This window comes from Pelodiscus sinensis, chromosome 6, assembly GCF_052426305.1.
Source record: "Pelodiscus sinensis isolate ZL-2025 chromosome 6, ASM5242630v1, whole genome shotgun sequence".
Lineage (NCBI taxonomy): Eukaryota > Metazoa > Chordata > Testudines > Trionychidae > Pelodiscus > Pelodiscus sinensis.
In genome coordinates, this window is record NC_143057.1 from 6,751,741 (window position 1) to 6,895,919 (window position 144,179).

Consider the following 144,179-nt stretch of genomic DNA (forward strand, 5'->3'; position numbering starts at 1 on the left):
AGCAACCGAGAAACTACCTCGTTGAGGATTTTTTTTTTGTCCCTGGCTGGATGGCCAGTCCTAACCAGCCCCTCCATCCCCACGTGTGTGGTTCTTTTCCTGGAGCGGAATCTGATCCAGGAGTCAGGGGTTCCTCCCCCGCCCCTTTGCCTAACCCCAAAGACAAAGAGGGGCATTATCCGCTGCCCCTCCGGGAGGGACCGCAAAGATCCTGTGAACGTCCTGCCGTTGCCTTCAAGCCGAGGGATGATGGACAGGAAATTGCTACCAGGCTCCCTCCCTTCCCCGATGCTCAACTTCAGAGGAGGGCTCCGCTTCACTTGTCTGCGGGAAAGCACCGGTCTTAGTGTGAACGCTCCCCTCCCCCTCTCCAGAAGGCTTCCCTGAGTCCCACGGAGCTCCTGCTGCCCACAAAGCCTTCCCCCAGCTGGAGCATTTCTCGCCCGAGTGGTGAAGAAGAGGTGCTGGGGTTTTTTTTTTTTTGGCTTGCACTTGCGAGGGGTGAAAGAGATCCTGGGGGATGGGGGGCGCTCCATTGTTTCAACACCTGATGGGCTCCTGGCATGACGTGGTTAGCCTTTGTGTCCACTTCTCCTTGCTCTTTAGTTGGGGAGTTGGGACAGAGCTGTGGCAAACCCAAACCTTCCCCCCCCCCATGGCACCTTTAAGGAGAACCTTTCCATGCCCCCCCCAGAAAAACCCCCCTCCAACCACCCAAGGGCTCTTCCTGCTCGCCCAAGCTGCTGCACGATCAAAAGGACCTTTAATTTAAGTTCTGCTTCCTCTCCTCGCCAGCCACACTCCGCCACTTGAGGACTAAGGAAATGCCACGGGTGTTACAATACAGGCGTGTCCTTGCACGCAGCTCGCGTTTGCATCACTGCATCTATTGATTCCTCCCCTCCCCCAGCCCTAGATGGGTTTGGATTTGGCATGGGAAGAAGGCAGGGGGGGGGGAGCGGGGGTCATTGGCAAGAAGAGGTGGCTTCCGGCTCAGAACTATTTTGGGGGAACCCCTCCCCCCCCCCCAAACCGAACCCCTCCACTAAATGCAAAAGCCAGGCGGGGTCCTCACTTCCTCTGCCCTTCCTCGCCTTCAGCATCACCACTCCGTCCCCTGCTGAGCCTGGAGGGACCCTGGCCAAAGGGTGAAATTGTTCTTCCAGGGAGGGGCAAAGTTCTCGGTTTTAGGAGCTCGTTCCCCCCTCCGCGATGAGGAGGCATGAACAACTAGCCACGGCAGAGCCTGGATTTCCGGGAGGAGACTTCAAAATACGTGCCAGAAATGGACAATTCAGGTCCCTTTCCTCCCCCAGCCAACGCGCGCTGGGAACGGGGAGGGGGATTAAACACCAACCACGTGGAGGATCTGGGTTTTAGACTTGGCCATTATGTGCCTGGCCCTGCTCCGGGGAGATTAGCCTCTCCATGGAGGTGGCGGGGGGGGCAGGCGCTCGGGGGCACATCTGCAGGCAGGAGCCGGGCTGTGCCATGGCTGGTAGAAAGCTATGACCCAGCAGGCAAGATCTGGCTGAGCGGGCTGGCTCAGCATCGCCCGGGCTTTGCAGGGCTCCTGTGCAGAAGGCGGTGTGAAGGCAACAGTTTGGAGTAGAAAGCTCTTCAGATCGGCTTCTCCTCCGCCCTCCTTCCTCCCCCGCCCCCCTCCACGTCCTAGCTGGCCTCTGAGTGACTCCATGTCCCAAGCCTTAACTTTATAACCTCCTCTTCATCTCCTCCATCTTCACCACCTCTGCCAGCAGCAGCATCTCCTCCTCCTCCTCCATCTCTTTCTTTCCCCTCTCCCCTCCCTTTCCCCTGCCTCTTCTTCGCCTTTTCCTTCTCTCTTTCTCCCTCTCTCTCTCTCTTCTTTTTCCTCCCCTTCCCCTCCACGTTGTTGTTGTTGTTAGAAAGGCTTCTTGCACCCCCTGGTGCTCTTGCGTTTTGTGTGGCAGGAGAGGAGAGATTGTCTTCTTTCTCTCTCTCTCTCTCCTCTGGTTGCTCATTATTCAGAGAGAGACATAGAGGGAGAGAGAGAGACGGATATCTCAGGTCATCTTGCAGCTGCAGCAGTGAAGGAGAGGGGGGAAAAAAAAAGCAGGGAAAGATGGCGATCCTCCATGGCTGAGACCTAGCAAGGAGCACATGAGTCTCACCCCACCACTGCCACCACCATCACAAGCAGAAGAGCTAGACCGAGAGGAGGAGGAGGAGAAAGCGAGCAAGCAAGCAGCAAGCGTCGGGACGCTACTGTAAGTTCATGCCATTAAAATCCATCTCCGGGGTGGGCTTTGGGGAGCTCATCTGGCGCTCGCCTGGGATTTTTTGCCCCCCTTCCTTTTCTTTCTTTCCACCACCCCTTCTTCCTCTGAAGCCCATTCATTCAGCCCAGGGAGGAAGGCGAGGAGGAAAAGCCAGGCGAGGGGGGGTGTTTTGTTGGAGAGCGCGAGCGAGCGAGAGAAGTCTCTCTTGCATGGAGGAGGAGAAGGAGGAGGAGGAGGTGCTGGTGCTGGTGGGAGGAGGAAGGCGGTTAATTAATTTTTTGTTGTTGTTGTTGCATTAAAGGGGGGGGGGAGAGAAATATGGGGCGATAAGTGAGCGCTCAGCAGGGCTGGGGGGGATGGAGGGATGCGTGTGTGTGTTAGGGCTGGATGGGGCTTGGGTGGGTGGACTTGGATCAGAGACGGGAGAGAGGCACAGAGGAGAGAGAAAAGCTACGTGCTGGCACGACCCAAGCGAGCGGGTGACCTCTTTCTTTTCCCTTTCTCTCCTGCCTTCTCCTCTGCCTCCTCCCCTGGTGCCACGCTGGTCCCTCGCCCAGGTATTTGCCTCCCCCCTCCCTCTCCTGAAGTTGGGATGTGGGGGTGTCCGGGGGAGGGGGGCTGGTGGGCTCTGAAGGGGGCTGCTTGGAGGAGGACAGCGTTAGCTGGAGAGGAGAAGCCATTACACTCGCTCCTGCTCTCCTCTGAGAGAGAAAGGAGGAGGAAAGAGCCTCACTTCTTGCTCAGTTCCCCGGGTGTCTCTGTCTCCCAGCCACACAGGGAAGAAAGAGCCTCCCCCCTCTTCCCCAGCAGCTTTTCCCTCCTCTCCCTTTCCCTTCCTTTATCTCCCTGTCCTCCATTTGCAAGCTGTCTGCTTTGGTTCCAGTCCAGACTCCACAACACAAAGCTTCCCCCCCCCCCCATGCAGACACAGTCTCCAAGCTTTTTATGTCTCCTGGAGTAACCTTTCTTTTCCCTCTTAGCAGTGTAGTTTCTACCCTCCACAGAGCGAGACAGACCCTCCTGGAGCTCCCTAGAGATGGGCTCTGATAGGATCCCTCCCTCTTTTTGAACAGACAAACAAAAGTTTCATTTGTTTCAATGTCAGCCACTTGGGAAGACCTTCAAGTTTGGGGGCTTTGCTGCTGCTGCTGCTTTTCGTGTGTGTGTGTGTGTGTGTGTGTGTCTCATGAAGCGGCTTGCATGTCTAAGAGGAAGTGACTAGTTTGGCAGAGAGCTGTGATCTGAGTCAGGTAAGCCATGTCATGTTCTGTAGCTCCACCAGAAAATGGAGGAGAGAGACAGAGAGAAAGAGCAGGCTTCCAGTAGACAAAGCTGAGATGGGAAGTGGATGCCTCTCCATTTTTTCTGAAGCTTTGCTGACTCTGGCTGGCTTAATCCTAGGCTATTTTTTCCCCCTGAAGGGTTCTTCAGTTTTTCAGTGTGCAACATTTTGATGGCTCTTCTCTGTGACTTCATTGAATAAGGAAACAGCAGGAATTTCTTAGACTCTGTTCCACACAGAGACACACATCCTAAGGTTTTTTGTCTGTCTGTTTGTTTGTTTTGGGTTTTGGTTTCCTCCCCTTTGCTCTGCTTTTCATGTTGAAGTCAACCTTTTAGATTTTTCTGCTGGTTGAACTTCATGGGATTTGAGATGTTGATTCAGTTGGCCAAAGACCTCATTGTTCTTAAATATTTGGAGGTAAGTCTCTATGGCTTGTGGCTCCTCAGGTTCTTCTGCAGAGCTCCATGCAATGTCAGTCATTAAGGTGCTAAGGAAGTGGTTGGTGGCCTTCTACCGAGCATTTTTGCTTCTGAGGCACAGCAACATTCTTTCTTTTGGATACATTAAAATGGAATTTTTTTTTAGTCAACTAATTTGGTTACATGTTTATCATGCCACAAAGCTTTTTAGTGGTGGCCTGAGGCTGGCTTGGAAGTTGAAGTTTCTTAAGGTACTAGAAAAGAAACAGTTTCTCTTTTTCTTCATGTTGTCTGACTTGCAAACATCCCACAACTTTCACATGTTCTGTGTCTTAAAAATGTTTATTTCTGAAACTGTCTAGCAATGTTGGTGTTCTGGATTTATTTTTTATGTCATTATGGAAACCTGAGATCTTTAAAACCATGATGGGCAATAGCGTATTTCTTCAAAGCTTATTTATTTTCACCTTTTTATATGCAATAGTCTAGGACAGCCTTAAAAGAGAGTGACAGCTGTTTCCATCACCCTCTTCCCTTCCCACCAGCCTTGCTTTGCAGATGGGTTACAGAGTTTAGGCAGTTCTTCAAAAGGGCAAATTGGAATCCTGAAACATTTCAGCATTTAAAGAAGCGACAGTATGCAGTCTGAAAACATGGGTCAAGTAGAGATGTGTGAGTAATCTGCTTTGTATGGTGTACAGAATATTTGGAAGAGCTCAAGAAAGGAATATGGTGGTTTTAGGATAGAATACACACAAAATGCTTGGAGATGGCAGTTGTTGGAGTAGAACTTGGGGAGTCCATCTGTGAGAAGGATATAAAAAGCTTTCTTGATCACTTCCTTTTTTTGTGTGTGGGGGGGAAAAAAAAGTAGAATACATTCAATGTATGACATGTTAAGTGGTGTGGTTCTAGATTTCTGGATGCCAGTAATGTCTTGCTCAGTTCCTGAAATGGTGCACACATCTGTGTCTTTCTGTGGAACAGTACCTTTGTGGGATGAATCTTGTTGGAACACTACTTTCAAATATGTTTAAGGTTACATTGAAACTGAATGAGAGACAAGGAAAATCTCCTTGCTGTCTGATCAGTGATAATGAGCCTGATGTAGTGACCATTGAAGTAAATGAAAATGTCCTCATTTAATTCCATAAATTTGGTTCTGGTCCATATTATCCTTCTCTCATTCCTATAACTTTTGAAACTATTCTTAGATAGATACATTCCAAAGCGAAAAGAGCTGCGAGTTTCTAAAATAAGAGAAAACAAAGGGGCATATGGTTTGTTCTGAGCTTAAGTCCTTTGCTATTGAATGTGAAAAGTGTTATCCTTCTGCAGTAGGTATGAGAATTAAGAAGAGGCACCTTGAGGGGAGGGGCTGACTTTACATGTTGTAGCTTACTGTAGAAAATCCTAAATTAGTCACTATGAATGTAAAATACCACATAACACTCTTCACGTTTGGGTGAACAGGGCCTTATGGTCACAACAATGTTCCTGCTAATGAAGATACTTACCTTAGATATTTTCAAGATGGAACTGAAATTTGTATAACAGTAAATGGGCTTGATCAGTATTGAAAAAGTGGTTAACCGTAAAGTAACTTCAGTAATCCAGGTCTTATTTTCTTAGAGGGGTAACACAGTTGTTCTCTTGAGGTCAGTGCTCTGTTCCTTGGTTAAAACAATAATTCATCACACACCCAATAAAAGTACTTGCCATTTGGAGCTATGATGTTGAAGAATACGAAATGTAAAAAGAAGCACTAGTGAATATTTCAAGTTGATAGAAGAAATGCTGTTTCATTATCCAGGACAAATAAAGTATTCATGTGTGTGTATACATATATATAAAATGAGTTCAGACTATGAACAATCTAATGTGAGTACAAAATGGGTTGGTTGATATGGAAACTAGAACACTCACAAGCAGAAGTATAATATTTTTTTTGGGGGGGGGGAGGGTGTGTTTTATCATTATTCAGTAAAGCTAAAAAGAGATTTAATCATGTTACAGTGCTGGTTTGTGACTGAAAGGAAAACTGGTATTTGGAAGCCATTAGCTGATTGTGATGATGGCTGATAAGTGTTAGGAGAAAATGCTCCACATAGATACTTTGACATCTGGTAGATGTTATGTTGGGCCCTAAGGAATGGACAGTTTAATTTTAGCACTAGCAAGGAAATAGGAAGAACTAAAATCTTATTATAGGTCAAGCTACAGTTTGAGGAAGGTTATTCCAAAAAACCAAAGATATACTTCTTGAAATACTGAACTCTCAGAAACAGGGTGAGCAAAAAGCTACTCCCATGATGGTTATATGGACTTTCTATAAGCAAGTGTAGCTTTACAATAAGAATTAAGATCGTTCTGTTCTACTCTAACACCATCTATGCATGTTATTGCAGGTCATTTATCAAATTGAGTTTAAGAACATTACTTTGTAGCTTTCAAACTGTGGAAGAAGGATGTAATCTGTAACACTGGCAAATAACTATGTAATTAATATTCCTTAACCAGCTTTGTCCTAATATAAATCTATAATTGATCAAACTCAAGGAAGAAAAATATTCCCCTACTTGTATACTAACCAAGAATAACAACACTTAATTGAGCTAAAATGTCACAAAGAGTAATTTTGGGAGGTAGAGTAGTTGTGAGTAAGAGGATCCATTTTTATTGATGGATCAGGAAAAGTCTGCAGAGCACATACTAAGTTTTTGTGTCTTTTTAACTTAGTTTGTTTTACTAAGCTTTGTGCTATACTTGGGTCACACCATGGTAGGAAGCCTTATAGCAATATTTATCTGGAAGGCTGCAGTAGGTGCTCATGGACTGAAAGAATACATGTGATAAACTGTTCAAAGTCTTCTTCCACTGACATAATTCTATAATTTTCGTTCATTGTTGAAGGGAGTGGATTCGGTTCTGAACTTCTAGTTGGTGGCTTCCATAGAGAGATCTGTTTCCATCAGTCTAAATATCAGTATGTCCCCAAACACCGGGGTGTATCCATAGTGTCCTACAGATGAAAGGAAATGATTCCTTTGGAACTCTTTCTGATAACAGTAAAATGTAATATGAACTCCTGGGGTTTGAAGACGAGTTTTGAAAGTGTTAACTAAAGACGGTTGGGCATTACGGAGCCCACTTTGCTCTTCGATGTGAGAAGGTAATTCTGAAGTAAAAAAATAAAAGGGGCGAGATCAGAGTTAGATTGCTTAAATGTCCTAAAATATTTCAGACTTAAGGGAAACAAATTCTTTGATCCAAGGGTGGGATGGAGAAGGTGCTGTGATGCATCTTCAGCAGCTGGCAGTGACACAGTTAACATTGTAAATGGTTGAACTTCAGCATGGCATTTCTCCAAACAAGTTGACTGTTGAAAATAAAATGTTCCAGAAGAACTGGGAGAACAGGAAAGAAGTTAAAATAGCTTGGTTTGTATGCCAGTGCTGAAAGAAGAAAAAGGGGGAGGAAGGGAGATAGCTCGACTCATGATAATTATCTTGTTGGTTGCAATGAAAAGGGCTTAGTAGAAGCTTCCAAATGAGGGGACTTGATTTATAAGAATTCAGACTTCCTTTATGCCTTGTGTTTTGCAAGCATTCTTTTGTCTACTCAGCTTATGTTTGGGAGGCTGCACACACAGGGTGGGGAGTAGGAGTCAAATGAGATTATTTTTTATTTTTCTTTTTTTTTCTGTCAACTTTGGAAAGAAGACTGCAAGGTTTAATGTTTTGTCATTGTTGTCTTAGAGTTCTGTGAAGTTATGTGTTGCAGTGTAAACACAACATTAGAGAAGCTATGAGAGATGGAAAAAAGAGTTCATGTCCTAGGTACTTCAAGGTATCTAGGCTAGTCTGTGGTTTTTATTTTACTGAATTCTGTCTTCAACAAGAATACTTTCAGTGGTAGGACTGCTTTGTTCAGCTTGGGGCACTGTCTTATTATTGCAATATCCTCAAGCTGTTCTTGCCTAATTGCTAAATGAAGAAGCTTCTCTTAAGCTGTGTTTGGAAAGACTTGCCTTCCACTGTGGAAAGTCATAACTACGTGGTATTTATTCACTGCATACAACCTATGCTGTTTTTTTCAATTCATTGAATGTTACTCCTGGAAAGAACAACAAAAAGCGATGTCTTCTGATCTACCTTTTTCTCCTTTTGCTGAAAACTCCAGTGTTTATGGAGAATCTGCTTGTGGTGGTGAAACCATGCAAGATGAAGATGTAGAGTTGGCCCCTGAAGGGGCTTCATGAAGACCTACAAAGGAAGATTGGAAGAACTGGGCTTGTTTATTTTGGAAAGGAGAAGACTGAGAGGGGACATGATAGTGGTTTTCAGTATCTAAAAGGGTGTTACAAGAGGAGGGAGATAAATTGTTCTCCTTGGACTCTGAAGATAGGACAAGAAGCAATGGGCTTGAACTGCATCAAAGGAGGTTTAAGTTGAGCATTAGGAAATACTTTCTAACTGTCAGGGTGGTTAAACACTGGAATAAGTTGCCTAGGGAGGTTGTGGAATCTCCATCTCTGGAGATATTTAAGGGCAGGTTGGATAGACATCTATCAGGGATGGTCTAGACGGTACTGGGTTCTGCTGTGAGGGCAAAGGTTTGGACTCGACCTCTCGAGGTCCCTTCCAGTTCTAGTGTTCTATGATTCTGTGATGGAACTGGGGTGAGGCTGGTGTTGTAAAGACTTAGTATTTTGTGAAAAGGGTGGGTGGGCTAGGAAAATCCCTCCAGAAAGCTGAGTTGTTGGGGGCTATTTGGGCAAAAGAGAACACAGGCAAGAGAAGGCCATTGCTCCCAGATGGGGAGTCGCCTATGTTCCTTCTATCAATTAAAACTCAATAATATGTCCAGGACAAAGAGCTGTAGTCACAGCAACAATGTCATCGGTGATTAGGAAGGACTTATGGAAAAATTAACTAGGTTGTAACCATTTCAAGGCTAATGTAGTGAAAATCCAATAGCTCTAGGTCAGTGATGGGCAACATAGGCTAATGAGTGGAGCCCCATGAATGGCCCTCTTTCATCTCAGTGAGCCACAAGATTGTCATAACCAAGATAATGAGTAATCCTGTTGCACTAGAGACTAACAAAAATATATAGAATCATGTGTTAATCATCTGATGAAAGCTCATGCTTCTGTGTATTTTTGGGTATGTCTACATTACCAACCTAGTTCGAACTAGGGTGGTAATATAGGCAACCGGAGTTGCAAATGAAGCCCGGGATTTGAATTTCCTGGGCTTCATTTGCATGAAGCCGGGTGCCACCATTTTTAAATGTCCGCTAGTGCGGACTCCGTCCGCGTGTAGTGCGGACTACCGTTACTCCTCGTGAAATGTGAAACGAGGAGTAATGGTGAAACAAGGAGTAACTAGAGGAGAAACTAGTCTTTGAAACGGGGAGTAACGGTAGTTTGGACTAGGAAGCCTAGTCCGAACTACCTAGTCCGTGCCGCGTGTAGCCGCGCGGCACGGAGTCCGCACTAGCGGACATTTAAAAATGGCGGCGCCCGGCTTCATGCAAATGAAGCCCGGGAAATTCAAATCCCGGGCTTCATTTGCAACTCCGGTTGCCTACATTACCACCCTTCTTCGAACTAGGGTGGTAGTGTAGACATACCCTTTGTTAGTCTCTATGGTGCCGCAGGACTACTAGTTGTTTGTAAAGTTACAGACTAACACGGCCACCCTTGTGAGACTTTATAACCAGGGCAGTCTTCCGAGATTGGGTAGCTTTGCTAACTGTGCTTGTTTACCTAGAATTTGCCAGTGGTGCCGACTGAACTGTAGCAGTACTTTGGTTGAACGCAGAGGGAGCGCACAGCTCTCACACTCAATGTTGGGTGCAATCAACACGCACCTGGCTTAACTGGCTTTGAGTGCGTGTCACTTGGGTAATACCCAGGGCTTGACAAACTATAGTATCTATTCGCCCATGGGGAGTAGATTTCAGCCGCGCGCCCCATTTACCGGCGGCACGCGCATGTGCAGTGCGGGGCTGGCGAGTGGCTTTCGCTGCCGTTTGACAAGCCCTGGTAATACCTGTAGGAAAACATCTATGAATATGGAAACCGGCGGAGGAATCTGGCAACTCTGCATGTGCACAATGGCCAACCAGATGTCTTGCAGGCCACATGTAGAATCTCACTGGGCTACACATGGTCTGTGGGTCACAGGTTGCCCACCAATGCTCTTGACTGACCAGCAACGTCACAAGGGAGTAGGCCTGTCAATTTAAGAATCCTGTTGTTACTGTGGGATGATGCTTATGTTCTGAATTGGGAGGAAGGTAAAACTGAATTGTTAAGTTTGCGCCTAAGGCTATGGGACTGACCCAGGATCTTGTGGGTATGGAGAACAATTAACCTTCAGCATTATGGATCTGCCTTTTCCCTTTTCTGATGAATGCTGTATGTATGCAGTTTAATAATTTTCCAATTGCTAAGAAAAGGAATGGGTAGCAGTATAATATGCCATGTTTGCAAGACCTCTCACAAGCACATCTTCGACCCTGACCTGAAGATTAAGAAATAGGATGTTTAAACCATTGCGTTGCTATTGCTAATGAAAAGCTTTGGAAGGGACCTGCGAATTAGAATCCCAGCTGCTGTCAAGGTAGAGGAAATAAGGCCTTCAAAGGATGCAAGGATTAGAGTGTCAGGAAAAGCTAACGGGAGCATCAGCACAAGTAGAAAATAGACAGGGCTGTGCAGCCAACAGAAAAGTAGGCTAAGGCATGCCGTAATTATGTGTAGTGGAAACTTGCTGGTAATAGAGCAATTGCGTGGGGTAGAGAGGCATTAGAATGATTTGTGAGACAAAACAAAGCAGATGTTAAGAGGCAGAATGAGATAGGAAGACTCAGAGAAATCTGTGCCGGTGATAATGCAGGAAGACTTTATTGAAATATACTAAAAATGGAATTTTCTGACATACACAGAGTATCTTTTTCAATGATCTTTTGGACATTAAGAACTTCACTGCACCAGTTAAACAAGCAGCCACCTCTCCCTCTTGTGCCTGTTTGGGTCAAACTGTGTTACTTTGGGGGAGGGAGGGAAATGACATAACAGGTCAAGGTAAGAATTACTTCCCTGAATATTCTGGATGGAGATTAAATGGGCCAAAACCGCTGGAATACGACAAAATGGACATTGATTGCAAAGCTACTGGATTGAAATCATGATGGTTTGTTGTAGGATGCTCATAAAAGACTTCACTTCCACATTTTGGTAACATGTCTCTGATTATTGGCCAAGATGGAACTGTGTGCACGTTGGAGATGGGCGGGGAGAGAAAACAAAATCCTGAACTCTAGGTGCAAAGGAAAACGTTGGAAGTATTGCTGAAAAAGGTACCCCAAAGAGCTAAGATGCAAGGGTTTGTGGGCCTAGAGATCCAGGGCAAGAGATCAGTGCTGTTTTACATGCAGAGTGGGGTATATTTATCTTTTAATTCTTGAATGTTAGTTGTCTGTTGAAGACTTTAATTTAGTGTTTAGCTGGGAAAGGGATCATTAATAAAAGGCTCATTGTAGTCTGAATGTCCGAAGTCAGCTGTCTGGTGCAGAAACTAAAGGAAAAGTAAAGATATTCTCCCTCTTCCCTTTCTGCCTCCTTCCTCCTGTTGTTAATTTAAAATTGACAGCTCCAAAAATTCCACATTTCCTAACTTGGGCTAAACAAAAGTTCTAGAATAACTAGTGAAATTGATCCATTCACTGAAGGTTTCTGCTAACCTGTCAGTGAAGAGGACACTCCAATGTATGTGTGGGATTTTTTTTTTTTTAAGTAGATCAGAAATAGGAAACCTGCAAAACAATCATGGGACTTTTGATCAAGGTGCTAAATGAGCACTCAAGGAAGACAAGGCCATTGCAGATAACCTAAAGGGATTTTCTGCAGCAGTCTTCACTGCTACGGATGTGAGGGAGATTCCCACGCCTGAGCTATTTTTTTAGGGCACAGATTTGAGGAACTGTCCCAGTTGAGGTATCCGTAGTGAGGTTTTGGAACAAACTGATAAATTAAACAGTAATAAGTTCTGAGGACCAGATTCATCCACGACTTCTGCAGGAATTCCAATATGAAATTGCAGAACTACTAACTGTAGCATGCAATCTATTGCTTAAATTAACTTCTGGACTGGGGGATAGCTAATATAATGTTAATTGGAAAAAAAAAAAAGACTCCAGAGGTGAACCTGGCAACTGAAAGTGGATAAAACTAACTCCTATACCAGGCAAACTGGTTGCAATTATAGTAAAGAACAGAATTATCTGCTACATAGATGAATACAATATGTTGGGGAAGCATCAACAAACCTTTTGCAAAGTGAAATCATGTCTCTTATCCCCCCCCCCCCCCATCTGTTAGAGTTCTTTTAACCAGTAACTGGTTAAAAGACAGGAAATAAAGATTTCCTTTGTCAGTGGTCAGTTAATAACAGGGTCCCCTAAGGATCTGTACTTGGCCCAGTGCTGTTCAACATGTTAATAAATGACTTGGGAAGAGGGGTAAACACAGAAGTTTTCAGATGATACAAACCTCCTCAAGAGAGTTAAGTTCAAAGCTGACAGTGAAGTGATCTCAAAGGGATCTCACGAAACTGGGGCAACAAAAATTCAGTGTTGATATATGGAAAATAGTGCACATTGAAAAGCATGATCTCAGCTATCCACACAAAATAATAAGATTTAAATGACCTGTTACACTCAAGAAAAAGATGATGGAGTCATTGTGGATAGTTCTCTGAAAATATCTGCTCAGTGTGCAGTGGCAATCAAAAAAGCTGACAATGTTAGGACCCATGAGGAAAGGGATAGATAATAAAGCTGGCAATATCATACTCATCATCATCAATAACCATGGGCTCAATGCCCATTGGTGTCCAATACCTCCCTCACTATTTCCTTCCATCTTTCCCTGTCCAGTGCGGAGTGGCTTAGTTTCTGTAGACTAGCTCTGCACCAATCTACTATGTCATCTACACATTCTCTGTGGGGTCTGCCTCTCCTATTTGGACCATCCATTAAGCTGAATATCAGCGTCTTAACTTTTTGCTTGTCATTCATTGTGCAGATATGCCCGAATAGTTGTAACTTCCACTGTATAACCTTCTGCAGTAGGTTCTCTTTCAGCTGTATCTTCCTATATAATTCCTCGTTAGTGACCTTCTGCATCCATCCTATTCTCAGGATCTTTCTAGAACAACTCCTCTCGAATGCCAATATCCTTCTCTTCAAATCTTTTGTTATCACCCGTGTCTCACATCCTCACAACATGCTGCTAAATACACACATTTTCAAGATGCTCAGCTTCATTCCTAAGCTTTACTTTTCCAGTATCATACTGCCATTATTTAAATCCACATTATACCCAGGTCTTGAATACTGTGTGCCGTTTTGTTTATCTCATTTAAGAAAAGATATATTAGAATTGAAAAAAATAGAGAGAAGGCCAACAAAAATAATTAGAGTTACAGAGTGGCTTCCAGATGAAGAGAGATTATAAAGACTAGGACTGTTCAATGTAGAAGAAGGACAACTGAAGGGGTGTGTGGTAGAGGTCTATAAAACTATTCACGGTGTGGAAAAAAGTGGATAAGGAAATGTTATTGATTCTGTTACTAGAGGGTCACACTTAAAACAAACAAAAGGAAGTATTTCTTCACACAATACACAGTCAACCTGTGGAACTCTGTCAAGGAATGTTGTGGAGGCCCAAGTTGTATCAGGGTTCAAAAAAGACCTAGGTAAGTTCACCAAGGGTAGGTATCATGGAGGACAGGTCCATCAATGGAATTCTAAGAGGTTCTGGAATGCGACTGCATGCTCTTGGTGTCTGACTGACAGGTCTTGGAACTGGACGACAGGGGACGGATCACTTGATTGTCCTCTCTTCATTCCCTTTGAAGCACCTGGCATTGGCTAATGTTGGCAGACAGGAGACTCAGGTGGCTGGACCTTTGGTCTGACCCAATATGGCCATTACGTTGTTATAGTTTTGTGAGATCATGTGGAGGGATGATGGTTAAGGCACAGAGCTATAAGTCAAACATGAATTATCCTTCCCAGCACTGCCAATGAGAATCTGGGCCAATTATTTGTGATCTAAATTTCAGAAGTAGCCACACTTTTTTTTTGGCGTGTGCTCAAGTTGCAACAAGGGAGGGATAGCTCAGTGGTTTGAGCATTGGCCTACTAAACCCAGTGTTGTGAGCTCAATCCTTGAGGGGGCCATTTGGGGCAAATCTGTCAGGGATGATACGTGGTCCTGCCATGAGAGTAGGGGACTGGACTCAAGGACCTTGCAAGGTCCCTTCCAGTTCTATGAGATAGGTATTTCTCCATATTATATTAACCTTTTAGGTCTGTTTTTTTTCCAGAGGTGCCATAGTTCTCATCAGCCTCAGTTGGAATGGTTGATGCTTAGTGCCTCTGAAAGTTGGGATCAAGTGATCTCTGGCCTGGTACACAAAACTAGAGAAATCTGGTATTAGTGGCTGTGTCTGGAAGTTTTGGTCTAATTATTCAACTCTCTCTCTCCCACCATCTAAAAAACAGGGACAATGAAAGGCTAAGCTCATCGGGCCAGATTCTGTCCACTTTTTACTCATGGTGAAATAGAAATAGTTGGCATATCTTCAGAGTAAGGAACTCTTCATTGTGTGTGTGAGTGGCAGAATCCAGACCATTGCTTGTTAGGCACTCTGAGATCCTTGGATGGAGAGTTCTGTAGATTTACTATTTATCATTTCGCACCAGTGGGCTACCACTCAATTGAACTTCCAGTTGTGCTGACTGATCCTCTAGTCTCAGATGTACCGTAAATTAGCGTATATAACCCATGGGTTATACACGTTTTTACAAACCCCGCCCCCTTCCCCCCCGGTGGGGTATACATGTCCATGGGGTATACAAGTTTATTTTTACCCATTAGAATTGGTCAGCTCCGCTCCGCTGGAAGGAGGGCCCGATGAGCTTCCCGTGCACCTGTGCTGTGCTCTCTGTTCCCCCGCCCGGGTTGTGCCTGGCTGCGGCTGCACGGGGCCTGTGCGCGATTGCGGCTCCCCTCCCGCACGCCGGTCAGCTTGCCTGTGCTGCGCTTTCTGTCCCCCCTCGCTACCTAACAAAAGATGGGTGGAATGCAGGACATAGGCAGTTTATCCAGGTATGTGCAATTACCATGAATTAGCCTATAGTACCCACGGGTTATACACGCCCGTGGGTAATCTAAGTGTTTTTTTTACACAGCAAAGAAAAACTGTGGGTTATACATGAGTGCAGGTTATACACGAGTGAGTGCAGGTAATATATGCTAAAACACAGTATGTTACTAGCTAGGATTTATATGGAAGAGGAGACTAACAATATGCACACTGTGGCTATGTAACTCTTCATTTGGTAGCCTTGGTAGAGCTGGGCAACTTGGGAAGAGAGCAGCAGTAAAGGAGTAGGTGTAAGTAGTGTGTTCTATTAGAATCAGTATTTTCCTATACATTTATTTTGTTTTTTGAAGAGCAGGAAAAATAAAATAACAGACGTTTGGGGAAAAAAAGGAGAAATATTGATGCCTCCTCTTGTTCTGGTGAACAGAAAGCTCTCACCTTTGCATTTCAGTTTTCCTCTTGTTTGCCTTTGCTTTGGAAATTTGCGGTGGCTACAGGATATAGCATATCACTGTAGCTAGGCTCTGAAACTCACATGTAGTAGGACCAGGCCAGGTACTTTGGACAGTCCTCCATTCCATTGAAAGAAATTAGCGAGTGTGAAATGTTACAAGAGTATCCAGAGAGTTCTCTGTCTACTTAATTAGCTCCAGACTGCTACATTGTTACTGTCCTCTACTTAGTAGAGTTCCAAAGGCCAGAGCTTGCAATGAAGCAAGGAAGTGCTTCATTTCCTGGTCAGAGGTGCACCTGAATGTTACATTCATGTAATAATATCAAATCTACATGTATCAATTCCTTTTTGTCTATTGATCATTTATCTTCTGTTGAGGGGAGGAAACGGGGGAGAAAGCATCTCCCCTCTCAGCTTTGTCGGGTCATGCGGAGGTCAAGTTCCCCTGTCTAAGATGAAGCATATTGTGTGGAATAACTTTTGTGTATGATAGTACTTATGTAGCGAGACTATGAATTTTCCTCTGGAAATGAATATCATTTAAGATGGTTAAGTGAGTTGACCTATATGATGCCTCTTCTGGACTCTTGGCCAAGTCATTGTAGGAGACAATAAGAAGCATACCTTTTTGGAGGTGATAGGTGATTAGGTAAGCTATTAGGTCACTGGATGCTTTCCATTAGATCAAGAAAAAGTTGCTTCTCTGGAGTATGTGGACTCTGCCATCAGATGCTATTATCAGGGAAGATCTGTTAGACCAGTGTTTCTCAACCAGTGGTACGAGTACCCTTAGGAGTACTTGAGAGAAGTCTTGGAGGTACGTCAACACAACTGAAATGTGAAGAAACTGAATTTTTGTTTTAAGCTTTACAGGGCTTTATTATTTTTGTATTTTTTACACCCAAAAATGTCATCACCCACGTGGCTACGATAAAGTTGTTTAAACAACAAATGCATTGAAATGGTAGAAAAAAATTTAGCGTGTCTGAAAACTGTAGGTACTGGGGGTACTTATAATTTTTTTTTTTAAAAGGAGTACTTTAAAAAAAGGTTGAGAAACACTGTGTTAGATGGTTCATTGAAGGACAGAATCTTATTGTTGTAGTTTATATTTATATATATATATATATATATACACGCATGCACACTAGCTGGAGTTACCCGGCATTGCTCAGGAAACTGGAAGAACAAAATGTAGAAAAACAGTAGTCCATTATCTTTTTTTGAATGGTAGAAAAGTTGCACTGATTTCTATAGGGATTAAAATATAGGTCCACGTCATCCCCGGGGGAGGAGGGGTTCGACCCCGGGTGGAGGGGAGGTTACATGTGGGAGGGGCACCCCAGCTTGTGCCTGGGGCTTTAGGTGCCACAGGGGGGCAGGGTAGGTGCCCGAGCTGTTGTGCGCATGGGGGTTGGGGCACTGCGTGCCGGCGTGGGAAAGAGGGTCACTTATGTAACCTTGCAGGCAGGAGGGGGTGAGTCCCGGACGGAGCTGGGAGCTGTAGGCAGTGGGCACAGGACCTAGGGTGGGCGGGGCGACCCCTGCAGCGCAGCATGTCGGGTTACTTTTTGATTTGTACAGCTTGAGCTTGGGCCTGACTGGGTCCAAAAGTACCTTAAAACCTTCTCCTGGATGACAGGTTATCCCATGCAAAGTTTGGTTGCAGTAGCTCTTATAGTGTCCAAGATATTAGTGTACAAACTTACAAACATTCTCTCTCTTTCTATATATATAAGATTACAGAGCAATGCTAGAGGTGGCAGTAGACCATACACCTTCCTTTCCCTTTTCCCTTCCCTGGTGTACAGCATAGCTCTCAAGAAGGGTGAATACAAGGTTAAAACGATTAATATTTTAATCATGGTGTCACAACCAGAAAATGTAATCCTACCTAAAGCCTTGAGTCAGAAGTTGCAGATGCAGAGCAGAGTGGCACACTGATTGACTTGAAATGAGCAAACTAAATCTCTCATGCAAATGAACATGAAACTTTTTCTGCTTTTTGCTTGCACTGTGTAAACATTTGGCTTTCTTCCCTTGTTTCCCAGTGCTATATGGCTCTCCATAGGGTCAGTCAGTGGTATACAGTAATATAGGGTCTGCTTCCCCATGTTCTGATCTCTGTGGAGATGTTTATTTTAAGAGTTCATGTCTACTTAGTTTTGCTAATACTGTACTGTAATATCAGATGGGCTATTGAGACCTCAAGGGGTGAGTAAGCTATTTTTAGAGTGTTTGAAGGGTAGATGATGTTTCAAATTGTGGAATGACTTTCTGGAGGGTTCATTACCATATACTGAAGTTTTGTATGCCATGGCAATGAAGTTAAGTCATATGATTATGATGAGGCAGTATCTTAACTGGGACATTAAAAATGGAGAACATTTACTTTCTTCTGTTTGGAAATTTTAAAGGCCGATGGAGCTAAATTTCTTCACTGGGTGTTCTCACACCACCATGCAATGATAACTTCTAGCCTTCTTTACAGGTGAAAGAAGTAGCCTGGTGACAACAGTGCTGGTTGTTCTGTAGCTCACAGACTTGCCCCCCCCCCCCAATTAAGAGGGAGTTTTAAGTCCAGAAACTAATCAGGTCTCTTTGCTCCGTGTCTATGTTCTGGTTACTGCAGTAGTATGGAGAACAGCAGAAGTTGAGGACCGAGAACCTTTTCCTCCAAAAGTTTATTTGTGTTAGCCCTTATTTATGCCGAGCTGTCCCTGGGATGTGATTGAATTTCAGTCCGATGACTCATGTGAGTATGAAGGGCCAGACTCCTTAGTTCCACAGAGTGTGACTCTTGAGGCTTGCAGTGCTGCGCTTGGAGATGACCTCTTGAATGTGAAATGCACTTTTATTTTCAACAGCTCCCACCAAGGTACATAAGTTGTTCATTTGCGCTTGCAGACAGGCACACTGGTGGAATTCATTTACACTTGGTAACGAGTGCTAATGCAGTAAACGGTTCTTTCACGTCTATTCATACTGACCTCGTTTTTTTTGTACCACTCCACCCCCTACACACACACTCTGCATTTGGGTTGGGACGGGGATCCAATTTGGCATCAGTCTGATGAATACTTAAGATGGATTTCATTTAGTGTCTATATATCCCCTGAGATATGATATCCTATAAAGGATGAGGCTTGAAAGAACTTTCCATTTGTTTTGTTGAGCATGTGCTTAGTAGGTGGTGTTCATAGACTTCATCTTTCTCTTATTTATAATGGTGTTTTTGGAAGCGGGGGATTTTGACAAGTTGCGTTATAAAGAGCTCGTTTTGAATTATAAGTAGCTAGTACTGTAGTTGTCAATGAAAATTGATCAGGGAAAATGCTTCGAAGGCCCTTTATAATTAGAGGTGTGTATGCACATAATATAAGTTGCTATCCATGTGGTTGTACTTAATCTGGCAGATCATTTAAATATTTACTCCAAAAGATCTTGTTCCCTGTTGGTGTGAAGCAGTATTTCCAGTTATTTTTATCTTAGCAACCCTGCTGGAGATGAACCAGGCATTCTGCTGTAAACTGTCCCTGCGTTTTGATAGAATTGAATACAATAAAGTTTCATGGTTTGAGCCCAAAGGGAGAACAGACCATCTGGTTAACAGAAGGTTAGGCCGAGTAATATTGTGCTGAGAGTGCCACAAACCAACCAAGAGTATCTGGTAACGTGTCCAGTTGCTGCATGTATTAAGCATTGAAATGGTGCTTTCAGAGCTGCAGAGCCAGCAGTCCTGTTACCACTGCTGTGACGCAGAAGATAATTCTGTTGGGCAAGCAGCAGCATGGGGGTGGATCTACAGCACAGGATGTGTAATGTCAACATGAAGCATTGGAGCTGGCAGTAAGAAGGAAAGCAGCCATTTCATGCCAGTGCAGGAAGCCTAAATAGATTTTTCCCTCTGCATCTTGTCCTTTTATGTTGCTTTCATTTCAGTAGTAAGTGATTACCTTGTGCTTTGTCATCTGAAAACTTCAGCCCAGCAGGATTTCATTGCTTCCTTGTTTTGAACCTGTCTTTTTAAAGAACTGAGGTGCACTCCAAAAGCATGTATGATGGGTTAAAAAAAAAAGTGAGGGGGAGGGAGAGTTCAACAAATCTAGAGAATGAGGAGGGTTTAGTCATGTGAGTCTTGAGCATCAGATGAAGTTTCATTGTAGATCCTTTTGTCTTCGGTGCAGAGACAGTGTGTTCAAAGGCAGCAATCATTTGAGAACATTGTACTGCAGCTGTGATGTGAAGAAGGGTACAGAATACTGCAAGTGATACTGCATAGACTTTGCAATTATGTAATTGCTAAGTAACCATAGAAAGCTGTCACAATTGTCTTTGCTTTCCCTTAACAGGAAAGTCCTACAGCTTAAGGTTTCTTTCCCTCTTTTTGTAAATGCCAGAGGCAAAGTAGCCATGCTACCAGTTTTTAAAAGCCAAATACAATCACTGGAGTGAATAAATCTGCAGGAGGAAACTTAAAAAATGAATTTGCTCTGTTGACTCAGGCTGAAAAAAACCTAGTGGCTTGCAATGTTGTGGATTCTTCTGTCAGCTGAATAGGAAATTTTCTTTCTCTCACTCACTCACAGAGACACCTTCCTGTGGTCACAGCATGGAGTACACCAGAGCTTACTCAGTAATGCACATGGCAGACTGAACTTCATTATCAGAGACTTCTCAATGTCCATTGCCTGTTCAGTGTGACTTTGAAGGAATACTATTATAGCCTAACTAGAATGAATACTTGTCTTAGATGCTGTTTTGTGGTAGCCCTGTAAGGTATGACTAGCTTGAGGCATTCATGAGAGCTGATGACAGAAGCAGTCCAACCCACTGGTATGTTTCCCCAGCAGCATTTTGGGAATGGGAGAAGGGGATATACATAAAGTGAGATGTATCTAGGAAGACGCTTTGTTCTGTGCTGTAATAACTTCCTCCCTCCCTTCTCTGCTTATTTCACTGGACCCATTCAAAAGATCTTTGGCTGGAATGCTGAAAGTCCAGGACTTGTGCTTATATTATATTTGTGGTTGTTTTTAAAGCGCAACTAAAAAGGACATTCAACAATTTTATTAAACTGGGCTGGTGTTTCCCAGTGTGGAACTTCTTCTTAGTTATGTAAAATAATCTCAGGTTGCAACAGTTATTTCTGAATTAGCCCGTTCCAGGAGTTAGCTGAGCCAAGAGAACTTGCTTTAATAGTGGAAGATGTGGTTCCTTAAACTCTTCTTGTATAATTTTCACTCTACAAAGCTTGATTTCCATTGGCTGGGTGTTTTGTGTTTGAAGTATTATTGGTCAGCTTCCTACTTCGGATGAGCTCAGAATTCGATATGTTTTCCTCATCATAAATAAGTATGCTTCATGCTGTCCCCGAATTTTGCTTGGAATTTGTTTCCTTTGTGCTTCTTTGTATTGTAGAAATGCTCTGAAGTAATCTTATTTGACTTCCTTCACAACCACAACTCAAGTGTGTTTCACTATGAGAATGGCTGATTATAAATAACTTCTAAAATAATATCTTACCCATAGCAAGGTTGGCAGTCTTCCACTGACTTAGCCTGTTTGAGCAAGGAGCTCTGGTTTAAGATATGAAGCAATCAGCAAGGACATATGATCACGCATACTGTCTGTTCTCTGTGTTATCGCTTGCTCTAGCTGATGATTGGGAATTAGAAACATCATCCAGAAGATTGGTCAACTCCACAGTATTTGGTAGTAGAGGAATGGGCCTGACCTATAAGGATTGAGTCGGTAGGATGCTAGAGAGCTCCTTAAGGATTTTGGAGGTCAGTCTGAGTCGTCATGGTAGAGTATTGTGGAGAAGTCTCTCTCTTCCCTGTGATTTCTAATGCCCATGGTGGTGACGTGGGAGATCAAATTTAAGATTTACAAAGTAGTGGCTTTAGAAAAAATGACATCATGCAGTTGCATAAAAATATTACCCCAAAGAAAATAAGGAATTTAGCATAAACAGAATCAGTATGCATAATTCTGAAGACATAACAAGACCAATATTAATGTCCTTATATGTCCCACTTTATGCTTTGATTATACTCACATGGCTAGGTAGTAACTTCTTCCAAAGCTCTCAAATATAACACTGGTTTGTGGTGTGTGGCAATCCAGCAGCCATATTATCTCAGCCTTTATCTGAGAAGCTTTAGTCACGACCACAAACAACAATTATTTACAGGTTGTACACTAGGAAACGGAAACTTGGCAAATTATCTTTTTATTTCCATGAAGAGATTGGACTATTCAACTCATGTACTGTAGCTGAACTGAGTATTTTATATGTAACTATCTAATGTTAATCAACATGTAAACTCATCCCAGGTCACTTCTGAATTTCTGTTCTTTGGCCCTTGTCAATAATAGTTGTAGGTGTCTAACAAAACAAAACAGCCCCTCTTTATTGGCCTCTGCATTGCATGTAATTTGGCACCTAGTATTCTGGTAGGACTGCACACATAAAGCAGAAGAGCAGAGCTACAACACTTGAAGATTGGAATCACCGTCATGCATGGTTTTAAAAGCATCTTGCTCACTAGATGTTTTAGAAGTGGCTAGCTGATAGGACTGTGTTGGGTAGAGTACAGGTTGGCAGTGCCAACAGTAATGTTGAATGGTGGTTTCCTCTCTCTTCCTTCCCCATTTTCAGAAAATGCAATAGGTGACAGATCACTAACTTTTGTATAGGCCATTGAGACAGATACAGATCACAGGAAAAAAAAATCACACCAGGAAGAACTTAGTCAAAATCACTGATCTCAAGCCCTAAACAGAATGCATGTATTTATTTACAAATGCTACAAGGATTTGGAGGTCACTGAGCAGGGAGATAACTTGTGCGTCTGCAAAGGTGACGTGAAATAAGAACACCTAGCCGTGGTGCTCTATGCTAACAGTGAGAGATGCGTGTTTTCAAAGATGAAATTGAGGGGATGTGTGGGGTAATGAGGGATGGATGGTGTTTACCTGCAAACTGCAGGAGCAGTTTAAGCTTGTTCCCTACTCTTCTCTGAGCCATGCTAAATGGCACAGGTGATGGTGGGGTGTGTGTGTATCATCTCAGTTTCTGAACTGGGTGCACTTAGAAATGAGTTTGACCATTCTAAATTGGGCATGGTTGGGGACCTTGCAGCTTTAAGGAAATCCACGGGAACTGTTAGCTTCAACTGTGCTGAAGGACACATTCTGAAGGGTTAGATCATTAAGCAAGCTTTCGAAGGGTGTGCTCTGCAGAGCAGCTTCCTGTTATTTGGTTAATGGTTGACCTAGTTCTATTGCCATATGCTTCCTGGAATGGATTCTAATATACAGTATGTGCTAAAGCAAGACTGGGATAATAGCAGGAAAGTCAAAGTCTTTATGAAGCAGTAATCGTGTTACTGCTAGTACATACTGGAGGATACTGTCGTTCCTAAAAATGGCAATAAAATGTTCTCCTGGAACAGTTTACTGATTCTGATTGCAAACCGTTGAGTATCAATCAAACCCATTTATAGTCGTTTATATTTACATTTTTTCAGAATCACCTTTGTACCCAAGGTCTGCATCAGTAATTCTCATCTCATCAGCTTGTGTGGTTAGGGACTGAAGCACAGTGATTGAATTTATAGCTGTAAGGAAAGATTAGATGAGATTTGGTTAAAAGCAGGTGATTTTTTTCCCTGCGGTGGGATATATATTTTTTTTTTATCGCAAACCATAGATTAGTAAATCTGTTGTTATTGTTATGTCAAGTCTGGCTAGACACCAGAATAAAAGCTCAGTCTTCAGGCAGAATTTTTAATCTGCAATCCAGTGAGATTCTGAAGAACCTATAGGTTCAAGTGAAGATGATTTCAATAATGAAGATACATGGCGGTTGTTTCACATGTCACATGCATTATGGTGGGATAGGGGAAAACAGAAATTACAGTCATCCCTTGTTGCCTTTTGAAAGATCATAGGAAGATCAGTAGATAGGAATTACTCTTTTCGTGGAATATTAAGATGCCGACCACACCTATTGCTCGACTATTCATAGCAGTGGTTGAGGAAAAGAGATTGTTATGCAATTTCCTTTTATTCTTTACTAGTCCATACTACTGGCTATCATTGTTCTAGGACAGTGGCTGTCCAACTGAAAAAATACACTGATCTCTAATGGAAAGCCATGGTGGAGGTTGTTTTGTTTTAGTGGCATTGGTGTCTTTCTGTTGTGAGCACTGACTCCAATCTGGCTGCTATGGCAATTTGATCAAAACAAAGGAAGACGCTGCTGCCTCAAGATTTGAGAGGTCTGAAATGTCTGCCTCCTGAGGAAACTCTGAGGGAAAAACAGTTTGTCTTGTCTTTAAGATACAGCAAGGTTAGCACGGAAGGGAGGTTGAGTTCGCCTTCTAAAAGGAAGTTCCCATCCTCTTCTCTTCTTGCTGATGTTAAATGAGGAAATAGAGAGTAAGGAAGTTGAGTGGCGGGGAGAGAGCAAGCAATAGTTATGAAGTTGTGGAAACTGTCTCTATTGATGCACTTAATTATGACAGTGTCTCAGTAGTATTGAATGTGTCCTTTTGTCTCTGTGCATTAATGCTTGCCTAGGACAACATCTGCATTTTGAGAAGTTAGTGGTGAGGATTACGCCTGTCTTAAAGTGTTGGGTAGAAATGTAATGGGTGAGGAAAGCCACTACTAGTGTTCACATGCTGCTGAGAAGCGGTTAAGAGCAAAATACGGGAGAAACATAGCTATTCCAAAACCAATATATTATATTGGAATAAAGTCCCTCCGGTGGACCCACTATTTCATACAAAAAATGACTCTTATTCCAGAATAATTACTTCACTGAGGCCCTGTCTATGCTACATTGAAGATTGACTGTGGCGGCATCGATCTTCCGCGATCTTCTGGAGTTCGAACTAACGAGTCTAGTGAAGTATCGCCAAGGGTATTCCCGCTCCTACGAGAGGAGTAAGGGAAGTCGAAGAGAGCGTGTGCTCCTGTTGATCTCCGGCTGTATAGACGTAGCTGGAGTTGCGTATCTTAATTTGAATTTATCCCCTAGTGCAGATCTGGCCTCACGGAATACATTCAATTTTATTTAGGCATGGCAGAACTTGATTTCTATATTTTATATAATTTCAATGGATAATATTGAGATTTGTTTATTTTAAAGCATTTTTTACTTTTTTAAAATATATTCACAGTTGTGGGAAATTATGGAGTGATGGATCAGAAAATAACTTAATGACACTAGTCACTGATATTCAAAAATCTAAAGTTTTATACCCATTAAACCATAAATGGTCAGTGTCACACGTCAAAGTAAATATCCTTAAATCAAACTTGTAAGTTCTCAAGCAGCGTTTTTCTTATTTTGCCTATTTGTATATTTCTGTTCTCATCAATGGAAATATATTTTCATTGTCTTGTATGTGTAGAGTGAAACTGACTTTTAGTGACATTTACAGATAAAAATTTAACCTGTTCCAGCATAGTGTGTCTACACAGATTGCTATTTGGAAGTAGCTATTACAGAATAGTTATCAAAGTCCATTCTCTCCCCTGTAGACAAGCCCTTCGGTTGCAGATTAGAAAAGTGGCTACAAACATCTCACATTGTCCCGGCACAGCTGGCTCCGATTTAAAACCTGGCTGAGTTTATGATGATGTTTATGATGAAATCCATGCTTGAGAAATAATAAGTAATAATGAAAAAATTTTAAAAAGTGAATGCTGAAGTGTGTGCGTGTGAATAGAATGGAGGGCTGCAACACATTCCAAAGTCAGTGTTTGACTCCCAATGTCCGGGTGGATTTCTGCTAAAAAATGAGGAAGATTGCATAGTAAGCTCTGGCAGCGCTAGAGTTGTTTAGGCTTTTGTGTATTGCCTCCGCTAGCACATGGGTGGGGAACCTATAGCCTGGGGAAATTGGCTTGCCTGGATCTGGCCCCTGAGGCTTGAGGCTTCCCCCCTTTGCATCGGGGAGCCCACACTGGCAAACCAACCCTGCAGCCCCCACCGGCACCCCGCTGTGGGGGCCCAAGCCTCGCAGGCCAGAGTCAGGCAAGCCAGGGCCGGACCTGACCCAGGGGCTCTCTCTTTTGTGCAGCCCCTGACTGATTTTTCTGGGTGTCCACATCTCCCAGCCCAAAAAAGCTTCCCGCCTCTGTGCTAGAGGGTTTGTTATCTGAGCAGATGCTCCAGAGGCAATGAGCAGCACAGAGAATCATCAAATGATCTCTCCCTGCCATCCATTTCTAGCTTCTGTTTGTCAGAGGTTAGAAACACCATTTCTTATCCATCCTGACTAGTAAGTATTAGTGGACCTATCCTCCATGAATGTATCTAGTTCTTTTTTGAATGTTGTTAAAGTTCCGGTCTTCACAACATCCTCTGGCAAGGAGTTCTACAGGTTGATTGTGTGCTGCATGAAGAAAAACATCCTTTTGTTTGTTTTAAACCTGCTGCATGGCTCAACAAAGAAGAATCGTACCTTCAGGGTACGTCTGAACTAGGGAGGCTCATGAGGGCGACCGAAATTGCTAATGAAGCGTGGGATTTAAATATCCTGCGCTTGATTAACATATTCCCAGCCGGTCGCCATTTTGGAAACTGACTAGCCCGAAGTAACTGCCCGCGTCTACATGCGGTAGAGAAGATAAACCCCTTAGTTCGAATTAACAGTTAAACCTCATGGAATAGGTTTAAATCCTATTTAAATATTTAAATCCCGTGCTTCATTAGCAATTTCGGTTGCCCTCATTAGCCTCCCTAGTTCGAACTAGGGGGCTAGTGTAGATGTACCCTCAGTCACATACTTGGGACTATGCTCTGTCCCTCCTGGACAACTCGCCAGCTTTGCACCGCAGAGCAAAAATCCCTTTAAAAAAAAAAATTAGACACTTTTTATCTAAATTTCCTAAACTGAACTTTTAAACCCAGCTTTTCTGAGCCTGGCAACCCCGCAGGAGCATTTCCCCAAAGGATTTTACCCTTTTCCTCTTTCTTACCGCCCTTCTTCTTCTGAGGCACGGCTGCAGGATCTGTCCCCTCTCCTACACCATGGCAACCAGGTTACCTTGGTAAAGGCACCAAAGAAAAGTTCCAAGGCCTCAGATGTAAAGTGCGCTGCCTCTTTGCTTCACCTGCTTGAAAACCTGCACCAAGGTCTCATCGCCTTGGCACAAGCAGATACTGGGAGGGCTTAGTTCGAGCTACTTTCCTCCAGCTCTGGAACTTATTACCCCATCAGAAAGTGCTGCAAAGTCTGTGACTTCCCTCCCCCCTGTTGGAAGTGCAGCCAAAGTGTGGCTCTTCAAAAGATGCCAGGGCAAGCCTGCAGGAGCAAGCAAGATGCCCGCTGCTCCAGATCCTGACTCTGACGAGAAAAGAAAGAGTCCACACAGCGCCTTGGCTAAAGTTCACATTTTGGTGTAGGGGCAAGGAGAATCTCACAAACGCCGCAATTTTCTCCAAAGCAGCGAGGATTTAAACCTGGAGGCAAAAAGCAATGAAAAGAGAAATATGTATCTCATGCTACGTGCAGATCCAGTCAATTGTATTGTCAAGAGACCTTAGTGACCTTCTTACCGACACCTCAGCGAGTATAGAAGTCACCCCATTGTAGCTTGATCAGATCGCTAACCATCTTTTCAGGCCAGCATGGCGAGTTGTATTTCGGAAGAACTGAAGTGGGACTCAATTATTTAATAGAAGCTCTCCAGTTAGAAGAATATTGGAACGAGGGGTTCTTTTCTATGGCATCCTAATGCAGCAACTTCAGGTGGGAAAAGGCCTACTATGAAAAGACATAGCTTTGACACCAAAATATATGCCATATCCAATTGATACCAGGGGGTGGTTGCATTCCTTGCATTTTGTCCAGAGTGTATTCATGAAAAAGATAAACAGCAGCAGAGCTTAGACAGCTGACGAGCCATAAAATATCTCCATGGCACAAAACTACTCCCAAGAACAATAGTGTTTTGAGTTCCGATTCGTCCTCTCAAAGGAAAGAAGATGCTCCCGCCAACAATTGCCAAATGGTGCCTAAGAGAGCCATAAACCTGAGAGTATCCTCGAAAGATGATGGCAAAGTTATGGCCCATAAGACAACGTGCAGCATAAAGCCAATCTGAGGGGAAAGGGAAAAATCAGAAGAGTTAATGTCTGTCATAGGCATTATTCACTTTTCATTGGGACTGAGTTTTGGGGTGAATTCCTCAGATGACAAAGGTTTGTCCAAGTATCATCCCCTGTTTTCTTCTACTGGCTGTTTCATTAGGGGAAGGGAAGGAAAAAGAATTCCTTGTACTGAAAGTACAGATGAGACTTGAACTAAAGCACCTGTTCTGTTGTTCTGGAGCATCTTTCTGGATTTGTAGGACACAAGTAAGCACTGATGTCTCTTGGCTAGATCAGACAGATAATGTGAGAGAGCTAATCTAAGGGCCTTTAATCCTAAAAAGAATATCAAATATCTCCTTTTTTATTTCTGAATCAATACCACCTCTGATGAAAGCATTGTAAAAGGGCTACCTTTCCAACCTGTGCAACATTTTAAAGAGATTTCTCCTCTTCTCTCCTCCATGTCTGTATTGCAAGATTATTTTTTTAAAGAGAAATGTATGTAGATTAGGGATGTGTTATACACAGGCTCCTGGTATGCACGGGGCTCCCAAGGAGCTACTCCCCTTTAACCATGAGTGCATGGGGCGAGGAGCACTCCCTGTAATCATTGAAATTTTCAGCAGTTACCCGGTTACGTAATAAAACACATTTTAACATCTCTAATTTAGATATAGCAGCTGTCATCCCAATACTATCCTCAGAGTGAACACCCAGGTATCTTCCTTAGGTTGTTTGCAGTCCCTGTAACAATTCTATCTTCATTCAGTCTATATCTGTAACAAGAAATAAGATTTGTAAATATTCCATGATTTATTCAAGAAATACCTGTGCATTGCCTCTTTACCTCCTCTACAGAGCTCAGGAACGTCCCCCCACTTCCTTTTCCCATTATTCTCATGCATGAATTTCTCATCATACTCACAAGTAGTAAATTAAATTATTTTTTCATCAAGGTATAATCAAGGTCCAGATAATGAGTAAATAAAAAGAATTTGGGGTCCGGATTTGGCTGCCTGTTGACTACCTACCTTACAAGAAGCCCAGAGAGAGATGCGCGGGACGTTGAAATGAATGCAGAGGTTGACTAAAGATGATCATGAAGTGTGACACTAGGGCTAAAACAGTTACCAGAGTCTTTGGATGTACGCAGAAGGAAATATTCAATAGAAGATGATTCTGCCTGGTGAAATCACAACTGTGTTCCGTTCAGGGGCCAACATGGTGCAGTCTAAACAAAAGCATCGATCCCACGGCTGGGAGTTGAAGCTAGACTTTCATGCATTTTTAACAGAGAGGATGACTAACGGTTGTGACAGAATCATAGAAGATTAGGGCTGGAAGAGACTTCAGGAGGTCATCGAGTCCAACCCTCTGCTTAGATCAGGACCAACCCCAACTAAATCACCCCAGCCAGAGCTTTGTCACTGAGTCCCTAGCACAGGAAAGCCATGTGCCTAAGTGCTTTCCAGAATCTAGGGCGAAATGAGCATGTGGTGCATTCGTCATTGCTTTGAGACTTAGCCTATGTTGCAGGGGGGGCAACTGGGATAGTGGCTCATGCCTTCATTCTGCAGATTCCCAGGAATTTCCCTGCATTCCTTATCAAGTGGCGATTGAATAGCCATGGACACAGGTCCAGTGCTTGGTAGGGCCAAAGGAGACAGACCTGGATTACACAGCCACCAGAATATTCAGTGGATGGAGAAGCTATGCTTGTCCCCCAGAGTAGCATACACCAGAGACAAGCAAGACATTCAGGCTGAGTATCTGGTGCCCCTATGTAACATCTGAGCCGAGTTGGAGCGGTATTGTGACATCCTCAGTTCTCTCTCCAAATGGTTTCTCTCTCTCCTCGAGACTCAAAATTAAGTACTCTCGTTTTATTCTCAGACAGCTGAATTTCTGAGCATGGTTAGTTGCTCCTTTACACACAGGAACAGGTGATCTAGGGAAGCTGTGGAATCTGTGTTGAGTTTTTTAGGAACTGATTAGACAAATACCTGTCAGGAAGATCTAAGTACCGTATTTTCTTGCGTATAAGGCGACTGGGCGTATAAGACGACCCCCTAATTTTCCAGTTAAAACATAGGTTTTGGCCTATACTCGCCGTATAAGACTACCCCCCCTTCCGAGGCAACACCATTTAATAACACTAGCCCGCTGGATGTGCCCTAATACAGTACTGTAGCTTCGGCTACATACAGAACGTCCCTGTGCTGATACTGTATGTACCGCGCTGAGCCAATCCCAGCAAGCAGCGTATTCTATTAATGCATACAAAGCCTGCTCGGATTGGCAAAGGTTGTCATAGCCCGCCTCTCTGACTCAGCCAATCCAAGCAGGCTTTGTATGCATTAATAGATGACACCGCTTGCCGTGATTGGCTCAGCGCGGTACATACAGTATCAGCACAGGGACATTCTGTATGTAGCCGAAGCTACAGTATGTTTATACCCAGCGTATAAGACAACCTCCGATTTTTGGGGGATGTTTTTTAGTATTAAAAAGTAGTCTTATACGCCAGAAAATACGGTATATTTAATTCTGTCTCAGAGTCAGGGAGTGGGCAGGGATAGACCTCTTCAGGTCCCTTTCAACCCTACATCTCTATGATTCTAGCTGTCTTCTCCTCCACAGGGATGGATATGTGTGTGTTCTTTGCCCGTTTCTCCCAATCAACATGAAAACTATGGAGAACACCCACAGCATTTAGAACCCATCCCTCCAACAGTGGCCTCACAGGACATGCCTCTGTTGGTTCCTAAAGATGGCTATCTCCCCAAACCAGTATCCTAGTTTCTTCAAGAACCTTTGTCACCAGGAACTTGCTTGGCTACCTGGACTTCTGCAGGTTTGTTTGTTTGTTTGTTTTTTACAGCCTGAAACAGGAGAGTCTGATGCTTCAGTTATTGTTGTGATGGCTACGGCATAAGACCAAGCTTAGACTATAATTCAGCAACATGGTTGCTTCTGGAAATGGGCTACTGAAGTCTTGGAAACCTGTAACAAGATCATTTCAAACAGACTTGTTCCATTTGTCTGTAGACCTCAGCCTAAATATGTTCAAAATATCTGTTGGGACACCCCTTGTTGTCTCGTGGGTGTTCTCCGTAGTGGATTTATATTTCAATTACCTAAAGTTTCAGTCTCCTGTCCTTGATGGTTATGAAGCTACTGGTATCAGCTTTATCTTTCTAACTGTTGCTCAATCAAAGCCCCCCAGGGGAGGAATGATGCTTCAGTTTGATCTAGTAGGACGGGGTGGCCAACCCATTAAATGAAGAAAGCTGAAACAGCAGTGGAAAAAATGCGAAGAGCCGCACCAGAATTTCTTTTTTAGCAATTTTTGTTGAGCAAAAAGAAAAAAAGAAAGAGCTCCCCACCAGCCCCTGAGAGTTGTTGAGCAAAAAAGCAAAACAAAAAAAAGAACACCACATCAGGCTCCCATCGGCCGATGCCATTTTGAATTACCACACCGGACAGCTCCCCTGCCTTGGTGAGCCACGGGACCGGGGACCATTTCTAGGGGCCCACTTTAAGGGGGGAAGAGCTGCTGGTTGGCCACCCCTTCTGTAAGACCTCTTTTAATCATCTGGTGAGGCCTTGGTGTATGTGCCTGTCTCCTTTCTTACAGTCATTGCTTCTGCAGCAAGAGCGAATGAGTGGGCGTTCTCTAGTTGATAGAGCTTCTATTGCAGTTTCAGCTTTGGAATTCGTCTTTGGGAACTAACGTGCAGTGCAGCAGCAGTCTAGCTGGCTGGCTGGCTGAGAGAGAGTTCAAAAGGAGAGAGAAAAAAGTCTGAACTTTCTTTTTGTTTTTGTATGAGCAAATCTAAGCCATGAGTAATAATCTGACCAGAGGATGTCTCTCATTAAGTAAAATCAAAGGTAGGGGGGAAAACTTTCTGTCTTCCACTTGGCACTGCTTTTAGCACATTTATGAAAATGTTACTTGCAGATCTGGTTGTGACTGAAAAGAGGAAACCTTTGTCTCTTACTTGAATGTTTACTCTCCTATCTTCTGCTTAGGTCTGCAGCTATAAGTCAGCTGAGGTTAGGTGCTAAACAGCTGCCTAACTTAAAAATCAATAACTAACAAACAAGTTAGTGGTCTTGTACTGCAGGTGTCTAAATGTGTAAGAGATATGAGGTATAGTTAGTTAAATTGTCAGCTCTAGGACTTACTTCAAGAGCAGAGTCTTCAGGAGGCATGTAGCACCAAGTGGCAGGTTTGCATTACAAAGACCTAAAGATCTGTTACAGGCTCTGTGGAGATGAATGTTAGAAAAATACAGTCAGATAAGAAACCTTTTAAAGTTTCCTATCTGTGCCTCTCTTTCCACCCACCCATATGCATGTGTGCACCCCCACGCACGCACACACCCGTTCAGCAGCCATCACCACTGTGTCATAAAGGATCTCATCACTTAAGGTCAGTTCATTAGCTGGTATAAATTGGCAGCACTTCACGGATGTTTTTTAAGATGCGCACTGCAGACTCTAAAGATATAATATGCAACATTCCAAGACTTGTGTACTAAATGCTGCAGTTAATAAAATAGAGAAATGGGGTGAAGGTGATAGATTTGACTAATTCATGAATTTTGCTGTGAACTCTTTGTTTTACAGTTGGGATGTGAGGAGGAAAAGCCTCAAAGTTTAGGAGAGAACTTTGCTCCTGTTCTGCTAAGTGGCTCGTGTGGGGCTTTTGTTTTGTTTGTTAGTTAGTTAGGGTATGTCTACACTTGCACCCTCTTTTGAGAGAGGGATGCGAATGAAGACATTCAAAATGGCAAATGAAGCCGGGATATAAATATCCCACACTTCATTTGCATATTTACGTTATGGCACTATTTCAAAATAGTGCTATTTTGAAATAGCAGGAGCTGTTAAGATGTGGTTAATTCGAAAGAAAACCCTTCTCTCGAAATAACCTTTATTCCTCATACAATGAGGTTTACCAGTTATTTTGAGAGAGAGGTTTTCTCTTGAAATAACCGCATCTTAACAGCGTCTGTTATTTCGAAATAGCGCCATAATGCAAATATGCAAATGAAGTACAGGATATTTAAATCCCGGCTTCATTTGCAATTTCGAATGTCTTCTTTTGCATCCCTCTCTCGAAAGAGGGTGCAAGTATAGACATACCCTTAGACAACAACAATTACTGAGAGGAGAGGTGTATCCAACCTGCAAGAATGAAGCCATTCAATATGGACTACATGACTGGTTCCAAAGTTTAAAAATAAAATGCCAGATTGTCTTTCTGAGGATCCAGACATAGCATCCGTGTCCACACAATCTTGATTGATCAAAGCTAGGTCATTGGCTAGATACAGAGGAAAGGACAACAGGAACCAAAAGGGAGTTTTGTTCCTTAAAGAGAAAGAGGAAGTAATTGAATACTTCTGTACCCTGGAGGACAATTTATAATGCTCCTTCCTCTTCAAGTGAACTGAGGGACTGCAGAGACAGTTGCTTGCTTTCCTTCCTTCCCCCACACCATACATGCACCTCTCCCCATCCCCTCCCACATATTCCCCCCCCCCCCCCCCACTCCTGGTTTCCAGTGGGTTATAGGTCTGAGGACAGCAGCTGCTTTTCAAACATCAATCAAAAAGAAAAAGCAGAAGAGGTTTAGACTGTGGCTTTGATCTGGTCCTGATCATTATAGGGCCAGTGCATTAAACATGTTCAGAGGAAGAAGTAGAAGAAATCAAGGAGTCACCTTATTACTCTATGGCCATCTCCTACCAGCAAGACCTCCGAACTCTGTAAATACGGGAAGAAGCCATAGAGTAATAAGATGGTTCCTTGATTTCTTCTACTTTTTCCTCTGAAGACTTCCTCCTCTGGCACCATTTCCACAGACCTAGGAAATGAGAGTTCCTTCAGAGAAGAGGATAGATTTCCCTCAAGGCAGATCTTAAGGGGAAAATAAACTTGTTAAGTTCATAACAGATGGGGAGGGTAAAAAGGGCAAATATGAGCACTTATGTAGCTTAGAAACAAAATACTGAACAAAATTCAGGAACAAAAGGACTCAGAGAAGAAATTATTTAATTACCTATATACACCAGTTCTCGGAACCTGGGTAATAAATCAGGCGAAATGGAATTGCTCATTTTAAGAGTGTAAATTCAGTCTAGTTGGTATTACTAAAACCTGGTGGAAAGTTAAAATCAATGATTATCAATTATTTCGGAAAGATTGAGCAGGCCAAAAGGGGATGGGAAGCTGCATTCTGTCAAAAATGGCATTAGCTATTTCTAAGTCCCTGACAATTCAGAAGAAAATGATTTTGAATGGCTATGGATCAATGTCTTTGCAGGTGAAGCACAAGATGAGGTATTAGTTGATGACTGCTACAAACACCACATCACACTAGGGAACAGGATGACCATGTGCACCAATTTATAATGTGTAGACAGCTGTATGATTGGGGGAGACTTCAGTTTGAGGGATACACGCCAGAGGCCTTATGCTGTCAAAACTAAAACATCATTGGATTTTCTAAGTCTTGTGGATGACAATTTTGTAACTCAGAAAATAAAGCCACCAGCAAAGGGGAATTCTATATGAGACATCATATTGATAGATAAAGAAGAACTGATCGCTGAACTAAAAATTAATGATAGCTTAGGTATAAGTGATTATGACTTCATCATATTTGTAATATGGAAGCAGAATCAGGTCCAGAACAGTAATTATATATGCCCTACAACAAGTCAGTGCTTTACGAGAGCCAATTTCACTAAACTAAAAACAATTATGAGCCACATTAGCTGGGAGAAAGAATTTAATCAGCAATAGGTGAATGATTGTAGAGAATTATTCAAGAAAAATACTTTATTAGATGCCCTAAAAGCCACAGTCAAGGAAGAAAGGTGTTTTAGTTAAAAAACTAACCTGCCTTGAAGGGAAGTAAAGGCAGCTATAAAATAATGTATAACAAATGGAAGAAAGGGGAACTTGTTAGTAAATAATATATATCAGAAGCTAGGAAATGTAAGGAAGCAAAGGAATACAAGGAGAAAACTATGGGCAAGTTAAGAACAATGAAGTAGAGTTTTAAATAGGAACAAAAAAGTTTTTGATGGTATTAGTCCATTGCTTGATTGACATAGTAAAATTATTAATAATAATGGAGAAAAGGCAAACATGTTCAATAAATATTTGTTTTACATAATGTAATAAACCAGATATCTCTTCATATCATAACCCTTTCCCCCCATATGACTAGTATCCTAGAAGAACGTCAAAGACCAGTTATGGAAGTTAGGTATTTTTAAATCAGAAAGTCAGATAGCTTGTATCCCAGAGTTTGAAAAAAGTTGCTCACTGGCCCATTAATTTTGATTTTTTTCAGTGAGTCTTGGAACACCGGGGAAGTCCCAAAAGACTGGAAGAAAGCTAGTGTTGTACCAATATTTAAAAAAGGGTAACTACGGGTTTCTCATTGATCCTAGGCAAAACAATAGAGCAGCTGATATGGGATTTGATTATTAAAGAATTAAGGGGGGGATAGTATAATTTAATGCCAATCAACATAGGTGTATGGAAAACAGATCCTGACAAACTAACTTGGTATCTTTTTTATACGATTACAAGTTTGGTAGATGAAGATCGGTGTGTTGACTTAAAAATGTTTGTATGGTGTTTGATTTGGTGCCATATGGCATTGTGTTTAAAATAAAACTAGAATGATACAAAATGAACGTGGCAGACAGTCAATGGATAAAATCCTGGCTAGCTGATAGGTCTTAATAAAACGGCGAATAAGGAATCATCACCCAATGGGCGTGTTTCTAGTGAGGTCTCAAAGAGATCTGTTCTTGGCCTGAAGCTATTTAAAATTAATAGCAGTGACCTGAAAGAAAACATAAAAATCCCTGATCAAGCTGGCAGATGAAACAAATGCGGGGAGTGATAAATAATGAGGATGAGTTACTAATCCTGGGTATGAACAAACAATATGCATTTTCATATGGCTGTATGTAAGCAGGCTTGGTCCCACTTTTTTGGGCAGGGGGCTGGACTTGATGACCTTCTGAGGTCTCTTTCAGCCCTAGAATTCTTTCATTCTATGATTCTAAAGGTGTATCGGAATAAAGAATAACAGCCATATTTACAGGATGGGAGACTCTATTAGGGGAACAGTGACCCTGAAAAGAATTGTGATGGATAATCAGCTGAACACGAGCTCCTGAAAGGGCTCATGTGGTCCTAGGATGCATAAATAGGGGAATCTCAAGTATGGGTAGAAATGTTATTGTACCTCTGTATTTGGCCGTTATCTGACTTGTGCTGGAAGGCTGTGTCCAGTTGTGGGTTCCACGGTAGTAAAAGGATGATGATAAATTGAAGAAGGTACGGAGAAGAAACAGAAGAGTGATTAAAGGATCAGAAATATTAATATTAAAGGGTTAGATGTACTTAACTCTCTCTTTCCATTCCTATTGTAGCCTCAAAAAGGCAGGATTTTTGTGGCTATTTTTACTGTTCTAAAATATATGCACATATTTCAGCCTGTGAGCTAGTTGTGAACTGTTGACATGGACTGCATGGCTGGATCTTCAGTGATTTGTTTTGTGGTGTATGACTAGTCGCACAGTATTGTTTCTGTTGGAAGCTTTATAAATGAGATTTCAGCATGTCCACGTGAACGCTTCCGGCATGGGCCGGTTGAGTCAGTGAATTCGCATGAATATGAAACTTTCACTTTCTGCATTCTTGAAAACAAAACCCAAGCCCCCACGTGTGTGTATGAATGCTTTCAGGAAATGAATGAAAGCAGATGCAAATATGTCTCAGCATAGTTGTGGTTTTTAGTCAAACAAATATTCGCTAGTAATTTTTGGAGTATTAGCCTAGGTCTAGAATGGACTTATTTTAGAGTTTCACTTTTGAGTATTGCTTTATGGTGTTAAGGGCTGGGCTGGCATGTAAACAAGAAGTCCTACAAAACAGATTGGCATTTATTTTGGGTCTCGTACAGTTCACATAACCCTCTTTGCCCTGAAAAACCGGTGAAGTGGCAGGCCTGAATAGAACATGGTGTTGCTGAATGTTTGTCTGACTGGCAGTGCAATCCGTTAAGATCTTATTGAAATGGATGCCTTTGATAATAACACAGAGCGGCCGACTGTCATTTCCTATCTGGGATCATCCATTGCTCCTTTTCCTCTTGTGCTGATAAGCATGCACCCAGAGCCTTAGCTGCTGTAAATAATAATCATCCCTCCAGTGGAGGGAGGCTGACGTCCACCAGTCAAAGCTCTAGTGGTTTATTAATTCTTTCCTCCTTAGTTCTTAATGTGATTTTTTTTTAAAAGAAATGCAACCCTATCTTAAATCCTGAGAGGGCCCATGAATAATGCATGTTCTATAGCACAGTGTCATGATGGTCTGTGCATTATAAACCATTGCCATCTCCTCCTTGTGGCCCATTTGAAGTGAAGGGTGCTAAAGCTCTTTGGTCTGCCAACTGTTGGATTGAAAAGAGGACAGTGCGGGGAGTTCTTTCCACGGGCGGAACGTTATTTTATTTTCCCAGAAGTTGCCTAGCTATCCATAAAACCAATCTAAGTCATGCCCTTTTTGTGGCAGAATACACTAATGTAATTCCTGCAGCACCTCCTGAGTTCTGCTGAGCGTTCTCTTTGTTTAACTGCCTAGGGCAGGGATTCTCCTTTTGTTTTCAGAGCATCTCTTCTGAAGGTTTCAGGTATCCTGAAAAGGGTTATTTACTTATTCTCACAATACAAGAACTAGGGGGTCACCAAATGAAATTAATAGGCAGCAGGCTTAAAACCAACAAAAGAAGTTTTTCTTCACTCAGCGCACAGTCAACTTGTGGAACTCCTTGCCAGAGGATGTTGTGAAGACTAGGACTTTAACAGGGTTAAAAAAAGAGCTAGATAGATTCATGGAGCTAGCAGTGGCTCCATCAGTGGCTATTAGTCAAAATGGGTAGGAATGGCATCCCTAGCCTCTGTTTGTCTGGAAGTGGGTGACAGGAGAGGGATCATGTGATGATTCCCTGTTCTGTTCATTCCCTCTGGGGCATCTGGCATTGTCCACTGTTGGCAGACAGGATACTGGGCTGGATGGACCTTTGGTCTGACCCAGTATGTCTCTTATTATGATATATCATGTACTTGTATGTATCTCCCCAGTCTTGAAACTTCTGTTGGGTGTCCTACAGTTGCCATCTTTACCATCTGACTACTCCGATCACAGTGTGACTTTCTTCATCCTTTTGTGTCTATCTAGTCTGTCTGCAACAGAAAGCTTTTCATGGTGGTCCTAGCAAACATCATCTGATTGCCCTGAAAAATGGGCTCGAACAGAGTGCTAAGATAAACTGCCTAAGACTGCTGCAGGGACTGTAGGTTGTATGAGACCACGGATAGTGGGAAGGACTGAGAATGAGAGGAGTGCGAAAGGAGTGGCTTTCTTGTTAATACTAACTGGGTGTTACATCTGCCCAGCCATCAGAGAATGTCTTACGTCTCTCTTGCTAATACTATCTTGCTAATACTCTTGGCTGCCAAGAGAACTTTTTCCCCCCTCTTTCTCCATGAAGAATGTTACAGCAGCCCCAGGCAGCTAATAGCCCAGTGGCAAATACAGCTGTTGTTTTACAAGCAGAATTAATATCACAGCAGCTGAAAATGCGGAGAACTCAGCACCTTGTGACCAGGTTTCCATGGACCAAGGGGAAACGTTCATGGGCTCCAGGTGGTCTGCAGCATGAGAGCTGGGAAGGTCTGTTAGTGGGTGATCTATTTCTTAATTGCATTTTTGAAGCTCTGCTAGTAGAAAGAAGCAGAATTTCAGGCCAAGGCCTATGAAAACGCGGCTTCTGTTTTCTTGGCATTTTGTTTCATGGCTTTTCTCAGACCTGTCCTCATCACTTTTAATAATGACATCTGAAAATCAAATACAAATGCAAATCCAGCATCCCCCCCTCCCCACCCTGTAGAGTAGTAGAAGGAAGCACTTTTCTTGGATTGATCTGAATGTCCTGGGACATGCATCTTCCGGGCATTTTTTTCTCTTTTGGATAAGTTCCCATTGTTGATTAAGCACATCCATGAACGCTTTCCAAAGAATCCTCTGAGACCCGTCAGTGCATTTTCTTTTGTTAGGGGAGGAAAAATGAAAATGTGCTCCTGTGTTCACCTTGCTTTCAAGTGAGCATTCTTGTAGGACTGATCTTTTCCCTTTGTTCCTCAAAAAATAAGCACATTAATAAAAGTTGAGATCATCTGTATAATCCGAAGATGAAAAAAAATGAAGGCAACTAAAATACCTACAGGGCATCTTGCAGGTGGGCAGTCCTATTGATTTAATTTCTTTCTTTCTCCTAACCCCCATAAAGAAGACATCCCTATGTATTAAAGGGTTTTGAAAAAGATGTGTGCAAAGTCTGAAACTGATGATCGTCCAAGATGGCTAGGAGAATTAATGAGCCATTTGTAAATTATTAGCAGCTGTTTATCTAATTCATTGCTAATGTAGAAAGCTCAGCTGTGGGTGAAAAACGTAAGAACAAGGAATACAGAATACCGTTCCTTTCTTGGAATCTGTCTCTTTCAGTTGTTGTAAAATAATCCCAAGATTAAGTGTGTTCTGTACAAGTGACATGAATAAAATGTAGATACAGATACATTTAATTTTGTATTTTTACTAATTTTTTGTTAATGGGAGAATGGTTTGGGTGTCTGATCACTAGCTTTGTAATGTTTTACCAATTTCTACCCAGAACCCGGATCATACAAACAAAGTAAATCCACTATACTCTCAAACTAGGGAAATACTTAAGATGGCAGGTGATCCGCTTTAATCCTTGAAACTGATTCTATTTGCTTCATTTTAGGTCCAGAAATTTAATATTCCAATTCATTTACAGTCTCTCTCTTTGTTTGGCTCTACGGTTTGAACTCTACGATAGTGTCTACAAACTGGTGATTCTGGCTTTGTAAGGATGCAGTCAGTAATAGTCTCCGATTACCTCCCTGAGCTATGGGCCTCATTTACAAAGAAAGTCTTAGTTATTTTTCCTTTTTTATGGCCCATTTCCTGTTTGGCTATTTCTTTGAAGAAAGAAAAAGAAATTGGATCTCAGTGGCTCACCCTCACATAGCTAAGGCAGAAAGGGATAAACTGGGATGGAATTTAGGGCTCTGGCATCGTACCGTTTTTGATATAACTCCGTTTAAAAATGTTCCTCTCCTGAACTTGAGTGTGTCTGGAGTAATTAAGGGAGGAGAACAGGTAGCCTCTATTGGAGTATATGGATTTGACAGATGAGAAGCAAAGCTGATGATTTGTTCTGGAGATTGTTCTGAACAATTACCTGCATAATGGAGTGCACACTTCTTCTGTTGAAGCCAGACCGTTTTTATGGGGCAGGACAAGGCATTTCTGCTTTTACTTACTTTAATGTAACCGTATGCAGTGCCTCTCTGGTCAAAAGTCTTGCTGGCTGGAGACGTTCCATTAACCTCAGTCAATTAGCTAGTATTGTGAGTGATTACTGGCAGTGCTATGATTTAAAAAAAAAGAACTTTATTTTTGTATTTCTATTTTAATTTGTATGTGTGTTTGGTTTTTTTTAAGTACAGGCGACAGTTTTGCTTAGTTCCGTCTAGACAACATTTGGTGCCTGTGTGTTGTACAGATCACGACAGTTGTGCCCAAACTGATTGTCCTTTTAAAAAACACTTTCTGCATAGTCTTCTCCTATTAGTTAACAGAAACGGGTGCTGAGTCACTCGTTTCAACAAGTGGAGACAGAGGAAGAAAAATGAGCTGAATGAGCCAGCAAGAGTCTCATGGAAAATGAGGGTTTGATGCCATCAGAACTTAATTTTTCCGGGTCACAAAAGACCCTGCAAATGCCGCCTTTGGAGTTGGTGGAATATTGCAACTCTACCTGGCTGAGGGGTCCTGAGATGAGTCTCTGGATTTTCACAATGCCTTTCCACAAGAGGCGGAGCTTTCTCTTGGATGCTAGCAGGGGGTCCTGTTCATGCTTCCTCCATTTAGTGAACGGCCTGGGTGGTCAATTGACTCAATAGTGAGACAAGACTTGTTAGGAAGTGGTACCTCCATCCCCAAAGGAATGGCCCCTAGATGCGGTCTTTTGAGGGTTTTTATCTGTAAGCTAGCGTTAAGCACTGGTCCAGGTAAGAGCACTGGGAAGTAGACAGGCTGAACTGTTTTCTCTGATCCTGCCTGAGGCTATGACAAAGCAGAAATTACTGCTGGTATTTTGCCAGAACTCAAGAAGAAAATGATGGTACTATGTCCTGTCATAAACTGGTCAGTAGTATGTTTGCATGGACCTGAGGAAACTTGTTGGCCTGTTGGTAGAAGATTCCGCTCTTTGTCCAAAGCATGTGGCGTTTTAGGAGACTTTAGTGTACCAGGAAGTAAACATTGCATTACAGTAGCAGGGAGAGGAATGCTATCTAACTTTGTGGGGGAAGAGTAGAGAAATCCCTGCTTTTACTCGTGGACTTGAAGCCTAATCAAAATATTCATCTTGAGAGATGTCCTTCTCCCCAGGGAAACATCAGCCACTGACAATACTCCCATGTCTTATACATAGGAGATTGGCTTTAAATCTCACTGAGAGAACTACACAGCATGTAGCCTGACCCTGACTTGTCTTTGTCAACTAGGTTCCAACAGAATTTCAGTGATTGCAATTTGGAAAGTTAAAGAATTAAAGCCTTACTAATAATCACTCTTTCTCATTCTCCTAGGCTGTGTCTACACTGAAAGCTTCTTGCTCAAGAACTTTTTGTGCAAAAGTTCTTGTGCAAGAGCGCGTCCACACTGCCATGTGCTTTTGCACAAGAGATGTGCTTTTGTGCAAGAGCGTCCATGGCAATGAGGATTCTCCTTTGTGCAAGAAAGCTCTGATGGCCATTTTAGCCATAGAGGTTTCTTGCGCAAGAAACCCGTTCCCATGCACACTAGCCTTTTTGCACAAGAGCTCTTGAGCAAAAAGGCTTATTTATTCCTCGTGGGGAGAGGAATAACTCTTGCGCAAAAAGCCCTCTCTTCTGACAATCTACTGTAAACTTTCTTGCGAAAGAATGGGCTTATAGTGTGGACGCTTTGCAAGTTTTTGTGCAAGAACGAGAAGCCTGCAGTGTAGACATAGCCGTAGAGTTCTAGACCTGTCAACTCTTTTGAACGAGGAGCAATAAGATGACAAATATTCACAGGCACCTAGAGCTTTAGGAATACTGATTAAGAAAACCACCCTCCTCCACTCTAGAGGCCTTACTTAGTTCTGGTCATGGGGAAGACACTTAGTTGAGTTCATGCCCGTGAAGAAAGGAGTCAATAGAATTAAGTCTTGATACCACTGTGAAACTGACAATGTGTAGTACTTGGCTGAACTTCATCCAGTTGGGAGCCTGGAACTTGTACCCAGCTGGGCATTTTGTTCGGATGGGTTATATTTAGGTATTTAGGTATTCTGACCACTGCATTACTTTGTGTCTCTTCCTCATTGGGTCCCCCTACTCCTCCAGTTTAGAAATCCTCTTTTTGAACTGACGCAATACAGCACTGGGTCTGGATCTCAAGGTGGCAGATGGAACACTGCTCCAGCACAGCTCCTGTTTGTTGAGTCGTTGAGGGGCATACTTTTTCATTACTTCATGTTCCTCCTTGCTGAGGATTTTTGTAAGCATCAGGACCAGATACGGGTTCTGTTTTCCACCCTGGAATCTGTATACTGGCTTTGTTCCCACCTGTGTTCCCTCTAACCTTTTCCATTCATGTGCAGATTTTTTCCACCTGTGCGAGGAATACTTTTTTTTATGTGCATTGCGGCATGTGTGAATGTGCACCATCAATAGAAACAAAACCTAGCTATGGTGCTCTGCTAATTAGCTTGACAGTATTTGAATCTCCTAAGTGGCTGCACCATTTACAGGGAACATTGGTTCCCACCACTGTGACTTTGGGGAAATGATACCTTTCGTTTTATGGTCATCATTAAGGGTACGTCTAGACTACAGGCTTTTGTCGACAGAGGTTTTGTTGACAGATTCTGCCGACAAACCTTCTGTTGACAAAGATCATCTAGACTACAGCCAGTTCTGTTGACAAAGCAAGTCACTTTTTCGACAGAGAGTCTAGATGCTCACTTTTGAAAAAACACAGTGTGGATGCAATAGCGCCTTTTTTCGACAGCGTTATTCCATGTAGAATGAGGTTTACCACCATTGACTTACAGTCGACAGAACTCGGCGGTAGTGTAGCTGCAGGCATAGTTTTGTTGACAAAAGTCCACTTTTGTCGACAAAACCCTGTAGTCTAGACACACCCTAAGTTTCAGATCCCTGGGCCCGTACAATATTGTATTTCAGGGATCTTTGCTTATCTGGCATCTCATGACCTGGGCCTAGCTGTGCCATCGGTTTGCAGTGTAAAGTTTGCCTACAGCATGTGTCCTGTGTAAATCAAGCTTTTTGGATACTAAAATCAGGCTTTCCCAATGCACACACACAGTTTATCAACCACGCACCCGACAGCAGTCAGATCGTTATAACTGGGACAGGGACGAATGGTCCGATGGCTGGGGTAAGCGATAGTTGTGTCTGCCTGTTGTAGGGAGCATGGGAGCCTGCCGTGCTGAAGAGTCTTGTTGCACATTGTGCAGTTACCTGCTAGAGACAATTATTTGCAGGACACAAGTTGTTTTATTGGTTCTACGAAACCCAGGTTTATGCGGCTGTGTTCCTGAGTGCTTTCTCTGGGCACCACATGTATTAACGTTACACTGTGTGTGTGCTTTTGTAGCAGTTTGCATGGTACAAACAGGCTTTATTGGTGACCCTCCTACTTGCTGTTCATAAAAATATATATACTGTATAGATATTTTGGTTGTTTTCTACAATGTGAGAAGTACACCCTGCAGGCTGCTGCAAAAGGCCAAGTCAGTTCAGTTGTTCGGCTGTGATACCAGAGCGTTCACAGGAGAGCCAGCATGCCCCCACAGGAGAATGTCTTGCCAAGTTGAGAAGTCAGTTTGGCACTGCCAAAGTGATCGGTTTTTCTTGAACATTGTGCATGTGAATGGGACAAGTGGCCTCATTTGCCCTCTGCATTTTCTCTATTGTCCTGTTCCTATCACAGCCCCTTCCTCTTGGGTTCTTACAAAATATATTAGCTTAATGTTTCCTTTGGAAGATGGTTTGTCTAATAGCATCTTCCTCTGAAAGGCACTTACTAGAATCTCAAACCTACTTAATAGAGACATTTCCCTGGAGGGTTTTCTCCAGGAAGAGGATTCAGTACTTTTATTTATCCACCTGCTGGGAAGAGGAAGCAAACCCTCTTGTCTAGGCTTGTATGGGAGAACTAAAGGAACCAACTGAGCTGCTAGGCAATTACCTTCCTCTCCCCTGGGTAAAGCAGTTCTTGGATCTTCTTGCAATATGTGCTCAATTAAGTATTCTACATACTGATTCTAGGGAGTCTCTATTTACCTGAAGATCCTCCTCCCACCCAGCCCCGGTTATCCAAGAACACAGGTAAGGAGCTACCTAATTTTAGGGTAAAAAAAGTGTATTATATCCCCCCTTTGTGGCAGATCCAATTCTTACCCTGCGCCTCTCCAGACGTAGGTGCTGGCTTCTAGTGGTTTCCATTCTATCCAGGCTTTGCAGTTTATTTCAATGGCTGTCAGCACCCCCACTATTCAAATTATTCCAGCACCCCTTCCCCAGAGCCTTTTAGGTAGTGTAAGGATAACTATTTTCCACTCGGCATTGTTGTGATGGTAGTCTTTTATCCTTTGAATCACATGTATGTGATGACTGACATTGCAACTTTTGCGGGGCCAAACAGGCCCAAGCATCTAATATCGGGAAACCTGTAAACAATCTTCCTATGTTTGATCTTGTTACGGTGAAGTTGATTGCGCAAGGCATGAGTTTTCACTTAGTTTCTGGCAGCTGGTCTTCCATAGAAGAAGGCCGAGAGACGTGTCCAGTACCAAACATGGTTACTTTTAATAAGCTGGCTCCATTTTTTTTTTAAATTAAGATGTGGCAGCTTATCTGTGGTCTGCCTTTAATTTTGCAATTTTGAAATATGCGCCAGAAATTCCAACAGCTCTCTCAGCTGTTTTTAAAGGCGAAGTCTTATTTCTCATTCATGGATTTGGAGTCCTGAGGCAAAAGATCAATTGAATTATTACCATGAAAACTGCCTGTATTAGGGCAGGTCGAACTAATAAAACCACCTGGTGTTCTTGTGGAATTCACATAACCCAGGTCTGGTTTGTTTGCAAAAGTCAAAATTATTTTAGATCATTTTAAGCTTTGTCGTTGCTGCCAAAAAAAAGTCTCTTGGGCCACCGGATAACTAAGGGCTGTTAGCGGTCCTACTGTGAAACTCCGTGGCAGCAAAACACTATTGTTTTTCACTGCATGGCAGCTAGACAAACTGAACTGTAGATGTGGACATGTTGTTGACCTAGCCTAGGTACCTTACAATGGAAATGACAGTGGATCATCTCCAGTAGGGTGTTAAAGTGGGATAGCTAACAAGTGTCAGCTATCCTGCTGTAGCTGAAAACATCTTCTTTGCAGTGAAGACACAGCCTTGGAGAACAGGTGCAGCCAGTAGCACTTTTATCGGTTGCTCTGACAGTAGTGGTTTGTATGTGTGAGTGTCAAGGTCTCAAGAAGAAAACACCCAGCGCTTTTCTGAGAATTTTAAGTCCTGGCTCACCAAAAGGTTCTAACCCGTCCCAACTCTTGTGAAGTTTCCCTCTATCTCATAAAAGTACAGTTCTCACGTTAGATTGTTTTCCCTTTGAAGAATAGATGGTCTCGCAAGTTGTCTAGTTGCTTGAATTATGAGCATTGCACCGACCCTACTGCGATAAATGATTTGCGTGTGACAAGGACACACACATGGTACAGGGCCAAATTAAGCATGAGCATCAGTGGCTGCAATTTCACTGACATGAAAGAAGATGCAACTCAAATGACCAGAATAGAATATAGCGTGTGTATGTCTCACGCTGGCTGTGTGTGTGTTCACATGGATTTCCTGCTTTTTGTGGAGCTTCATAGAGCGCCTGGTTTTTATAACAAGGCAATCAAATCAATTTTAGCATACACTAAGTCAGCAGTTCTCAGACATTTTAGTGGGGTTGCTAGGGGTGGCTTATATTTGCTGGGTTCTGGGGCTGGAGCTGAAGCCTGAGAGCTACTGCCAAGGGCCAAAGTCCAAGGACTTTAAACCTGGAGGGGAAGGCTCAGATTACGGTTCCTTGCCTAGTGCTGAAGCCCTTGTCCTTGGACTTTGCCCCTCTACCCTGTCCAGGGCATTGGTGCTTTGGCTTTGACCTCCCACCCCCTCACCTGGGGCAGTGGAACTTGGACAGACTCAGGCCAGGTCTTCACTTGCCACATCGAAGATCAATCTTCTAGCAGTCAGTATAGCAGGTCTAGTTAAGACCCACTAAGTGGAATGCTGAGGGTGGCTCCAGTCAGGTGCCGGTACCCCGAGCAGTTGTGAGGGGTAAGGAAAGCTGATGGGAGCATTTGTTCCAATCAGCCTCCCTCTGTGAAGACGGTGCCAAGCTTGGCTTAAGGTAAGCTGACTACAGCTATTTATTTTACGTAGCTGCAGTTGCGTACCTTAACCTGACCTTCCAGGTCTAGTGTAGATTTGGCCTTAAGACTTTGATCCTTCCCCCCCCTCACCTCCTGGGGCTGTATAGTAATTTTTGTTGTCATAAGAAGGTCAAGGCGCGATGGCGTTTAAGACCCCCTTTACTAAGTAGACTTCACTTTATGAAGTGAAGCTTAAATTACAGCAAGGGAGGTTTAGGTTGAACATTAGGAAAAAGTTCCGCACTGTCAGGGTGGTTAAACACTGGAATAAATTGCCCAGGGAGGTTGTGGAATCTCCATCTCTGGAGATATTTAAGAGCAGACATCTATCAGGAATGATCTAGACAGTGCTTGGTCCTGCCGTGAGGGCAGGGGCCTGGACTCGATAATCTCTGGAGATCTCTTCCAGTTCTAAGATTTTAGGATACTATGAAGCTCATGTCAAACTCATAATATTGCCTACCGTGTATATCCAGACACTAGCAGAGATGTTCAGGTTTTTTTTTATTGCTCCTCTTCAGATTGTGATTATATTATTGCTGGGACACATGGCATCTCTGATCACATACTTTCTTTCCCCGAAACCTCCATTTTGTGACATGGCTGTATCTTTCTGAATTTCTTGATTATTCATGCAGTCCTATATGTTACTCCTTTTCAGTCTGGGTAAATTGAGATCGGGAAGCTGGATAATGGCCAAATATGGCAATGCTCCATGTATGACCATCATACACAGCCAACTTGAATTGTGTTTGAGTGATAGATGCAGCAATTTTTTATACATTTTGTTTTCAAAAAGTAATGAAGACGTAACATATTGGGGATTTGACTGAACAGTCTTTGCCCACGCACTGGAAGTAGTAATTAGTTTTACAGTCTACACCAGCAAAGGCAACCTTGGCTAGCAAGTGGGCTGCATGACTGGCCCGTCTTCATTTCAGTGGGCCTCAAGATTGTCGTAACCAAGATGATCTCCCGGGATAGGGTAGTTTTGCTCCTTGCAGTTTTGTACAGAGTTAGCGGAGTGTGTGGATTGAATCGTGGCAGCTCTTGGCTTGGATGCAGAGGGAACTCATGGCTCTTACAGTCAATGCCGGGTGAAATCTCTCCATGTGCCCTTGCTTTATGTGCATGTCCCGTTAGTAATACTGGTGGGAAAAATCGACACGGGTGGAAACCCATGGAATCTGACAACCTTGGTAAACAAAACATCTCACGGGCTACACATAGAACCCAGATGGTTTGCAAGGCACCCTCTGGCTGCAAGTTGCCAAGTACGCAAACTGGAACATAAGAACATAAAAATAGCCATACTGGGTTAGACCAAAGGTCCATCTAGCCTAGTATCCTGTCTGCTGACAGTAGCCAATGCCAGGTGTCCCAGAATTAACTAAGGAAGGGGGCTACTGCAATTTATGGAATGCCATGAAAACCCACAAAAATGAAAAAGACTAGGCAGGAAAATATATTTTGTTTTTATTTTTAATACAAGCTGGAAGGGGAAAAAATCCAGCAAAAGTCCTAAGAAGATTGAGGTTGCTGTGAAAGAAGCCACTTTAGGTTGTCTTTGAAAGAAACCACTGCCTCCCATGACATTGCACGGGGATAGCTGATGGCACCAATTTGATCTTTCATTTCCTACTTATTTCTATGCTATGAATATAAACCACAAGACACACCCTTTTTCTAGCACCAGGCTTCCACTTCTATTCAGGTTTCCATTTTTCAAACATGTCTACTTTTCAATTTCTAGAAAATTCCATAATTTTATTCAGCGGGTCACATAATCTAGGTGTCTTCGATGGTTAAATGCAGATATTGTTTTAAAAAAAATCAACTTAGGAAAGTCAAGAAGCCACACTCTTGTAGGCTAAATAAAGCATTTCACTAGTAATCTAATCGCTAGTGGGAGAAGGTTCTGCAACTGTAAAGACTGGCATCTTTTAAAATCTAGATTTCTGTGTCAGGAAAAAATGCATTCCCCGGTGTTACTCAGGAGATTTCAGGTTCTATTTCTTGAAGATTTTGTAATGTCTATAATTAGGTGCTGGTGAATCACATTGCTGTAGTGTTTCATAGTTTATTTCTGGGAGGTTAGTCTCCAACAGACAAAAAAAAAAAAAAAAAAGACGACCAATGATGAGGCCTCCTGCACTTTGTTACAGGAGAAGTTTGCTCAGACAACAGGAATCCAATCTCTACTAAACCCCCTTTGTTCACGCTGATCTGTTTAGGCCAAACACAATGAGTCTCCAAGGGAATTTTGTCAAGTTGTAGCAGGTTTAGCAGCGGTGCAGCTATAATAAACTGTACAACCCTAGAGTGGCTCTGAATCCACTTCGCCCTGGCAATAAAGAAAGTTAAAGTGAACAAAATGAAAACTGTGTTTGCCTTCCGTACACTAGAGCTAAAGAAGTGCCTGATCTTCCGAGTGTTGGCAAACTCAGGCAACTGGAGTACGCATTTTTTGAATGTGATACTAAAACTCTGCTAGCTGCTCAGTGTGGGCTCTGCGTGACCTTTTCAGTTGTGGTTGTTCATGTATGTATTCTTAACTTCTAGAAGCAACGCTGGCTCCATCTCAAAATGTAACAGATGGGTCGTCGATCCTAGAAGCTCAGTGTTGAGGTCAATACTTCAGGCGTCACAATGAATTTTGTATGTTGAAGCCCCAAAGCCACACACCTAACACAAAAACAACCCCCTCAAAACTATTTGTGTTGCCAGTCTCTAGGATCCTATGATTGTCAGTTGTGTCTTCTGTATTTTGCTATGCATTTAAGACGAAGAAATCCCAATGAAGAATAGATCTGTTTCCCTTTTCCCTCTACATGGAAAGGTGTGGAGAAGAAAGTAGAGGGAATGGGAGACTCCAGCCTGAAGCTTTAAAACTACAAACACTTGGGAATCTGTTTGCTCAAGTTTCTTTTAAGTTGGAAAATCAGAGTGCCTCTTTTTTCCTATGAAACAGCCCTCTAATTTAAGAGAAAGTTGCCCTCTATGTAGACCAAACAAACTTAGACAGTGGTGTATTTAAATGTTTTCCCTATTTGCATGAGAAGAATAGCCTGACATTTCTATGGGTACTTTAGAAGCTATTGTATCTGTAGTTAACATGGTCACAATGCCCGGGGTTGAATATTTTAGAGGTCTTGCTTCATGTATGGATTCCTTGAATGATTTGTTATTTTGGGGCTTCTTGCTTTTGGTTGGTTTGTTTGTTTGTTTGTTTGTTTAAAACTTTGCTTTGGTTTCTCAGAAGCTTCCTGTTCCGCTTTTGAGTTTGCTGATTTGGTAACAAAAATAACTAACTCTTGTTGTCACAGTATCTGGAAATAAAACAGAGTGGTATTTACTAAAAAATCAGAATGGAGAAGACTGTGTTACTATGTGTACCTACAGAATGTGTTGGGTTGGCTGCCTGTTCATGATGGACAATTGTGCAAATCTTGCTTTGTCTCCTTTATTTGGTGCGTGCTTGACAGAGTATTAACATCTGCACTGCTCTTTTTTGCTGGCTGATAGATGAGTCTCTCTCAGTTCCACATCCCTCCCAGACAAGGGGGAAAAAATCAGAGCGCATCACATTTCAGTTTCTCTGGGAAGTTTAGTCCAAGGTACAAGTTTCTGGGTTCCCCCCCTTCATACAGTGCTTGAATTTGAAAGAGAAATGTGTAAATAGTAGCCAAACCGCATCTCTGATTTCAGAGGGGTAGCTGTGTTAGTAACAATGTTAAAAACAATTGGTCCCTAAGCTCCTTGGAGACTCATCAAAATATATAGAATCATGAGCTTCTGTGGGCAAAACCCACTTCACCAGATGAATTAAGAGTGGCTTTTGCCCACAAAAACTCATGATTCTATATATTTTGGTGAGTCTTCAAGATGCCACAGGACCACTTGGGTTTTTTCTGTGACTTCAGTATATGCTGGGTGACAACATCCAATTGAAGGCCCTTTCATTTCCCTGTACCTGAGGGTGTTTGTTCCTTTCTGCTATGAGATTATCCTCTTCCCTGACTCAGTGCTGGTTTTGTGGGAGAGGTCCTAGTGACATTAAAGCTAGAACCCATTAGAAAGGCTCTTTCATCATCTTTTTGTTTTTAATCAGTAGCTTTTGCTGACCTCATAACCCTTTAACTTGCTTTGTAGCAGAACAACAACTCGCCTCCTTGAGACTAACTTCAGAAAATGCCCGAGTATTAATGAACTGGGACTATATAGAATGGAGATGCTCTGCTGAGGCTTTTCTTGTTCAGAACCTCAATTTTTCTCCCCTCAGGTTGTTATTTTGCAAACCAGTCCCAAAAGTTCCCAAAAGTCACACACAGCAGCAAGCCTTTTGTTACTTGTCTTTCTGAAGCAACTGAAGGTTTAAGGAAAGAGATGTTTTGTTTTTCCTCTCTTCCACACAATGGAGCTTTCAGAGAACCTCTTTTAATAGCGACAGCCTTTGTGTTGAAGGGTGTGTCAGTTGGCAAAGTTTGCTGATGCAGACAGACTGGCTGGTGATTAACAAAGGTCATTAGACTTTGGAATCTGGCAAGCAGAGTCAGATGGTATGTCTTCTGTGCATAGAAGGATGAATCCCAAGAGGCTGAGGCATTCTGGAAGCTTCCTTCCCCCCCTCCTCTTCCCCCTCCTCCTGTTTAAGAGAACATGCTGTGTGCTGCTTCAGTCTGTAGGACAGTTTGGACAAGTGTCTTGCTTCAGCAGTACTGTTGTGCTGGAACTAATCAACACATTTATCATTCATGGGAGAAAAGAGCCTTCAGAGATCTTTGCAAATGGTCGGTTAGGGAGAAAAGGTGCTGCTTTTGACAGTGCACGGGAACAGTGAATTCTCAGTTGAATGGAGTAAATTGTAAGAAGAAGGCAGGTCCTGTTCTTGTGATGCTGCTTTTTCTAGCATCACCCTCCCCAAAGGGGGAAAAAATATCTGGTGTGCTTGAGATGAAGCTCAGATATGTGAGGCCATGTTGTGCACAGGCTAGGAGCTAGGAGCCTCTGTCTGAGTGCATGAGTTGTCTGAGCTAAAATGGCTGCTCCTACAGCTCAGAGGACTAGGGCAGCTTAGTGAGTCTTAAAGCTTCAGTGACGCAGAAGCTCATATCTCTTGAAAGTGTGATAAACACATTCAGCAGAGCTGTGGCTTGTTTGGCTGAGATGAAAGGACTCAGCTTGGGGGGATGGGCACTTGAAAACTGGATGATCTGCTTTTTCTGTGAAGTGCTCTGAATGCAGGAGTCGTCTGCTCCATGGAAAAATTTTTGTTTTCAGGTCTAATGGACTGTGCTAAAGGAGACTGTGGGGTGGGGCTTTGCTCACTTGCTGTAATTTGATCCAGAGCAGAGATAGCAACCTCTTCCACACAATTTGGTCTGGTACTTGCTTGTAAAAAACTGGAGTATCTTGATTATTATAACTTTGCTAGCTGAAGAGAAGCTAGTGCAGCGTTCCTTTTTTTAAAAGGGGGACTAAAGAGAGAAAAGGACAAAATGCAGTGTGCACAGTATTGTAGGTAAACATCTGAAGTGTCTGTGTTCTCAGTCTGCCCAGAATTTGACTTGCCAGAAGTTTATGTTAGCAGGCTATCAGAAGGAACATTCTTGTATGTAAAATCCTGATGCAATGCCCTCGTTTTATTGCATTGACACATATTATTGGACTTTGATCTTTCTGGAGAAGCAATTTTATATTCTGAAATAAATGAATGGAATTTTCATCATAAAATATTTGGCTGCCGGTCCTTCTGTCGGTCCTGTGGAACTCCTAGGTTAATGTAGCCCAGTGGAGCATGAAGAAAACGTAAAGAAGTAATGCATTCGTTAAGATCAGCTGCTACTGTGCCTAAGAAAGCTATGGAATAGGAGGTCCTCTGCCTTTGACGTTTCCTATGTTTATATATTCTTTCCTCTACAGCAGTCCATACATGTTGTGCCCAGAAACAAATTCTTCTCCAGAATTATGTCTCTCTGGATTAATTGTTCATGTACTGAATCACAGAACTTAACTGTATGAAGATCAGTTTATTATGTCGTATATGAACTTGAGGTTGGTGAGGAATCAAGGAAGTCCTGAAGCTTTGGGGAGGGATCTTTTAAATTTGTATTTCCATTGTGCTGCGTGATATTTTTATTAAGACATCCCTTTCTCTCCACTTCCGCCACCCCATTAAAAACCTGATCCCAGAGACCAGGTACGACTGTGGGCGTGGTTATGGGAATTGCACCCAAGATTGTAGCTCTCCTCTGTATGCTGCATAGCCTCTTCACAATTCCACTAATCTATCGCATGTCAGTGTATATGAATTTCTCCTTGCTGTAGTGTCTCTTTTTTCCCCCCATCAAGGTCAAAACTGACTCAATGTTTACACTAATTGACAATGCAGAATTTCCAGTGGAGGCTTTCTGGCCTTTGGCCGTGAAGTAGTCAGGAGTTGCCTACAGGAAGGATAGCGCTGGTTGCAAAGAGGCAGAAGTGTTACTTTCTAATAATAAATGTCATTGGGTGAATGACTGGGAATAATGGAGCTGTACATCTCCCATGTGTTTCCTTCCTCTTTATGAGAGAGAGCCTGTCAATGTAACAATAAGCCCATATATAGAAAAGACCCGAGTAAGGGAAAAGCCAAGAAGGCCAGGTCTACTGAATCAACATCTAGTGGTCAGAAGGCTTGACTGTTTGGTAAGCTATTTAGGTAGGACCTTCTGGCTATCTTAATTTCCTTGATGCCTTCCAACATACTGAGTAAAAGTTGGATTCTTTAATGGTAGCAATTCTGGAGGTCACTAAGGGTTTGTCTAGAATACAGGCATCTGTTGACAGAGGCTTTGTCGACAGATACTGTTGACAAAGAGCATCTAGACTACATCCAGTTCTGTCGACAAAGCAAGCCACTTTGTTGACATGAGAGTGTAGACGCAAAGGACAGTGTAGATGCAATAACACCTTCTGTCAACAGAACTCTGCCAACAAAAGGCGTTATTCTTCGTAGAATGAGGTTTCCCACCATTGACAAAACTGCTGCGTTCTGTCGACGTTACGTCGACCGAACTCGGTGGTAGTGTAGACGCAGGTATAGTTTTGTTGATAGAAGTCCACTTTTGTCAACAAAACCCTGTAGTCTAGACACACCCTAAATCTTGTAGTCTCCAGCTTGCTTTTATACATTAGTCACAGTTCACCAAATGCTGTTTTGTTTTTTTTAAATAACAAGTGCCTCTCCCCATTTCTTTCAGAATTTCCTGATGTAAAAGTATTATCTAGAACCATGGAGGTGCTGCAATGCGATGGCTGCGATTTTCGAGCTCCATCCTACGAAGACCTTAAAGCTCACATTCAAGATGTGCACACTGCTTTTTTGCAGCCAACAGACGTTTCTGAGGAAAGTCCCAGCCAACCAAGGTCTGGCTCCATGAATGCTAGCAACCAGACAGAGGTTGAATTTTCTTCTGTAAAGGATGAATTTACAATTGCAGATGAAATTGCAGGTAAATGTAAACCTTCTTTCTTGTTGCCTGTCCTGGCATACTTTAATTTTTAATTTTCATTAATGTAATGACATTGAAGTCAGTATTGTTTAATTTCAGCCTTATCAGTTCTAATTATGTGACCTCTGAAATGGGTGGATGATTTTTTTATCATCAGGAATTTTAGAAGTGGATTTTCTTGTGAGCTTCTGAAGCTAGTGTGTTTGAGAAACTTTATTCTAGACATTAATACAAATTCCACATTATGTCCCATGTATTAGAAATTTTTTAAGCTACAAAGGAGTATTGTAAATGAGATAGTCTGGTGTATTCCATGTATTGGAACACTGATGTGATTTTTGTTGAATATTGTATCAGACTGGTAAGTCTTGAGGAAGAAATTTCATGTATTAATTTCTTGTTTGCTTTTTTTCCTTTTTAGGGCAAAATGCAGCTCAGATGGGGACTGGAAGTTATTATAGCCATAGCCAGAGTTTTTATAGCCAGCACATGGCCCCAAATCCTAAACCAACGAACAAGTTTTTCCAGTGCAAATTCTGTGTGCGTTACTTCAGATCCAAAAACCTTCTCATAGAACATACCCGAAAGGTGCATGGCACACAAGCTGGAGGGAGCTCGGTGGGGCCGCCGGCCGCTGGATCCTTAAATTACAATATCATGATGCATGAAGGCTTTGGCAAGGTTTTCTCTTGCCAATTCTGCACCTACAAATCGCCGAGGCGCGCCAGGATTATTAAGCACCAGAAAATGTATCACAAAAATAACCTGAAGGAGAGTTCAACTCCCCCTGCTGCGGCAGCTGCCATATCGGAGGCTGGCTCTGCGTCCGTGCCGGTGCAGGAATCCTGCAAGGAGCTGCCTGCTGAAGTAGTAGAGCGTAGCATCTTGGAATCCATGGTGAAGCCTTTAACAAAGTCCAGGGGCAACTTTTGCTGTGAATGGTGCAGCTATCAAACCCCTCGAAGGGAACGTTGGTGTGACCACATGATGAAGAAGCATCGCAGCATGGTAAAAATACTGTCAAGCCTCCGACAGCAACAGGATGGAGCTGGTTTGCCTGATGTGCAGAACAAGACTGCGCCAAACCCCGTCCCAAACTCCAACTATATTTCTATGAATGCTACAGGGCGTGAGATGCCAAATGCCAGTGTCTCAAATTTCAGAGGCTCTATGAGTAACTCCCTTATCAGACCCAATTCTTCTACATCCTCAAAATTTTCTTCTGTGTCTTATCCTCAAATGAAGCCTAAGTCACCTCACAACGCTGGCATGGTTAATTTGTCTGACAGATCCCGCTATGGAATGGCTGACATGACAAATTCTTCTGCTGACCTGGAAACGAATAGCATGCTAAACGATTCCAGCTCTGACGAAGAGCTCAATGACATGGACAATGAGAACGGCTTGAACTCCATGGATCACCAGACCTCAGGAATGTCTGCAGAACAGCTGATGGGATCTGATGGCAACAAATTATTGGAAACCAAGGGAATACCCTTTAGAAGATACATGAACAGGTTCCAGTGTCCTTTTTGCCCTTTCCTCACTATGCACCGCCGAAGTATCTCCCGCCATATTGAAAACATCCATCTGTCTGGGAAGACAGCTGTATACAAGTGTGACGAATGTCCTTTCACTTGTAAGAGTTCGTTAAAACTTGGGGCTCATAAACAATGTCATACAGGTACAACATCCGATTGGGACACTGTGAATTCCCAGAGTGAAAGCATAGCCTCCTCTTTGAATGAAAGCACCGTGTCGTATGAAAGTGGAAATATCAATGGCAGGAAGTCGGGGGGAATGTTGGAATCGGTGCAGCAGCAGCAGTCCCCGCAATCCCACTCGCAGCACCCCTATAAATGTACCCTGTGCAACTACTCCACAACTACTTTGAAAGGTCTCCGAGTCCATCAGCAACACAAGCATTCTTTTTGTGATAACTTACCAAAATACGAGGGACCGACATCCAATGCGCCCCAAGAGAATGAGACGGACACCCACACTGCCTCCAGCACTGTGAAGAAAAGCCAGACCTCAATTCTTGGGTTGTCTTCTAAAAATAACTTTGTAGCTAAGGGCTCTCGAAAACTGACAAACGATTTCCCGCTCGATCTGTCGCCTGTGAAGAAGAGAACTAGAATTGATGAAATAGCGAGCAACCTACAGAGCAAGATTAACCAGAACAAGCAACAAGAAGATGCAGTGATTAATGTAGAGGATGACGAAGAGGAGGAGGAAGACAATGAAGTGGAGATAGAAGTGGAACTGGACAAGGAAGAAGAACAAACGGAGCCGTTAATCGAGGTGTCTAGTTCCTATGCGCCCCAGCAAATGTGGGGGAGAGACACTAATGATTCCCAGAAGGAGGCTAATTTCAGAAACATGCCGCATGATTATAATTCCACCAATGGGGCAGAAATTGAGCTAACTTTATCTGAAGATGAGGAAGATTATTATTGCTCTTCTGTCAACATGAAGGATCACCAAGGGACTAACGCATCTCTTCTGGGAAGCCAGTCGAGCATGTATGGTTCCGATCAAAACAGTGAGAATGCAGAGTTTAACGATTCTGGACGACTTTATTATTGCAAACACTGTGACTTCAGCAACAAATCTGCCAGGAGCGTTAGCACCCACTACCAACGGATGCACCCTTACATTAAGTTCAGCTTTAGGTATATCTTGGACCCTAATGATCACAGTGCTGTGTACAGATGCCTTGAATGTTACATTGACTACACCAACTTTGAAGACCTGCAGCAGCATTATGGTGAGCACCACCCCGAAGCTATGAATGTACTCAACTTTGATCATTCAGATCTCATCTACCGCTGCCGCTTCTGCTCTTACACTAGCCCGAATGTTAGAAGCTTGATGCCACACTACCAAAGAATGCACCCAACTGTTAAAATTAACAATGCCATGATATTTTCGAGCTATGTAGTCGAGCAGCAAGAAGGGTTAAATGCAGAATCGCAAACCCTGAGGGAGATCTTGAATTCGGCTCCTAAGACCTTGGCAACATCCACTCCGGTGGCCCGTGGGGTGGGCGTGCCTGGTACATTTAACAAAAATGCTTCCAAGAGTTTTAGTCCCGAGTGTGAAAATCAAAAAGAGCCTTCAGTAAATAGTGTTGTGGTATATGACTGTGATGTGTGTTCGTTTGCAAGCCCTAACATGCATTCGGTTCTGGTACATTACCAGAAAAAACACCCTGAAGAAAAGGCTTCGTATTTCAGGATTCAGAAGACTATGCGGGTGGTGTCTGTCGACAGGGGTTCTGCACTGGCTCAACTCTCCTTTGAGCTGGGAACTCCCATCTCCCCAAAGCTGCCCAACATGGCATCGCAGCCACCACCTCCCCCGCCGCCGCCACCGGACCTCACCACTGAGCTCTACTACTGCAAGCACTGTTCCTATAGCAACCGCTCGGTGGTGGGAGTGCTTGTCCACTACCAGAAGAGGCACCCAGAAATAAAGGTCACTGCAAAGTACATTAGGCAGACGCCCCCCACCGCAGCAATGATGAGGGGTGGGGAGATGCCTCCTGGCCTTCAAAGGCCACCAGCATCTATGCAGTCGCTGAACAGGGGCGGCTCTGAGAACTCGACGGCTCCCCTCGAAAATGAAATGTTCTTCTGTCAGCACTGCGATTATGGAAATCGGACGGTTAAAGGAGTGCTCATTCACTACCAAAAGAAGCATCGCGACTTCAAAGCCAACGCAGACGTGATCAGACAGCACACGGCCACAATTAGGAGCCTTTGTGATCGTGGCCAGAAAAAATTGTCCAGCAGCACGCCTGCATCATCTTCCAATTCAGAGCGTGACAAGACTAAACTAAGAGCGCTCAAATGCAGGCAGTGTTCCTACACATCACCTTATTTTTATGCACTGAGGAAGCATATTAAGAAGGACCACCCCAGCCTGAAGGCCACAGTTACATCCATTTTACGATGGGCATTTTTGGACGGCTTAATAGAAGCTGGTTATCACTGTGAATGGTGTATTTATTCCCATACAGAGCCTAGCGGTTTACTCGTGCATTACCAAAGGAGACATCCCGAGCATTATGTTGACTATACGTACATGGCCACTAAGCTCTGGGCAGGTCCAGACCCTTCGCCTCCAGCCCTAATGATGCCGTCAGAGGCAAAAACCTATAGATGCCGAGACTGCATTTTTGAAGCATCTTCCATTTGGGACATTACCAATCACTATCAGGCTTTTCATCCTTGGGCCATGAATGGGGATGAATCTGTGTTGCTGGATATCATCAAGGAAAAAGACGCCGCTGAGAAAGTTGGCCCCCTGTCCGATGAAGTCGGGACGAGGGTTAATTCTGAAGACCAGATAACCACGTCACAGATGGAACAGGACATGGAATGTGCAGAGGACTCCAGCCTCCCGCAAGAAAAAAATGCCCATCTAGCCTCCGCAAACCCTGCGATCTCCTCCACGCCGTACCAGTGCACGGTATGCCAGTCCGAATACAATAACTTGCACGGCCTCCTGACGCATTACGGCAAAAAGCACCCTGGCATGAAAGTGAAAGCCGCAGATTTTGCCCAGGACATAGACATTAACCCAGGGGCTGTGTACAAGTGCAGGCATTGCCCATACATTAATACACGCATCCACGGCGTCCTTACACACTACCAGAAAAGGCATCCATCCATAAAGGTCACCGCTGAGGATTTTGTGCATGATGTGGAGCAGTCGAATGACATGGCCCAGAACGATGTGGAAGAGACGAGTAGGATTTTCAAGCAAGGGTATGGTGCTTACAGATGCAAATTATGCCCTTACACCCATGGCACTTTGGAGAAGCTTAAAATTCACTATGAAAAATACCACAACCAACCTGAATTTGATGTGTTTGCGCAGTCGCCGCCCAAGGTGTCTGCGTCGATGGAACTGGAGAGTGCCCCCGACATAAAGGCATCCCCGGAAATTGCTGCTGAGGAGGTCGGAGAAATCTCCCTGCCGGCTTCTCATTTCTCCGCCTCTCATCTCGTGTCCCACACGGTGTTCCGCTGCCAGCTGTGCAAGTATTTCTGCTCCACCCGGAAAGGAATAGCCAGGCACTACCGCATCAAGCACAACAATGTCCGGGCGCAGCCAGAAGGCAAAAACAACCTCTTCAAATGCGCGTTGTGCTCCTACACCAACCCCATCCGCAAAGGGCTTGCGGCACACTACCAGAAACGGCACGACATTGACGCTTATTACACCCATTGCCTGGCGGCCTCCCGGACGGTAAGTGACAAGCCCAGCAAAGTGATCATTCCCTCTCCTCCCAAAGACACCTCTCCACAGCTGAGTGAGGAGCTGAGGAGGGCGGTGGAAAAGAAAAAGTGCTCGCTTTGTTCCTTCCAGTCCTTCAGCAAAAAAGGCATCGTGTCGCACTACATGAAGCGTCACCCGGGCGTTTTCCCTAAGAAGCAGCATGCAAGCAAGCTGGGGGGCTACTTTACAGCAGTGTATGCGGATGAGCACGAGAAGCAGACTCTGGGAGAGGAAAGGAATGAGTTCGAAAAGCCTGAGGTGGAGAATGAGGCTCAAGAAATCGAGTGGCTCCCTTTCCGGTGCATCAAATGTTTCAAACTGTCCTTCAGCACGGCTGAGCTGCTGTGCATGCATTACACAGAGCACCACAGCAGGGATTTGAAGAGAGACTTTACCATTCTGGGATGTGGCACTCGCTCTCAGAGCTCTGGCTATCAGTGCAAGCACTGCGATAGCAAGCTGCAGAGCCTGGCAGAACTGGCCACGCACTTGAGCGGCCACAACGAGGAATTCCAGAAGCGTGCCAAGCGTCAAGAGCGGCGGAAACAGCTTTTGAGCAAGCAGAAATACACAGATGGGGCTTTTGCAGATTTCAAACAAGAGAGGGTAAGAGAGAGAGAGAGAGAGAGTGAGCGTGTGTGCTTTCAACACCAGACCCACCTCCCCAACACCTCAGCTTTTTATTATTATTTGTGTCCGCATGCATGCATATACTCTTTGGCTCCCACACAGCTACAGGGAACCTAATGACTTAGTGTGCCAATGAGCTCTCTCAATCAATTAAACGTTCTAGCTTGATTATATCTCCCCCACACCATGCCATTCTGTATCTCTTTTGAGAGCTTCCTAGGGGTTTTCTATTCCCTCCTCTCCTCCTACGATTAGCCTCCTTATCTGGCACTTAATTACGTGCCTTTCTATTACAAGACTACTGGCCTCTGTCTCGCTTCCAACCCCTCCACCTCTTCCTCCCCCTGGTCATCGTCATTTGTTAGAACACAAATTTCCTTTTCAGGAATAGCTCAATAAGGCACAGTGTCAGCATGATGGGGGTAATATATCTGACAAAGGGCCTCGTTAATACCAATGGGTGTCCTTCCAGTGACTTCAGGGTTTGGGTCAGGCTCTGTCTGAACTTTAGACCAAATTTTATTCTGTTTCACGGGTGTAAATCTGGAATAACTATTTGCCATTGTGAAGGAGTGACTGCCAGTGCATATCAGTCACCCAAGGGCATAATTTGGCCATGTAATTAAAAATGAATAAAACTCTGTCACTAGGTGGAAATTGAGTTCTCGCTATGCAAATGTTTTACCTGCATTTTAAAGGCATTAACGAGAGCTGGCTGAAAACTTGAGATGAGATTTTGCAACACAGCCTAAGGGATTTAAGCACATACGATCCATCTGTGTTAATGGATCTGTACGTAAGTCCTTTAGGCTGTTTTGCAAAATCTCTGCCTGTGTTCTTAATGTGCTGCCAAGTGTGGGCCTTTTGTTTTCTCTTTGAACAAACAGAAATAGCTTGCCTAATTGTATTGGGTTTTCAAACCTAGGCTCTCCCAGAGTATGTTTGCAATCTCTCTTTTTTTTATGGCTAAGTTCTGGAAGCAAGTTTCGTGTGTATGTTGATTCTACTCATGTGTTCCAACAGACATTTGGTCAGTTGGAAGATGTATCAAAATTTAAGGAAAGGAAAGTCGTTGGATACAAATGTAAATTTTGTGTGGAAGTTCATCCCACCCTTCGAGCCATCTGTAATCACCTTCGCAAGCACGTTCAGTATGGGAATGTCTCTTCGGTGACAGCTACAGTAAAGGTGAGAATTATAAGAATTGGCTTTGTGTTTATTTGAGATTAAGGTTTGATCAAAAAGCTCACTGGAGCCAGTGGGCAGACTCTCATTAAATTCCATTTGGATTAGGTATTGATTTACTAAGCCCATCACCCAACTTGAATGCTTATTTTTCTGTGTTGTCTTTGCATTTTTTCAATGCTAAATTTTTCAGATGTGCATTACAACTTTCTTCTATCTTTGATTTGGGACAGGTAGATTATTCCCTCTTCCCCTCCCAAGTACATCCCAGTTCTCACGCTTAAAAGAATTTGTCTTGTCTGTGGTGTAAAGTGTAGATGTTTGAGCAGAAAGCTTTTGGACAACCATTCTTGGGCTACTGTCTTTCCCTATGAAAGCAAAATTTTCAGAAGAGGAAACCGGACGTGTGCATGCACAAACATAGATGAAATTGTGTCTTGCACCTATGCGTGCATAGTTACAAATACCTGGTTTGCTTGTGTCATTGTATCTGCAGACAGCTACTCAGGTGGCTAACATGTCATTTAGCTGAGCCAGTGGCCCAACTACAGAGACCCATTGTAAGTGCACTTTATTTTTCGTGTGCAAATGGGTTCTTGCTTCTAGGAAATCTGGTGTGCAAGGGAGGACTAAGGGTACTGCCTCACAAGCAAGTCCTTCAGGATATCCACAGGGGAGCGTGCATGCAAGCCTGCTGCAGAAGCTGTGAATGCATTCCTTTTTCTGTAGCCATAATGTGGGAGTGGGTTGAAGAGCACAGCTGACCCCACAATTCCCCAGTCCATAACCCTGGCTGCATCCGACTAGGCCATTTAATCCAGAAGGATCTGAACTGCTCCACCTATGAGGGCTTTTAATATTTCGTTGGCCTTCCGTGGCCCTCCCCTTTTGCTTCTGTGGTGCCACAAAAGACATGGTTCCTTTTCACCTACCTGCCTGCCCTTTTCAAACGTTGCTTACAGCACCCGTTGCCGTCTTTTTGAGCAAATGATAGTTTGCTTATGTCGTTGAGCGAGGAAGCTGAAAACCAAGGTCAAATGAGTAGGATGCCGCACTCCCTCTCAATATTAAGCTTCTGAGCACAACAAAATATGTGCCGTGATGAATAAATGCTGAGGGAGGGGAACAAGACACAAGTATCTATTTCTGAAGAGGAGTAGTGTTTTCTTAAAGAGTGCCTGATGTTTCTCTCTCATGAATTTAGTGCTGGTGGAAAGCGTCCGCTCAATGGCTCTTGAAAGGGAAGATCTGGATTAGCCCACAGGGCTGGGACAATGCAGGTTTCCTCCATGCCACCCTCCTATGTGTCTCTCACCTGTTTGGGGGAATTCCAGGGGTCAGATTGTAGTTAGTTCAGTTTCTGCACCAATTCCATGGCTTTTGTGCTGATGCTGGTAATATTACCTAGGGCCAGTTGTGAGCGTTAGAGGGGTTTTTATTTTCCCCTTTAGAATGGATTTGAATCGGTGGGACCTTTTCCTGAAGAAAGCCATTGATGATCCGGGAATGGTGAAGGGCGAGCTTGAGAACACAAAGGTAGTGGGATTCTGAGAAGGGAATCTCAGGGGATAAAGCGAACTCATGGGGAAGACCCAAGGCAGAAGGGAGAGAGAATTGATGGCTTTGGGGGGGTATGTGTCTTTTAGCAGGAAGCGGAAGATTCTTCACACACAACTATGATGGAGGGTTTTGAGGGAGCAAAAGACCATGGCATGGTGGAATTTACAGAAGCTGAATCTGGAGCATCCTTGGAAGATGAAACCAGGCCTGGGGGCTACCACTGCAGCCAGTGTGACCGGGTTTTGATGTCTATGCAGGGTCTACGATCTCATGAAAGAAGTCATTTGGCTCTGGCCATGTTTACCCGTGAAGACAAGTACAGCTGCCAGTATTGCTCCTTTGTCTCTGCTTTCAGGCACAAGTAAGTTTCTGCAATAGAAGTAGACCAGTGACACTGCTTTGAAATGTGCTGACATTAAAGGGGGTCCTGACCACCTTTTCTGTTTAATTGCATCCCGCCTCCCCCTTGTTTCTAGTTTTTAGTGATTCATATTCTTTCCAATGTCCCTGATTCTTTTCATAATTTTTAAATGACCAGTCTCCTTTTCTTTTTATTGTGGGGGAAGGCCACACAAACAAAAGGGGCAAACTTCTTACACAGAGGAGCTAATGAAACTGGCCTTCTATGAAAGGCTGTCAAATTCAGGAAACAAACAGGAAAAGAGGGAAGATGCTCATTAATAAGGAATGTTACCTGAGTGTTAACCTGTAGCAACATTTTTCAGATAACAATATGAGTGCAGTCTTCTCAGGTTGAGGTAGAGGGATGGAGGCTTCTGAACGCTGAGCAGTTCTCCGGAGCTGAACTCAAAACATCTTGATTTTTTTTTTATTGTGGCATGTAAAGTGTTCTATGACAACATTATGGAGAAGAGCATAGGACTCTTCTCTGAGTGACTTCCACATCATGTTCCAGTTGCACCAAATGAGGGTTAGCAGAAATAAGCAAACATTTTACAAAGCATGTACTAACGCTTCCCTTAGTCCTAGAGAGAGAGGTTGCTTCTTAGAGTGCGTTTACACAGCAGGGCTTAGCTCAAAATAAGCTACGCAAATTGAGCTACGTCAGTTGGGTAGTTTATTTCGAAATAGCTTATTTTGAAATTGGGAACATCTACTTATTTTGAAATAGAGCACTCTTCTGCCAACTTCCCTTACTCCTCGTACAATGAAGGTTACCGGAGTCAGAGTAAGAAGTCCTCCACCTTGACAGGATTTTGACATTATTTCAAAAAAACCTGCCTGCGGTGTAGATGCAGACTAAGTTATTTTGAAATAACACTAGTTATTTTGAAATAACGTTACTGTGTAGACATACCTTTAGTTGGCTTTTTAAACTTAATCTTTGAAGGCCTGCCACAAGGAAATATATTTTGTAGGATGGACAGGCTTGAGAACACATGCATGCTTCATCTGTATTCCAAGGAGACACCTTCTTACCCAACAAAGGAGGGGAGATCCATGCTCAATTCTGTCTGAAACATTTGTAGCATCATCCATTTCATCATGTCAGGTTTTGGCTGCTTTGCAACCAAATCCATACCGAGAGAGAGAGAGGGATACAAAAAAGTGTGCTAGGCAGGTGGCACTTCCACTAGCACCCTAAGCAATTTCAGGCAGGTAATAACCATACCTTACAGCCTCTGAGGCCAGGTCCACACTAGACCCAGAAGGTTGGGTTAACGTACACAACTCCAGCTACGTAAAATATGTAGCTGGAATTGGCTTAACTTAAGCCAGGTTTGGCACTATATTCACAGTAGGTGGCCAACAGAACTAATGCTCCTGTCAGAGACGTGAGGAGTGTCGACAGGAGCTGCCCTCAGCATTTGATTTGGCAGGTCTTAACTAGACCCGCTAAATCAAACACCAGAAGATTGATCTCCAGCAAGTGGAGACATGGCCTTTGAGGTAAAAGGACAGGGCATCCCCTAGTTAGGGAGTGTGCGTTGGACACAGGGAGCCTCTTTTGAGTAGAGGCATTCCCATACTGAAATGACAGACGTTGGCAGGATGACACTGGTAGAACACAGACTGTGTCACTTTAAAAGTGTAGTGAGAACCACTGCTCTCCATAGTAAAATAATTCCCCCTCCTCGCCAACACAACTCTAGCACTAAAGTCGCCTCCATTCTTTCCTGGCAAGTGTTGTACTGGTTCTGAGCAAAAAAGGTGCTGGGGTTAAACAGGAAAGGTAAAGAGGAAGTTCTGTATATGTGTGGCTACCCTAGAAATAGGCTGAGTCAGAGATTCTGTGACAATCTACGTCATCTCTTTAACTTGGGTAAAATAGGCAGTTAGGAGAGAGGAAATCCATTAGTACAAGTTTTAAAAAAACTAAAGTAAAACTGGTTAGAAAAGAATTTCAGAGGTGGGGATTTATGGTTTGAGTTTAATAGTATGTTCTCCTGTATGGACTAGTATTATACATCTTTGGATGGGCTGTCTGGTTTAATTGTTCAGCAAATTTGTATCCTTATCAGGTATTTCAGATGGGGTTTAGTTAGATGAAGTATCGACAAAAATGGATGCTCAGTATATTTTATTCATTTAGCAGATTTGTTAATTTCACTCGAATGGCAGTAATGATGTCTTGCCCAGGGCTCGTTATTGAATTTACAGTAAAAGTCATGTGCTATGAAGTGCTCCTGTAAATAAATGTACACTGTACATTTTGTTGCTATCAAGTATTCAGTTGAATGTACTAGGATGTAGCTTTTGCACTGGTGAAGAGGCATTTTCATAGATCAGGCTCTCTTTCTGGTAGTACAGGACGACAAACAGAATGGGGACTCCTGCATTGGGTGTAAAGATGCTGATTAATAAGAATTTGCTGGTTCAAGTGAAACACAAGCAAATTTGAAAATAAAATTGAGGTTAAAGACTACTCTTCCCTCCCTCCCCCATCCCGTTATTCTACTGCCACGCGCCTCTTGCACAGGCAGGCTGAAACTAGAACAAGCGTCAAAAGTGTTAACATGCTATGAAAAGAGACTGTTGCAGGGATGTCTAGTCCAACCTGAAGTTGATGCTTGCTCTCTTGAGGTGTGTAGACTTGGGACGATCAGCTGATTTAGAGAAGCTTCCACACTCTGGGGCTCTTATTCAAACATGATGATGTCTCCCCGCCCCCCCCACCCAGTGCTTTATTCTTCTAAATCCACTGTAAATATGAATTGAGCTGCTATATGAAGAGTGATACAGGAAGAGTCTGAAATCTGAAGGGTTTCTTACCCCCCTCCCTTTTGCTTTGACATCCCATGAAGACTGTCCTAGTGTAGATGTTCCCTGTTACCCACCCGTTCTTCTTGGGCTCTATGTAGTATCTCCCAAATCTCTAAAACCAGCTTTTTTTTTTTTTAGTCTTGGAATTCCTTGGTTGGCTCCAGCACAGCCTCCTGGCATCCTCCCCAGAACAGACTAATCGGCTTCTATGCTCTTTGCCAAAAGAAGGCTTCCTTAATAGAGCAGGTTTAAAAATTTTAAACCTTGCTGATTGGAGGGGGGAAAACGGGGCAAACTTTTCACAAAGACTCTTGCTAAACCAAAAATGGTTGGTTTATTTTTTTTAACCTGCTCTACTCCATAACACCCCTCCTATTTAAATTCTGGCTAAGACAGATTAACAACAGATTTCCCCCAAATATCCTGTTTAGATGGCTTGCATCCTGCGTAAGATTGGGCTCAGTTCTCCCACCCTTCCTCATGCTAGATACTACCTTGTTTTGCACCTTCCCTCATTGGACTACGGTGCTTCCCAGCATGAAGAAGCGTCACAGAGTCTGGCTCAGTAGATTTTCAGCCTGGCATGCGAAGTAGTAGCTGAAGTTATTTAATTTTTATTTTGTTTCCTTTTTCTGCCTCTCTCTTGCCAAGTTTGGATCGCCATATGCAGACTCACCACGGACACCATAAACCCTTCCGTTGCAAACTCTGCCCCTTCAAGTCCTCCTATAATAGCCGTCTGAAAACTCATATACTCAAAGCTCACGCTGGTAAGTCTGTCAATTTTACAATGCCGCCGCTATAAAAAATGTCTTACTCTCGTTGTTGGTTAGTGCTACGGTTACTAGTTCCACGTTTCACCACCAGTTTGGGGTAGGATTTTTCAAAGCATTGGCCCAACTTTCTGCTCCTATGAAAGTCAGTGGGAACCCTAACATAGAAACCGGGTTAGGCTGACACCCAGTGCTTCAAGTCCTGCCCTTTTGTTTCTAGAGTGTGATTAGTCATTCAGCTTCTAGGAAAGGCGGATGGGGGAGTTTGATTCTCCCCCCTGCTGCTGCTCAGCTGTTTTGATGTATGTTGGTTTTTACCTGATTCCTGAAATGAGCTGGGATTTACACTTGACATGGTCATGGGTTGCTTCAGTGTGCAACCCATGGGTTGCTTGGCTCCAGGCCTTCCACTGGTGTAGACTGGCATGGCTCCATTATCTTACAGTGCCTGATACGCATCCAGGAGTGAAGTATTTTTTACAGACTTTCCCTGATGTCTAGAATACGTACCCTGAACCAGCATGCCTGCAATAGCTGGGAGTTGGGAAATGAGTGATACAGGGGAGGCGCGAAAGAATCCCTGCAAAATATTGCACCTGGAACTGTCTAAAGCAGGGGTCTCAAACTCCCGGCCCGTGGGTCGGTCCAGCCAGAGGGATTGTGCATTTTGGCCCTGGACTCCCAACGGGGCTGGAGGAAGGCTGTCCATTGCCATCCCCCAACCACCGCCCCTTCCCACCATTGCCCTGTCCACTCCCCATGCAATCTCGTCCCCTGAGCACGTAGCTTTGGTGATCACTTGGGGGTGGAGGCATGGTACCACGTGGCAGCAGCTGTTGTATCTGTTATCCCAAAAAATATTCTCACTGGAGACCACCCAGGATTACACTAGTATGGGTTTATTTCCACTAGGTAAAACTAAAGATAAAGCAGCCACCAATGGTTTAAACTAAAGAAGATAGATCTCTCTCTCTCTCTCTCTCACCCACCCACTCACCCATTCATTCCTTCCCTCAGACACTCACACACTTACACAGACATATGGGTTGCAGAAGGAGCCAAGGCATGTGGATCCTGGAGGGTCTGTCTGCTCATCATGGCTGGGGAAGCTGGTCCGGAGGAAAGACACTGGAGAGGAGCAGGGAAAGGAAAAGGAGAGTCTCACATGCGCTCCTTCTCTTTATATAGTGTCTGAATGGCTCCTGTGACTCATTCACCTCGTCATCAGGGAGCATGCCCAGACTTCCTTTTATCCAGCAGGGAGCATGCCCAGACTGTGATGACTCATTGAAATGTGCTCCATTGTTCCCAGTCTTCTTCAAACACACTCTCACACTCTCTCCATTCACCCAGGGGAGAATGCAGCTTAGGAGAAGTTGCATCTTACAGTAAGTTTCTGAGTTACACAGATTACAAAGTTTGACAAAGAGCACAATGAGTTGCAGTTTAAAACCTTAGACCTTACAGTTTGGTGTCGTTTCAGAAAATCCATGTATATAAATCAAGTAAGCTCAGGCGGAGGCTTTTTTATGCAATAGTATCCCCCTCGTACTTTCCACAGTAGCAGGAGCCACAGGGGAAGTGGAGCAAGTGCACCCTTTTAGTGCCCTCTGCTTGCCCCATGGCTCCTGCCATCACAGGGAGTGGGGGAGGGAGACGCGGCTACATGCTCAAGGGATGGGTGCCATGGTGTGAGAGGGCGGGACAGTGGCAGGAAGGAGTGGGGCTTGAGGCTGGTAACAGACAGTCCTGTCTTCCCCCAGTCTGCCGGGAGTCTCAATCCGGATTGCACACTCACGCTGGCTGGGACTGGCTCAAGTGTCCAGAGTATGAGACCCCTGGTCTAAAGGTATGAGACACCAGATCATTCAGAGACTGACCTTGCCTGTCCTGGGCCCAGCCACATGACATGTTTCTACATTTAAAAAGGTTATCCCAGGACTGGGGTCAATATCTAGTTACTCCTTTAGCTACCGTTACGGCTTCCCTTTAAAAACAAACCAAAAAACCAAAACCAAAGCAAGTCAAATGCAGGCGAGTAGACTGTGAACCAAAACTAACCTCCACCCAGTAATCTCGCCAGTTACTAAACCCCCCTAAATAGACATCTTAGATGGAGGGCAGGGTGTTAGACATCTGTCAGCAACTATATCTCTAAATCTCACATGGTCATATCTTGTTCTCATGGGTGTGCCTTCCACCTGTTCTGCAGAGGCGCAATTAAAACAATAAAATTGGTTGTAGTTCACTTAGAAGAAGTTAGATCTTTCCCGTGAAACACCTGTAGATCAAAAGTAACCTTGGACGAAGGACAGTTAGGACACGCCTATAGTTTTGCTGCTGCTCTGCATTCTGTTTCCTTTATTGATTGCAGATTTCACACTTGGTACCTTATCTTCACTGACAGCAATCACGCCAGGCCCTGTTCTTACACCTCTCAATATTATGGCTGGTCCGCGTGAATTAGTTTTAACATTTCTGACCTCGTGCTGTGTGGTATTATGAGATGGTGTCCTTGGTATAGAATCCCATTTTATGCAGCTATAGTCCCAATACGTTTTCGTGTATTGTAGGTAGCTGGGTGCTTTGTGTTGGTTGTGCATTTAAAATTAATCTCTCAAGCTGTTATACCGTTTGGTTGTTTTGTATGGCTGGGCTATTTTTTTATTTTCTGTTTGAATGTCTCACAATTTTGTTTCAAAGCTAGTAAGTGAGCCATAGCACTTCAAACTCCTCTTTCAATAAGGTCTTGATTTTGCTATATATAAGTGCTTCTGAAAGCATGTCTGTTCTGAGAAACTCCTTACAGGGCCTGCGTATCCTATTATGCAAGTATTTTTGGAATTTCGCGGTCAACTTTCTGGAGTGTAGGTGTCGCCTTGCACAATGGCTTGTGTAATAGGATTTCCAAAATTTTGGTCTGTTTCTGCCTCAACCAGCGTCTATCAAATAGATATATTCATGAAACTGAAGAATTGCTAGCAATTTTTTTCAGTCTGTGGTTTGTTGTGTTGTAGTTAGTTCTCTGGATATGTTGTCCACTGAGTAATGACTTTCCAGGAAGGCTACTCGCAACCCCTGTGAGTTTGAATCAGTCAAGATCTTAGGCTCTTTCTAATCTCAGAAGAGTCCAGTTTTAACACTTCCATGAAAACTTTAAAGAAATTCCCAAAAGCTTTTTCTTTTCCTGATCATACCAGTGTTAGTCTGTACAAATTCAGAGATGAATTTGCTTAGATACGTTAGCCTGCTCCTTATTCTTGGGTCTTTCCATTTGTACAGTTGCCTTCATCTTTCTGGTTCTGATCAAACTCCATTTGTCACGGAATATGTACTTTACATTCACTCTTATCTGGCATTTGTTACTGTTCAATGTAATGTTCTTTCTTTGGCATGTTGCAGAATATTATGTGGTGCCTCTCGTGTTATTGTCTTCACTCCAGGTCAGTGGATCGTAAGCCCTTACATCCACCCCATTGTCATGCTAAATAATCGGAGTCATGAAGCTTTGGTACATCTCAGGATCTGATACAGTCCCAAAGGGATATCATTTAAACATACAGATATATATTCAAGGCTCGACAAACTATACAATCTACTCACCCATGGCGAGTAGATTTCAGCCACACGCCCGTTCATTCACGGCATGCACATGCGCAATGCAACTCTTGCGCATGCGCAGTACGGGGCTGGCGAGTGGTTTTCGCTGCCGTTTGTCAAGCCCTGTGTGTGTGTATGTATGTATATATGGGGAGTTGAAGATAGATCTTTGCAGTTTTTCTATTGTCAGACCTTCTGAAAGTCTTTGAAAGTTTTGAAGTCCTAGTTACAACCACCTCAGTTGTTCTCATGGAATATGTGAGATAACCTCTTTCACATCTTCGTGATCCATAACATTACTTAACTTCTTACTCTGAGTGGTCTGCCCTTTTCCATGGGCTTGCCAGGTGGTTGTATTTTGTATCTTAATGCTAAAGACACTTAATAGTTGTTGGTTTTAATTTTAGCACTTACTTTTTTGTGTATGCTTGCTATGATTATGTTGCACTGGGCTCTAATGTATATTTTCACATTTTCTATTTGTTTGTTTCCATTGTCGCAAACCCAATTTGGTCCAGAATCTTTACTAAGATTTCTCCTCCTCCCCCCACTCCCAAAGAACTGTTTCTGCATCTTTGTTATCAAAGTTTTGTCTTCCAGTTAATGTTCATACATATTTTACACGTGTTTTTGTTTTGCTTTTTGTGGTTTGGGTGTAGCCCATGCTTATTCAGTATGGTGCTTTGTTCTCTCTTCCAGATAAGAGCGCTACGTGCATGCATAACACCACAACCCTTGTGTTGGACAACTTTTGCTTTGCGTTCCAATTGCCTCCGCTCTTACTGCAAACAAATCTGGTCTCTGCAATTTGTTTATCCTTGGAGTCTCTCTCTATGGCTTGGAATGCACTTAGAATTGCAGGCACTTCTGTTCATTCGCTTCTGTTCTTTCCCTTCTTAAGGCTTTCCATAACGCAGTTTTCACTAGCCTTACAGATATCCCCTTTTCCTAGCATTTTCATGTTCATTTCTTGCAATAATCTTGCCTTGATCTGGTTATCACTTGCAGCACAAATAATTCACGCGACTTAGCTTTGTTACACGGTGACCAATGATCTTGCCTGGCAGCTGGTTTCATGTAAAGAAAATGTACCTTTTTCAAATTGCCTGGATCATCGTATTCATGAAGATTTTGGCTTGCATCTTGAAATGCCCTTCTGTTGTGCTTCTGGCCCTGCCACATGTAATAGTATGGAGGATTTTACCCTCTCCAGTTACTGTGAAAGGCCTCTTGCTTCCAAGAACATTTGGAAGTCGCATACCCTTGCTTCCAGCTCTCTTTCAGCATGAGAGATTCATTTCGCCAAAGATTGTTTTCTTCCAACACCATGCAACAAGGTTGTCCTGCACGGGAGTGCGGATAGGAAACTGGTCTTTATTGGCTAGCCTCAGTCATGTGACAAGGGGCCAGGGTTACCAAAAGGCAATATCTTTGTCATATGGCAGGTGTCACTATCCGTAGCCTCCAGTACCGACTGTTCCAACAGGAAAACTCAATAGCTGGTTTTCTTTGGAACCAGTCTTGCACCAGAGGAGTCAATGGGAGTTTTGCCATTGAATTCAGTAGGAGAAGGATGGGGCCCCATTGTTTCTTTTGTGAGCTGATGACTTGCCTGTATTTCGCTCACCCAGGTGAACATGCCTACAAATGCTCCTCCTGCTCATTTTCCACCATGACAATCAGCCAGCTGAAAGAGCACTCCTTGAAAGTGCACGGGAAAGCACTGACACTACCAAGACCCCGCATTGTCAGCCTTGTAGCCTCATTCGCCCAACACGCCTCCAAGAACCACACTCCAGCTGACGAAGTGGAGGACTCTAATGGTAAGAGGTGCCTCAGAGCAAGAACCTAACTGTCTAAAGTGCTGTGCGTGCGCGCATGCACACCAATATATATTAAGGCAACGGTCTGTCCCAGAAGGGGTTTCTTTGGTCGTTTTGTAAAGGCAAATCTGAAGTTGCTTCTAAAATGAAAATAAATTGGATGGAAGCTTTAGTATATGGTTTGTGGAAGGATCTCGCAAGATTCATGCTCCTCTAACTTGTCCAGCCATAACTGGTACATCAGGGTGTCTTCACGTCTTAGAAACGTCTTACGAGGGAGATGTTTAAAGACATATTTAGAGTCTCAACTCCCACTGAGAATCGGTGGGAACAGGATATCTCAGTCCCTTTCTGTGCCTTCCAAAAGCTCCTCCTAAAATCAGAGGGCTTTAGTGAGGTCCTACAACTAAGACTTAATCACCTTTATTCACATTTATGGGGTAAATATATTTCCCCCCCTCTTGCTGCGAAGCCCAAATGATTGGCTATACCAGGATGGAGGGTGAAGATGGTGAGTGAAGCCAAAAGGGGCATTGTTTTCCCATCCTCCCTCCCTTCCTCAAGGCCACTACAAGAGCAGTGTGCTGCTCCGGGGTCTGGAAATGTAGGTGAGTTGTGGTTGAATAGAGCAGGTGCAGAACTGGAGTATGGATGCTATAGATAACATGGATCCTAGCTAGCTTACAGGGAGCTAGTGCAGCCACAAGGTCAAACTCCATATCCCAGGCCAGCAAGGGTGTTGGCATGTAGGCAAGAAGCTATTCTGGTTCCTGGGTGAGCCATATGGACAAGGAAAAGGGATGCACAAGGAACTGGGCAGAAGTTCCAGCTCACTGTAGATCTTCCAAGGTTTTCTGGGATTTCCTCCAACCTGATTTTCCAAGGAAAAATTAGAAAGAGGGAAATATTTTTCCACATGTCCCACAGAATGTTCAATTGGTGGTTATTGTTGAAACCAAGTTTTATTTCTAATCACTTAGTGTGTTTTTTTTAAATGGGAGGAAGACTGAAAGAGGACTAAGCACAAAATGACTAAAATAGACACTAAATATTTCAAAGAAAATATTTACAGATGTGAACACCACAGAAATGTTCCCCAAAGGCTTTTTCCCCTTTGAAACCTTCTTTTTAATGAGACAGTTTTGACCAGCCCTATTTGGAGTCCTTCCTTTCATGGGGATGGTGTTTGGAACTGGGTAGTAAATACTTACTGACTGATCTACTTTAGTACCATGTTTGCTCCTATTAAGCTAGTCACACTAAGATATATCTGGCATGCATTATATTGCTTTTAAAAATAGTTCTCTGACTCTTCCCATTTCGAATTTCAGTTATCAATGGATCTACCAATCCGTTAGCCAGGTTCTACTCACAATAACGATATCGAGATATGTAGAGTCAGTATTATGGGCATGGGACGGATGATGCATTTGCTTTCTGTTGCTCACACTCAGAGCTCGAAGTCGTGATTACATGAGCCAGGCATGACTGGCAATTATCCTGTGGAGCCTCTTTTCAATATCGTAGCCTTTTTATTTTTAAAAAGGTGTATGTCTTATTTAAAGGGTTCTGGTTAAAAAAGTTTTAGGTGCACTGAAAAATGCCCATTATCATAGGAGGTGTTTGTTAACCAATCCAGATTTGTATTGTGACCAGAGGGAGTTTGTCCCAAAGTAGTTTAGTCGTCTTCAAATTAGACTAATAGTTTTAAATAATTTTGAAAATAATAAACACCACCTGCAGCTATTTAGAAGACCACAGATGAAGTAATAAGCATAAATGAAGACTCTCAGTATTGCTTGAAGAAGGAATGACACACTTTGAATAATCGTCTTGGTGATGAGGAGTTGGTGACGGACCAAATCAATGATCACTGTGCGTTTGATATGATTCGTTTTGGATTTTTAGAAGGGGCTGAATAGAGCTTCATGTAACTTAGGCCTGTAAGCTGCAGGTGATCCCTGGAATAGACAAAAAATTGGTCAGACTAATGGAAAGCAGGTTGCACAAGTGAGAGGCACTATTATTCCCACTGGGGGAAGTATTATGCAGAGTTCACACAATACACAGTTGTTGGACCTCTGCTGTTCTAACATATATAAATAACCTTCACCCGGGCTGGCTGTCATCTAGTTAATTTGCTGATGACACAAAATTGGATCAGGGTGAGTGGCAAACATGGAGACTGTATCAACTAAACTGGGACTTGTTTCATGAGCCAGTAGCTATTTGGCAACAAAGTGCAATTGAAAGCTTAGAAGTCAGGCCCAGTTACTATGCACATGCATTGAAGTGAGTGGAACAGAACCAGAACAGGATGGCTTGCAAGAGATATGGGAGTGGAAAACGTGGAACCTGTAAGAATAAATGAAAAGGGGCGTGAGGAGCAAATGCACATTTGAGGCAACGTTGCTGGAATAAAACGATTTGGTGACAAGTGCCCAGTAGAAATTTTGCCACCAGACCAGGCAGAATTTGTTTCCCAAGATGCCACCTTTAAAGCTCCAAAGGTGCTGGTCCATACATTACAAAGCATGACGGAATTTACATTTACATGACTTGTGTGTTTTAGCTTTGTTTTGGGAGCAATGAGCACAGTTTATGGGTTATGGTGTATGCTCAGGAGATGGGGAGTTCAGAATGAGAATAGACTTCTAGGTCACGTTTGGAGGTCCGGTCCTTGTTGGCTATATTGTCAGTAAAAAGAAGAAACATTCTGGCACTGGTAAAAATGCCCCAGGTAGGGTTGCCAGCTCTCCAGGACTGGCCTGGCATTTCTCAGAATTGGCATCAATCTCCTGGTGACTATGGAAAGCAATCCTGGAGATTTTAATAGGGTATTTTCCAAAAAATGACAATGTGTAACACTGGCAGGAAAAAATCTGGAATAGCTTCAGTCAGCATTAGCAACCCTAGGTCCAGGTCAGCTGTGAACAGTTGTTTGGAGGTCTGTGGTGAAATGAATTGGTGGACTCTTGTCAGTCAGACTAAAATCTGAACAGGCATAGTCTGGCCTGTCTTATCAGTTCTTGATGGGTGAGGGCCCTGCAGGTCAGCATAGAGCCTTCTTATTGAGACAACATAGGAAACTGATCTATGCCTGGTTTGTGGAAAGGGGACATCTACATGTGCACCATATTTCTGGTATAGAAGGTGGCTGTTGTCATGGTATCAGGTGCTCCCGAGATGGGAACCGATATAGTCCGTAAGCATCGAATTCTTTTCCCCCCAAGCTATTTATTTATTCAGAAGTTCTTACAGGTTTACAGATCTTTGCCATATAAATAGCAGAGACGAAACGATTATCATTACAGACGTAAGAACATAAGAATGGCCGTACTGGGTCAGACCAAAGGTCTGTCTAGCCCGGTAGCCTGTCTGCCGCCAGTGGCCAGCACCAGGTGCCCCAGAGAGGATGGACTGAAGACATGGAATATTTGTTTAGAAAAACAGTGTACAGCAGCGTGATCATCAGAATTCTCTGCTTAATGGGGCTTTACCTTGTTAGGAAGGATTTCCACTCCTCCCTAGTGTCAGTGATTTTATTAAATTGTGAATATGCACGTCGACCAAACTAGGCATGTTTGACTCATGCTCATATTTTTAAAAATGGACAGGAGCCACCACATTCATTAGAAAAACAAATATGAATAGCCTGTGTAAATATTGTACATTAGAGTCCAGTCTTGTGTATAGTATAATCACACATAGTAAGTTGTTCTAAACAATAATAATCCAGATAAAAGGCCAAATTCACTGCTGTAACTCGCTTGAGCTTCGGTGGAGCTACGCCTTTTCTTTCTGATGGTTTTGAATGAGAGAGTCTGGTTTTGTGTGGCCTTTAGGAACGGATAGCAATTGGCATGCTTGTGAAATTATGACATCACAAGAATAAAGAAGGCTCAAAAGTATGAAGCGTTTGAGAGTTTGGGTTTTTTGGTTTTGTGTTTTGTCTGACCATTCAAAACTCCATTTGGACAGGTTTCTTCAGACCTCTATTTCACTTTGAAGTCTAAAGGCTTGTCTATATTTAGCAGAGGATCGACGTGCCAATGATGGATCTACCAGGGTTCGATTTAGCAGGTCTAGTAAAGACCTGCTAAATCAAATGCTGAGGGCATCTCCATCAATTGCAGTAGTCCTTGTTGTCATGAGGAGTAAGGGAAGTCAACAGGAGAGTTTCTCCCATCAGCCTCTTGCTGTGGGGCCACCCCAGAAAATCAATGTAAGGTATGTCACCTCCAGTGACACAAATGTCGTAGCTGAAATTGCAGATCTTACATGGATTTTCCTCTGCCAGTGTAGAGCTGGTCTATGGACTAATTTGAAGAAAGGATCTGTTTGGTTCTGTCTCCGGTAAGACAACCCACACTTTGGGTATTACATGAGCACAAATATGTAACAGAGACACACCACTCTGGTGCAAAGCGGGGCTTTACAGCTGTGCAGTTTAATCCAGTAATATACAGAAATAAGTTATGCTGTGATGCTCATAAAAGTGCACATTTCCTTACTATAGGCAGGGCCTGAGTTATAGATTAATTGCCCCTTCTTTTCAGGTGAGAGGCCACATTGCACATGCTCTGAGGTCCTCCAGCAAAACCAGGTAAAACCACATTGGACTCTCCAGGTAGAGGCTATGCCACGCCCTACTCCATCTCTTTTAAAGGTGGGAGGAGGCATAAATCCTTCAATGTGCCAGCAAATAGTTACACCAGGCTAGGGATTAAGTGTTTGCAGGACTGAGCTCTTAAATCCTAGATGCCTTCATCCTCCCCAAGGGAAGCTTCTGAAACCCGTAAACGTGGAATTTAATCTTGAGGCGATCCAGTTAAAAGCTGGAATGTCTTCCATGCAGGTTCCAGTTCTAAACAAACACATTTAGACCCTGGAAGCACTGCTATTTCATTTTTTAAAAAGGAGAGAGATGGAGAAGTACATGAGTCAATCCGATAACATTTAAAGCACATAAAAAAAATACACAACACCTTAATGAATGGGTCGGCATTTTTATTATTACCCTCATGTACGCTGTGTTTAAAAACAGGGTGAACTTGGCTGCTCCCCCTTGCTCACCTTTTTTTTTTAATAGCCCTATTGGTTTTTGGTGGGACAGCAGAGAAAAGCACTCCTCTCTGTGAATAAGGTTGGCAGAATCTGGAGTTTTCTAAATAATGCACATTATGGCTACTACTGCCATAATTCAAAATAAGCATTTTTGACCCCACTGATGAGGAATCTGATCCAGGAAGCTGCACCAAGAATGTGGTGGGCTGTGTGTTTATAAACCATGAAGATCTAGGAAAAGTCGCTTTTTAATTCCATCTTATGCAATCTACCACTGTGGGAGAGCCTTTGCTTTTAGGTATTAGCCAGAGATATCCTTTGGAAAGCAATACAATGCAATTTACACATGCTCCTGCAACTCAGTGGCCATCCCCATCCCTCCCTGCGTGCCAAGAAAAATATTTGTCCGTCATAAATACAGGCACACATTACAGAACACATACAGAGTCAGTAATGTTCAAAACAGAAGCTTGTTTGAGTTTTACTTTATAGTAGGCATCAGTATGTTTCTACTTTTTTATAGTAGCAACTCAAAATACACCCTACACCCTAGTGTCCAGAAAAAAAAAGGGGAGGGGAATGGCATAAAAATACAATTCACTAAGCAGCAAAATTTGAGCTCATTGTCCAAAGCACCCAATCCCATGTATTCCAGCTCTTCCTGAACTTTGTCTCTAAATCTCTCACTCACAAAGCCAATCTTTTAATTTTCACTTTAGTCATTGCTCTAATTTTATTTTATTTTTTGCTAGTATCCACTAGTGCTTTCTGCATGTCACGCAATCTTTTTTTGTATTTGTTCCATTCTCAGTCTATTACATCACTAAGTTTCAGAAGACTGATACTCGGAGGGTGTTTCATAGGAACATTGTTGACATGGGAACATGGAAGTATCCTTTTCGCTGCATGGGCCTCCCCGTTTTTGAAAGTAAGCCTTTGAAGTCAGGAGTCCTTTCTCTGGCTTCTGTTTGATTGGGAAGGCAGAGAAGTAGTGAGGACAAAAGTACAAGTTCAAACAAAGCTTAAAACATAATTGCGTAAATTGCAAGGCAGATTGGATGTGCCATGGCACAAAATATCTTGGGTGATCCAAGAGCACGGTGTGATGAGCATGCTATTAATACAAGTGGCTGTCCCCATGTGCACACCCACAGTCACATTTGACAGGTATATCTGCACACTTGGTAACTTTTTGATTTCAGAGAAAGTGCAAGTCATAGATTCATAGATTCATAGACTTTAAGGTCAGAAGGGACCATTATGATCATCTAGTCTGACCCCCTGCACAGTGCAGGCCACAGAATCTCAACCACCCCTCTTAGAATACAGTTACTGCCTTGACACCGTAAGGGACTGTCAGTTGTTACTAACTTATGTTCAAGAGAGCACTCAAGCATATTGTGAACTGTACAGACACACAGTGGGTATATCTAGGAAAGTACTTACAGTGCATGAACTTAAGCCTATGCCTAATTCTTTGGTCAGGTCCCTGAGTTTGCTGGTTCAGTGTTTGCCATTTTTTTTCATTTTCTAAAATAACACACTTTTGGTTATGATTTAATACTCTCCTAAAATGTATCCTTTTTAAAGCAAAACACTTTGCATTTATTTAGACACACTCATAAAATGATTTGCTTAGGCTTTTTCTTTTTTGTCTTTGTCTTATTACAACTTATATATGTCCAGATAGACTTAAAACAACCCAACCAAACCAAACCTTTGAAGGCTAAAACTCAGTAGAAATATAAAAATATTTATTTTCTTAATGGTTACATGCAAAGTTCCTGTCTGCATCAAATGTTTACTACCAAGTCAGAAACCACTGAATATAGTGGTTTGGTGGCTTGATTAAAACTGACAGATCTTACCTATCGCTCTGATAAAGGGCTCTGTTCTAATGTAAAGCTCCTTTATCCATTTTTATATTTTATACCTATGAAAAATAGTGTGGCTAACGTTTTGCGTTACGATTCTGAAAGGAAGTTAGTTTGGAGACATAAACAAGTGTTTTTTCAGGGCGGCGACATGTGAAATTGTATTTGCAAACCTGAGGCGGCTGTGGGAAGGTGTTTTCCCAATAAAATTGGTTGAGGGTTTTTTCGAATTTTTAAAATTATTATTAAACTACTGCTCTGTGGTTCATTTTAAGATGTACTTACTGGCTTGACAGTGTTGTACAGATTTGTAAAGTACACAAGAGGGTGGCCTTTCCCAGGGGACAAAGTCCAACAAATGTGCTGAAAGGACTTGTCGTTGTCCCCTTGCAGAGAGTGAGCGAGCGAGAGAGAAGCTGAAGGGGAAAAAAGTAGTCAAAAGATATGGCGGATGACCGGGATTGCTTAAAAATAAAAACTTTGCTTTCACTGTCACTCCAGCCAACCAACCTGGAAATAGCTAAGGTCCCGTTTTCAGAATCACTCGGCATTGGTTTCACTTTGCTCCCCTGGAAACTAAGGAGAGTTTGCTGCCACACTCTGTCCTTCCGGTGTTTTACGATGGCCCAGGAAAAGTGCTGCTGGTGCTAGAATACCAATGAGCACAAAGTGTTTGTATCTCTTTGATCGACTGAGGTTGCAGGGAAAGAATGACTCTAGTACGGCATCCCCCTGTATTAGGGCTAGTGTTGCCATCTTTGTAGTATTTTAAAACCTCCCTTGCCCTGCCTCTTCCCCAAGGCTCCACCCCCTGTTTTTCCTCTTCCCACTCCACGCCTGAAAGCTCATTGCTTTGTCTGTCTTTTCCTCTTTCTCTCCCCTTCTGTTAGGGATGGGAGGGACTCTCCCGTGGATCTAGGGTGTGGAGCGTCAGCCGGCTGGCATGGGTAGGCCCAGCTCAGTAGGGGCTGACTCTACTGGTGCCTCTATCTACATTAACCAGACTGACGGTATCCAGTCGGTTGGGGGAGGGATAGTTCAGTGGTTTAAGCATTGGCCTGCTAAACCCAGGGTTGTGAGCTCAATCCTTGAGGGGGCTATGTAGGGATCTGGGGCAAATCTCTCAGGGATGGTACTTGGTGCTGCTGTGAGGGTAGGAACTGGACTCAATGACCTTTCAGGGATGGTATATGAGATGGTATATCTCCATATATTATATTATTGATCTGACCAGATGTTGTTAGGCCCCTTTTTGACTAGACTTTCAGGTTGAAAATCAGACACCTGCCCAACCTAGTTAGATCTCTCCATTACCGCTGCTCTTTACTGCTCCAGCACCTCCCTTCAGAGGATCTCAAAGAGTGTTGTGAAGGATGATCCAGGTGTAGGCCCATTTGATGTATGAAGACATAGGTGCACAGAGGTTAATATGTTTCACAGAGGTCAAGAGGTTTCTCACCTGGGTGCCTAAAGTTGGGTACCCACACACTTATATGGGCATCTGAATATGTAGTTTGATTCTGCAAGTGTCAGTGTGACTTGCAGCACTAGTGTTTGTAACTATGAATCAAAATGGCTTGGCTAAGGTTTCACAGCGAATCATGGCAAAGTTGGAATGGAGCCTGCATCTCCTGATACTCAGTTTTTTGACAGTAACCTTGTGAGAGGATCGTGGTGTGGATGGTCAGACCTAGTGATCCTAGCCGGGGTTGGATAACAGGAACCAAAGAGCTGGTGTTGGAATTAAGATTGCCCCAAGGAGCAAGACTAGAGTCTCAGGGTCTGGATTGATGCTAAAAGTAGAGCTGGAATCCATGTCAGGAGTCATGCTGAGGGTCAATTCAGTGTCAGGAACTGGGGAACAGTGCCGGGTGGACAAGCTGGAGTCATAGCCCGGTACTGCATGAGGACAAGGATTCACTGAGTTGCACTGATAACATCCTGTTTCCCTTTCAGTAGTGCCACCAGCGAAGCTGGAGGGGCTAGACATCCAACCAATCAGTGGGTTGGATACGAGGCCATTTGGTGGAACCGGACATCTGCTCCAATCAGGAGCTTTGTGGGCCAACATTCTGCCACTCCCCTTACATGCAGGTTCTGGAGAGCCATCAGGTGGCAGTTGTGGTCTGGGAACAGCTTGGGATGTGTGGGGCCAAACTGAAGACCCGTGATCCTTTGTACCTTGCCCAAGTATCCACTATTAATCTTGATATTCTCTGGAACAGGTTTACTCATAACAAGAGTTGCTAGACTGAATCGGGCTGGGTGTTCCTCCAGTCCAATACCAGAGGCTTCAGAGGAAGGTGCATTAAAAGCTTATTCCTTAACTGTGTATTGGCAGTCAAGGGATTGGGCATTCTTCTTAGAGTGCTTGCTCATGTCCACCTAAGTGGAATGGACATGAGCAATGCATCTCGAAGAACAGTTACAAAAGTTCTTTTTAACACCCAATAGTGAGAGGCTGTCTTAAACCTTGAAGCACGGGTCTTAAATTAGAAAATGCAGTTGAATGACTGCCATTTGTGTACAGATACTTGTACGTAAACACACACAGATCCAGAGCAAGGGAGAAACATTTAAACAATGTTTGATGCTGCTGCTAATTAAACAGGAAAGGAACTCAGAGCAGAATAAAATAAGTCTGAGATGGTTAAAAGTCCATAAAACACACCGCAACCCTTTACGGTCGGAAGCAGGAATCAACAGTAGATGGAAAATTTATACACATTAAGAAACTAACTATTAATCATGCCCAATTGTTGAATGCCAAATGTGTATCTCAGTAGACCTACCTAGTATCTAACCTCTCTGCTTTGCTATCTCCACCTGGTCTTAAGTGGTGCAATTAATCCCTTCATTTACCTCACTAGAGCTACCCCAGGAATGAAACTGGCTTGAGAGATGAGAAACAGAAATGGGCAACTTTTATTTTAAAATCTTTGGAGGTCGTGTGTGTATTGAGATCTGACATTTGAAATACAAATAAGTTTTGTTTATCTCTAGGTCCTGTGTTTAGACTAAGGAATGTTATCATTTGAATGGCAAACCAAACCCTGTAAGCACATGGTTGAAACCTGACCTAAGTACTGAATTGTTAAGCTGGGATATCCAGGTGGCAGTATACTCCCAGCCTGCTGCAGTGCCGATGCTTTAAGCAGCCGTCTCTGCCGAACCATAGGGGCTACGCACTCAGCCGGGTAATTCAGATACGTACAGTTATTCAGCATGCATCCTTCCTATCCAATGAGGACAATCACAGTGAAGAAAACACACTCACCACTAGAAGGTCTCTCGGGCCTGAAAAAATACCGAGAAGGGAGAATGTTGCATAAAAATAACGGGAGCTTTAAAGAATGGAATTGTACTTGCCCTTCAATAACAATAAACCTGGGTTCTTGAGGCAAAGTTCAAGAATAATAAGCTAAAAATGGAGCCAAGAAAAAAGGTTGGAGGAGAGCAGGGGATAAAGAAGCAAAAGGCATTAATGGCCAAAGATTGAATGGATACACAGTGTCCGCTCCTACCTGGAATTGATCCTTCCAAATCGGCACTTGGGTAGGGCAGCATAGGGACACAGTTTGTGCTGCTGGCCATGTTTACCTACTCTGTGGATAAATAGAGGCCTTGAATGCCAATGTTAATAGAAATTCCTGGCAGTATAGGAAACCTTAGAATAGGAGGGAATGGGGAGCTCTTTGGTTGCCCCCCTCCCTGCAGATAAAAATATAACATGGTTCAACTTCTTTCTCCAATGACTCTTCTGGACTGTACACAGTTCCCGTTGCTTGTAATTGATTTTATAGTGTATTGTTACCACTGTATACCTGGTCTTGTGCCCAGTGAAAAAAACAATTGGAGAACTCCCATAGACATAGCGGGGATCAGTAAGGGTCCCTCACTGCGTAAAATAGTGTTGCCTTCTTGATTCCTTTTCTTATTTTCCTCTCCTTAGACTAAGTGCGTGTCTTTTCTAAGTGATTTTGACACCAGCACAAAAAGTTATTCAAAATATCCCCCAAATATGCTTTGTTCTATTCCGGACTACCTGTATATCTAAATCCAAGGGGGAAAAGAGATTAAAACTTATGAAGGAACATGGATATACTCTCACCAGCCTTTTTATTTGAACAACTAAGATCCTGCAGTCTATGTATCTTTCTGGTTGTCCTCTGCTATACCTTCTATACAGCTATTATACTCCTTTTCAGTATTAAAAAAATGGCTAGGATGGATCAGATCATTCCAGATGCGGTCTTGATACATAACGCTGGAATAACTTCTTCCAGCGTGTATTCAGTACTCTCTTCTTTTGTAATGTATCCTCAAACTTCAGTTGTTGTTCTCTGCTGCCCAAAGCAGTGTCTTTTTTTCACCCATCCCCTCAGATCTTTCTCCTGCTTGTTTCTTGGCAGGGACTAAACACTGAGAGCTCGAGTCTCACCCCAGGACCACCTCCACTTGTTCTGACAGCCTGAAGAGCCCCTTTGTGTAAATGAGAAGTAAGCCCAGTGCATTCAATTAGAAATTGAAAATAAAATCTGGGTGTTTTCCACAAGCAGCCATTCTTCAAGTGCGTGCGGAATCCTTCTCAGTTTTGTCGCCCTCCTTTTCCTCCCCCACTGTGTTTCATCTTCACAATGTTTCACCCTCCCACGAGTTCCCGCTTCAGGTCAGCGATGTGCGGCGTCAAGTGAGCAAATGTGTGTTGTCTTAGTGATCTTTGTGGAACGCCACTTCCCACCTTCCCACTTCCCAGGCTGTTGCTGCTACACGAGTAGGCTGTCCTCTCTCCACTGCCGTAAGCTGGTCCTCGCGAGTCCCATTGAGTTTCCGTGGGATTGGAATTTTGAAACCACAAAGATTCTTTTTTAAAATCCCACCCTGACCTGCTTTTACTTGCTTAGTATCTGACATTGCATCCTGACTTGGTTTCTTTTATAGAGCAGAAATCATTTGCCTGTAGTTTTTCTTCCTCTTAAAAAAAAAATCTGGATCTTCCTAATTGCAATCTTTCCTTTGTGAATCTGTGCACAGTAAATCTAACAACATTCTAGGGGTTTCCCAGTTACAGTCTTTCCACTGTATCTTCAATGCTGATGTTGCTGTTCCAGTTCCGTATTGTCTTGGATTCTTTTTTGGTGTCCCATTTGCTTCTTGCTTGTCTAGGTCATCATCCCATTTTTGCCCAAGGAGGCTTTAAAATATATGTTGAAGTGTCCCAAACTTTCTTGTTTTCTTTAGTCAAAACTCTGGAGCTGGATAGGACCTTCTCCAACTCCTGATTTCTTATTTTATTTCATTCTTCACCCTCACCCATGCACAACAAGATCATCAATGACTCTAGTTTCTATGACAGTATGAATTTTACAGGGACATAATGTCTTTCGACAGTAATCTGTCCCTTACTAGTGTTCCTCATGTACTCAAAATCTATTGTGTCTCTTATGCAATGTTGTATACTCCCTCTCTGGCCTTGATTCTGCAAGCACTGAAGTAGGTGTTAAAAGCTAGACTGGTGTAGTCCCATTGACTTCAGTGTCTGAAAGACTGGGACACTCACTTGTATTTTTTATTTTTAGTTTCCTTGTGTAATCTTCCTACTGCTGCTCTGTGCCTGATATTTAAACATTTGCATTTGTATCTCTTATTCTAAACTAGTGTTTGCATGAATGGGTTTATGTCAAATGATAGTCCTTATATGTTAGGCTTTTGTTCGGAATTTCAACTTCATTGTCTTGGATTTTCAAATTTATCCTGGGATGAAAAACTTAATTTATTTCTTCTTCCTCCAAAAATATTCCGTTTTTCCTTTTCTTAAATAAAAACTAATTTTTATGCACATGCATTCATTTGCTAAACTTGAGAGTTTTCATTTTTGTCTAGCACTTCCTGCACCTTGAAATATTTTTTCCCTAGTATTTCTGTAGTTTTCCCACAATTCCGTGGTATATGGATGAAGCTGCTGTTTTCTCTATTGCGTCTCTTCCACTTGCTTATTTCAGATACGTTCATCTCCTTTGGAATAAATAAATCTTCTTGTATTATACTTATTGTTGATATATTGTGTTTATTGGAGGAGTTTTCCCATTCTCTTGAGTTATGGAATCATAGAATCTTAGGATTAGAAGAGACCTCAGTTGGTCATCAAGTCTAACCATCTGCTAAAAGCAGGACCAATCCCACCTAAATCATCCCAGCCAGGGTTTTGTCAGGCCAGGACTTTAAAACCTCAAGGGATGGAGATTCTACCTCCTCCCTAGGAAGTCCAGATGTTTCCCCGTAGATTCCTTACACCATAGTTTTTAACAAACTCTATAAACAGTCAATGCCATTCTGTGTGGCTGTACACATCAGGTATGATACCACAGCAGCCAGCCAGGTGTGGCCCTTTCCAATGTAAAAAGCAGGCATATGGTTGTCGTTCTGTGATGCTGGGTTCCCTTAACTGTGTTGGCTAATCTTACTCCTTAGTTTCTTAGGCCTGTTTAATAAGGCATCCAGTCTGCATTAGCCTAAGTATTGCTGAAATGCTCTCAGTGCACTTCTAGGCACTTTAGGCCAACTTTTGAAAAGTGCCCGAGTTCCCCTATTTAGGCTCCCAAGTGAGTTAGATGCTTTGGAACGGTTTATCCGTTGCCCATCACTGAGTCATTACTAAGCGTTTCTCAGCATGCAATGTTTAGGAAACGTGATAGGTGCGGTTGCACAAGCATAACTAACACAAGGCAGTGTTGAATATTCACACAGCAACTCTTCCCCATTCGACCTCCCAACTGGTACTGCATATCACTAGCTCTGACAATCACTTGGCCGTGTGTTTGTGAGCACACCAATTACATATAGAAGGGATTTTCATAAGCGATCTGTGCCTACCTAACTGTTCCCGTTGGAAGTCAAAAACAAAACTTTCGTTGATTTCATTGAGCCTAGAATTAGACCAAAGATGAGCATGTAGTTATCTGCTAGTCTTATGGCCCCTTTTGTGAAAATCTTACAGGTTACATTTCAAGTCAGCATATTTCTACAAATACCCATAGTTCTTCCGAATTTCAGTTACTACCAATTCTTCCTTTGTTGGCATGCTGTAGTCTGAACATTTTTTTTTGTCTCATAGTTAGTAAAAAGAAATCTTTTGGCATTATTTGACTATTTTTGTTGATTTGTTGCATGCCAATCTGATTTTGGGGCAGTTTCTGATATCTGTGTACAGAAATGTTCCATATTTTTAAATTTGTTGTGTTAGCCATTCTCATCGTCTGTGGTTTTTTTAATCACGTGCTGAGCTCTAATTCTTGGTTGTTTTTCCTTTTACGGATCTGCTAGGACCTCTCTCTTGGCTTTTTGTAGTCCATTATATAATATAATTTTCTAACTGCTCTCTGCCTGTTTGAATGTCTTTCTTATTCTTGCTTGGCTTGGATGCAAACTTCCTTTACTTTCTTCAAACCTGGATGACAGGACCCTCTGTCTGTTCTGCGCTGAGAGTGCAAATGCCTTTTGAGAGTTTGCCCAATCAAACTTTTCCTTTGGATACGGCAAAACACTGGGATGCAATTAGTATCATGTACTGTCAGTAGAGCCACCTGCCTATTTTCCTAGGATCCAGCTCTTTTTCCTCTCGCCTCTTGATTATTTAACATGTATAGTGTGGTAGTGCTTGGAAGCCAATGTTCCCTGTAAGCTGAGCACTTGGGCAACCACTCAGGAAAGAAACAGATGCCACCTAGCTGATTAGCAGAGTGCCCACAGCTGGCAGCATGTGTTTCTACTGGTGGTGCACATACAGGCATGCCTCAGTGCACATAATGGAATTTATTCCGCACACGGATGGAAAAAAATGGAATGAATTTGGTTGCAGGCCTCAATCATGTTGGGACTCTATTGGGCGCGGTGCTGTACAAACATCTAGAGAAAAAGTGTATCCCAAGTGTAACTCCAGGTGCTTTTATGCTCCCTCCCCGCAACATGTTCAAGTTCATCAGAGTAAAACAAATGCTTTTGATACTTTGAGCTGGGATGGGATTTATCTCTCTCTCACACAAATGTTTTGCTGATTGGGAGCTATACATTATTGCACTACACGTCCCCCCCCCCCCCCCCGTAACTTGGCTTCTACCCACACATAGTGCTTGCTGCACTATGCCCTATGAGCTGGATCTAAAGTCCACAAAATTCCATCCTGAGTCTTTCTGTTGACTTTAGTGGGCTTTGGATCAAGTCCTAAAGGTTTAGTCTAGAGCAGTGGTCTTCAAACTATTGCCCATGGACCGCATCCCAGGGTGTGCACGCTATCTGAGGGAGCCACGAAAGGTTGTCAGAATCAGAGAGCAGTGGTTTCAACCTGGGGTCCGTGAACCCTAGACTATGTTTAATATTCCAAAGGGGTCTGCACCTCCATTCAAAAATGTTTAGGGGCCCACAAATGAAAAAATGGTTGAAAATGACTGGTCTAGAGCTCATTGAAGTCAATGGAAAGACTCTGTTCCATTCTGTGGGCTTTTGGGCTGGGCCGTAAGTGTTCCTGTTAGACCCGTGTCTGTGAAAATTCCTTATTGTGGAGACCAGGACTTTAACAGGGTTCAAAAAAGAACTAGATAAATTCATGCAAGTTAGGTCCATCAATACTTATGAGCCAGGATGGGAGGGATGGTGTCCCTAGTGTCTATCAGAGGCTGGGAGTGGGTGACGGGAGGGATCACTTGATGATTCCCTGTTTCGTTCACTCCTCTGGGACACCTGGCATTGGTCACTGTGGGCAGACAGGACACTGGGCTGGATAGACCTTTGGTCTGACCCCGTGTGTCTGTTTTCCCATGAACTAGAATATTACCTAGCCTGGAAAACGGCTTCTCAGGAATCAATGGAAGCCACATGCATACATGAATCCCAGCTGTTTTCCTTTAGGAAGTGCCAAATCTTGCACAAGTCAAGGAATTTGAGAGTGTTAAAACGGTGGCAAAGAGGTGAAATACCCATACAGAGATATAGGCATATATCTTAATATTATTGAAACGAGAGTGTATAATCACAAACTACAGTGTTGTATGTGGCTAACTTATTTTCTATAAATATGGAACTGCTGATCAAGTGTAGAATATTTTCATCAAAAGACCTATAAGCCAAAAATAGAGAACAAATGAGCACAAATCCAAGCTGAATGAGGAACATTCACATACAAATTCATATTATGTTCCTTTTGGCTATTTCCCATGATAGGGAAGTTGATCTTTGGTTCACCTTTTTCCTCCTGTGGGTTTACAAGTGTGCCTTTTTATTTCTGCAGCTTTCATTGAGCAAATTCCATATAAATATGTAAACACTAGAGTTTAAGACTTCTCTCTTTTTTTATGAGACAGCTGGAGTAATATATAGTAGACCCAAGGGAGAAGGAAAATGTGTGAAATAAAATGTAATGGATCTTCCAAAAAAACAAACAAAACCCCAACCCTATTTCTAGTTAAAAGTTTAGCACGTTTACCAATGGGTAATGTTCAAAACACTGATGGGTGAAAATGTGGACCAGATTTTCAACATCTATAAATATGCCTAACCCTACTGGAGTGGATAAAGATACACCCATGTATTTCTGCTCAGGATCTTTCCCAGAATGCTAAGATGTAAGGAAAATTGCCAGTCTCCTTGTTGCTTAAGGAATGAATCAACAAGATTCTGTTCTGTGATTTACAGGAGGTCTGAACGGCATGCACGCACCTGCCTGCTGTGACATTAAAATTAGTAAAATGCCGGGCCCTTATGTGGGAGGCTGTGTCTAACTAGGACTTTGAGTCTTTAGAACCATTGGGTCACATAACCCAGACGTGGGTTGCTTCCCCCCGTTTGAAAGTTAGAAAATATAAAATGAACTGTTCTGACTTGCAGGCCGAAGGTGATACAAAGTAGCACGCTGCCTGCGTGCGCTCTCAGGATAGAAAAATGTAGGCGAGAACTGAATTCATTTTACTAGGATCCTTTATGCCTGTTCCTTTGTCCTCCCGCTACACCTGGTGATAAACCCAGGGAAGCCTGAGACCTTATGTAACTCTCTTCTCCCTGGCTTTTTTTTTTTTCTGGCCTTGTTTTATCATTTCTAAAGCGTGTATGCCCCTCCTTTTTGGCAGGGAGAATGAAAGAAAGCGTTGTACTCTTTTGAAGACAGGTGGGGAGATGTCCCCACAGTGAGGGCTATGCAGCGCTGCTTGCTTTTTGTTTATCTTTACTAATTGGTTAGAATGGATGGTATTAAGTTCCATCGAGTATGGATGCTAGAGAATTCCTACATAACCTGCCTCGGGGAATTATACTTTGGAAAATTAAGTCTCCTTCAAAGCAGGAGGTAGCTTGTACAGTGTGTATTCCCTCTCTCTCTCTTTCTTTCTCTCTCTCTCTCTTTTTTTTTAAAGCTTAAGAAAAGAGCCCTTTGTTTTCTTTTCAGGAAAGTTACACTGAAATTCATCTGTGCTGTATTCATCTGCCTTCATTCGTGCCATTCATGGGCAGCTGTCGGTTATATAGGACAAAGCTGATGAATTCCTAACCTCCACATTCAAAACAGTATATTGGGACAAGTTCAAGGCCTATTTTTTATGTGGGATCGGGGGGAGGAATACTAGTTTTCAGTTTGTGGTTTGAGATTTTGCCCTCTTCTCTCTTTCTCCTCCTACCCCTCTCCCCGTCACATTTATCTGTCATGATATTTTAATGGCATTTAAAATCTGTTTAGACTCCTTGATACTTGATGTATGATGTCAATGTTTTTGTCAGTATAGCCAAACTTCAAAAATATCTTTCAAGGAAACCTGATGGGAAATCTCATTAGTAGGATTTAGGATTAAATATTCTTTTAACATTCTCTCACTTTTAAACATCAGCCACTGAAAGATGTGTCTGATTTTTGTGTATTAAAATTAAAATAATTCCAAATACTAGGGTGTGACTAGCTAGCTATTGTAGTGAATGCTTCATACTGAAATACTTTGTTATAGCTCCAGTAATTTCAGGGGACACACTGTAAATGGTTTTTTTAAAAAAAAGGTTACTCCTAAGTATCAGGGATTAGATTCTCAGATGGTGTAAATTAGCCTAAATCAATGGGCACATGCTAGTTCACACCAACTGCAAATCTGTTTTGGATTATGTGTCATGTATAGAAGAATGTTTGCACTATATTAGCCTGCCCCTATTCCACAGTTTACAGATTTCTTGACACAAGCTCCGTTTGATACTGCCTTCTTTTTGAAGCCTTTTACTTGAAAATTAGATTAAATATATTTTCAGTACTTCATTGTAGAATATAAACTAGGTTTGAAAATATAGAGATGAACAAGTACCATTCTTCCTTCCACGCTGCTTCTGAAAGAAGTGTCTAAGAGTTTAATGATTCAGGGCTTGATCTCGTACCAAGCAAAGTAAATTGGACTTGGATCAGGTCCTTAAAACCTCAGATTCTCTGACCAACTGGTGTAATTTCCCTTCGCTTTCTTTCCAGATTCTTCGTACTCAGAACCTCCTGATGTTCAGCAACAGCTGAACCACTACCAGTCAGCCGCTCTGGCCAGAAACAACAACAACATTAGCCCTGTCCCCCTTTCTGGGGCTGCTGAGCAGAAAACGGAAGCCATTCTTAACTGTGAATTTTGTGAATTCTCCTCGGGTTACATTCAGAGCATTCGGCGTCACTATCGTGACAAACACGGAGGGAAGAAACTCTTCAAGTGCAAAGATTGTTCGTTTTATACAGGCTTTAAGTAAGTATCGTACAAAACCAGATAAACACAAACCACCTCTAACTCGTTAAAAAGACAAGCCCTCTGGTTCCTAAGATGATCAGCTGGAGCTTACGGGAAACATGGGAATGGATGATCCAGGAGAGATACCTAAGAACTGCTTTTGAGATCACACCAGGGCTAATCTAATCCTGCTTGGTATCTCTGACAGCATTCACTAGTGTCTGCCACAGAAGGAAGGTGCAAGAAGTCCTTGCAGTTAGTTGTTACAGAGTACCATGTCGACAGAGAATGATTTTTCCTGTCCATCAATGGTTAGAAGTTGGTTGATGCCTTGACCAGGTGGGTTTATGTCCCTTCCAAAAACTGTCGCGTGTGTTTTTGGAAGATGTTAGAAACCAGTGTGAGAAGAGAGGAAGGCAGATGTACTAGTGAAGTAACCGAGTTCCCACTGACCGGGTACAGGAATCTCCCAACCACAGAACTTTTAGAATATCCTCCACCTAGTTCAAACGACAGAAGTGAAACATGGCTAAAAGTGTGGGATGTCATATCTGAATAGTTCATCAAAGCAGTTAAACAACCCATAATAAAAGCTCAGGTATCTGCATGTGTTTCCACATTCTGATTGCTATTTTCTTAGTATTTTAGACTTTGGTTGATTGCTTATTTTTAATACTCCTTCCTCCACCAATCATACTGGACATAACAAAACTGTCTTAAATCAGGCTCTAATTAAATATGTTGACACAGAGGTTTGTGTTCCTTGATGCAGTATTTCTCAAGCATCTTGGAGGGTGGGAAGGGGGGAGAGTTAGGTTTTCCTCTTAGCAGTGTAGAAAGACCCATCCTTTATTATAGAGAATGAAACGCAAAACACCCACTGAAATCAATTAAAAGATTCCTATTGATATCAGTGACCTTTGGATCAGGCCCAAAGTCAGCAGAGTCTGCAGTTTTTCTAGGCTAGGTCTACACTGCAATGTTAAATCAGAAAACGAAACTCAATTTGCGGTACGCAAATTGTGTATCTTTTTCCGACTTACTTTCGAAAGAGGCTCTTTCGAAATTTGGCACATCTACATGGCACCAAATGTCAAAAGAAAGTGCTCTTTCAACACACCCCTTTTCCCTTGTAGGATGAGGTTTACAGGGATGGAAAAAGAGCACTTCCGCTTTTTGGAAAAAAATGTAGAAAAAACAGACGTATTCCTTGAACGTGCTGTTGCTTTTCTGGGATACCTCTGGTATCCCGAAAAAGCAACTCAGTCTAGACGTAGCTTTATTGTCAAGCCAAAGGGACTATAAATTCCTTAGTTAAGAATTAAGCAGTTTGGGGTATTTACAAACAGCACCACTCCTTAATCCAAAATTATTGAACCTCTCAAGTTTACAAAGGCCTCTTCCCCAACTGAGCTTCTAGCCACATAGGTATACTTGACTGTGCAGTGCATCTGTCTTTTATGTGTGCAGCTAACAGCATAATACATTTGGCTGTGCAAAGGTACTATGCATTAGTGGAGTTTTATCAGTCCTGCCTTTTCAAAACTTCATAACAGTTTTTAAAATATTTAAGGTTTCCCCCCCAAACATACTGCAAAACATTTACTGCCAACTGAAGTCTGTTTACACACCAAATCTGGAGCAATGCTGTTCTGCTGTTTCTGAGTTAGGCCCACCAAAAAAAAAAAAAAAGGCACTATTGCTGCTGTTAGACATTTATTGTGACTCCTGAACAGTTGAAGGGATTTTGCTCACGCTTTCCAAACATGGTTTGCCGTTGGCAGAGAGCAGGCATGGAAGATTTCAGCCCAAAGATCAGCAGTGTGACCAGGGTAACGACCGCAATAGAATATTTTGTCAGAGACCATGATGGCTATGTAAGAATATAGTCCTGCAAATACATGTGCTCATGTGTTACTCATAGGAACATTCCCACTGGACTGTCATGTGGCTTTACACACACACACACACACACACACACACACACTTGATCAAACTTATGCAACTTCATAACTGAACTTACTGTGGTTTCTTCCATGCAATGAGGCCAGCAGGGGCTGTTCTCCTACCAATACCTGCTACTCTTCTCATCCTGGAGGAGTACCAAAGTAGATGGGAGAGTGCTCAGAGATAGATTAATCATGTCTAAGCAGACCATGTCTAAGCAGACCTGATAAATCAACCTCTGGTGGATCAATCACTGCAGCATCGATCCACTATCTAGTGTACATAAACCCTAAGTGGCATCCATAACACTTTAGATAACACTTCTGTAATAGAGTCGACATATGTAAACCTACGAAATACTGATATTTGTCTCTTCTGCTTCTTACTTCATAGATCTGCGTTTACTATGCATGTGGAAGCTGGGCATTCAGTAGTTCCCGAGGAAGGACCCAAAGACCTACGCTGTCCTCTTTGCCTGTACCACACCAAATACAAACGTAACATGATTGACCATATCGTCCTGCACAGAGGTACGGACGTCACTTATTGGTATTTGTGTCTGATGAAGAAAACATTGAACAAAAAGCCTGTTTATTTCAGGCTCATGAAATGAAGTTTTCATTGGCGTGTGTGCATGGCAGCGCTCAGTAGTCTACACACCCTTGCACATACTTTTAGTGAGGCATTTTATTTCTTTGCTGTGAAGTACAAAGAATTAGACCAAAGTGGAAAGAGAGCAGGTTTGAAATTTCTGTTTAGAATTGCCACCAGACATGTTTACAACCATCTCTCTCTCTCTCTCTCTCTCTCTCTCACACTTACACTTTCTAATGAGCTCATTATCTTATCTCAGTTCCAATATCCTGTTAAAAGATGGGTGTATTCTATCTGCATTGTCAAAGGGCACCCCAGAAGCTCCCAAGAATGTCTATCTTCACCACATCTGTATCAACTATTCTTAGGAGCAAAAGAACTTTAAAGAACTGATTAAGGGATTGCCTTATTCTGAGCTTCCAAACCTGCGATTAATGGAATTGACATCTGTTTGGACTCTTTGGGTTGGGATTCCAGCTGACCGTTATGGTCTGTTGGCTGCCTAAATCCAACTCCATGTGCTGTGATGGCACCCTGCCTGTTTGCAGGGTAAGCAGAATTTCAGAGTATGATATGAATGCTGAGCAAATGTGGGTTTCACATGCCATCTTTTCCTGGAGGAGATACTTCTTGTGCAGCAGCACTGTCACACTGTCCACTACACTATATTCTGGGCTGCCTCCGGGTTCGAACATAAGAACGGCCATATTGGGTCAGACCAAAGGTCCATCTAGTCCAGTGACCTTGCTTGCTGACTGTGGCCAATGCCAGGTGCCCCAGAGGGAATGAACAGAACAAGTAATCATCAAGTGAGCCCAGCCTGTCACCCATTCCCAGCCTCTGACATACAGCAGCTAAGGACACCATTCCTTACCCATCCTGGCTAATAGCCATTGATGGACCTAACCTCTATGAATCTATCTAGTTCTTTTTTGAACTCTGTTAAAGTCCTGAGCGTCACAACATCATTTGGCAAGGAGTTCCACGGGTTGACTGCGCTGTGTATAGAAAAACTTCCTTTTGTTTGTTTTAAACCTGCTGCTTATTAAGGATCAAAACAATGAAGTTGATGGGTCTTCCCGTCTGTTGGAAAGACTGTATTGAAGGAACACCTAGAAAGTCCTAGGACTCACATAAGGCATGTGATACAGTGAGTGTTAAAGCTTGACAATTAATAGCAGTCAGTGCTGAGGAATGTGTTTATCGACACATCTGGGGCATTGATTGGGTCAAAGGAGTTCACGAGTCCTTGTAGGTATATAGTTGACATGAGTTGTCATTCCTTATTTGTGTTACCATAGCGCACACGGGGCCCAAGTGAAATCATTCTGGCTTCTGTTTGTGCCTGAGCCATGTGATTAGGCACCACTTTTAAAATGAGAATCAACAAGCATAGGTAAGAGGATGGGTTGTGGCATGCTGGTTGGAAACCTTCCACTCATGCAAGACTTCTGAGGAAAACTCTGAATGTTCAGTAACATGCACTGGTAGCACTTCTTATGTTCAATGCAGCGTGCAGATATTAGGCAGTTCCCCCACACAACACCCAGGAAGAAAGCAGATAACTCCTCTGTAAAACTGTGAGGCAGTTCCTTAGCGTCATGGCAGCTGCTTTGCACTGCTCCTGCTTTGGTGAGTCCTCAGGTGGAGCAGAGCTGCCCAAGAGGCAGCCGAGACTGAAGCATCTCTACTCAGCTGCCAGAACAGACTGGTTGCTTGATGAGGGAGGGAGAGCGCGAGCGTGCGTGTGTGTGTGTTAGCACATTTGCGCTCCTTGCTGTGCTGCACTTCTGTTTCCATTTTCCAACAAGCTCCAGAAGACAGAGCATCTTTCATCTCAGTTCTGATCTGGCCCTGTGAAAAGAGCCATCTGCTTTGACTTTTAGTTGTATCCCATTTATCGAGTGCTCCTGTCATAGATCCCTAGACAGACAAAATAGAAACCTGAAAGCAGAAAAAACCTGAAACGAACCTGAGAGTCACCACTGCTGAAAGAGCCCCACCCCGAAAGGGAGGGAAAATGCTTCCAAACTTAACCAAGTTCTTCTCCTCTCTCTGCACCCCCATCCTGCTGAGGCAACGCTTCATTTGTGACCTTTGTTGCAGAAAGGTGAATCTTACAGAAAGGCCCTTTTATACCATCCAGGCAATGCAAAGAGGCCTTAGGGCAAATGAGAATCAGGTCTGGGAAGAGTCTTAGGTGATGTCCTCTTTCGAGGGCCTATGGAGAGTGGCTCTTTCAGACACCCAGCATCCAAACTCTAAAGACCAGCCTGGTGAAAACCGGAATCCTCCATCCAAGTCCTTCCTGGTGAACATGTGACCACATCACCATGGTGTCTGATCCTAACGATGGCAGCGTTTGGAGAGGGCACTGAAATATCTTCACGCCTTGAGAGCTGAGCCTTTCTGGACAGGAGCGAGGCATGGAGCAGCTGCCCTGCTGCTGTCGGATCTGAAGCCATTCCGGAGACAAGACTTTGGTCTCAGGCTGTCTGTCCAAGCACAAATGCTGCCGGGGGGGCTGAGGGTGAATAAAGGGCACTGTGCATAAAACCAGTGGAGCTATGCTCATTTACACCAGCTGAGGATTTGGCCCAGTATTGATTTGCTCTCCCCCTCGTTGCATGCGTACAACCCAGTAGCACCACTTCTCGCTGGGACTTTCAGTGCTTTGCCACGTGGCACAGAGGGGTGAAAACACCCGACAAATATTGTTTCTGTCGAGATGTTGTCCAGAGGCTCCCATCGAAATGAAGGGCTGCTGATGACATAGGATGTAGCTGACCCTGACAGCACATCCCCCTCTCTTGAACTGCAGTTAATGGGTGGTGATAGAAGTTGAGACATCCTCTGGGCAAAAGCCATTCTGGGACAGAGTCTGGGATGACGTGTTACGGTCACGCAAGAAGTGTGTTTTCCATTGAAAGTTATGGGCATGGGATGATGTTGTTAGTCTGCCTCTGAGAGCCTTCTGCCATGTGTCACCTACTCGTCCGTGTGGTTTAGCTTCCATTTTATGGGCACAGAGGAGCAGGGTTTCGGTGCCCTTTTCTAGCCTGAAGGGGGAGGGAATTGACGGGACCAGAACCTGTTGCTCTTGGACTTCTTGTTCCTGGGAAAGCCCTTGGAAGTTCTGTCACTAGAATGAGGTCTGGTTCCCTACTCAGTCATTAGCCTTTAATTTAGCCCAGACGACGCTGGCTGTTCTCTGATGTGCTTTCCTATCCAGCACATGAAGAAAAGTGCTGATATTTTGCCAATACTGAAAGCAGCTTTAAAGCCACATGCCTTGGTTTCACAAGTCCAAATGCACAGAACTCGGAGGGAGCCTTCTAAAATAGCTTTTCTATGTCCCCTGAATGTCACAGCTTTACATCCTGTTACCTTGTGGCCTTCCCATCATCACCTTTTTTTTTTTCTCCTTCCCCTGTGAAGGGCCACGAGTTGACATTTTTACAGCTAGAACAACTGTCACTAGTGTACGAGCGAATCTTACTTGTTCCGAGCCTTTTAGCAAGAACAGCTTTGGGGGAAATGCCACTCTTTTGGGAGTAGTGTGAGGGGAAGGGAATGTTTGGGGGCATGTGAGGGGTTTTACAAAGATTCTTGAAGGAACGGTTCAGAATATTTGAATGAGTCCCAGAAAGATTGATTAATGGGCAGAAAGGGTACATGAAAATCTCAAAGGTGCATGATAAATGCATTTATTATATGGATGGCACCACTGTACATATGGGGTGTACGGGAAAGGTCAAGGTATTCTGTTTGTATATATAAATTACTAGGAAACCAGGCTTAATTTCATTTCTTCAAATGGGAGGCAAAAGACCCAATGTTTCCACTTGACCAAAGAAATTGATGCGTTGTCCAAGTCTGCCTCTTGCGTAGCAGAACACCATTGAAATCCATGCAGCTATACTAGTTTGTCAGCTGAGAATTGGGTCTGCTTCTTTCAAATAAGTTGTGAATGGTTTCCTGGGTGAGAAACATTGAGCTGTGTCCTAACCTGACATTCATACAGAAGGACAGTCTTCAAATTCCCGTGCCCTGGTTCAAAAAGGGCGGTTAAGTCATGAAGGCCTGTAGGGGACGTGATATGGGATGGGAGATTTCCCCTGTGTGCACACAATATTAACTGAACTGTAGTGGATGAAGGAACCAAATTTCAGGATTCTAGTTGAGCAGAAACATGGAAATTTCTTGCCGATCACTCTATTGTGAGAGTATGTGTGTGTGGTATACAATATACACAGCTGTCTCTGTGTGTAACATTAAAATTTAATGGACTATTTTTTCCCTATATATTTAAACTAAAAATCTGAAAGCTATATTAACACTCTCAGCAGGTTGGCATGAAAAACTGAACTGGTAGAATTGAGTGTTTGGATGGGAAGTGAAATGGGCGATAATCTCTAATCTTAAAGTCACAGTACAGCTAGAACCTCTCTAGTCCGGCACGCTCTGGTCCAGCAACATCTGCGGTCCGGCATGACTTTAGTTAGCTGATGTCCATTTTTCATGGGTGTGACCAAGTTTCCCGCAGTCCCATAAAGTTTGTTCACAACCCACCACGCCTGGCTCTCAGTGTTCTGTGCTGTGATTTAGCTCTAATTTACCCCAAATGTCTTCTAAGAGCCCAGTAAGCAGTGAGAGTGTTGGTAATGCTGCTAGACAATATTGACCTCCCTTGGTTCGACACATTCCCTGGGAGGCATCGGTCAGGACCCAAGGGTGCCAGACTAGAGAGGTTCAACCTATATTGGAAAGTTGATCATGTAGGAGCATCTAGCACAATGGGGGTGCTAGTCTGTGGCTAGAGTACTACAATAACATTTAAAGGCTCTTTCCTTCCTATGCTCAGCACAGCCACCATCCGAAAGCCTCACCATGCTGTAAAGTACGTCCTGCCCATCATCTCTAGGATTCTGCCAGCTGGACTTTTGGCTGCATCCTTTTGCTTTCTCCCATCTAATTAGTGATGGTGTTCCAAATGACCTCTGCACTCTATGCCTGGAAGAGGATTAGCCCTACCACCTTTGTGGAAGGAATGTAGTTGCTTTTCTTTGTGCCAGTCCAGGTTAGCTTCCCTCCCATATGCCGTCTTATCTATCCTCAAGAAAATATTGCAAACTGCTTGCTGGTAAACGGACGGTAGACATACACAGCAAATCTTGTTTCCCCGACAGGGCGGGGAAGGGAAAGGTTCTTGCTACAGTGCTTTTTTTTTTTTTTTTTTTTAATGAAAATGCTCTTCTCGTCACCATTTATCCCCACAGAAGAGCGAGTTGTTCCCATTGAAGTCTGCCGATCCAAACTGTCAAAATACTTGCAGGGAGTAGTTTTCCGCTGTGATAAGTGTACCTTCACCTGCTCCAGTGATGAGAGCTTACAGCAGCACATAGAGAAGCACAATGAACTGAAACCTTACAAATGCCAGCTCTGCTACTACGAGACCAAACACACGGAGGAGCTGGACACGCATCTCCGAGATGAGCATAAAGTAAGTTCTTAGCAGAATTTTCTTGGGGGACTGTGTACACATTGCAAGTGATGATTTGACTTTTAGAAAAGGTAAGTGATTCAAGATTTGGAAATGGCCCAAGGACAGAGTAATTCTTTTGTGAGATTACTATTTTCTAAAACCTTGTTTGCATTTCCCCTCCTGAATTTTGGGTACCCCTGCTGGGCCATTCAGATACATATTCAGGTAAATTCCAGGTATGTTGCGAATTTATGTTTGTAGAACATTGATATGCCCTTTTAAATTATTATTAATCAGTCATTAAAGCTGGGATCCAGTCTCGTAAAAGTTGTGAGATTCTCACAGTTAAGAACATAAGAATGGCCATACTGGGTCAAATCAAAGGTTCATCTAGCCCAGTATCCTATTTGCCAACAGTGGGCGATGCCAGATGTCCCAGAAGGAGTGAACACAACAAGTCATGCTCATATGATCCCTCCCCTGTCACCCATACAGAGGCTAAGAACACCATTTCTACCTGTCCTGGCTAATAGTCATTGATGGTCCTAATCTCCATGAATTTCTTGAACCCTGCTAAAGTCCAACCTCCTCTGGCAAGGAGTTCCACAGGTTGACTGTGTGCTGCGTGATGAAAAACTTCATTTTATTTATTTTAAACCTGCTACCTATGAATGTCATTTGGTGACCTCTAGTTCTTGTTATGGGAACAAGTAACTTTTCCTCATTCACGTTTTCCACACCAGTCATGATTTTATAGACCTCTATGTAACACATTTTGGTTTACGATTAAGGAAAAGATAACAAATATATCATGTGTACATCATGCTAAGTTAAGGATACATATATAAATATATTTTTGGTCAGGGTTTGTAAGAAGAGATAGCTACTTCCTTAACTCCTGTCAACAGGAGCTGAGCGGTTAAATACCCTGCTGGAAATGTTTTCTCACTACTTTTGCTAAACAAACCAAAAATGTCACCAACAACAGGCGCGTCAAAAGTCTCAGCAGAATCTGTCTGGCTTTCAAAATTATGCCACTGCATTTTTAAAAACTAGCTCTGTGAACTGCAAGGCATTTCTTTTCCGTTTGTCAGCTTGTTAATAATTGGCAAGTTTCTCTCCCTTTCTCGTTACTGCTGCTTTAGAAACTTTCTGTTTCTCCCCACTGCACATTTTTTAGCTCTGCTGCCATCCTGTTTCCCACCCCCAACCACAGCCTGGATCCTGGGCCAGGATTCCCAATTCCCCGTGACTTTGATTGGGTGCTTCATTGTGCAAAGATTTTACCCTTGTCCTTATGTATTTGCCTTGTGCCTGGACATAATATACATAACCCCAGAACAGTAAAAGCTTTGTTATACAGCATGTTGGGGGAATGCAGGGTGCCAGTTAGCCAAATACTCTGGTTAACTAAAGAGGAGACTCCGGAGTGAGACGGGGGCATAGTGTGGGAACAGGGGGTGCTGGCTCTGGGCTGGTGGTTCAGACTCCAGCCTGGGGCCAGAAATGTGGGGTTCAGTGTGCAGGCATGGACACTAGTATGGAATAGGGGGCTGGGTGTGGGAAGGAGTGAGGTGCCGTCTGGGTATGCGGGCGCTGGGATAAAACCAGGAATTAGGGGTTTGGGATGGAATAGAGGGCTGCAGGCTGGGGTCACAGGGTTCAGAGTGCCGGAAAGGGAGTGGGGTTTGGATTCAAGAAAGGAGTTTGGGTGCAGGAGAAGCTTCAAGGTTGGAGGGAGGGTGGGATGCGGGCTCTGAGAGGGAGTTTGGATTCAGGGAGAAGGATTGGGGGGCAAGAAGTGTTTTGGGGTGCCAGATCTGGGCAGCTCTCCACATGCGGTGACATGTCCCTGCTGTTCCTAGGCAGAGGCATGGCCAGGCAGCTCTATTCACTAGTGCCGCCCTCACAGCTCCCATTGGTCACGGTACCCGGCCAATCAGAGCTGCGGAACCAACAGTCAGAGAAGGGGTAACAGCACCCCATGGCCAATCCTCTGCCTAGGAGCAGCAGGGTCCTGTTGCTGCTTGGGGGGAACCACATGAAGCCAGGTAGGGGGTCAGCTGGCCACCACAGATCAGAAATTCTGGTTTATTGTGCTTGCATGGAGCTGGATAGCACAGCTCTTGCTTTGGTTCCATTGCACATGCTCTGTCTCACTTCTGGTATTCTCTGACAATGTTGCCATTTGCCTAGAGGAAAGCACCTCACTTGGTAAAAGTTTCTCAGCTGTAAAGTGACTTGTGCTTTACAAAAGCTTCAGAGGGGCAGCTGAGTTAATTTGCAACTGGAAAAACTTAAAAAACAACAAATCGTCCAGCAGCACCTTAAAGAGCAGCAAAACTTGTAGATGGTATCCTGAGCTTTCGTGAGCACAACCCACTTCTTCAGATGACTGGAATATTAAAAGTCCAGATCCAAAATAAATAGGGGCGCTGGGGTGGGAGGAGAAGTAAGGGAGAAAAATAGTGAATTAGAGTGTTCATGCTACATGAAGCAGATAGAGAAGGTGCAAATTGTACTTAAGTATCCATTGTGACCCTTAGCATAACGCTGGTGTTACTCTTCATGCTGTCGTTTCAAATCTGTCTGAATCAATAGTGGTGAGGTCATTTAAAAATCCCAGGGATGCTGTTCATTTAAACGGTATTAACCCAGTGTCCTGGTGGTGTTCTATCTTGGTGTTCTATCTATTCTGCGCCCCTGTTGTAATTCTCTGTGCCCCACTTCAGCTGCATTCGCAGGTTCTCCACTCCCCATTCTAAGCTGTTCCCGGCTCTTGCCGTGAACAGTGAAATAGCTGGCACATTTCACCTAAGGGGTAGCTGAATTTGACTGCTGGGTGAAGTGCTCCCTTTATAGTTTGTAAATCAGTTAGTAAAGCACTTAGCAACCCTTTGTAATGAAAATTAATCTGTTATTAATGAGTGAAAATGGACTCTCTCAGATGGCAGAGTGGAGAATAGTAAAGGAGCCCTCTCCCTGCCTTAAACTGAATGAATCATTCACAAAGGATTCTGCTTTTCTAGCGTGATGCTATATTAATATTATTCCACATAGGATTAGTAATCCCTTGGAATGATGAAGACTATAGAATGCTTGGGGGTTAATGGTGGTACCATTGTTGTTGTTATTGTTATGAATTATTATTATTATTATTATTTGCTATTTATTTTATTATTTATGTTTAATACCTACCCGTAGGGGGAAACCAAGGAAAATTCCTCAGCTGACAAGATTTTTGCAAGGCAAAGCATGAAGAAATGCTGTATTAAAAAAACTTGAGAAACAATTAGCTGGGTGTCTAATTGTCTTTGAAGGGAATGAATATGAACTTGACAGAGTGTTGGCAGAAATGGCCTCTGGCAAATTTTACTCATCAGCTATTACTCTGAAAAGAGAGGGCTTTTTTTTTTTTTTTTTTAAATAGACATGACTGTTAATCCATGTTTATATTGTTTCTTTTAAGGTGAGTCGTAATTTTGAGCTGGTTGGCCGGGTTAACTTGGATCAGCTGGAACAAATGAAAGGGAAAACGGAGAGCTCCAGCAGTGATGAGGAAGAAAAGGAAGAGGAGATGAGCCCCAAGACTGAAGAGAGAGGTCAGTATTGCTTCTTTTTCAGGTGGGGCATAGGAATGTCTCCAGCAGCCTCACAGAACAAGATTACCCATTGATTCCACAACAGATTTTTTCAGGAACCATGGATACATGGCAGCAAAGGCCCAATAGAAAAGAAGCGTATTGAGAAAAAGCGCCTAAGCAAGTGAAGTCTTTTGTACATGTGAGTAGACTGTTTTGGAGCACGCTAGTTCAGAGGGCTATGAAATTTGTATGTTGGTAATCCACTTGCAACATGGCTATTCCATGTTAATCCTTTGGGAGATCAAAGTTAGGGGAGAAACTTATTTTTGGACCACCATCGTTTTCTTCTCTTGATCTTCTTTAGCTTTTTGTCCTCTCCCCCCGCCCTTATGTGTGAACCCTTTTTAGGTTCAGACTGGCTGACAGCTGGGAAGCAAGAGTAGCAAAGTGCTCCATCTTGGAAGCACGTTACTATCCAGACCCCAGTTCAGCAACGTACTCATGCATATGCATGCGCCTAACTTTTACAATGTGAGTCCTCCTATTGGTTGCAGTCAGACAATTGACTTGCTTACAGATGGGCACTTGGTTAAGAATGTTGCTGAGACATCATGCGTCAATTTCAAATTATAAGGCCTGCGCAGGCATGGTAGTTCTGCCTGGTTCGGTTCTTGTTCCCCCAACTCCTGGCTTACCACACAAAGAAGAAAAAGCAAGCAGGGTTCTTTCATTTCAAATCTCAACACCTTCCCCCATTGGCTCTCTGCCAACACCTCCTGGCTACCTGAGTTTTTAACCCTTTGGTTACTGAACGCTGGGACATTCAGAAAAGGCCAGCACTCCTCCTATCCATCACATGGCTCCCCCAAATTCCAGATGGCGCCAGATAGGATAGTTCATACTGGCTGTGATTTCTTCCTGGAGGTTTAAGAAAGGGGTTGTTTCACATGGTGGTAGCAGCCTACCTCCCACTGTCAGGGAATCTGTAACCTTGGGGAGGTTTTTTTTGTTTTGGGGTTTTTTTTTTTAAGCAGAAGCCTATAGAAGCAAGGTATTTTCAAAGTGACACCAGGGCCCCCACCTTCTGCACTCAGATGGTATGTCTAGACTACATCCCTCTGTCACCAGAAGAATGTAAATTAGACATACCAAATTTGCTAATGAAGCGGGGATTTAAATCTCCCACACTTCATTAGCATAAAAATGGCCACCACTTTTTGGCCACGGAGCTTTGTTCCTAAGGGTGTGTCTACACTACTGGGTTTTTTGTTTTTCGAAAAAAAGTGAACTTTTTTCGAAAAAACTTCCCCTGCGTCTAGACTGCTACGGGATTCTTTCAAAATTAAATCGAAAGAACGCAGCGGTTTTTTTCACCCGCGGTAAACCTCATTTTACGAGGAAGAACGCCTTTTTTCGAAAGAGAGCATCCAGACTGAGTGCTCTCTTTCGAAAAAGTGGCTCGCTTTTTCAAAAGAAGTGGTTGCAGTTTAGACGCTGTCTTTCAAAAGTGGCTTGTAGTTTAGACGTAGCCTAATAGTCATGCCTATTAATGGGAATGACAAGTGTAAATCCCCCTCAGGCATTTGAACAAAGTAAGGTCTGTTGTCTGCACCTCCTCTGCACAGACCCAGAATAAATGTCCTGTTGGCTTACTTGTACCTTAGGTGCATTCTCTTGCTTCCCAAACTTCTTACCTTAAATAGGTGGCAGTCTGGCCCCAGTACAGAGCTGAGGTATTTAGAGGGATGCTTATGAACTTGTATCACACGCAGAAGTGTGTATGACCAGGCTTACAGGCCAGTGTAAACTGGCCTGGCACCACTGACTCTAGACTGATTCACATCCGCTGAGGATCTAACCCCATGAGTCTTAGCCAGACAACAAAGTGCTGCCTCTTATGAAATCTGAAGCCAGCTCCCCTTCAAGGAGAAAAGGATACAAGCTACGTTCCCTCCACAATGTGAACCGCTGACGAAGGTTGCCAACTTGTTGCACTGCGCATTTTTACGAAACATGCCGGCGGAGACGGGGCGTGCGCGTGGGGGTGATTTTGAGTTCACAACTTCAACATGGCTGGGCTACATTTTTTTTTTTTAAAGTGAAGCAACCAGGCGAGCAGAGATCAAAACGGAACAAAGCAAAATCCCTTTTCTTTCATTGTGTCATTGGGGAGGAGTCAGAAAGACATTCTGTTGATTTCTTGCTCAAGATAATCCCTGCTAAGGAATTAATGCCCTGAACAGATGGCGCTGCCTCATTTCCAGTGAAAAGAATCAACCGAGATAGTCCCTGCAATTATTTTTAATGGCTTGTGTGGCGATCTTCTTAATTTGTGAGCGAAGGTTTCATCTTTTGTTAAAGCTGCCTCCATTCACAAAGGGCTTAGTTTCCAAAGTGCTGAGTGTCCACAACCTCCCTTGACTTCAGTTGAAGTGGTAGGTTGCTTGGCACGTCTACAAATCAGGTCAGTGGCATTTTGAGTAAAAGCTTAGGATGGGAGGAGACTCCTACCCACTTAAATATCCCTGCAGAATAGTATTAAGCACCGCTTTGTACTTTGGGACTCATCTAGTGGGATCAGATGTCTACTGTAAGGAGAGCATAGCCTAAGATTTGCTTTGTGACTGGAAAACACATTTCGAGTTGTGTTTATTTGTGTCTTGGACAAGCTGTTTCCACATTAAGCTTCCCTTATAAAATTGGTTTTGAACTCTGAGGTAGGCAGACCTGTTGTCCTTCCACTGAAATGTGGAGATAGGAGGTGCTCCTGTGGGTAGCAAACTTCATCGCTTCATGTTTTGAGGGAGGAGCAGGCCTCTTCAGCTGCAAAGCGTGTGTGTGTTTGTTTGTGGTGCGAGGTTGAGCCCTGTTTTTCAAAAGCGTTTCCTTGCCTTCCTTTCTGAAGGAGAGCAGGAGGATGTGATTGTCACTGTCCCTTCTGGCTATAATGTTGATGGACCCGTGAATAATCTTTCTGTTCTTCTTTCCCAGATTCCATGATGTTTCCTGAGAGTGGTGCTCCTGAGAAGCGTTTTCCGTGTGAGTTTTGTGGGAGGTCATTTACAGAGGGCTCTGAGTGGGAACGGCACGTGCTGAGACACGGCATGTAAGTGTGTTTATAGGCTACTTTCTATCACATCCAAAGGCTAGAGTAGATCTTTGTTCCTCTCCCTCCCTTTCCTCCCTTCCCCCCCAAAAAAGAACTAGTGAAGGCAAACACAGGGAGGTCAACAAATAATCCTAGTAGGTGGCCACAGGGGTCATTGTATGAAATTGTCTTTTCTGTGTTAAAAAGAGGTCAAACCAGATTATTAAAATGGTCTCTTCTTGGCTTAACATTATGGAGCCAGAATTCCAGGGTGACTATGGTACTCGAAAAGGATTGGAACTAAAATCTTAGTCTGTCTTGGATAGGGAGTATCTAATAGTCAGACCCTCAGATGTGAGTGTTCCCTTGCAACTTCAAGACTGAATCAAATCCACCTGAACCTCTTTTTGAGATGTAGGCCAAGATGGAAGACCTTTAACTAGGATAGCTCATCTTCAGAAACTTCCACCATTTGGTCCAGAATCCTGTGTGGACATCTCCCAAGAATTCAGTACCATCTAATCCAAAGTTGAATCATAGGACCCGATTGGTCCCAAACCTGATCTCCGAATCCAAGGCCTGGAAGGTCAGATTAAGGCACACAATTCCAGCTATGTAAAATATGTACCTGGAGTTGATTTACCTTAAGCTGAGCTTGGTGCTATCTTCACAGTGGGACAGCGATGGGAGCAAACACTCTGGTCAGCTTCCCTTACTCCTCGCAATTGCAAGGAGTACTGGCACTGACCAGAAACATCAGCATTTGATTTAGCGGGTCTTAACTAGACCTACTAAATCAAATGCCAGAAGATCCATCTCCACCGTGGCAAGTGGAGACATGGCCTTAAAGTCTTCCTGATCTGAATACCTCTTGATTGACCTAATGAAGCTGGAAATTACTGTTGCCATTTACGAGCTCATAGGCCAGCATTGAAGGTATCTGCAAATCATTGTGGTCCTTCTACATGAGCTCCACTCAGGTTCCCTTTCTACTCTTTATATCGGAACAGTGATATTGAACTTACAGTAAATTATATGCACAAAAGGTTTGAATGCTTCAAGGAGAGGACCTCTCTCTAACAGTCCTACTCTGAGATAATAGGAAATATTTGTGTTGTACACTCATTGCTAACAGTCTTTTATTGCATAGGACAACAGTGCAGTCAGCTGTGGTGTTTGGTACTTTCACTTTACTTTGAGAATTTTTTGTCTAAAATCTCTTCAATGCTCCTTACCTGCTTCAGAATGGAGAGCTCTTGCACCATTGCTGACACTCAGAAGACACGTTGATTTAGTTTTTGTATATTGCTAGACTGATGACCTCTTGCGGGGGGGAGGGAGAGGAAGGGGAGAAGAATTACCATATTTCAGGTTCCCCAAAAGAGGATGCTGCTGGAGGGGGAGGAAGTTGGGAGGGATATTTGGGCGATGCTGAGGGGAGGTGTATGTACCAGGAGAGGTGCCTGGGGGTGCTGGAAGGGATATTTGGGGGGGTGCTCATAGGGCACTCATTGGAAACAGGAGGAAAATGTTTTTCACAATCATGGTTGTTGGGTGGCTGGTCCTTGTGGGACCCCTGTACCCCAAGGCTGGGAGCCAAGACCTGGGGCAGGTGGGATCCAGTGGCTGTGGCTGCAGGGGAATGGACCAGTTACTTGCAGGTGCAGGGATAGATTAATCGGGGCATTCTTGAACTGTGACAGCTACTCTGGAAAAAAACTTGGGCATTGCCTCTTATTTGAACAATCCACCTGGACAGAAAATGGAAGATGAGAAAAAGAGACCATGTCTCGTAGCCCCTGGATGTATGAAAACCCTACTTTTGGGAATTACAGATACTTCAGCTTTCTTACCCCTGATCTTGTCAATTTAGATAAGAGCCTCCATCCTACAGTGCTTCCAATTTGTGTTTGTACAGGATCTAGCACAGTGGGGCTTAACTTTCATTTGAATTGTACTGGATGTGCCGAGTTTAAAGAAAGCAGCTTGTTAGGCACTTGAATGGCTCAAAAGCCATTTGTCTTTTTAGATTGTTCCCTCTTCGGGGAAGAACTGTCTAAAAATGCACACGCCTAGCACACTTCGGGACCAGTTCTAATACAAATGATGAGCCCAAGGAATAAGGGTAAGTTGACCTTTCAGGGATGAAAAGGTCAGACATCAAATCTGGGGTTGTTTCTGCGCCTTATGTTCAGCAGCCCCTAATTTTATTTATTTTACTTTAAAATATTTTTACCCCGCCTGACCATTTAAAATATTCGAGGCTAACCCTACGTACAAAATATCCAACTCTATGGATACACAAAAATTAGTATTTCATTTCCCTCGCTTGACCTGTTGCAAGCCTTATAGACTGGTCTACACTACAGAGACAATGTCAAATTAAGACACACAACTCCAGCTATGTCAATAGGGTAGCTGGTGTCGACGTTCCTTAGGTTGAGGTATCACAATGTCCCTACTGCAGGGAGTCAGCAGGAGACGCTCTCCCATCGACTCCCCTTACTCTTTGTAATCAGGTAATTGAAGTATCGGCTCATGGTGGCTCTGGTGTGGAGCGCAATCAGCAGTCCATTTAGTGGGTCTTAACTAGATCTGCTAAATCAATCCGTGCAGCACCAATCTCTTGATAAGTGTAGACAAGGCTAATGTACCCTATTAGATGCTGGTGGTTTGGCTAACTGTAGTCTCTGGGTAATAGGTAAGGGAGGGCTTTGTTTTCTGTGGGTCCGATCGTAAAGTTCTCCACTTTCTGTTGCTCAAATTTCCAGGGCCCTGAATGAAAGTAAGCGTGGGACCAGTGAGGATGAACAGCTGAAGGAGAACACCGAGGAGAACGTTAAGGTACCGTCAGCAGAAGAAAAGGAAGGCAGTCAGGAAATGGTGGTGGACTTTTCCCACAAGAATGAAACTGCAGTCCTTGGTGTGGCTGCCGATAAATCTCTCCATGAGAACACAGAGGCCAAAAACGAATAAGCATTTGGTGTGATTTTAATTAACCTACTTGAACAGTGATGAAAGGGGTTGGGGGGGAGGGGGACTAAAGGAAGAAACAAAGCTGCTTTTAGGACTGAATGATCTATTTTCAAAGCACTGGTACCTGTGTGAGTGTGTGTATATTAAAGTTATTTAAATGATGGAATAAGTGGGCTCCATTACATCACTGCATCTTTTCTTCTGGATTTTTGACAATGGGAAGTTACATTCATCTTGGACTAAACGAAGCAACTTCCCGTGTTCCGACATTACACAATGTGCTTTGCAATGGAGACTTGGATTGTCTGAGATCGGAAGCGTCGTGAGCATGGAAGAAGGGGGGGGGGGGGCACAACTTTTTGGCGCACACATTTCCGTGCGTTTTTCTAGTTTTAATACATTACGCTTTTCAAGACTGAATGCAACTGCTTTAGAAAAGAAAAGAAAGGATTAAAAAACAAACTGCTTTGCTTAAAACAGTCACCTGTTTCTTAGTACCTCAAAATTAACCAAGGGAAATCTCTGCATTGTCAGTACTACCTGTTGTCGTTGTGGTTAAATGTAGAGAGACTGCTGGCTGAGATGGTGAATGGAGGAAGAAAAAAAAAAAAAGAAGTTTTAAAGAAAGGAAAACAAATTGTGCTTAAAATCCCATTGTGGGTTTTATTTCTTAAAATACTGTGATTTTTTTAATTATTTTAGTAAAAAAAAAAACAAAAAAAGAGAGAGAGAGAGAGAGAGACTTTAATTCCTAGATAACTGTTTGTGAATTGTCATCCTTTATTCCAGGTAAGCTGTTTGTTAGTATTCAACTATAATTTTAGGGTTTGATAGATTCATGTGACTGATTGTGCGGTTTTGTTTGCCACATGTTTGTTTTCTATCCGCCGGAGGTGTTACAAATACAGCACAATTAAGTTTCTCATGTAAAACAATTTCTTTTTCAAGGGGGAGGGGAAGGAGACGTGTTCTTGTGAACAACGTTTTTTTTAAGCATACGGAAATAACAAAGAAGTTTAACTTTTTTAAAAAAAAATTAAACTAAAGAACCAAACTTACGGCACAGCTATGCAGCGTGCGGACCCGCCACTTAGGTCCTCGTCACCATTCTGTTGCTTGTCAAATTAACATTGATCAGTCTCACACCAGTAACTTTTCGTTAAGATTGGCTGCCGTTTTCGTAGGTGGAGTGTGTTTTTTTTCTTTATTGTTTTCGTGCGGTGGGGCGGGGGGGGGGAGTTTTTGATAACACATGTTTTTGCAAAGGGGAGGGGTGAAATAGTTACATAACACAGAGTGTGAATCTAACTCGAGTCAAGATGGGACTTGCTATTTTCCCCCTCCCCCCTTCCTTAGCATGGTGGCAGCAGCACAGAAGAAATAGGAATCTACAGCCACGTGGAAGGATCCTGCACTCTTGAGTTAGCCTGAGTAAGGAGAACAGGATCCAGGCCCATGGTAATGTTCCGACTGTGAACAAAAGAGTTTCTTTCCCAAAAGTAGAAAGTACTTGACTGAAACCTAGTTTTAGAAATGCATGTGTCTTTGTTTTTTTGTTTTGGCGGGGAGGGCGGGAGGGGGATTGTATTGGGAGGGAGGGGAAAAGACAGGAAGCTGGTGAGAAGACAGCGTCCCACGGAGCGTCACATAAAATAGTTGGCAAAAGTGTTGCATTTGTGGAATACGTGCTAATTGAAAAGCATGGTGGTTTTGCTTTTAAGGATTCATCCTTTGCAGGCTTTCTTTGGAGGTGGGAGGGAGCATCATGTGGAAAACACAGCAGAGGGACAAGTATAAATACACATTTTGTGTCTGTGTTTTTGTTTTGTTTTGTTTTGAATTGGCCTCATTTCAAATGTATTTAAACAGTTCCATACCTGGATTGGGTGTTTGTAATGGTTACCAAAAATGAAAAAAGAAAAAAAATGAAATAAATGATTGTGACATGCTTTTATCACTACTTTATTTTTCAAATAACATGTAAATATTGTAATCCATTGGATTTTGTTTTGCTAACCTGTTAATAAAAATATGGGACCATTATCCTTTTAACAAGCCTAGAATGTCATATATTTCTTTTTTTTCTCTCTCTCCCTCCCCTCCCCCCCATGTATACCTGATATATTGTGGACACCACATTTTAGATGCATTATTATGAATTCTGTTAACTGTAATAATGACATAGAATTGAAAATAACATTTTTTTCATTGTTTAATTTATACAGAGGACTTTTTCAGAGTTTGACCGAAGGAAATAAATAGCAAAATGCTAACCCAGCGCCTCCAGTACTCACTATTTCCTGATTTTAAATGACTGCTTACTGATGGGGGAAAAGGGAGATTCTGAATTGTTGCACTGGTGGGGTTGGGTAGTTGGTTTTTTTTAAAGGCAATGAACATGAATAAAAAGGTTTTAAAAGCATGTGTGTGTGTAGTTCCATCGTAAGTACTTTCGAACGGTCTCCATTACTGATTTATCTGTCCCCTTCAATATCTGAAGGCCTCTCAGATACATAACTGACTTCGCTTTGCCCACTTCACCTTGGGCAAATACAGTTTGTGCACATTGTGGCTGGCTCTTTTACATTTGGATTTCTGCTGAGAATCTAACAAGGACTGTGTACGGGGGACTAAAAACTGAGCTGGATTTTTTTTTTCCTCAGCAACCATGAATTTTTTAATACATTGGAAATAAATGGTAAGTGTTTACTTTTTGATGGGTGTCCATGTGCTGGGCTGATACATATTGCCTTGAACTACAGAAAACAAAACAGCACCTCAAAGGATTTCTGCACCATCTTTCTTGGTGCTTTTCTCCACCTCTTATTATTTTCTTTGTCTATTGTACTGAAATACAACACGCTGCGTACTCTTATCTCTTCCATCGCTGAGCTAACCTGAATTTGTAAAAGTAATTGTTTCCCCAGTTGCCGAACACTAATAGCAGCAACATTGCTCGTGTATTTGAGAGAATGGGGAGCAAAGTCTAGTCTTGTATTACATGGATAGAAAGTTGCCGGTCTGTTAACATGGTGTAACTCCTTTCACTTTGGAGGCATGACCCATGGTTCATACTGCTGGAAAGGAGAAAAAATATGACCCCTTGAGCTTCTGTGTGAGTTCTGTGTTTGCACCGGAGAGCAGAGTGTTTCTCAGAGTTCAGCTATTTCAAGTGCCTAAATTGAATTCAAACTCCGTTTAGGAAACAGTGAGCCAAACCACTGTAGTAAAAAATGTGAAGTATGTGTGTTGGGGTGGAAGCAGAGGGAGGGAAAGGAAACGCATTGCTGTATAGTAAACTGAGTATTTAGTAGTATTGTTCTTCTGCCTTTCAGTACAGACAGAACATCCAAAAGGTCCTTCTTTCTTAACTTGGGGGTGACACACTGGTTTTCTGGAGAGCAGTCAGGCCCTCTGGGAGCTCACATCTGTGCCAGTCATCTGTCATGGATGCCATGGTTTTGAGGACAGGTTTCCTTTTCGCTTTGATTTTGTTCTTTTCGTTCTGGCAGTTCCAGTCCCTAATCCCTCCAACGTCCTGTTCTCACTGGTCTTGCACCATTGTAAATCCAAGTGACTTAACAGACAGCAGAGTGAAGGGAGATCATCTAGCCCAATGCAATTAAGCTCCTTCAGTCATTGTCTCTCTTTGTGCAGCCTTAGCTAAGGCCAGGTCTACACTAGGGACCAATGTTGAACGCAATTCCAGCTACATGAGTAGCATAGGTAGCATCAAGTACCATAAATCGAGTTAACATAGCATCTCCACTACGAGCGATTGACAGGAGAAACTCTCCCGTCGACTCCTCTTAAGCTTCTCGATCCCGTGGAGAATCAGAGTCGACAGGAGCATGATCAGCAGTTGATTTAGCGGGTCTTTACTAGACCCACTAAATTGATCCCTGGGGGATCAATTCTTGCAGCCCTGCTCTCCCGGTAAGTGTAGACAGGGCCTAAGGAAAGCCAGAGCCACATTACGTCATTCAGCCTAACCATGGAAAATTGGACATTTGGATCCCGCAATCAGTAGAAATCTTACATAGCTGTTTGGGCAAATTTTAAATACAAACTGAACTCTATATTGGCCCAGCCACAGAAATACTTTTACTCAGTCGTTGTGGGCTGATGCCATAGGCACTTCCACAGTTCGTGTGCATCAGGCCAACTGAAAGTGGCTGAGAGAGGATGTGTCAGAATAATATATTTCAAGAGGTTCAGCTAAGGCCTGCTGTGCCAAAGGTATGTCCTAGTCTGACGAAACAAAGCATTACCAAAATCCTGGTTTCCTAAGAACACATTTGGTTTTGTGGCAACGTTATTGCTGACCATACCCATTGCAGTTTGCACAGGGCTCTACACACCAGGCTACAATGCTCTAGGACAGTGATACTAAGACTACAGTTTACGAGTCACAAGGGGCTCTCGAATGTGTCTCCTGCAGCTCTAAAAAACTGATTTAATTATTAAACAATCTTAGTACAAGACCCTGATTGGTTAATATGTTATTAACCAGTTGTAGTTGATAAAATATTTGGCCAGTCATTTTGCTGTAAGAATTCTATTTTCCTAGTCATGCTATTTAAATATGAGTATGTAACGGGGCCGTGCATATCATGAGGTTTACTGACAATAGATGGGCCACAGCTGTCAGCAACTGGTACCCTGGGAAACTGAAACGACCACTCAGCCGACCTTCAAAGAGATGGGAAGATTTTAACATGAAAAGACATTGCCGCACATGGAGGAGGAAGGCCAGGATACGAGAAGAATGGAAAATGTGTTGTGATCGGTATAATCTCTACAAGAGCTAAAGGGCCGATCGATCAAGGTGATATAGCACTACAGTAAATGAAACAATGGAGTCACTCTACTGTGACTTCTTTGGGTAGTGCTGATCACTAACTTGGCTTCTGAATCATTGAGGCCTCAGTTTCACTGCTCTAAGGCATATTTGGATCTTTTCACCTCTCTCTTCCCATCTCTTCTCTCACTTAAGTGAGCTCTACACTAAAGGGGAAGGTTGAATTAAGAGATGTTAATTACATAGCTGGAGTCAACGTACCTTGATTCGAGTTTACCCACGATCCCCATAGCGGGAGGCCGATGGCAGCAAACGCTCCTGTCTGCTTCCCTTATTCCTGACAGGAGCAGGAGGACTAGCGCTGATGGGGGAACCCTCTTGAGTTCGATTTAGCAGGCCTTTAGTAGAACTCCGGAAGATAGATTGTGGCAGTGTTGTTCTTCCCAGTAGTGAAGACATGGCCTTTAGGCTGGTTGATCATCTGAAAAGTGGAAGTGGATTTAGCAGAATAATCAAAGGTAGCTGTCTTGGGAGGAAAAGAAAGGAGGGACACTTGAATCAACTTGGTTTTAGATTTAGATGCAGGTTCAGGCACATCTCACGCTTACTAGGTGGGTGTTCTGAGATGGGGATGTGGGATTGTCAATTTGTTGGTGGAAACTACGCATGCACATATCAAAATCTGGAATAGCTCAAGTAAAAGTATGAATTACGGTGAGGCCATGCCAGATAATTCATAGATTTAAAAGGGACCATTACTAGATTAGACATTATTAGACCCTTTAGTCTAATAGAGTTATTAGATTCTGTATATTACAGGCCATAGACTTACACCCAGTTACCCCTGCATGGAGCTGAATGACATGACTGAAGCATGCCTGCATTCAGCTATGTTCTTACCAACCAACACCCAATGCACATCAAACCTGCTGGCGTTCTCTTTGTGGAATTTCTGAACCAATCTTGAGCATGAATGTTTTCTCTGCAGGTTCATTTGCTTCATGGGTGGATGAGTAACGGTGAACATTTTAAAATCTGCCCATTCATTTCAAAGGGAGTCGATTCCTTGAATGGTGGGCTTGCCCAGGAGAGGTTAGTGAGAATAAACATTTTCATTTCCTTCACAACAAAACCTCTTGATTAGCTTTGTTATGAACCACACATCTTCCTCCCTCTCCCCTGCTACTCCAGATTTGTTTCAACAACTTGCCAAATGCATTGATATTTAAAATCTCACAATGATGTTTGTTTTTGCTTAGTCGGTGTGCGTACTTGGTACCGATGGAGTCATGTAGCATTTGGATCCCAAAAGCGCAGGAGTTTGCAGGTAAGTTTTTCAGAGCACCGTTGAGTATGAGATGTATTTTTCATTTTACATCCATTTGTTCCTGGAGTATGTGGGACTTGAGACTCTTAGTCCATCTAGCCTGGGTATCATTTATTCCCAAGAGCGGGGAAAGCCTCAGTGCTAGAGGCAAGGAATCCTGCAGAAGCGGGATAACCTAGACCATAATCATTAGTTGGATTTAAACCCTGGATTGTGAGGTTTTAGACGCATTCCAGTACACATTTCTTACCATTAATTATTCAATAGTTTTGCTATCTAGCCCCAATTCAAATCTCCCAACATTCATGGCCTCAATGGTGGAACATACCAGGAAAAAAAAGTGTCCTTTTTTTTTTTTTTTGCATTTTAGAAATACTTGCTCTTTTGTTCCCCGAAAAGAAAAATCTTCCTTTCACTCCGTTGCATCGTGTCTTACCTAGGCTATGCCTAGACTACATTATATTTTTGGAAGGGGATACACAAATTCTATGGGAATTTGCATATCTTCTTCCAATGTCACTTTTGAAAGCGGATCTTTTGAAATTGAAAGTAGTCTGGACGCCGGGTTTTTTGGGAGAAAAAAACCCCTTTTTCGGAAAAAAAAGTTCTACCTTTAAAAAATGAGGTTTATGTGGTTTTTTCCGAAAAGGGGGGTTTTCCCGAAAAACTGCGTCCAGACTACTTTCATTTTCAAAAGCGAGATCAGAAGAAGATATGCAAATTTCCACAGAATTTGCCTATCCTCTTTCAAAAACAGAACGTAGTTTAGACGTAGCCTAGTCTTCTGCAACTCTAGAAGTGATGAGGGGAGCAGGGAGGGGAATCTGCTCTGTTGACCACTCTGCAGCGCCTCCTAGGGGCTCTCCTGGGGCGTTCTCTCTGCCATTTGCACTGCCGCCCCCTCCTCTGCCCTCCCCTCCCTGTGGTTCCGCTCGCTCGCTCACTCACTCACTCAGGACTCTCATGTGCCTGGGGCTTCAGAGCTTTCCTCCTTAGGCCTTAGTGAAGTTCAAGGATACCCCCAAAGGGAGGTGAGGTCTGCTTCTGGACTGCATCCAGCCATCCCGGAATGGGCTTTCCCTAATGTGTCACTCCAGCAGTGGCCAGCAGGGGAACCTAGCCCCACCTTCTACACTGGGTTGCAGTCCAGAGACCTTCTGCCTATCTGCTCTGGGCTTTTACTCTCCCATCCCTCACTGCTCTTCCCTGGCCTACCTCTTGCCCTTTTCTTACTATTTCCTGCTCTTGCCCCTTGTATACAGGGGCACGACTGTCGATTTTCTACCTCCAGCCCATTAACCGCCTGCCTCTCTTTATAGACCCCACTCAGCTCCATTCCCAGCTGAACCCCGTCAGCAGTTTGGCCCTGGCATTCCTGGGTTTCCTCCAGATGCCGCCTAAGCCTCATTGGCCTAACTACCCTTTCTTTTCAGAAGACTGGATTTCACTGGAAGCTAGACCACACTACCAGGGTTTTATTGTGGAGCAGAACAAGTCAACTTGGGTGGTGAAAATGATTCCATGAAGGTGTTTCACTCTGGTCCTGCCTCTCTGCTCCAGAGGGCAGGGATTAACCAGGGTCCATGTTACTTTGACCCAGTCACAGCATGGGAAATTCCTTATCAAAATTTGTCTCCGCGAGGGCCTGCTTCCAAAGTTGTGAATCCACAGATCTCTATGCCCACACCCAGGAGCCAGAGGTACTCAGATGCACCAATCAAGTCCTGGGTGATGAATTTCACCCTGTCAGCAACAAACGCATAATTGCATTCCCTTTAACGGATTTCATTGACATTGCTACTTAAGCCGTTTAACATACGGGTTTCACAATTTAAGACTTCTTTCTGGAGGAATCTGGGCTATAACTCCATTTTATTTCTGTGTCACTGAACTTGAAAACAGACAGGAAAACAGTGTTCTCCCACCTTATTTATATAAAGTTGAGGGGCTTCCCTGGGTTGTGCTTGGAGAGGTTCTGCAGGAGAGCAAGTACTTGGGGGCTCGCGGAAAGGGGAAATCTAGAAATAACTGCTCTACATAAGCACATGGCACAAAGCCACATGGGCAAAATTAAGTGTGCCCAGGTCTAGGCGCAGATGATAACTGCAGACTCCGATTTGCAAATGGAAAGAATATTCTCAAAGGCCTGTCCCAGGGATGGCACCCGGGAGGGTAAATAAAAATGTGAGGTTCATCATTAAAAATAAAAAACTGCCAAACCCGATAGAAGTTAAATTCTACCACTTACTTAGAAGGAGAGAAAGATACAGCATGCGACTTTAGACAGTTGCTTAGGGCCAGAATTTCAAGGGCATTTAGGCACCTAAAGATGCAGCTTGACACTGAGCAGGGTTTTTCAAAAATGCTGGGACATCTATACCCGACTGATTTCCATAGGATTTCGGCTCCAGGGTGCTTTTGATAAGTCTCGTAGGTGTCTGTCTGCACCCTTAGGTGGCTAAACACCTGTACAGATCTGGCCCTTCGTCTCCGTGACCTGAACCTTCAAAGGTACATAATCGCTTAATCAAAATTAATGAGGGTTAGGTGATGAAATATATCAAGTGTGAAATGAGGGCCTCACCTTCTTTCTCCCCCTTTGCGGGCCATGCGTAAACGCTTTGGGACTGTCCTGTGCTCATGCTTAGTTCCTGCATCTGGCTGCTGCCATACAAAAGAGCTATAGGTTAGCATAGCGGAGTAGTGTTTGTTTGGGGGCATGGTAAGTATAAGCTGGATAGTGTGTGTGGGAAAGGCTGGAAAAATCACCTTTGTTTTCACACAGAAGGGAATGTTTGGGTGCACAATTAGCAGGTGCTTAGCTACCTGACTGGAGCTATAGAATCTTCTAGCTCTTCTTCTTGCTCCCAGACAGGCCAGAGTACGTCCACTCAGGGCCTCCAGACACAACTTACAACCTGGTGAGCAGGATTCCAGCTGTTTCCTGCCTAGAAGATAATCGATGCTCAGCCAGTATCATCAGCTTAGTGCCAGAATACGTCTCTCTCAGGGTAAGAAAATTACTCATCAGTGTGGCTCAGGGGAGGTAAACACGGCTATGTCATCCATAGAAAATTGGAGGAGCAATACTGCATTACATCTGGCCTCCCTCCGCAATGGCAAGTACTCTGTGACCAGGCAGTTAGTTAGTTCTGGAAAAGAGATGGTGAAATTTGGATTCTCCCACACATGGTGCCGGCTAAAACGAGATGCCGAGTTTCTCCGATCCAAATCATCCTATTCCACGTTAAAGAGTTCCACTCCAGACAGGCCCTTCGCAAACTGGTGAGTGAAATAGCAAGGGCGCCATTCCAGTGTGCCAGCATCCCAGTGATTTCTCCCTTTGCTTGCGTTGAGGGAGCGGCTTTGCTTTGTGCTCTCGGAAAGTAACAAGGAACGACATTTCACGGCACAGTCTTGTGCTGTGCAGGTGGTTTGTCTTGTTTGCCTCATAAGGAATGTATTGGGATCCAGCCATGTTGTTTACATTTTCCAGATGTCTGAGGTCATTGCTATTAGACATACATTTGCAGGGAAGGGTTTTTTGTTTTTCTTAGTGCGAGCTTTGTGAACCAGGGTCCCATGCTCATTTTTCAAACATTGTTGTAAGTTACAGTGGTTTCCAGGAAGAGTGATGCTCTGCCCTGATACAATGCTTTTCGTCTGCCGATCTCAAAGCACTTTACAAAAGGAGGCCAGCATTATGGCCTACCTTGTTCAGAGGGGGAAAATGAGCCATGTGAGCTGTTTCCAGTTCAATCCAGTGTCTTAAAACAAATCCGTTCTCCACCCCTCATTCCCTGATCAGAATATTAGGAAATCTTAGCAGTTACGGCAGCAGATCTATCGTGTCTGACCCATTTCCACTAGCGTAACTGTGATAATCCAGTGGGAGGGCCCTCGTATCTTTGAACTCAGAGATGTCTGAGCCAAGAATCCCAATCTGAACACATGGGGGACGTCTGGGACTGAACAGGGACCAGCCGACCTGTTGCGGGTGACACCAAAACCTTAGGGCTGAGTGTTCCTGAATTTTGGAAAAGTCTTAATCTTAAACAAAATGTTGTGGCTCAAATCTACTTCTACACTGAACTTCTCGATGCAGCTGTTCTATTGTTGACCTGCTTTCATTCTTAGAAAGTTTTCCAGTCATGGTTCACTGTCTACAAATGGTGAAGGATCTTGCTTCTTTCATGATGCTCGGTCAGTTTTTCGGCATAGTTTTAACTAGAGCACTTTGCATCCAAAGACAGTGTAGGACTTATAAAGAAAGTGGCTATATCAGAAGAAATTGCACTACTCCTGCATCACGGGACTTAGGCAATCTTACTGAAATGTGTTACATTCATGCCCTGGATTTTCCTGAAGATCTTGTAGAGGAAAATTTACACCAGTCAAAATTCTTGGGGTTTGAGTCTCATTTACGCCACTCCGACAGTATAAAGGCGCTTCAAAGAGTTTATAAATGTTACCTATCCCCCCCCCACACACTCCAAGGTCTCTTTGCACAGACAGGGTGATGTAAAGGGGCCTTAATATAGATCAAAGGTATTGGTGACTCCATGGGTACGTCTAGATTATGTGTCTCTGCTGCCAGAGGCATGTAAAATAGGCTACCCGACATAGTCAATGAAGCAAGGATTTAAATATCCCCGACTTCATTAAAATAAAAATGGTAGCCGCGCTGTGCCAGCTCAGCTGATCATTGGCACAGCACGTGAGTCAAGGTGTGGATCAGTCAACAAGCGAAGCCTTTGTCAACCGCTCCTGTAAACCTCGTTTCACAAAGCATAAGGGAGCGGTCAACAAAGGCTTCCCTTGTCGACCAATCCGCGTGTTGACTCGCACGCTGTGACGACACTCAGCTGAGTCGGCACAGCATGGTGGCTATTTTTATTTTAATGAAGCCGGGGATATTTAAATCTCCGCTTCATTGACTATGATGTCAGGTAGCCTATTTTACAGGCCTCTGTCGGCAGAGGCATGTAATCTAGACGTACCCCATATGTGATTTCAGCCCTCCCTTTTTAATTTCTACCTTTTTTTTGTATTAATGACAGGTGTTCTTCAGCTATGATGGCAGAAAAAGATCATTGTATCCTCCATCATATTTAGATCATGAAAATCTGATAAATCAAGTCCAAGGGGGAGGAAAAATTAATATTTGTATTACAGTAGCGCCTAGAAATTGGGTCCCCATTATGCCAGGTGCTGTACATATACATAGTAATAGAAAATCCCCCTCCCAAAAAACCTGATAATCTAAAGACCACACTGACCACAAATAGACAAACCCAAGCAAAGGAGAAAGGAAGTTTTCTTATCCCTGTACAAATGGGGAATTGAGGCAGAGGGGAGATTAAATGACTTTCCCGAGGCCATATAAGAAGTCACTGGCAGGACTGGGAAATAAATCTTCATCTACTGACTCCCAGTCAGGTGCCTTAACCACTAGGTCATCCTTACTGTCTTTATCAGAATAAATATATCCATATAATCCCAGAGAGTTGCAAAACCTATATAGGCTTGGTGTGTTGTGCCCTGTCCTACCTCTGGGTGCAATTGCTGGTAATAACGTATGAAGAACATAAGAATGGCCATACAGGAAACCCCCGAGATGCGACCACCCGAGTTGGGACCCCCCGCACTTACAACCATTGCTGTAAGTGCAGAAGGGGCCAAAACCCCCCGACTTACGTCCTTGGCCCGCATTTATGATGGCACACGACACCTAGCATAAATGAGGGTTCAAGTTACGATGCCCCCTCACTGCGGTGCTTCCCCAGGAACCGAGCGCATCGCAAGTGAGGGGCCAGCTGTACTAGGACAGATCCCAGGGTCTAGCTAGCTCAGTATCCTGTCTTCCAGCGGTGGCCGGTGCCTGAGGGAATGATCGGACCAGGACAATTCTGAGTGCTCCATCCCCCCGCTTCTAGTCCTGGCCTTTGGGACCCACTGTAGGCATGCCAGAGAGATGCTGGTTGACTAACTCCTCCAAACTTGGCGCTTCCCTTTGCCAAATCTTCATGATCTAGGATCCTCAACTGGTGCAACGATGTCAAAGGAGTGACACCAGTTTGTAACTGCTGAGGATCTAGGCCAGGGCTGGGGAATATTTTTTGGGTTGGGGGCCACTGACCCATAGAAAAATCAATTGGGGGCCACACACAAGTGAAAAGCCTCTCACTGTGGCATTTAGCTGAGAAGGAAAAAGACATTCCCCTCACACGAGGGGTGTTAAATATCGGTTAACTGAGTAGTCGATTAATCTCATGAATTCTTACTGGTTACTTGACTTTTCTATAGGCTCTGGGGGTGGGGCCAGTAGCCAGTGCGCTCCAGCTCCACTACTGCAGTGCCCCCTGCGCTGCTGCTTCTGATACAGAGGCAGCAGTGCAGGATGCCAGGCCGGAGCTGGTCCACGAGGGGAACCAGTTCCTCTCATGGACCGGCTGCTGCTGATATAGAGGCAGCAGTGCAGCGGGGAGTCGGGACTGAGCTGGGATGTCTGACCGCCTAGCTCCTAATACACTTTAAATGCAGCGTCACAGAAGAGAGAGGTTCTGGACCCACTGCAAGCCAGGACTGAGTCAGGCCGCTGGCCAGCCCACTAAAAAATGTACCCCGGGGGGCAGAGGGAAATGGGTGTATTCTATAGCATTAACTGATAAGCTTTTGCTTATTCGTTAATCGGCTACACTATTACATCCCTGCCTCACACACCAAAGCCTAGTAGAGTCTGTGTGCTCCTGCCCTGGGGTCGGGGGTGGCCCTGAGCCTTAGGGGCCAGATGCAGGCAAGTGTGGCCCCCTGGACTTAAGGTTCCCCACTTATGATCTAGGCCGCATGTGGGTTTTTGTCCCTTTATTAGGCCTTGCCTGCCTCCTCAGAGGCCTGTGCCTGCAGTGCGTCTTGATGGATCATCACACTGAACAATGCATCGCTGTAGCCTCCGAGGAAGGGAGTCAGAGCCTAGACTCACATTAAACGGTAACACCGAGCACCTGTTTGCTGTGAGCCCCTTGGCACCTTATGCTAGAGGCCCACTGACATGCTGACTAAAGAGCTCAACGTGTATTTCAGCAACAATGTGTGACTTCGTGCCTGCTCATTAAATGCTAATGAAATGTTTTCACATGCCATCCATGGGTTTATGGATTAATAAGCAATAAGTGTACAAGTTACACTTTTGAGGCGATTTAGAATTAATTGCAGGGTGGTGAGGTTTTTCTCCTTTTATATACCTATTAAACTTGCGTAACTGCTGTTTTTACAGTTGATTGGTGTTCACTTAACACACAGTAATTGCTCTTAAAGGCTTTTGTGAGTGCGTATTTGAGGCAATTTACAGTGTTAGCAATTTCCTGGTGGTATTCCTCAGAGGTATAGGAAAGCAAATCGCGTTCCGCTCGGGGATGCTCCTGAAGAGTGGCATCTCTTTCCCCTGTGGATTGTGTGCAGTGTGTTCAGCCAGTGGGATTCTGTCTTGAATGATGGCAAACACCATAGGGAGGCACTTGTTATTAGCAGTGAGGGATAACGTAGCAGGCCGCCCCGGCAGTAGCTAGGTGAGAACAGAGGATGCTGGGATATATCACTAGAAAACAAATCAGAAGGGACTATGGAAGAGGCTGTGGGGGCTAGTGGTTAGAATACTAGACTGGGGGAACAGGAGATGTGGCTGCCCTACAGCTTGATAGGGTCCTACTCTTGGCTGCCCTTTCAGGCCATTGTGCAATATAACTGATATGTTCAGAAAGGAACCTAAGCCTTGGACCTCCTCTTCCAAGAACCTCCTTTCTGGCCCTTCCTCTTCCAAAGGTCAGCTCCAACCTCTGGCTCTGGGAAAGGCTCTGAGGCTATGTCTACACTGCAGCTGTTCTTGCGCAAAAACTTGCCGGGTGTCTACACTGCACGCGTGTTCTTGTGCAAGTACATTTAGGCTGTGTCTACACTGGGCCACTTATTCCGGAAAAGCAGCCGCTTTTCCGGAATAACTTGCCAGCTGTCTACACTGGCCACTTGCTTTTCCGGAAAAGCAATGACGATCTACTGTAAAATTGTCAGTGTTTTTCCGGAAAAACTATGCTGCTCCTGTTCAGGCAAAAGTCCCTTTCCAGAAAAACTGTTCCGGAAAAGGACCAGTGTAGACAGCACAGATTTCTTTTCCGCAAAAAAGCCCCGATCGCGAAAACGACGATAGGGGCTTTTTTCCGGAAAAGCGCGTCTACATTGGCCACGGACGCTTTTCCAGAAAAGTGCTTTTCCGGAAAAGCATCCTGCCAATGTAGACGTACTTTTTCCGGAAATACTTATAACGGAAAACTGTTCCGTTTTAAGCATTTCCGGAAAAGGGTGCCAGTGTAGACGTAGCCTTACAGTGTCAGAAAACAGGGCTTCTTCCGGAAGAGTTATTCCTTGCCCCACGAGGAATAAGCCCTCTTGCACAAGAGCTCTTCCACAAGAAGGCAGTGTACACAGGCAACATGATTTTCTTGCACAAGAAACCCCCTATAGCTAAAATGGCCATCAGAGCTTTCTTGCACAAGAGAGTATCCACACTGCTATGGACGCTCTTGTGAAAAAGCATATGGCAGTGTGGACACGCTCTTGTGGAAGACCTTTTGAACAAGAATTCTTGCGCAAAACAGTTCTTGCACAAGAAACCTGCCGTGTAGACTTAGCCTGAGGCTACATCTACACTGGTGGGTTCTTGTGTAAGAACACGTCCACACTGCCAGGTGCTTTTGCGCAACAGCGCCCGTGGCAGTATGGAGGCTCTCTTGCACAAGAAAGCTCTGATGACCGTTTTAGCCATAGGGCTTTCTTGCGCAAGAGACCCCTGCCGTGTGTCCACACTGCCCTCTTGTGCAAGAGAGCTTACACTTGTTAGAAAAGAACGTAGCTCTTGCACAAGAAGCCCTCTCTTACCACGCTTTACTGTAAATCTTCTTGCGCAAGAGCGGGCGGGCAATGTGGATGCTCTGCGGAAGAACAGCCATTCTTGTGCAAGAACCCGCCAGTGTAGACACAGCCTGAGTGATAAAAAGAACCGGCACCAACACACGGAGGCATTCACAGACTTTAAGGTCAGAAGGGACCATTATGATCATCTAGTCTGACCCCCTGCACAGTGCAGGCCACAGAATCTCACCCACCTACTCCTACAATAATCAGCTCGCCTACATCTCAGATATTGAAGTCCTCAAATGATGGGTTTAAAAACCCCAAGATGCAGAGAATCCTCCAGCAAGTGAGCCGTGCCCCATGCTACAGAGGAAGGAGAAAAACATCCAGGGCCTCTGCCAATCTACCCTGGAGGAAAATTCCTTCTGGAACCCAATTATGGCAATCAGCTGAACCCTGAGCATGCGGGCAAGACTCATCAGCCAGACACCGGGGAGGGGAGGGGGGGGAAGTTCTCTATAGTAACTCCTATCATCCCACCATTGGTCTATTTACCACCAATAGTGAAAGGTCAATTAGTTGCCAATATCATGTTATCCCATCAAACCATTCTCTTCATAAACCCATCTAGCTTAATCTGGAAGCCAGATAGGTCTTTTGTCCCCACTACTTCCCTTGGAAGGCTGTTCCAGAACCTCACTCCTCTAATGGTTAGAAACATTCCTTGCTCAGTGTACCAGCCGGGAGACAGCACCGCGTTGTAGATGACCCGGCAGGGTTGCTGCCAATGCTTTCCAGCAGTGTGCACAAGACTAATTTGCACTGGGGAAAAATGAGAACCTGCTCTGAGGCAAGAGGGTCCGGGCACTCCTACCATGGGACTAGTTGCATGCACAGGGGTGTTCGCTTTTGTGCAAGGCGCCAAACTTGAAGAGGTAACGGAAAGACAGGAAGACAGAGAAGGCCTAGACATTTGAGGAAACAGAGGAACAGATACAAATTTTCACTCTGACCCTTTTCTTAGGATGCCCAATTCCAGGACTCCTAGAGCTCTAAAGAACTGAGTCTGTGTACACTATATTTCCTGGATATGCTGATATTTCCCTAGGCTATAAAATAGAGTTATATTTGCAGCAGAGTCCGGTTAACAAAGCGAGGATGTTTTCAGTCTAAGTGTTCACTGAAATGGTGTTGAATATGAGCTTAGGCCCTGAGCCTCCAAACATATAAATTCTTAACTTAATTCAGGTGCATAAAGTTCAGCACAGGTTTACATTTTTTGCAAGACCTGAGCATTATCTTTGTCTCTCTTTCATGGTACATTTCCATGGATGATTGGTCCACCCTTCAGACGCATTTCACCCAATGACCTAAAGGGAACTGCATCAGACCACGTACAAGTGCTCCATCTCTGACACATTGCCCATGTACAATGTGTCAATCCCTCCTTTCCAGCCTCAGTCCAACAATGCACTTGTGTACGTGCCTGACTTCAAACACGCTGACTAGAGCTTGCCTGTCGATGATACATTTCCACTTCAGTTCATCTGAGGAAGTGGGTTTTACCCACGAAAGTTCACGATTCTATATATTTTGGTTAGTTGCTTAAGACGCCACAGGATTACTTGTTTTTAAAATTACCAACCAATACAGCTAATCCTCTGAGATTCACCTACATCTGTGTACCACACAGAAATGGCACCTGGTTAGCTTCTATGCCTTTGGTCTCCTTTTCAGGGGACGCACACGCATCCGCATCCTGGCGAATGGTCTGGTGGTTAAAGGAATTCACTTACTACTTGGAAAACCTGAGTTTGAGTCCTTGCTCTCTCGCTGTATGGTTTTGGAGAAGCCTCCTACTCATCGGCCCTGCAGTCAGAGCTGTGATTGCAGCTCATGCAGGTAAACCCATACTCGCTTGAATATAGCCAACGTGGCTTTAAAAAAAAAATAGCAGTGAAAATGCTCCCAACTCGCACCATGGTCTGCCCTGCCTTGTCTTCTCTGTTCCTTTTAGCCATGCTGTAATCACAGCTCCTAGAGCAGCACAGCTCTACCCTCTGTCTCTCTGCACCTCGGTTCCCCATCTGTAAAATGGGATTAATAGCATAGCTGTCACTCCCAGGGTACTGTGGGGCTAAATATATTAAAGCAGTGGTCACCAACCAGTAGATCAGGATCTACTGGTAGATCTTGGAGCCTCAGACAGGTGATCCTGACTGGTTTGGCCACATAGTTATCAAGAGCCAGCACTTCAGCTGCTCCTCCTCCCACTGCTGCACATCTCTGGCCCTTTGCCTTGGAGCTGTTTCCCCAGAAGCCTCCTGATTGCTGGACTGGACAGGGCAGGGCAGGGCAGAGGATGGGTGCTGATGTCAAGGTGCTCCCTTCTCCCACCCTGTATCTTATCTCCACAGAGCAGAGAGAGGGCACGGCAGGAGTTGGGAGGGAGTTTGCCGGCTGCTTTGGAGAGTGGTGAGCCTGTGTTAGCCCCATTGCACCATCACTCAGGAGCCCCGAGGTAAGCAATGCCCAACTGGAGTCCACATCCTGAAACTCTAGCACAGTCATGAACTGCCTCCTATACCTCAAGCCCCTGCCCTAGCCCCCCTGCATCCAAACACCCTCCCAGAGCCTGACCTAGATCCCCCCCCCGCAACCCAACTGCCTGCCCCAAGTTCATCTCAGAGCTCCTCACACTCTAAATCCCTTAACCCAAGACCAGAACTTGTACCCCCAACCCTCTGCCCTAGCCTGGTGAAAGTGAGTGAGGATGGAGGAGGAGGTAGGGTGGAGTGAGGAGGGGTGGGCCTCGGAGAGAGGCAGGACAAGGAGCACAAAGGAGCTGGGGCAAGGGTATTCAGATTTGAAGTAGATCTTGGATTGCACTTAAATTCAAAAAGTGATTTAGTGCCGAAAAAGGTTGGAGACGACTGTATTAAAGACTGTGAGGTGCTCCGATAATATGGTAATAAGGGCCACATAGGTAGACAGACATATACTCTAAAGTACCCTCACCTTCCATCTATTGAAAAACAGAATATTTGGGGAGAGACAGGAAACTGATTGCTGCTTCTTTACTAACTAAGGGTATATCTACACCGCAACGTTATTTCGAAATAACTAGCACTATTCCAAAATAATGTAGTCTGCATCTACACACCAGGCAGTTATTTCAAAATAATGTCAAAATACAAGGAGTAAGGGAAGGCAGTGTTCTGTTTCGAAATAAGTGCTGGGTAGATGCGCCCAATTTCAAAAGAAGCTATTTCGAAATAAACTACGCAATTGACGGAGCTCAATTTGCGCCGTTGATTTCGAGCTGCGCCGTTGATTTTGAGTTACACCCTGCATATTTCTACGCTGCAGAGTTTTTGCGCAAAAACGGCTGCTTTGGCACAAAAACTCGTGGAGTGTCCACACTACAAGCACATTTTTGCGCAAGAAAAAGTACAGTAGATTATCAGCAGCTAGGGCTTTTTGCGCACGCGTTATTCCTCTTTCTACGTGGAATTAGCCTTTTTGCACAAGAGCTCGTGCAAAAAGGCGAGTGTGGATGGAGAACAGGGGTTTCTTGCGCAAGAAACCCGTATCGGAAACAGCACAGGTGCTCTGATGACCATTCTGTGAATGGCCATCAGAGCTTTCTTGTGGAAGGGTGGACGCCATGACCATGGCAGTGTGGATGCCCTCTTGCACAAGAACTTTCTGCAGAAGATCTCTCTTCTGCAAAAAGTTCTTGCGCAAGAAGCCTGCAGTGTAGACATGGCCTAAGAGTGCAGGCTGAATCATGTCTGTCATTGAAGTGACACCAATATCTGAAATCCGGTAGGTGAGGCGTAAGTAAAGAATGCTGCTTGAAATCTGTATGCCGGAAAGGTAGAGCACTTTGAGGATAAAGCAATTTTTGTTTCACAGCATTCCTTTTGTATCCTTCTGACAAGGCAGCATAAAAAACTTAACCCCCCGCTCCCATTGCTGCCTTAAAAGAAAACAGAGACGACCTATCTTTAGCATCAAATGAACAATGGGCATTCTTCCAGAAAGGAGAAAGAAAGAGTTGTGGAAGAAAGTGCAAAATGTTCTAACATCACATGAAATAAATATTTAAATGATAGGCATTTGGCTCATTGGCTTGCAGATGTCAGGGTAGCATCGACACCTCAGGTTTATATGAAACACTGGGTTGGCAAGGGAGGCGGGAGGCAAGGGAGCTACAAATCTCTTATCATAGCTTGGGATAGACAGAGATCCACTAACAACACATGCTTTTCATGTTCAAAACACTTTAGAAATAGTAACTAATTAATTGTCCTACTACAAGCTGGTATATTTCATCCTATCAAGCAGACATCACATGGCTGAAATTTTCAAAGTCAGGGTGGCGATGCTTCATATCGCTGGGGGAGAGGCCGAACCACAAGGTGTGAGCACCACTATTCTATCTAGCTAAGCGAAAGTCTCCACCTGTGGTGTGCTGGGGACTACATGTCTACCTCCCGTCCCAAAGACGCGCGGTTACTGTAGGTAAGCACTTCATTTTCAAGGCTTCCCAGGAGATATGGACACATCAATTCAAATAGGATTTGGGCCTCAAATCCTTGAGGCAGCTTTGAAAAGAAACTCTTGGGCTGATCCAGTTTGCACACTAGGAAGTCATAGGAAGCCACCTGGAACAATTGAAGCACGATAGAAAGTGGATACTACTCTACCTACAAGGTCAGATTCTCAAAAATCAGTGGAACTAAATAGCACCTGCTGAGAATCTGCTATTTAGCCAAGCCCACGAAAGTCTCTGATTTACTTTTAGTGGGCTTTGGCCTAGGGCTAGAGAGAAAATATTACAGACTGGATCGCTGCTCCGAGCTGCAGTGCACACTGGGTTGTATGTGGGGGGGAGTGGGAGACTAAGAGGTTTCTCCATTGAGTCCTCCACTTATTAATTCTGCTGCTGCACCATCGTGGCTAGCACAGGCCTGGAAGGCATCAATAGGCCAGTATGAATGAGTGGAGCAATACGCACCCTTGTCTTGCACAACTGCAATGAAAGCCTCCCTTTCAGAGTGCCGGTTGGACAATCCAGGCATGTAACTTGCTCACTGTGTAAAAAAGCCAGACAGACACTTTCTGGAGCTAATTTTCAAGAGGTTAGAGCAGGTTAATGGATGAGCTTGTTCTCAGTGTACTCAGGATAGATTTATTATTTTTGAAAAAATGACGGCTGGATTTTACATAATCCACTTCAGATGGGACAGGTGGGAGTCTGCCAGTTTCCTCCCCTGTTGAACAGGCATCCGCGATTAATAGCAGAGCCTAGGAGCCCAAACCGTGGGTAGCTCCACTTGATTAAAAAACAAAATCTCCCCCATCTGGGTCATGCCCCCAAGAACTCAGGTAACAAAGTACAACTCTGATGGATGTGTCACCGAACATCACTGTCTAGAATTTTTCCAAAGAGAGCAACGTCTCTAATAGCAGATGCTAGTGGTGCAGCCCCGAGACTGAGAGTTATTTGTGTCTTCAGGGTCTGATTTCCCATCAGTGTTTGTGCTTCTCTCTCTCATTGGTGCCGACCCATCTGACTGAACAGCCTGTAACTGGGAGCACAGGTGGTCTTGTGGTTAAGATTCTGCATTAATGTTCAGGAGAATGATCTGGTTCTGCTACCTGGTTCCTGTCTTACTTTGTGCAACTCACTTATTTTGGCTGTGTTTTGGGTTCCTCACCTGTACACTGAGAATTGGTCAACCTCTCTCCCTTTGGAGTTGTGAAGCTAAACGCATTAATTGGATGAGGTGCAAAGGGCTCTTTACCCGACTGGCTCAGTGATATTAGACCACATTACACAGCAGGGGTTTGGGTGGCTCTTCCATAGCAGGCTGTCATTGTGTGATGCCGAAAATACAATAAAATATGTTTAAAGGAGAAAGCCAAATAGCCTCCAAATATTTGTTTGAGTGGAAATGATCTTTTAGCTTTTACGTTTTGCAAAAATTGTTTCAGAAACTGAGGTTACTTTAAAGTGACTATTTAAAAACAGGGAATTGCTTTTTTTGATAGTGCAGTAGTTGTGGTAAGTGTTAGTGTAGTTCAGTCCTGAGCAGTTATTTTGGTTGCCAATAAAACCTCTGAAATTGACACTTGGGAGCAATTAATATTATCTAGTATTCCCTAGGGTTGGTAGAGCAAATAGCAAGAGAAAGTTCATTTTTGGCCAAAATGAACATAAACATGTGCAACGATGCTAACAGCACCTAACAAAACGACAAGTGAAAGAGTTTGCCTCTTGGCAAAACAACTTGATCTGAAAACCTTGTAAGAGTGTTTCAAACTAAACTTTGGGTGTGTCTAGACTACCTAGTTTTGTCAACAAAAGTGGACTTTTGTCGACAAAACTATACCAGCGTCTACACTACCGCTGAGTTCTGTCGACATAACGTCGACAGAACTCAGCAGTTTTGTCGACGCTGGTATACCTCATTTTACGAAGCATAACACCTTCTGTCGACAGAACTCTGTTGACAGAAGGTGTTATAGCCTGTAACACTGCGTCCAGACTACGGAGTTCTGTCGACAAAGCAGCTTGCTTTGTCGACAGAACTCAATGTGTCTGGACGCTCTTTGTCGACAGAAGTTTTGTCGACAGATACTGTCGACAAAACTTCTGTCGACAAAACGCGGTAGTCTAGACGTACCCTTTGTTTGGATTTGCTTGCGTTGACATTGCCCCTAAAAGTCCTTCTCTCTGAAAATTTCCCAGTGGCCCAGTTTTCCCATCAAAAATGTTCATTCTCCAGACTGAGACTTTCTGCAGAGAGGTGTCAGTTTCTCTGAAATTTCGGCTGTTTGATAAGATTATTTTAGGCAAGCTCAGAATTAATCACTTCAATATTTGCATTTCAAAATAGCTTTTTTTTTAATCTCATCTTTTATTCTAAACAAAAGTTCAGATTTTAGCTACGCAAAATATTTTTACCAACTTTAAACCACAGTATTTTGGAATTTTGCAGGAAATTCTGAATTTCTCTACTTCATTCTAATTCAGAATGAAAGCAGATTTCAAAATCATGGCAATTCCAGTGAAAGGGGTAGGCTGGTTTCCTCAGAGCTCAACCTGAAACCTTTATTCTAGTTACCACATTCAGACAGTGAAATAGAGCCAGCCACTTACTAAAAAAAACAACTAATGGTCTGTCTGGTAGCACTTTATAGACTAACAAAACATGTAGTTGGTCTCATGAGCTTTCATGGGCACAGCCCACTTCTTCAGATGACCAGAGGTATGAGTTTGGGATATGAAAACTCAAAATAAATAGGAGAGGGGAAGAGGAGGGGGGGAAAGAAAGAAAAAAGGGAAGGGGTGGGAGACAGCATCATTAAGTATCTGGTGTCTCCCACTCCTCTCCTATTTATTTCGAGTTTTCATATCCCAAACTCATAACTCCGGTCATCTGAAGAAGTGGGCTGTGTCCACGAAAGTTCATGATACCATCTACATGTTTTGTTAGTCTATAAAGTGCTACCAGACCATTTGTTGTTTTTTCTGTAACAGACTAACTCACTAAGTTACATCCCTTTTTACATGGATTTAGTTTAAATAGAGTAATCTTAACAAAATACTGGTGGAATGGAGCTAAACATTAGGCCCATAAATTGGGCCAGAGAGTCATCTGATGAAAATTGGACTAGGTTCATTAGTTTTTCATGGGGCCAAGTCAATGAAAAGCAACTGAAAATATGGTCCCTCATGTTTTATACAGGTATTAGCTTCATAACCCTTTTAAACATAGGCTTCCATTGATCTTTAATGAAGAGATTGTAGCCCATCTCTGGGGATGGGAGCAGTCTGAGCTCCCAGACTCGGTGTGAGCTGGAACGGAGCCGGGCTGCCTGGCCGCCTAGCTCCTACTACACTTTAAATGCAGAGCCTCGGCGGGGCTCCTGGACTCAGCGCAAGTCAGGACTGAGCCAGGCGACTGACCAGCCTGCTAAAAATGTTACTGGTGATGGGGGGAGGGGGGAGAAGGAAATGCGTGTAGTCTATAGTGTTAACCTTATAAGCTTTTGCTTATCAGTTAATCACCTACACTATTCCATCCCTAAAAGGCAGAAGACTGGATTGAGGAGATACTCTCACCTCTGAGCTGAAGGGGGCTTTGGGGAGGAATTTCATCTCCACAGAGATCAGGAGAAGTAAGCTTGGAAGAGGTGGGAAACAGCGACTGCTGTTTTAAACAGCTTTCTCCAGCGTGTGGAAGTGTGGCAAGCAGCCAGTTGACAAGATCCTGTTACAACAGCGGAAGCCAAGTAAAAAGCCATAGAGCGGGATGCTCTAAGGATTGCAGAAAAAGCAGAAGGGGTCATGTCAATGTTTTGGCAAGACCATGCTAAGATCCGCTTCTTACTTGCCAAGTTCCGAGGGGGCCACCAAGACTTCCTGGACATCTCAGGAACTTCAGCAAAAGTGAGAGTGAACTATTACCCATAGCATGTGCCAGTTTGTCTATCTGTCTGTCTTGGGACAATGAGCCACAGGTGAAGTCTGAGTTCCTGAGAGCTTTGCTGAGATCGGATGCCGCTTGTCAGAAACCACTTCCTGCTGTGCCGGGACACCTGGTTGCAACTTCCTACTTCAGCTAGTGCTTCAGTTTGTCAGAGAAGTGGTCATGTGTCTTTGAGGCATCAGGGTGTCTCGTTCCTAACATAGAAGACTTGTATAGTAAAACCTTTAACGCTGGAAAAGCAACACCACCGAAACAGGAGAAAGTGTCAAAGAAAAACAAAACCCATCGCGTTGTTTTGGAATCCTGGGGTCAGAGAGGAAGAGGTTTGTGTGAAGGGGTCCTATTGGCTTCTTTAATGGACTGATTGTGGGCAAAGGTCCCTTTCACCTACCATGAGTAGAGGACTCCCATGATGGCTTGGCATGAGCATCTAAAGCATCTTCAAGTTCTTGAAACTTCCCTAGGAAAGTAAGACCCAAATCTTCCGCTGGCCTAAATCAGCCTAATGTAACCTACACATCTATAGTGGTCGTGGTGTGCTATCCCGCGGAGGGGCACTTAGACCACTTACGGAGAGAGAGAGAAAATGTGTTGGCTCTATAGCCTCAGCTGAGAGCCAGCTGGCTTTTAGCTTGAGCTATAGAAACTCATGCATGCAGCTCCCAGTGTCTTAGGTTCCCTTCCACCTAGTGGTGTTACAAGGCCTTGAGGGATTTATGTCCATTTATGCCAACCGAAGATCTAGCCCAAAGACTCAGGATAACCATAGTTGTTCTGTAGGATAAATGGCTATGCAGCACTCCATGGGCAGATAGGCAGATTTCCAACTCTGGCATTCTGCCTGTTAAACACTTAGAAAATTCAATAATTGGGCCCTTGCCAAAATGACTCCCCGCCAGTCTTTTCAGCATCTTGTACGATATGCAGAAACCAGGACGTAAAAGCCAGTCTTAGTGTCTCTAAAGTCATGGTGGAGAACGGAGTTTTGTAAGTGTCACATACATTTGAGATTTGATACAAGCCACGGCTTCAAGTATCTGAAAACGCAAGCTGTGAGCTATTTTAGGAGTCCATCTCATACTCGGTTGCACAAGCAAAACTGTGCCACATTCTGCTTTTGCTGATGTGTGTGTAATTGTGCTGTGTGCTTGCACGTGAAATAGGACTGTTGTACGTAGGCCCCAATCCAGACTCTGGTTGAGCATTGCCTTTGGAGGTTGAACAATATTTGGCACAAAGGAATTCAACATGCTGAGGGATAAAGGCAGCACTCACATTATGTTCTGAATCCTGGATGGTACGCCAGCAGGAAACATACCCTAGTACAGGGGTGGCCAAGAGCTGCATGCGGCTCTTCAAAGAAAAAATTGCGGCTCCCGCACCTGCAGCTCTTAAAGGGGCAGTGTGTTTGTTTGAAAGAGACGTCCCGTGTAGACTTAAAAATGGCTGCCTTCGAAATGCCTGCTCTGCACTTAAGGGCAAAATGGTTTTTTCTTGCTCGGTGAAATGAGGTGGCCGGCCCTTTTTTTTTTTTTTTTGCTTGACTAAACGGCGGCCGCGGCTTTTTCCCCTTAGCTCTTTGTATTGTGTCCATCACTAGTTTGGCTCTTCATCTGTTACGATCTGTGATGTGTCCTACTGATGCACGGTCTCATCCTTTAAAATACGGCTCTGAAGAGTGACTGAAAAAGGGCATCATGAAGCTCCATGTTTGTGGTTTCTCAACTACTGTCTGATCAAATTGGCCCAGGCCACCAATTAAAAGCTGCTGCTTTTCCATCTGTCATTCCTTCCTGTTCATTAGCAGCAGAGCTCAGAGCCAAATCTGACTCAGTTACGCCTCTGCACCTCCAAGTCTTGAGAGATGGCTTTGCGTGGCCCTGGACCAACTTACCAAACTTCAAGGGGTTTGCACAAGCGTCAGTGATTGGAGCTCGGAGAACAACTGATGATGATGCATAAAAACCCACCAAATCCAGATGTGCACTGAGGCTGCTTATAGAGTGAGGGTCTACTTCACCGGCAGTGGGGTGGCAGATGAAGAGGGAGAGCAGATAGATCAGGCTCTGAAGTAACTACAAGAATCGTCTGCTGATTTTAATCAATGGAGGTCTGGTGACTACGATGGTGTTACACCAATTCACAGCAATTCAGAATCTAGCCAAATAGATTCTGACTACAAGAAAGGGTTTACGTCATTTCATACCGGCTTCATTTTTTTTCCCTCTGAAAGTAAAGTTCTTTATGTCTTCTGTTGTCTCTCCTTGATACAACGCTCTGGAATTATGGGGTGGCAATTTGGGACCCTAACAACGTTCTATGGGCAGGAGGGATTCCTGGTAGCTAGTAATGGCTTTCATTGTGTCCCAACGTCGATCAAAAAGGCAGCCCGCAAGGTATCATTGAAAAAGTAACAACCCACTGGAGCTAAATAGCATTGCGCAACACAGGTGTTAACACACTATATGGAGCTACGAATACATTTTAAAATCTGTATCTGAGTGAAGCCAGGCTGCCAGGCAGCGTGGCCCCCAGCCCCTCCCAGGGGCAGAGCAGCGCAGGCAGTTTTGGGAAGGCAAAGCCTTCCCTTGCTTACATTCCCCGCCGCTCGTGACAGAAGCCCTGAGCCCCGGCAGGTGCGCCCAGCTCTCGAACTGCTGTAAATTATTGTATGTACCTCGCTGGGTCAGTAAGTTTGGCCACCCCTGCTTGTAAAGCAAACCCATGCCGGGCTTACAGGGAAGGGCGCGTTTACCCCAGTTAGGTTCAGAGCGGGGCTGTTGTGCCTTAGGCAGGGTGCTGGGGGCCAGAGTTGCTAATCCAGTGGTGCACGGGACACAGGTCCTGAGGGTATAATCCGCATGCTTTGCTGCTGGTGTTCAGATGAGAGAACTAGAAGCAGCTGAGCATTTAAGGTACCCAGGGTTGCAGGGCAGGTGGCAACCTAACCCCTTAGTGGTCTGGATTGCACCCCAGAAAATGATCATAATAAATGCCAACTCTACTCTCCAAACCCGCACTCAGTTTCCTGTGGCAGGTGTTGCAGGTGAATCATGGCTTTTTGGGAGGTAGCCCAGAGCTGGGTGATAAGAGTTAAAAGTTTTGGCATCCATCCACTTTGCTAAGACCAGACACTTAACAAAGAGTGTCTCCGCCAGCTGTTCAATGCATTCGCTGACGTCAAGGACAGCAAATCCACTCCAACCCTTTGCTTGCCATTTGGGCAGTGCCCTGTTTTGACAATCAAATAAACGTTCTGATTCCGCTGGCGAAGGACGGGAGTGGAAAGCTGGCGGCTGATGAGGTTGCTCTTTGCCAAAACTTCAATGCTATCTTTGCCTTCGTGGCCATGGAAGAAGTTGAGGGGAGCACCCTAGAGAATGAGCTGCGTTTTCCTGGGGAAGAAGAGGGAGCAACATTTTGAAAGGATTTATTGTTGCCTCCGAGTGGCAAAGGCAATGAAAAAAAATGAAGGAAGCTTATGAAAGTGCCAGGCATGGAAAATTGTATCTCAGACATTGGAAGGAAGTAGTAAAAGGCAGGAAAACTTTTTGCTGAGAGCGCTCACTGAAGAGGGGAAAAGGAATTCTGGAGGCTCCGAAATGACAGATCTTTTACAAAAACATTGATAAGCAGCGAGATTAGGAAAAAGCATTCAAATATGATTTTCATGAGTGCAAAACTCAAGGTCTGTCTCTATCTGCATGCCTCCTTTGCATGTGTATTGATCACAGCTAACAGTTTTTCCATTGGGTAGTCCGCATACCCGGTTCTGCATACAAATACTCATTGCACATACAATGTCAGCAATTGCACGTGCAAAAAATTCAGGTAGGAGCCTTCAGAAAAGCATGACTGTGAATTGTTTGTGTTGTGCTGTAGTGTTCCCTGCATGCTGTGTGCTTGTGCGGCCACTCAGAAGATATTCAAATGCCGCCAGCTGGTTAATAGAGCACCCACAGCTAGGTTTTTGTGTTGACTGGTGCACATGCCTCAGTGCACATAGAAAAAATTATTCCACACCTGGATAGGAAAAATCCTCATATGGATGGAAAAGATTAGAGGGAACATTGCTGTGCAGTAAATCCCTTGTCAGAGAGGACACTGGATTTGTTACTGTTATTTTCATTTGTACTTAAGAATTCTGCTTGGATCCCCAGCTGAGATGAGGGCCACAGTGAGCTAGGCCCGGTACAAACACATAGTGACAGGGAGGCCCTGATCTAAAGCGTTTGGAGGGTTAGTAAACAGGGCAAAGGGCACGAGAGAGAATGATCACTCGCACGGTTTTGAGACCTTCTGGGTGAAGCAGAGCTAAATTCTGTGGCAAAAGTGGGACATTCCATGGGAATGTTAATTATTCTGTCAGCATGAAATGCCCTTCTTCCCCATCCACTTGCCCAGGTGAACGCAGCTGTCCCTCAAATTGCATTCAGTCAGGGGAGTCCTTCTGAGGAGGAATTTTTCCCTCTTCTGCTCCATGCATCCTACATAGCCACTCACATCCCAGATCTCAGCTCTCCCAGTGTAGAAGTTGTGTCTGGCTTGGAACAACCTTCCCTGCCGTCTTTTAGGCAGCTTCCACCTGGCCTCTCCCGTACTGTCAGTGGCAGTGAATGCATCAGGCAGCCCAGTTCATCAACAGGCCAGTGCGCACAATACAATACAGCCCAACTAAGTCCCCTTCCAGAGACAACTGAGAAGAGTCAGCAGCAGACAGGTGCCAGCAAGGCAGGGAGATAGAAAACAAAACGTCCATTTGCAACAAAATGGCTAATTCCACAGTGCACACGTGGAGAATTCTGTGGCATCATCGGGAGAAATGCTCCAGTTCCTCAGCCACAACAGTCGAGTCCACTATTCCTTGACTGGGGTGAAGGAGGCTGGTTACAAGGATCAGAGCAGTTCTCTGAGGCTTTCCATGGATTCTAGAAGCAACACCTAGCTACGGCTACACTATAGCCTTCTTCTGGAAAAGCGTATGCAAAGGAGGCGTGGTGTGGAATATCGCTGTGCTTCATTTGCATAATTAATTAGCAGCTGCTTTGGCGCAAAAGGCTTTTGTGCAAAAAGGAGCTGTGTAGACAGCTCATTTTTGTGCAAAAACCCCCTCTTGCGCAAGAGCCGTTCTTCCTGAAAAAAGGAGGAGGGGTTTGTGCAAAAACGGGCCATCTACACAGCAGCTGCTAATTAATTATGCAAATGAAGCAGTGATATTCCACACCACGCTTCATTTGCATAAGCTTTTCTGGAAGAAGGCTACAGTGTATCTGTAGCCTTAGTCTCTGTGCATTCAGTTCTCAGTGAATCCATGGTAAGATCATAGAATCAAAGAACCCTAGAACTGGAAGGAACCTCGAGAGGCCATCAAGTCCAGTCCCCTGCTTTCACAGCAGGATCAAGCACCTAGATCATCCCTGACAGACGCCTAGCCAACCTGCTCTTATATATCTCCAGAGATGGAGATTCCACAATCTCCCCAGCCAATTTATTCCAGTGTTTAACCACCCTGACAGCCAGGAACTTTTTCCTAATGTCCAACCTAAACCTCCCTTGCTGCAGTTTAAGCCCATTGCTTCTTGTCCTATCCTCAGAGGTCAAGGAGAACAATTTTTCTCCCTCCTCCTTGTGACACCCTTTTAGATACTTGAACTGCTCTCATGTCCCCCCTCAGTCTTCTAGACCCATTTTTTCAGTCTTTCCTCACAGGCCATGTTTTCTAAACCTTTAATTATGTTTGTTGCTCTTCTCTGGACCTTCTCCAATTTCTTCACATCTTTCCTGAACTGTGGTGCCCAGCACTGGACACAGTTCTCCAGTTGAGGCCTAATCAGGGCAGAGCAGAGCGGAAGAATGTCTCCCCTTGTGTCTTGCTCACCGCACTCCTGTTAATGCAGGTTTGCAAATGAGGCGAGTGCCTAGAGCACAACTCGTTGTTGAGGGATGGATTCTGCAGTCACAGAATGTGGGATGAATGGATTGTCGGCCTCAGCTGAGGGAACCAAGGCCCGGCTCGATTCAGGGCTCAATTTTTTCCCTTCTTGTGGCCATTTTGTGTTTCTCAGGCAGAGCCAAGTGTTCGTATCTGCTCCTAGCTAATCAGCAGAGCAGTCCAACTGCACAGAGCTGCTCTCAGCTTCACACCAGCTCTCTTCCCTCCCGACGTCCTCGGTATGTCAGAGATGCACAGGTATGTTCTGCCCCTCCCTCTGCTGGTCCTGAAAGACCAAAAGGCCCCTTGGCTACCAGCCAACTGGTGTGCATTAGAGCAACCCCATGAGTCATATCCGGACTTGAGTGCTGACTGCTCTGTAGTGTCCCCGTTAAGCATAAGAAACAGCTGCACGGGCACATGAGACAGCAAATCAAGGCCTTTTCTGATCATCATGGGAGCCGTCCAGATGCAAGTGGTGGAGGCCTCATCAAATCAGGCAGCGTGTGCTCACCCCAGTGCGCTAGCTGAAATGTTTCCTCTCTCTGGAGCGTGTAGCGACCATGCTGGCTGTGTTTGCCCACCCCGTCACTGCAGTTGGCAGTATGTCTCTAACTCCTTGGTGGAACGCTTTGGGGCACCCTGAGGATGAACGCTGCTATATGAAAATTAATTCTTCTCTGCATTCGTCCATTTTTGAAACGAGGTGGGTAAAGAGATGAGGTTTCCCGGGCTGATGAATGACTAATACAGCTTGATGTACAGAAGGGACAGGAAATGAGGTAAGGGGCCAAAAATAATCCTGGAAACTATAGCCTACAAGGAAGCCCAGTGTCATCCAGAAAATAAAAGGCCTACAGTGATGTGACATTAAGACCATCTGGACAGCATTTGGCAGCCGTCGAAAAGCAAACACAGTCTTGAGATGTCATTCCAAAAGCAAGGCGCACATATAAACGATGCTACTATCCAGTGAGGAAGATCATGTTTAGAAAACGCTGGGCAGTTCTGGTCTGCGTGGATGTTCCTGCGACCGAAGTGGTGCAGCCAGAGACCAGTTAAAAATGAGTCAGGATATTTTGGGAATATGACATTTGCAGAGGGATTAAGCAGCTCTGGCTTGTGTAAGTTTAGAATACAAGGAGCCTTGCCGGGGAATATGCCTGAGGTACAAAGGAGCTGGAATTGCAAGCAGTGCATTAATGCCAATCAGCTATGTAATCACAGAGCCGGAGCTCATCAGCAGAGGCTGTAAGGTCTAGCAAATAAAATCCTGTTGTTTATACAGCACTTAGCACAATGGAATTCTCATCCATGACGGAGGTACCTAGGCATTACCACACTGCAAATAAGTAAATTGAGAATATTATAGCCAGGCAGGAGGAACACGAAAGCTTTTAAATTCCCAATGAAGAAATATTATTCAGAGCATGGTGGAATCAGTGCTGTCCTTACCCATACGCAGTTGCGTAAAGCACCTGAAAATTTGGGGCACCACTGGGTCTTAATGTCCTCCAACCCACTTCTTTTTATCCCTGGTCTGTGGCTCTGCTTCTTCCAGTGAGGATCTAGTAACTTAAAAGTGACAAAGCCTGCCAGAGCTATTAGCAGCACAGTGAACCTGTGAAAGAGCCATTCAAGTGGTAATGAAGCCATTTGCCAACCTCAGGTATCAACTGTCACCGGAGTAGACTGTCACTGGAGTTTGATTTAATGGGTCTAGTAAAGACCTACTAAATCAAATACCGAGGATGCCCCTGTCGACGCCAGTACTCCTCGATTCACGAGTAAGGGAAGTCACCAGGAGCATTTTTTCCTCATCAACCTTCCACTGTGGAGATGGCACCGAGGGTTAAATTAAGGTACGGTGACGACAGCTACACAATTAACGTAGCTGGAGTGAGTATCTTAATTGGCCCTTCCAAGTTAAGTGTGGACAAGACCTATCAGATTTATTAGGATATAAATTTGTATGGGTAAAACCCACTTCATCAGATGAATTGGAGTGGAAGGTACAGAAGCAGGGGTGTATATATAAAGAAGAAGGTGCTTGAGTTAACTAATCTAATCCAGTCAGGGTGGAAGTGGGTCATTCACAGCATTTGGTGTGGAGATGTGGAGGGGAAATTGTGTTAACCACTTGAAATCCTTATTCAATCCTCAGCTGATAGCATTGAATTTGTAAATGAATCCTAATCCATCTGTTAGCCTCTAAGGTGCCACAGGACTCCGACTTGTTTTGGCAGATACAGACGAACACAGCCTGCCCCTTTGAGACCCATCACCAAGATGGGAGCCTCCTCTTGTACCTGAACCTCTTTGTGAGGATTTGTACAGCTAAGATGGCATCAATTGTTCACCTCCTCTCCATAAATTCCACATTGGCCCTTCTAAATGTCAATCACAAGGATTTCCACGCCATTCATCTGGCGTTTTCTCTTTCTTCAGGCGATTGTTGAATGGACTTATGAAACACTGGATTCTTTCTCTTTGCAATGATGTCAGCGCGATGCAGCCACTGGTACGGAATCCAGTCCATGTGCATTCTTGTTTTCCAGAGTGTCTCTGCAACCCCTTCCTCCTGCATGCAACCTATCATATTCATGTTCGGCTGATGCCTTCTCAGCTCCTTCCTCCGGTCCTCCTCATTCATCACGCGTCCCAAAAAACCACTCCAGACTTGATGAGTTGGTTCATCAGCCATTTGCAATCCACTGTGTTCTTTTCTAATCTAAATCGAAGTCTGACACCCTCAGGACCTGACCAATGCTGAACCAGAGAATTTGCTGAACCATGAGGTCGCTATTGTCTAGCAATATTACCAGCACTTCCATTGCTTACTGGGCTCTTATGAGACATTTAGGGGTAAGTTAGAGCTAAACAACAGCACAGAACACAGAGCCAGGACTGGTGGCTGTGAACAAACTTTATAGGACTGCAGGAATCTTGGCCACATCAATGATATGTGGACATCCGGCAACTAAAATCATGCTGGACCACGGATGTTGCTGGACCAGAGAATGCTGGACTAGAGAGGTTCAACCTGTACTCCTAAATTATCTCCATGGCATAAAGCTGGCCCAGCATCAGGAGAACCCCTTCCATGCCCCAGCCTGAGCTCTGTGTGCTGGTTCCTTGCCAACAGCTGAGGCTCTGGGCTGGGATCTTCCGAAGAACTGATGCTAAACAAACGTTCCTAACCTATAATTACCACAGATCGTGTGTTTTAGGGGCTTGAGCTGGGATTCTTTCCATTAGCCACAATCAGTTTTACATCAGGCCTTAATTTTCCATCCCCTCATCCAACAATTCTCCTAGAATTTTTTTCCTAGTGTTTGAAAGCTAATGTCATTTGCAGGGCAAACCTCATATTATGCAGGTTCCTGACCACTCTTTTTTTTTTTCTGAATTTGATCTTTCATGATATTCCCCTGCATATTGACTTGTATTCGTCCCCCTTTTCTGGCTTTATTCCTTTTGCTCTTCAGAGTTCATTTCAGGATCCACTTATCTTACTACCCACTTTGAAAGCCCATCCTTGTCTAAATTAACTCACGTGATGTTGCATCTAAACTCCGGGCACACAGGAATTGATCCACCACAGGGATACTATCCATCAGTTTTCAAACTGCCAAGGAATTCTCTGGCTGCTTTCTCTGGATTTGAGATGCAAGTTCTTAACCACTGTGCAGGGTCATCATAACTATCAGACCTACCAAGCCACGGTCGGGAGTAGGAGACAGATATTTTGAGGCTCAAGGCAATGGGGGGGAAGGGGGGAGAGGAGTGAGGGTTGTTCATTTCTGGGGAGGGGGGGGAGGAAGAAGGATGAGTTAGTGTGGTGGCTCGTGACAGGACAGCTACTCCACACTGGCCTAACAGGGCTGTGGAGGCTGGAGCTGTGGCAGATAGCAGCCAATTAGGGCCCAGCTGGGGCTATATAAATAAGGCCTGATGGACGGGAGGAAAAAGACACTCTTGCTCTAGCTGTGGGGCAGGAAGGACCTGGCTGCCAAGGAAGATGCGGAGGGTGCCTGACCCGCAGCAGGGCGGGGGAAAGGCAGACAGAGCTGGGGATCTCTGGCCAGGCAAACTCCCAGGCTGAGACCTTGCTCTCAAGGCTCAATGGTACTGGGGCTGCAGGGAGGCAGCCAGGACAGGAGAAGGCAGGAGGTCCATACCCCCTTGCCAATAATGAGTGGCCATTTCAGACAGCAGTTTGCCCCCAAGGCAGGGCTAGATGATGACAGGCAGTAGGTCACTAAGGCAAGGTGGGTCTAGGTGATTGGGGTCTGTGACAGGGTGTTGGCCCTGCACTGGCCCATCAGGAGTTTAGCCCCAGTTGAGGCTGTATTAGGTGGTTAGGGCCCAGCTGGGCGCTATATAAAAGCATGGGCAGCTGCTCCCAGAGGAGGCAGTGAGAGCCTGGCTGCTGAGGGGAGCAGGAAGCTCCCGGGAGCTAGGGCGAGGCCGGGGAGTCAAGGCCGGGCTAGCGGCGCTCTGGCCAAGCAAACCCCCAGACTGCAGGGCCTGACTAACGGCCTGCTGGAGAAACAACAACCCCCGGAAGTGGGGCTCAGAGACTGACTTGGGCACTGCCGGAGGGCAGTGTGTCGAAGAGGATGACGTGGCCTGGAAGAAAGAGGGGAAACACCACCTGAAGGAAGGTACCCTGCCAGCCGAAGGAGCTGATTCCGGAGACAGATGGCAGACCCCCGCTACGGTGGTGAGTGAACCCCTCACAGGGTCCTAATGCTGAGAAGGCTCTCTGAGGCTGAAGAGCTAATTCCCTGAGTGACCAGCAGGAGGTGCCGGGGCAGTCAGTCTTGGCCCACTACATAGCTCAGAGGCATAGTACAAAACTCCCAGCCCGGGGGGAAGGGAAGCAAAAGGTGGGTTTATGGCATTCTTGTGGCCCTTGCATCTCTGGGTGCTCCAGAGATAGAAACAGCTCCATGTCCAGCATAGACAATGAGAACAGGGAGGTGGCAGGAAGGGTTATCTAAAAATCTCATCTACATTAGAAAAAAAAAACTGTTCTGATTTAATCATTTTAGAAACTGGTTTAGTTAAAGGGGTGTTTTTTCCTGTCCCCACTGCCCCCCTCCCCACACTGTGTAGATATTGGTCTTGTTTTAAGAGTGCTTGGTGTTGGTTGGCTTAAGTTCAGAATTCCTCTCCAATTCTGATAGTAGCTCTGATTCTAAAAGCTGCTTGGAAATTTTTCAATAGTTTTTCATTCGAAAACACGGATTTACTGAAATGGACACATTCCCAAATTATGTGTGTGTGTGTCTGTGTGTGTGGAAATGGACACATTCCCAAATTTTGTGTGTGTGGGGGGGAGGGGGGAATGGACATTCCCAAATTATTCGTGTGTGTGTGTGTGTGTGTGTGTGTGTGTGTGTGTCTCCCCGTCCCTTTTTCCTCTCTGGGTTACTCAGGAGCAGGTCATTCACATGTGTGCCTGATGTTTTTAACATCAAAGAAGATCCCTAGTACCCCAGTGGTGATGTTGTTTAGCTGGGGTTTTCCTATGCACCCCCTGCTGCAGTCCCTTGCTCCTAAATAAATATACAATGGTGATGCCTCCACCTGGCTGGCCTTGTACACACTTAATAGTGTGCCTTGGGAGCCTCCAGGAAAAAAATTATTCCAGTAATAATCTGGATCTACCTCCAAGACAACAATTATAAATTATAATATAGATCTAATGGATTAAATTAGAATGAACACATCTTTACTTAATTTAAAGAAAGAGGGTTTAACAGATTAAAAGTGAACAAAATCAATTAAAGTGCACAGGAAGGAAACATCTCTCTGGCATTTGCACGGCCACCATGTCTCCCACCCCAAAGTGCGCACTCCTCTGGATTCAGAGTCCCAGACTCTTGCTTGCATGGGCACACTTGAAGGTCTGCAGCAGGAGTGGAGACAGCACTGATCACGTTCTGTGTGTGTTAGTCCAAGCTGAGCAGTCAGCTGCAAAAGCACTCTGCCACTGGAGCAGGTCCCACCAGATGCCAGCAGCTCTGGTTCATTGGGCTGGTGACTCTGCCTCTTTGCACCCAGTCAGTCTATTTTCTGTGCTCTGCCCCAGACAGCACTTTCCCCAAAAGCCTAGTTACTTAGTTACCTCCTGTGCAGGTTTACGTAGGCCCCTCTCACCCACAAGCACAGCCAGTCTCTCTCCTCTCTAGGGACAATCAACAGCCCTTCAAGCAGCCTCCTAGATCCAAACCCCGGCAGGCTCTCGGTAACACGCTCTAGCTGCAACACTAGCTCCTGGCCTGGAAAAAGCTCCCCACCAGCAGCCTGGCTCCTCTCTCCAAAGTGGAGACTCTCTCTCTCCATGCCTGGAAGACCCAACATCCCCTCCTTTTTCCTAAGGGCTCATG

General features: G+C 43.9%; 1 protein-coding gene across 9 annotated transcripts; it reads left to right on the top strand.

The window, feature by feature from the left end:
- Positions 1–1,554: 1,554 nt before the first annotated feature.
- Positions 1,555–110,732, top strand: ZNF462 (zinc finger protein 462). Of its 9 annotated transcripts, none has more exons than XM_075931371.2 (13): positions 1,555–2,249; positions 53,633–53,884; positions 54,306–59,779; positions 60,827–60,991; positions 62,635–62,909; positions 66,425–66,543; positions 71,778–71,969; positions 90,396–90,654; positions 92,977–93,113; positions 98,457–98,680; positions 102,132–102,264; positions 105,238–105,352; positions 108,106–110,732. In XM_075931371.2, exons 2-13 carry the CDS (start codon positions 53,665–53,667, stop codon positions 108,308–108,310), a joined length of 7,518 nt encoding a protein of 2,505 aa, XP_075787486.1. In that variant the 5' UTR covers positions 1,555–2,249; positions 53,633–53,664; the 3' UTR covers positions 108,311–110,732. The 9 variants fall into 9 exon arrangements, with proteins under 9 accessions (XP_075787486.1, XP_075787481.1, XP_089635287.1 ...); XM_075931366.2 differs by lacking the exon at positions 1,555–2,249 and adding an exon at positions 2,390–2,497; XM_089779157.1 differs by lacking the exon at positions 1,555–2,249 and adding an exon at positions 2,617–2,818 and having other exon boundaries at positions 62,638–62,909.
- The last annotated feature ends 33,447 nt before the right edge of the window (positions 110,733–144,179 follow it).

Bases quoted from the DNA above. Each gene is read 5' to 3' on its own strand.
- ZNF462 (XM_075931368.2), top strand. From the start codon at position 2,626: ATGCGTGTGTGTGTTAGGGCTGGATGGGGCTTGGGTGGGTGGACTTGG. The intron at 2,819-53,632 runs GTATTTGCCTCC...CATTTCTTTCAG, and splicing joins CACGCTGGTCCCTCGCCCAG to AATTTCCTGATGTAAAAGTA. The intron at 71,970-90,395 runs GTAAGAGGTGCC...CTTTCTTTCCAG, and splicing joins CGAAGTGGAGGACTCTAATG to ATTCTTCGTACTCAGAACCT.